The sequence below is a fragment of the Euprymna scolopes genome, chromosome 2 (assembly GCF_053919585.1).
Source record: "Euprymna scolopes isolate OS-2025 chromosome 2, ASM5391958v1, whole genome shotgun sequence".
Classification (NCBI taxonomy): Eukaryota; Metazoa; Mollusca; class Cephalopoda; order Sepiida; family Sepiolidae; genus Euprymna; species Euprymna scolopes.
Genome location: NC_136483.1, coordinates 109,976,170 through 110,120,348, shown reverse-complemented (window position 1 = coordinate 110,120,348; position 144,179 = coordinate 109,976,170). Strand labels below are relative to the sequence as shown.

At 34.5% G+C, this 144,179-nt stretch overlaps 2 protein-coding genes across 3 annotated transcripts; one reads left to right on the top strand and one right to left on the bottom strand.

Moving 5' to 3' along the window:
• Positions 1-14,354: 14,354 nt before the first annotated feature.
• Positions 14,355-22,759, bottom strand: LOC145241570 (uncharacterized). The gene is made up of 2 exons (XM_080104647.1): positions 22,640-22,759; positions 14,355-14,911 (listed from the first exon to the last, which is right to left on the bottom strand). Exons 1-2 carry the CDS (start codon positions 22,661-22,663, stop codon positions 14,435-14,437), a joined length of 501 nt encoding a protein of 166 aa, XP_079960773.1. The 5' UTR covers positions 22,664-22,759; the 3' UTR covers positions 14,355-14,434.
• Positions 22,760-51,754: 28,995 nt separating this feature from the next.
• Positions 51,755-115,468, top strand: LOC145294172 (uncharacterized). 2 transcript variants are annotated; one of them, XM_080141281.1, is made up of 11 exons: positions 51,755-51,833; positions 56,286-56,360; positions 60,452-60,648; positions 70,016-70,133; positions 73,297-73,429; positions 76,422-76,560; positions 86,223-86,340; positions 91,223-91,346; positions 101,532-101,656; positions 107,052-107,197; positions 114,855-115,468. In XM_080141281.1, the coding sequence occupies exons 2-11, from the start codon at positions 56,329-56,331 to the stop codon at positions 114,962-114,964; spliced, it is 1,242 nt and encodes a 413-aa protein (XP_079997407.1). In that variant the 5' UTR covers positions 51,755-51,833; positions 56,286-56,328; the 3' UTR covers positions 114,965-115,468. The 2 variants fall into 2 exon arrangements, with proteins under 2 accessions (XP_079997407.1, XP_079997410.1); XM_080141284.1 differs by lacking the exons at positions 101,532-101,656; positions 114,855-115,468 and having other exon boundaries at positions 107,052-107,192.
• Positions 115,469-144,179: the final 28,711 nt, after the last annotated feature.

Sequence of the window (144,179 nt, the reverse complement as noted above, 5' to 3'; positions counted from 1 at the left end):
TATCCGAGGGCTCTTTTAAGAATAGATGCTGTGTCTTTTATGGCTGCTATTTGTATTTCATTACAGCTTGGTCTTCCAGGGATTGCTTCTAAGTATTTCTGAAGGTTCTTTTTTATTAAACCAGTTGCTCCTATCACAACCGGTATAATGTTTATTTCTTTCAGAGACCATGTGGTTTTTAGACCATTTTTTAGGTCCTGATATTTTGTTATCTTTTCCCGTTCGGCTCTATTATGACCAAAATCATTTGGGACTATGACATCGATAATGAGCGCAGTTCTTTCGGGCTTGTTCCATATTACAATATCTGGTTTGATAGCTTTGTCTTTTATGTATCTGCCTGTATGTCTTTTTCATAGAACACGATCACATTTCCGTTTGATGTTATCGGTGGTGGTTCATGTTCCCAGATGTTTGTTGCTCTGTCAAGTTGCATCTCTCCACAGATCTTCCAATAAAGGTACTTACATACTTTGTTGTGACGGGCAGTGTAAAGGCCATCTGCCAATTAGATTGGACATGCAGTCATTAGGTGGTTTCTGTGTGCGAAATAACAAGATATTTTAAATTTAAATCAATTATACAACGTTGAAATGAGCACAAAGGTGAATGTTTGCAGAGGAATAGGCAGACAGAGTATGATCAATTTTTTTTCGCGATACTTTCAAAGATAGTGACCTCATCGCTGTGGGAACGGTATATGGGCAAATATGAAAACAGAGCTTTAAGCGTTACTTTGAGCAACGTGTAGAGTAGTTTAGGATCTTTTTTGGTGATATCCTTGCCATAAACCATCGTTAATGTAGGTACATATTCCGTGTTCATGGCGATCTTGACAGTTAGATTTGGAGGTTAAGTAAGAATAGCTTTTAATCGAGAAATCGTCTAAGCAAATAGTTGAACCAATGCGAGTTAAATATAGAAATAACAAGTTAGGTTTGGTCTCCCTTAATTGGATTTCAAGCTCTGGAAGGTTGGAACGTAGACCCCTGATGTTGGAGAAGGAGATTTGGAAGTGGGATCTACGTTCGAAATTTGGCTACTGGACTTAATCTTTTTAAAATTGTTTTTCTCTATTCATTGTGAGGTTGGAAAGTTTTGTGAAAAATGTCAGCAGAATTGTTCAGGGAAAGGAACGAAGAGAAAGAAATAGAAAGGAGTACAGTTCTTTTTTCGTCTTTAGGTTTATTAGAAAAAGAATGCCGTCAGTTCTGTCTAATATGGCATCTAGAGGACACACCTGACACTAATGCCTGGTCCAGAGTCTATTCACCAAATGGCAATACATCAGCTCCAGTTCATTGCATATGCTGATAGGGCAGCCTCTTTGGGAGTTACTCCAAGATTCGGATCCCTGACTATTAGACGGATAACGCCAGCCTAGTTAAAACGTTTACCTCCAGCATCCTTACTAGTATCATGGAAACAGGAATAGGAGAAGAGATAAACAGAAAAGCAGAATAACTAAGAAGGTTTCCTCCAGTTACTATTTATACAGAATTCCCCCCTCTTGTCAGAAACATCGCTCATGGAATACGAATCCTGAGAGACAGAAGTGGAAGCGAGAGTTACAGAACTACGGAAAATGCATCCAGAACTGCATTTTCTACCCTCTATTAGTCTTATTTCCAGACGAGAAGAAACTATTATCTATAATATAATTCTCACCTGTCTATTTAAATGCATGTATGTATGTATGTATGTGCGTATGTCAGGTCATGTCATATGCTACTGGTACCATGTAACCCAGTACTACCTGCCTCATGGTCGGGTCACCGGCGACTAAACTGGTTCCCCCACCAGACTTGTTTGGTGAGGAGGGCGGCTAGTCTCCCTGAAGGATTAAAAACAAGACCTTCCAAAGGGCGAATGAACTCTTTTCTGGGTCAACGGCTAACTAGCACCGTGTATATTTGTGTGTGTGTATATGTGTATTGGGGTAGAGAGGGCTCCCGTAAGCTGTGGTGAAGGCAACCTTTCTAGGAGAAGCAAATCTGATTTAAAAAACCGTAAAGCGGAAGACTAGTACCCAGATTAAGCTGGTCTGCAGTTTAATTTGTTGCTCTTGCTTGTTGCTGGATCTCAACATTTTGAACCGAGAGAGAGACAGCTGTCGTACAAAGCTAAGACTCTGTAACATCATATTTGTATAGATACTCCCTCAGACATTTGGGCTCATGGATTTTAAATGTCTGATGGAGTGGCACTCGTCTGACAAGACGTTGCAATCATCATCATATTATGTGTGTATGTATGTATTAATTCTTTCCCCCTCAACTGGACACTTTTCTACAAGGAGGGGTCGCTTTTGTCGCCGATATTTTAGAAAGTCATCCCCCCTTTTCGATTGACTAGCTTTAATTTAAACCTTTGCCATTTTTGTTTTGGCGATGGACGCAACGCCGAAGACGTCACGTTTATTTTTTTTTTCATGTAGTTTTTCTCCTTCGCGAAACGGGTTCGAGCCTGCTGCCTTCCTACTACCACTTTTTTTTTTTGCTCAACACACACATCCAAACACTGGGCGACGCCGGGCACCCAGGCTAGTACTTAATATAATATTTTTTAATGATATTTGGGAGAAGGAAAAGTTTATTTCACCTTACATGTGAACATTTATTATTATTATTATTATTATTATTATTATTATTGTTATTATTATTATTATTATTATTATTATTGTTTGTTTTTTTGTTTTTTTGGTTATTTTTGCTTACCAGAATTGTTGAGGAAAAGTAAATTATACATTCTAGTGGCCGTTTGCTCTTCGTGAAGTATATTGCTGTCTTAATTAAATATAATTGTCAGCCTCTTTCGCTAACATTGGAATTCGTGTCTAGGGAATACGGATCAATTTTAATACAAAGCTGACATATTTGAATTTTCAAATGGGAGATTGAGCCCGTATTATGTCTCTTCAAAACTCTTTAAAATACTTTGAAGAAACTGAAATTTAGAAAACGTGTATTAATTTATGTCTAATACCTGTTGTTAAAGGTTTATAAAGATCGGATGATCTTTTGGAACCCCTTCGCATGAAAGTAAATTAAACTAAATACAAGCAACATAAAACATCTTACGCCTAGCAGATATGTTTTCCTGTTTTCCAATCCATAATGGTGAGTGAATTAGTTTAGGAGTTAATCTTGTACATATAATAAAAATACTTCATATCTTTCTACATACACAAATACTTCACATCTTTCTCTATCTGTCTGTTTGCCCCCACCTCTCCGTCTTTCTCTATTTTTGTCTCTCTGTCTCTCTTTCTCTCTCTCTCTCTCTCTCTCATATATATATATATATATATATATATATATATATATATATATATATGTATATATATATATGTATATATATATATGTATATATATATATATATATATATATATATATATATATTATCAGTCTGTGTTGGATAGTTACCCTCGTTCCAGTAAGCTTACTCAGACGGTCGGCATTAGGGTGAGTCAACAAACAAACAAATGTTCCAGACTAAATTATCTCTGCCTCGAAGAGCAAATATGCTACATAGAACTACCGGCTATGTTTTGCTTGCGCTTGAGCGTAGGAAAAACAAAGTTTATATGGCTGCTCGATTAACAGTTTCTTGCATAATTTACACATTGAGATAAATATAAATATGTATTTATACATACGTACACACACACACACACATATATATATATGTGTGTGTGTGTGTGTGTGTGTGTGTGTCAGTCTATTTGTCTTTCTGTCCGTGTTTGTTTGTGTAACAGAAAATGTTATTATGGTTATGTAAGACCATATTAATTTTTAAACACGAATAAACGTCTAAAAAAGTTCACAATTTATAAATATCTTTGAGTACAAATAATCTTTAATGCTCTTTAAACTATCATCAAGTATTATGTTTCAATTGTGCTCTAAACAGAAACATTTCGCACACGACCTTATCATATTTAAGAACCTATTGTTGATTTTATACGCCTGGCCTTACTGGTTGTTCGGTGGTAACGGGATAATGACTTGAAGTTAAGTTTAAAATGTAAAAGTCCATTATCACGGTTCAATTCTGTTTTAGACAGAAACATTCATTTCTAACGCGCCTCCTATCATATCAAAGAATCTATTGTTGATTTATATACCGGACCTTTTTGTTTGTGCTGTAATGAAACTTCGCACTTGCGATGTAAGGCAGTGTAAGGCGTTAACTTTGGTCAAAATCTCGTGTTCCTTCTTTCATCAAATTATGTCGATTATCAAATATCGATAATTATTGAAGACATTTCGATAAAAACAAAAACTATCAAAAATCACTGCCAAGCACATAAAGTACCTTCGTGTGATATTCCATAAAAATCAGTCAAACCGTGTTCGAGTCCATAGAGAAGGAACGCAAACACACACAAATATATATATATATATATATATATATATATGTGGGGGGGTGTATGTGTGTGTGTATTACCTATATTCTATAATTTGTTTGTATTGATATGCATATTAAAACGCTTTTCTCTATTTATTTAAAAAGAAAATACAACTTTGTTATATATGGATCGTGGAATTGCATTCACCTGCAAATGAACTAGCTAATTTGCATATTCTTTTAAACCTCTGTTTTCATTCATTACCTGATAGTTTTTTCGTTTCTTGTATGGGATGATCATCTTTAGTTTACTACTAGGAGTTCAGCCTGGCTTTGCTCGGGTCCTATGTACTGTTCATAACTATGTGCATATATATATATATATATATATATATATATATATATATATATATATATATATATATATAAGTTTGACTCATGTCCAGGTAACTATATCTAAAATTTCAAGTGTTTAGACCCAAAATTGGCGGATGAGTTTGATAGAGTCTGTAAGGGTCAACTCTTTTAACTTTGACCGCTTGGCTTGTCTGAATAGCTTTTTATGTAAAATTTCAAATGTTTGAACCCAAAATTGGTTCAATAGTTTATTAGAGACTGCAATGGTCAAATCTTTAAAACTCTGATCCCTTGGCAGTCACATTTCCGACTAAAAACGGATATGAACGCTTGCACTGTGTCTGAATACACTTCATGCAAAATTTCTAATGTTTAGACCAAAAATTGGCTGAGTAATTTCGTAGAGACCGCAGAGGTAATTTTTTTTTAACTTTGATTCCAATTTTCACCCCTTAGCATTTATTGTTTTGGGCTCAAATCAAATTAAAAAGGTTGTATCCATCTCCAAGTAACCTACATCTAAAATTTCAAGTGTTTAAACAACTCCATTTTATTTCAGTATTTAATTTGTGTATTTCTGTTTTATTAAATGCTAGCTTTTTTTCTAGTCCAATACCGGCTTCCATCTTATCTCGAAATTACTTATAACGGCACCAACTTACTTTCGGAAGAACCCCCCCCATCAGCCTTTTCTTTTATATCGTAAGCTTCTTAAAACGTTACTAGCTTAAGTTCAGAATAAAATCACGATTTTCTTTTAACGGCTAATTTAAAAAAAAATGTTTTGAACGCTACTAACTGAATTTCTTTCAATACAGTTTGCAATTTGGAGACGGAATTGTTTTTGTTGCGATAAGTGATTTCAATCATGCTTTTTATTTTAGATTTAAAATATTAACAACTCCATTTTATTTCAGTATTTAATTTGTGTATTTCTGTTTTATTAAATGCTAGCTTTTTTTCTAGTCCAATACCGGCTTCCATCTTATCTCGAAATTACTTATAACGGCACCAACTTACTTTCGGAAGAACCCCCCCCCATCAGCCTTTTCTTTTATATCGTAAGCTTCTTAAAACGTTACTAGCTTAAGTTCAGAATAAAATCACGATTTTCTTTTAACGGCTAATTTCAAAAAAAAAATGTTTTGAACGCTACTAACTGAATTTCTTTCAATACAGTTTGCAATTTGGAGACGGAATTGTTTTTGTTGAGATAAGTGATTTCAATCATGCTTTTTATTTTAGATTTAAAATATTAACAACTCCATTTTATTTCAGTATTTAATTTGTGTATTTCTGTTTTATTAAATGCTAGCTTTTTTTTTCCTCGTACATATGTTTATTTATCTACCGAGTTGATAGCAAAAATTACGAATTATACTCATTTTTAGTTCGTGGGAGGGGAATCTATCACTATACTTTCCCTTAAACATGTCCGTTGGACTTTTATTAAGTACAATACTTAATAGTTTTTTTTTTTTTTTTTTTTTAATGGAGAGTAGAAAACGCATTGTGGATGCGTTATCGGCAGCTCCTGTCACTCTCGCTTCTTCTTATTTGTCCCTCAGTCCTCATTTTTTAAATGAGTGATTTTTCGGACAAAGGGAGAAGAAAAAGCTGTTTTCTAGGTTGGCAGTATTTTTGCGATCAGTTGGCTGAGATGGCGGAAATTTTCTGTTTCTATGTCTATCCTTGTAGCCATGTCACTAGTAAGGGTGCTGGAGGTAAACGTTTTGTCTGGGCTGACGTTATCCGCCTGATAGTCAGGGACCCGAACCTTGGATTAACCACTAAGAAGGCTGTCCTATCAGCAGGTGCAAAGTACTGGGGCTGCTGTATTGCCATTTGGTGAATGGATTCTGGACCATGCAGTAGCTTCTGGTGGGGCCTCTCGATGCCATACTAGTGGGTAATTGTTACGGCTTTACCTTTACCATTAGCTACAAATAAAAAAAAAATTCTTCGTTTCTTTTTCTCTCTTAATTTCCCCTCTCTGTCCTGCTCTAAGTAAATCTGTCGACCTAGTCCACAAATTCCAAAATTTCATCATGACAAGTTTCAAGAAAAAATACACGATTAAACCCGGTTCTCCAACTTCCAACGTAGACCCCTACTACCATGTCTCCTTCTCCAACATCAGGGGTCTTCGTTCTAACCTTCCAGAGGTTGAAACCCAATTACAGGAGACTAAACCAGACCTTTTATTTTTAAGTGAAACTGGCATTGGACAGGCTATTTCCCTAGATGAGTTTGCAATTTCAGGATACTCTAACTTAACTTCTAAATCTGACCCCCAAGTTCGCCATGGGCATGGAATATGTGCCTATATTAAAGATAGCTTTCCATGTGGGAGGGACATCTCCAGGGAAGATCCTAACTTACCCTATATGTGCTTCCGGGTTGCTTTAGCTCACACTACTGCATTTATATTTACTCTCTATCGCCCCCACAACAGCGGAGTTACTATCTTTCAAAGCATATCTGAGAAAATTGACCAAGTCCTTTCTACTTATCCTTCAGCTAACATTCACGTATGTGGAGACTTCAATGTTCACAACGTCGAATGGTTGACCCACTCAAACAAGACCGATGATGAGGGGAGGTTCTGTCATGATTTCTCCATTGCCTATGACCTCATTCAGATTGTTCAGGAACCTACCCGTGTGCCCGATAATGACAGCCAGTATGCGAGCCTACTAGACCTTTTTCTCACAACTTGCCCTGAACTATGTTCAGTTTCTGTTCTGTCGCCTCTTAGATCTTCCGACCACTCTGTTGTATCAATTAAGATAAAAATGAAATGTAATAAGTCCCCAGACGTACCTCTTCATCGTACAGTATATCGATACACTAAGGCTGACTGGGATAGCTTCCGTACATTTATATCTGATCTACCTCTGCATTCCATGTTTAAAAAGGATGTGTCCTCTATAGTATTAGACCTAACTGAATGGTTAATTGTAGGTATTGACCATTTCATACCCTCTAAAAAGTTTCAGTAAAAACCTAACAGCCAGCCATGGTTCTCTCCAGAATGTGCTGCTGCCATTGCGCACAGAAATCACTTTTTCCACTGCTTCAAACGTAATAGATGTATGGAAACTAAAGCCGTTTTCAGGACTGCCAGCAACCATTGTAAGAAAGTAATAAGGATCGCTAGAGTATTGTATGCTCAATCTGTTAAGTCCAAAGTAGCTGAGCAGCGGCTTGGTTCCCACCAGTTTTGGCAAATAGCAAACAGAATCCTGAACAGAAGCGTGTGCTCCATCCCAACTATTATCAATGGACCTGAGGTAATCTCGTCAGCATCAGACAAAGCCAAACTCTTTGTCAAGAACTTTGCAGCTAATTCTACCCTTTGCGACCAAGACCGCCAACCCCCAATATTTCCTCCTGTATCAGAAAACACGCTATGTGATATACGTATATCTGTACGTGATGTTGCGAAGCTAATCAAAAACCTTGATTCGAGTAAAGCAACTGGCCCTGATGGTATTCCAATTATAGTACTCAAAAAACTTCAACCTGAATTAGCGCCCATACTTACAAAACTGTTTAAACGTTGTCTTAAGGAGAATAGTTTCCCATCTCCCTGGAAAATCTCATCAGTATGCCCTGTATTTAAGAATTCAGGTGATCGCTCATCCCCCTCTCAGTACAGGCCAATAAGTCTCCTGTGCGTCATGAGTAAGTTGCTAGAATCTGTGTTAAATACAGAAGTAATCAAACATCTCAACAAAAATAACCTTCTTAGTGACACTCAATATGGTTTCCGTTCTGCTAGATCTACAGCTAATGTCCTTACAGTTATATCGCATAGGATTAGCAAATCTCTCGACGGTGGCAATCTTTCTAGGGCAATTGCTCTTGACATATCTAAAGCCTTTGATAGGGTATGGCATAAAGGTTTACTTCATAAGATCGCTAGCTATGGTATAGCTGGAAAAGTCTTCTCAATTATTAAATCATTTCTTTCTGATAGGTTCATAAGAGTAGTAGTTGAGGGGCAAAAATCAGAAGCTCACAGTATTAATGCCGGTGTCCCTCAGGGATCCATCCTGGGCCCAACTCTTTTCCTGATCTACATTAATGATCTTCCAAATCATATCCTTACATCATTTGTAGACATTTATGCTGACGACACTACCATTTATGGTAGCACATCTAAGACAGTAAACGACCAAGTTCTCTCCAATTCTCTCTCCTCTGATCTTAAGCACGTAGTACAATGGGGAAAGGAGTGGCTGGTTACTTTTAATGCATCTAAAACCAAGCTTCTCTCTTTACATCATCAACATTCTAATTCACATTTGTCATCAATTGAAATGAATGGCTCTCGTCTTCAGGAGGCCTCAAGTTTTGACAAGCTTCTGGGCTTGACCATTACTCCTGATCTTAAATGGAACACGTATATCAAATCTGTTGCCAAGGCCGCTGGAAAAATGGTGGGATCTTTCTATCGATCCAGTAGATATTTCACTGCTGATGCTATTCTCTACCTATATAAGAGCCAGGTACGTCCAAGGATGGAATACTGTTGCCACATCTGGGCAGGAGCTGCTAGAAAGGACTTGTCCTGCCTTGATAGAGTTCAAAATAGACTTCGTAGCCTCGTAGGAGATGTCCTTTTCTCCTCCTTGCAACCTCTATCTCACAGAAGAGATGTTGCGAGTTTGTCTCTGATGTATCGTTATTTTTATGGAAAGTGTTCAACTGAGCTTCAATCTATGGTCCCCCCTCGCCAAACTTTCACAAGAAACACTCGTCTAGCTGTAAACACTATCAATAATTTCCCCCACTCTTTATCTGTGCCTAAACCTAAACGTAGATTCCATGAACAAAGCTTCTTTCTTAGAACTGCACGCCTGTGGAATTGTCTTCCGTTTTCCTGCTTTCCGGCTGACTACAATATGGTTGTGTTCAAGTCTAAAGTAAATAAGTTCTTGATGAGCCGTTCCATATAAGTTATTAAATTTACCAAATTTTCATTACTAATGATTACGATATTGACCAATTTCTACTGTTCACTCTTTAACCCTTATCCTTGAGTGGCCTCTGGGCCTTGATAATGTGGTGATGCCTTTGTAAAAAAAAAAAAAAAAAAATTGTCGGTAGAGTTTTCAAAGGTCAAATCGTTGAACTTTGACTTCTTGCCAGCCAAATTTCTGACCGAAAACTGATTAAAAGATTTTCCCAAATCTCAATACCCCTTATGCAAAATCTCGAGTATGTAGACTGAAAATTGACAAAGTAGTTTAATAGGAAAATATACACACACAGACACACACACACAAACAGACAATTTCATTTTTATAGATATATAGATAACGTGTAATTTGCCAGGAAAAGGTCGGATGATGGCAGTACAAGTACGACATGTGTAACGTAATAGATATTGATTCATAACTTAATTTTTAGCCTTGCAACAAGCATGTCTTCATAGCTTAGACATTAACGCCAAAGGAAAAGTAAATTGTAAGCTAAACGTTTTGGTTTCGATTCTCAGTGATGGCGCAATAGTTCTTTTTAAAACATTTTAAATCGTTACTATATACTGGGTCCAATATTATATAATATTAAATACGATATTTGCATTTAAAAAAATATCATATTCATGCGTATTTTATGACCGGGAAATGCTGGACAGAATTATATATATATATATATATATATATATATATATATATATATATATATATATATATATATACATAAAAAGTTAAAGGTAAGAAAGAGAGAAAACTCGTTATTTTAACGAGGTTATTAAGAGTGCTCAATAAAAGAAAGCAAGATATATTTTATTGTTATAGACAAATTTACGTGGTCGCGACACTGAACATGAAAAAATTATCAAAAAGCACAATATAAAAATATTAAATAGCAACAAAGAACCAAATATATCTGAACTCAACTGCTGTGCAAAGTGGACTACAATATAATGTGACTGATTACCTACGTGGAGGCATGTGAAGCTTCCTTCCGGTGCAGCAGGTCAGGCCTCAACTGGAGTAGGTAAGTGATCGACTTCATTAAAAAAAATGGACGATCTCACCAGTTTCGATGACAATAAAATATGGTGGGGTGAAGTATTTGTGATCTTCATCTAATCTCGGGCAACTTCGCATTTTCTTTGGTAGTATATATATATATATATATATATATATATATATATATATATATATATATATATATATATATATATATGTGTGTGTGTGTGTGTGTGTGTGTGTGTGTGTGTGTGTGTGTACTAGTCCTTTTGCCCCGTTACTAAAAATGCCAAATGTATGATTGAATATGGTTAAATTTGTGCTTATTTTACATTAAATACGGGACACATATAAGTACCTATTAATCCCTGTGTGTGCATTGAACAAATACAATATTACTTTGCTAATTGTACCCTATCATAGACAATGTACATACACAATTTCAACCAAATCAGCTCAGTATTCTCCGAGAAAAAGTGGAAAAGTCGAACGGTCAAACAGAAAGAGTAATAGAATATATATATATATATATATATATATATATATATATATATATATAGAGAGAGAGAGAGAGAGAGAGAGAGAGAGAGAGAGAGAGAGGGTGAGGGAGACAGAGACAAAGATAGAAAAAGAGAGAGAGAGAGAGAGGAGTGAGAGAATAAGTAAGATCGAAAGAAACAGAAATAGAAAGAATTGCTAGTTTATATTTGTACACGTAAGCTGTGTATTGTGGCGGATTAGCTACTACACGAATATACACTTACAGAACGGCTAAGATCAAAGAGCTTAGGGCTTCAGAACATTAGCGACTTTCTAAATTAGTCGTATACGTTTCCGGTAAAATAGTAAAGGTCACAAAATTACCATTTTAGCATATGTTCATGTACAGTCTTAAATAAGGGGGAAAAAGCAGGCAAATGTATGTTTATTTCACTTACAAAGAAACGGCAATTAAATTCTTGTAATTTATTACACATATTTTGGATCCATACTTACATCTCTTAGCATCAATATATATAAATTAAATTTAAAAATATCATTGGGCTGAGTCTTTGGGATTTTCCTAGATTAATTTCAGATATGTGGAATATGCCTGAGGGTTATTTTACTCGGGAATTTTAGATTGCAGTCAATCCTGGAAGCGTTTTCTGATCATTTAATTACGTCTGAGTTTCGATTGAGTATTACTTTACCAAATATTCCTTCTATTAGAGTTTTTTTTCGAACAGATTTCTATTAGACTACCGTCATCCCAACTGGACTTTTTTTTTAGGATTACCTTACCAAAATTTCATTGCTTTAGATTTTATTATCGAATCAACTTCTATCGGACTATATTCTTCACACTTAGATTACTTTTCCAACGACTTTGAATGGACAATCTTTTTTTGTGTTAAACTTGTTCTATCTTTTTGCTATTTAATATTTTGCCTTTCTCTCCTCCTATTTTGTTATATGTTTTCCTATTTTACTTCCTTGTTCATGTTTTCTTCTCAATTTCCCATTGTCTACATCGTCCCCTACCAGCACATCTTGTTTTTCATCCCTACCCCCTTTAATATTCCCTATTAATTCACCCCATGTATTTTTTTTTTCATTTCTAAGCTTAATGTTCTCAAGCCGGGTTAATCTTTGTATTCTCATATAGTGTCATAATGCTGGGTTTTCTCAATTTTTCAGAATTTTATATAATTAATTTCCACAGCCATCTAGCTGGTATATGACCGCGTCTCTTGCCGAGATGAAGTAGTCCATTCCACATTCGGATATCGCCGCGGTTTGCTTAATCTGTGTTAGAAGACTTTCTTGTATGCGGGGTATTTGCTCAGTTGGCAGAGTGCTTGCCTCGCATGCAAGAGGCTCGGGTTTCGAATCCGGTATTCAGATATGTCTTACTGATGGGCCTAAATGAGGGCGAAACTGGAGTCTTGGACTACCGGTTTTTTGGCTGCCATGGCTCTTGCGAGCTGTGACGTTGTTTGGCTGTGGAAATAATTATGTATAATCTCTCACATTCTGAAAAATTATATTACTAATTGTTCGCTAGATTAGCATTGCTTGATGGCATCGTCCTAGCAAGTTGAAAATTCCCACTTGTGATACATCGGCCTGTGTTATAGCTGGTTGGGTGACTGTATCCCTTGTTGAAACGAAGTAAGTCCATTCCACGGTCGGATTTCGCCGCGGTTTGCTTGATCTGTGTTAGTGGGCTTTCTTATGTGCGCGACGTTTGATCAGTTGATAGAGTGCTTGCCTTGCATGAAAGAGGTTTGGGTTTCGAAGCCCGTTTTAGATATGTCTAACTGATGAGCCCAAATGAGGGCGAAATTCGAGTCTTGGACTTCCGGTTTTTTGGCTGTCATGGCTCTTGTGAGCTGCGACGTTGTTTGGCTGTGGAAATAATTATATATAATCTCTTACATTCCGAAGAAATATATATATATATATATATATATATATATATATAAACTATTTACTATAATAATTATTAAATACCTAGAGACACTAGTGTTTCATCCTTCCGGGAATAATCAGTTCAGGGTGCCACGATCAACACAGGTCGATAGATTCGAACTCGTCAACAGAAAATATCCCTGGTTTCATTAGCAAGAACATAATTCATTCGGTCACCATTAACCGTGAGAAATACTGTTGAAATTTAAACATTTATATTTTTTAATGTTTTTAACGTCTGTCAAAGTGATCTGACTATTGTATGATTATCTGCGCATAAGAGCTAAATTGACCGACTTTTATTGCAACTGAAAGTGCTCAATGATAAGAAACGAGTTTCTTAAAGAGGTTGACATAATATATATATATATATATATATATATATATATATATTCATATATATATATTAAATTTATTTATACAAATATTAATGGCTACATATGTGCATACATGTTTCTGCAATCACTCGCGTTGGGGAACTACGTCTTCAGGCCAGGCGGGTGATTACAGAAACATGTATGCACATATGTAGCCATTAATGTTTGTATAAATAAATTTAATATACCTGCTCTGTTCACTCATTGGGCACTCTTTGGTAGACACATGTTGTTTCATTGGATGTACTTCTAGGAAAATAAACTCTACTGGCTATATATATATATATATATATATATATATATATATATATATATATATATATATATACTTTATATTTGTTTTAAATAAGCAGTAATATGCTACCACACATTCATGAGCAAATTTCGGTCAGCTAGTTTCTAGCGTCTATAGACCTCTTCATGCTATACAGCTTATCGAAAACAAAGTTTGCAATCTTTGCTTTCGTATAAGCTGTATCACCTGAAGAGAGTTCTAGTTGTTAGTAACTAGCTTATCGAAACATACTCATGAATGTGTAGTAACATATTACTGCTTATGTAAGAACAAATAGAAAGTATGTCTTCGGTATTGAGCACTCTTGTATTTACCACGTTGACTTTCATTGGTTATTTTACCCCTGGAAAATATTAACCTTGTATGATATATACGAGAATATGATTTTACTAATAAAAATGAAACTTTACTGCAATCAGCGAAACAGTTGTGAACAGCAAAAGAATGATAAAGTCATTTTTATTGAAGATACCGTTTATGAGTAAATCGCTGCTTATTGCAAATTAATATTATACAAATCTTTTTCAGCTTACGATAGATGCATTTTTAACTCTGCTCAGAATATAAAAGTTCTTTCCGTTTCGTAGAATCCAGTAGAGATAATAGTGCCTTATTATGCACAGGGTTCTTTTTTGGATCCAGTTGCATTTATCCTCGTAACAAACCCTCGCCCGTTTCCCATGTGTCCTAACTGTTGCTTGCAGCTACAAATAAATGCCACGGGGTAATTCTCCAAGCACGTTCCGCAAGTGCCGTTGTTGCAATTGAGCGTGACGTTCATACTCACTTCTATCGGAGCACAGTGCGTCGTCTCCTTGTTAATGTATTCGGACCATTTACAGTGCTCCTTGGAAATGAGTTTAGCATAGACGATTTCAGTTGGGATCCTCTTCGGATCATAGTGTATACGCTGCTCCCAGTTGCACAGGTGACGCCCTGGTCTCGATTGATTGTAGACCCGACTTTCCTCTCTGGAATGGTTGGCAGAAGAATCCCCGCAGGAACATTTCCAAGACGAAGCGTTTGGGATAATTGTTATGATTAGCATTGGAAGGAATGCCAGAATCAGCTGATGAGTAATATTTGGTATCTGTAAAAAAGGTAAAAGAAAAGAAATAAGATATAGAATTTCATAAACTATGGATTTTATAGAATATGTATTGCATAGAATAAGGATATCATAAACTAGAATAAGGATTTGATAGACTGAGAATTTCATAAAATAAGGATTTTATAGTCTAAGAATTCGATAGAATAAGGATTTTATGGAATATTTTATAGATTATGGATTTAATAAAATATGGATGTGATAGAATAAGAATTTGATAGAATTGTATGCCAATAACAACCGTGTGCGAAGTGACGTCGCGGCAAGGCAAGAATAAAGAAAAGAGAAAGCACGAACTAAAACTCCACTGGATGAGTGCGAAGAGGACTGGGACTTAAGGAGGCTTATTGCCACACAAATTACAGTGAAGACGAATAGTCGCTGCTAACGAGAAATCAATGATAAACGGCTGTTGTGATAAGGTAAATTAATTTGCAAAGGTAAACGAAAGGGGTGGAGAGTACTAGAAATCTAGAGAGACTTGTTGTCCCACGAACTCCAGGGAATATCACAAGTTTTTTTTTCTGCTGGTGGCCTGTGTAAAAACTGTTGATGAGTAATAATAATCGAATGGTTGCACTTCAAATTGGCGTAATGTTGCCAGCAGATGTTATTCCTGAATGTGAGCGAGCATTACTCTGTCAGAAGGATATATCAAATTTTGATAAATATCGGCACATAACCTGCCTTCCATTGATGTGGAAACTACTCACATGCATTTTGGCAGATAAGATTTACCAATATCTGGAACAACAAGAGATCTTACTAGAGGAACAAATGGAATGAAAACGAGATAGTAGAATAGTAAACGATCAATTGCTTATTAATAGGACAGTATTGTATGTTTATTAATAGGACAGTATTGTATGCTTATTAATAGGACAGTATTGTATGTTTATTAATAGGACAGTATTGTATGAGAAAATCTACAAATCTCTGCATGTCATGGATAGATACCGCAAAGCATGTGATCTGGTTCAACATGGCTGATCTAATGAATGTATGGAAACATTTAGAATAGCAGCGAATGTGCGAGATTTCTTGGAAATACGTATAAAACAATAGTAAGTGTCATTGATATCAAAAGGATCAGATCCGCGGAAAAGTTTATGCGACAAGAGGGATTTTTCCAAGCGATAGTTTTTCGCTCTCGTTGTTTGTTTTGTGTATGGAACCTTGACGTTCAAATTACAAAAGGTAAATGCATGTTATGAGTTGGGAAAGTAGGAGCGCTAGGTAAACTATTTTTTTCTGGATGACGTAAAGTTGTATGCAAAGAATGACTACTGGCTATGTATGCTTGCGAGGACTATTCAAATGTTCAGTAATGACATCAATATAGAATTTGGCATCCAAGAGCTGTAGAAGAATACACCTACTTAAAAAGTATAGCATTAGATAAAATAAACGAAGCAACATATCCGCAGCAAACACATGGGAAATAGCTGTATTTGTATGTGGGGCGGGTATTACGTAATGGAAGAGAAATGAGCCAAAATATATAGACAAGAAACTATTGAAAAGGATGATAATTAATGCAGCTCTTCCTCTAAATCGTATTGTGGATAGAAACTATGTAAAAAGAAAAGAGACTGGATAAGGACCAATAGATGTACAACGATACGTAAAAGGAAAAAAAATAGCCTGAAAGTTTATATCTACAACTCTAAGGAAACCCCCATAAAGGGTGTCAAAATGTGAAAATTTGCAAGAAAGCAAACTACTAAGGAACAAAGAAATTAAAGCAATAAACGAAAAATAGCGAAAGACAAGTGGATTAATAGGAATATGTATAGTCAATTCAGTAGAGATCTACCAAGGGCAGTGGCCAAGGAAAAAACCTGGCGATAATGGTCAAAATGTGCCACACAGGATCAAATGCTCAGGACAAATTATGTAAAGTACCACATTGATAAAAAGGCTGAAAATCACATATGTCGATTGAGTTGATATAAAGGTGAGAATGTACAACACCTCGTAAGTAGTTGAGAGAAGTTGGTTCAAAAGAAGTACAAGAGGTGCCATGACAGTATGGCGAGAAACTCCATTAGTATGCATACAATAAAACAGAGTTAGAATGAAGTGAAAAATTGTCCGAGCATGTTCCAGAAGAGGTGATTGAAGAACTATAATGTGAAATATGAATAGCCAATGAATTATAATGTGAAATATGAATAGCCAATGAATTATAATGTGAAATATGAATATCCAATGTGATAATTTGATTAAAGCTAGGAGACCAGATTTAGTCTTGCTGAAGAAAGGAATACACGACAATAATCATTAGTATAGCAGTGGCAGCTAATATGAATTCAAGGGAAAAATGAAAAAAGACTTGGTCCAAAAGTACCGAGACTTGAAAAAAGAGATTTAAAAATTGTGGACGTTGAAGGTAGAAGTTGTGCGCGATGTGGTAGGCGCCCTGAGGAGTGTGACAAGAGGATTTGACAAGCGAATGAAGAAGATTGTTGGGAACTGCTAGAATCTTGCGGAACCAGTTAGAAGACTGATCTGCCTATCAGCATAAGATCGGCAATAGGCAATAACAAGATCCAGACAAAAAAATGTGACAATAGAAAGAAGAAGAAGAAGAAGAAGAAGAAGAAGATGATGATGATGATGATGATGATGATGATGATGATGATGATGATGATGATGATGATGATGATTGTAATAGGAACGCTTAGGACCATAACGAAAAGTCACCATAAAATGCTTAAACAAATGAGAGGATTTCCTTTCCGATTCTGCAAAATTCTTGCTTGTTAGGAACAGCGATCAGAACGAACCTAATCAAAGGAAAGATCAGACACAATAAAACCGCAAATGAAGACTTATAGACAAAGAGACGAAACAATAAACCACCTAAATAGTGAATACAACAAACTAGTCCAAAGTAATATAAAAATAAACACGATCAAATGGGGAAACCAGTGCGCTGGCAATTATGCGGACATTTGCATCTTGAACACCCTGAAAAATGGTACAAGCACAAACTGGTAACCGTACTGGAAAACAAAAATTACAAGATCCAATGAGACACGGATATATAAACGGATAAACCCGTATAAGCAAATATCATAATAGTCAACAAGATGGAAAAATCCTGCCAGATTGTATTTTTTACCATCTAGCAGACCTCAGAGTGAGGAGAAGCGGAGCAAATACATTGAGTTGGTTAGAGAGCTTAAAGTGATCTGGAAATTGAAGAATGTTAAGATAACACCAGTAATAGTAGGAGCGCTAGGAACAATACCGAAAAACTTTGAAAAAAGGATGGGAGAGATTAGAATAAGAGGGATGGCTGAGAAGATACGACGGATAGCAATAATGAAAACTGCAGAAATATTAAGGAAACTCCCTTGACGTGAACTACAGACACACTCTGGACACGCAGAAACGGCTACAGATGTAAAACACAAAGGAAGATCACATGGAATGATGAAAACTGAAACGATATAATTGTAAGATACCGCCTCCTTTTTTCTATGTGTGTGTCACAATAAACCTGCACCACACCAAATAAGTGAGGAGAGTCAAGGAGGGTAGAAAGACCGAGGTGTGGAAGCACTAGCTAATCCTCCGCTGGTTGAATGCAAAGAGGACTGGGATATTTGGGAAGCTTCTTGCCACCGAAGTTCCAGTGAAAACCAATGGTCGCTGCCATCGAGAAATCAATGGCAAGTGGATGTTGCGATAGCGCAAATTCTTTTGCAAAGGTTATCGAAAAAGGTGAAGAGTCCTGGAAATCTAGGGAGACTTGTTTTCACTCAGACCCCAGAAAACATCACAAGTTGTTCTCAAAGAGCAATCTTTGATAATGGCTTGTGCGACTACTAATAGTGAGTAGATAATAATAATAATAATAATAATAATAATAATAATAATAATAATAAATGGAAACGTAAAAAGTGATTGTGTTGATGTAGGATGGAGACCACCATTCTGACTGCCACCTAAAACGTGCAGGGATTACACAAATTTCAGAAAGGATTTTACTCTCCCCCCCCCCCCCAAAAAAAAAATTCTCTATAAAAGATCAACGGTTGTAGTCAACTAGAATTCAATTATGGACGAAATTGGTAAATCTAAAATGATTTGCAACAGTAAACAAAAGAGAATACTGGAAATCTGGAGGAATTTGTTGGCACTATATGAGTACACCAGGGTGCACCAGCGCATTAAAGGGCAAATATTTTTTCGATAATAATGTACTCTTAAAATACTCCCACGTACTTGAGTTGACGGGTAAACACCTATTTTAACATTTGTATAAAGAATATATGTTCATATATGTGTGGTGCTTTGTCATGCATTTGCATGTATTATCAATGGTTGGTTTTCGAACAAAACCAATAGCATAATTAGAACTAGAGAAATCTTGTTTTTAATCCCACTGCTACCGTAAATAGACGGCCTTTCCACTAAAATTTACGTAACCTACTAACGTCACAGAATATAGTACAACTTTTACGGCACTGACTATCATGGACGATAGTTATTTTCTGTTTAAATTCTCAAAGATTCTACCGAAGCATTTAGAAAATAAATCCAAAACTGACTGTACTTTATTTTACGAATTATAAAAATTATTTTACATTCGGACACGTGTAATTAAAAGGGAGTATTTTAACTGAGAAAATACTGTGAACTGTTTTATTTGTAAAAGATTGTATTTAATTCTTGATTCACAGTTGACTTTAAATTTAATTTAAAAATGCACACGTTTTAAAATAATTTTAAATAAGATTTTGTACAACTCTTTTTTTCTTGGTAATACAGCAAACATTACGTTAAGTGATTATTAAAGTGTAAGTTTTCTAATAAGTATATAAAAAAACGAATTTTGGTAAGAAAGCTGCAAATTTAAATTTATTTTTGCTTTAATTTTTAAAGTTGTTAGAAAAATAATTTTTTTACATGATTTTTTTCAATCTGTTCTCATAATCATCAACTTATTTTAGAAATATCTGATTTTTGATGTAGGAGTCAATAAACTAAGCAAAATGTTTAACTGTATCGTGATTTTACGATAAAAGTTTTAACATTTCTTCTTTTTTTTAATTGGTTAAATTATGTTAGAACTCGTTTGTATGTGCACAAATATAATGTTAACTGCATAGTTGCTGTTGTTTCACCACATTTCGGCAGTAATTAATTAAAATAAGTTACAAAACTAAATATATATAAATAAAATGATATCGCTTTTGGGCCGTACGTGAAATTAAAATATACTTTCTTGGTATTCTGGCCAGGATTTACGAGTAGTATCTTTTATGTCTAAAAATGGAATAATATCGTGAGGTTTCCGTTCGCGCCGGGTGTCCATACAATGGAAATATGTTACAGACTCCTATAAGGATATTAAAGATAAACCGTAATAACCAGATATTCTGACACTACATTAACCAGATTACTTTGATAAATACTTTTACAGTTTTAACAAAAGGACTACAATAATATTGCGGGGTGTTCATTGATGCAGAGCGTCCACAAAATGCCCAGTGGAATTCCACATGTTCCGCTAGTATTATATATAAGGTTGACTAGAAATTCCTTGCGGAATTTTTAATCTTGTTTTCAAATGATGTATTTTGAAATAAGTTTTCAAACAATAATAAAAATAAATGATGTATTTGGAAATCAGTTTACTTTATATATTATTTTAAAGAGAATCTTTCGCTCTATCTAACCGTTTAAATTACAATCGTTTTAAAACAATTATGTCTTCATTTCAGAACGTTGGTGAAAAAACAAATTCGCATATTTTTCTTATTTCAATTCAAGCTAGGCTGAAAAAGCTGCTGAAACAGCTCGTGATGTCAACGAAGCGTTTGGCCCAGGAACCATTACTAAACGCGCAGCACAATGATGGTTTAAAAAAATAGTGGCGGTGACGAGACTCTTAAAGATGATGAACGTAGTTGTCGGCCATTGGATGTTGACAACGATCAATTAAGAGCCTTAGTCGAAGCCAATCCACACATAACTTGCTTCTGAATTAGACGTAACGTATACGACGATTTCCACCTACTGGAGAGAGATTGAAAAGACAAAAAAATCTTGATAAGAGCGCCCCACGAATTGAAAGAAAAGAACCGCCGTTGTGAAGTGTCATCTTCTCTTCTTTTACGCAATATGAACGGCCTGTTTCTCAACCGGATTGTGACTTGCGATAAAAAGTGGGTTCTTTACGACAACCGGCGACGCTCAGCTCAAGTGTTAGACGCCGAGGAAGCAATACGACACTTCCCGAAGCCAGAGTTGCACCAAAAGAAGGTCATGTTGACTGTTTTGTGGTCTGCACCTGGTCTCATCCATTACAGTTTTTGAATGCAGAAGAAACCATTACGGCAGAAAAGTACTATCAACAAATGGATGAAATGCATCAGAAGCTTCGACAATATTCAACATTAGTCAACAGAAAATGCCTAATTCTCCTGCACGATAATAACCGACCGCACGTTGCTAAACTGACCCTGCAGAAGTTGAACGAATTGAGCTATGAAACTCTGCCTCATCCGCCATAATCTCCAGACCTCTTACCTACCGACTATCACTTTGTCAAACATCTCTATAACTTTCTGCGTAAGAAATGCTTCAAAAACCTAAGCGATCTTAAAAACGTCTTCAGTGACTTCATCCTCACTAGAATGCAAGATTTTTACGTTACTGGCATTAATACACTTGTTTTGCACTGGTAAAAGTGCGTTTATTCTGATGATGCTAATTTCGATCAATACATTTTTGTTTAAGCCGAGATTTGTCCATCTGAATTTTAAAAAAATTAAATCACAAGAACTTTCTTGTCAACATTATACTACTGTAATTATTCGAAAAAAGGTTACATCAAAGTGAGTTCATTTTCATATTCTTTCTAGGGTTTCCAGATTGTAGAGCCGAATCTCACGAATATGGCCTTTCTTGAAGTAGTTTAGTCTTTTAAAGATTATGATTGACCTTTTTCGAAGCGTAACGTATGTACTAACTAATGAAGAACAAGCAGAATATTATATAGATATAAAGAACCGAGACTAGCGACACCAGTCTTTTAAGAGAGACGCTGCAGGGAAGAAGAAACGTTGAATTCAACCAAATTATGAATGCACTTCTGAACGTTATCAAAAACTTTCAAATAAGACAGAAACTAATCAAGCCAAATATGACAACGGTACTCAGTACAAGGTATGATAAGAGATTTTTACAGATAGAAAGAATAATCTCGAGTATGAGAAAATGTATGGAGCATATATATTCAACATTGTTTTTTGACTCGCTGTGTAATGCTTTACATTTACCTATGTAAAATTTTAACCTCAAAATATCCAGAATATTCTATGAACAAAGCTTCTTTCTTAGAACTGCACGTCTGTGGAATTGTCTTCCGTTTCCCTGCTTTCCAGCTGTCTATAATATGGTTGTCTTCAAGTCCAACGTAAACAAGTTTCTGATGAGCCGTTCCACTTAAGTTAACAAATTTACCGAACTTCCATTACTATCGATTACTATATTGCCATTTTGACTAATCTACACTCTTTAACCCTTATCCTTGAGTGGCCTCTCGGCCTTGATAAGTGGTGACGCCTATGTAAAAAAAAAATCTTCCAAAATTTACATTTTTTTTTGTATCCCGCTGTGAGCAAAACTACAATTTTGATAAGCAAACCTTTTGTTTGGTCATACAATGATATGAAAAAATGACAGACATACCTTGACATTTAAAGAGTTCTTCATGATTACGTAATGGGACGTTTGCTGGTGTCTTTACACTAGTTTGAATGTTTCATTAATGGTTGACCAGTGAATTATTTTTCGATTGTTATAAACCTGATAAAGTTTCCGGAATACAAGTAGTGACTCACACAAGACATATCCGGTTGTTTAAATGGGGGAGGGCATCTATCTATCTATCTATCTATCTATCTATCTATCTGTCTATCTCTTTAGTCTATATATATATATATATATATATATATATATATATATATATATATACATATCCCTATCTATCAGTATACATATGTATATATTAAATGTATGTCACTCTCTCCCTCTCTCTATATATATATATTCATATATATGTGTGTGTGTGTGTGCGCGCGCGCGTGTGTATATGCTGGGAATATATGTTATGCGATCAAGATACACGACAGATTGGGTGTGTTGTAAGGTGTGTCCTTTCTTATCTCTTAGTTTTACAAGACACATCCTGAATGTTCCACATAATTTTTACTCTCAATTAATTTCATGCCGTGGTATTATATATCCTTTTCTGAGAACTAAGTAGGTATACGATAAGCAAACTGTTAAAATACATGACTTAAAGTGGGTGCGAATAGAAACAGAATAAACGGCGATGCGTAATGCAGTTCCGTTTTGAACTGGCTTACGTTGCTAGGGATCAAAAGCTTATGTTCACTTACCCACTTACTGTGTTGAGGGGGGGGCAGTGGGCACCAGCGCAACGTGGGACGCAACGTGGCCCGTCCGATTTTATATCGAGGTTATTCTGTAATTTTCACTGACATTATTTTTTTAACATATAAATATATGTCTCGTATTCCTGTGAGTTAAATAGTTGTGAAGACTCGGTTTTCAAATCCTGCCAAGGCAACTTAAAGACAAGGAGATGCCAAAATGACACCAAATATCTATAAATGCAGGCAAAAATCAAACCGCAGAAATCAAATTCGGTGGTTTTATCACGACGGGAGGAAAAGCAATCAGTTGAGGTCAGAAGGATTCCTTTTCTAATGTAAAAATAAAAAATAATCCAATATCCTCAAAAAAGAAATTTTAAAATAAAATCATGGACCTTCCGAGCCCAAATCCTTAACACATTGGATATTAAATTGTTTTTGATGCCGACATGTAGTTAAATAAAACTAAACTCCTCGGCCTAACATTTGCGGGCAATATGAACTGGAACAAATACATAGAGGACATTGCAAAGGCTGCTGCAAAGAATGGTGGTTTCCCTCTATCGAGTTAGAAGACTACACACACCTGAGAGTATCCTGTACCTCTACAAGGCCACCGTTCGCCCATGCGTGGTGTATTGTTGCCACATCTGGGCTAGTGAATCTACCACGGGTCCCTCCCTCTAAGATAGGGTCCAAAATGTGTTGTCAATCAATCAGTTCCACTTTATGAACTAAGCTCCAGCACCTGTCCTATCGCCGCAATGTTGCATCACTGAGCCTGTTTTACAGATATTTTAATGAAATGTGTTCTGATGAACTCGTTCTACTTGTACCCTATCGACGTACATATCACCGACAAACCCGCTTAGCAATAAGATCTCACCCCTTCATCGTTGTTATCCCTAAATGCCAGAAAGCTTTCTATTCTGATAGTTCTTTCCCTCGAACAGCTAGACTTTGGAATTCTCTTCCTGCTGCCTGTTTCCCTGGCTGTACTGATATGCACAAGTTTAAATGTAACATAAACAAATATCTTGTTAATCTTTCCTAGACATGGCCCTAAATAGTAGCCCCTTACGTTCAAGTGGCGATATGCTTTGTAAGGTGTAAACATGAGTAAACAAAAAAAAAACCCTGTTTATTACAATAATTTGCAATGCCATTGACATTTATCCATTAATTCATTTAATTTTTATTAACATATATTTGAATCTATGTTTTGAAACATGACATACATCATAAATCTATGACGTCACGTAAAAGCTATAATTATTTTGTCAAGGTAATGTTTGAAGTTCTTTTTTAAAGAAAATTCAAACATGTCATTTTTGGTAGAATCCCAGACTGAATTAATATTATATTTTTGCAATATTTTCTATGTCTAAAAGTATTTTTGATCTCTGATATTTCGAAATGACACAAATTACGCAATGCATTTTTTTATATTTCAAAATTTCTAACTAAAGAACACACGGTCAAAATCTGATTTTTATAAAAATCTGATTTAAAATATTTTCGCATTAAATAAACTTAAAGCGGTTGTAAATGTTATCTATATCTATCTATCTATCTATCTATCTATCTATTACATAAAAGGAACTTTGTCTGTGTGTGTGAGAGGTAGTGAGTTTCTCATGAACTTCGAAACAACTGGGGCAATGTTTATGAAATTTTACACAAATGTACTTCATGTGTCTAGCAGTGCCCTTAGATAGGTTTTGTATCGAAATGTCTTCAATAAGTATCGATAATCGATAATCGAAATAATTAGAAAAAAAGGAACACACGCTTTTAACCGAAGTTAACACTTCATACAGTCTAACATCACAAGTGGAGTTTTATTATCACACAAGCAGAAAAGTCATGCATATAAAATCAACAGTAGATTTTTATATGATAGGGATGCGTTCGAAATGAATATTTCTATTCAAAGCACAACTAAACCATGATACTTGACTTTTTCATTTTAAACTTAAATTCAAACCATTATCACCGCACAAGCAGAAAGGCCAGGCATATAAAAATCAACAATAGGTTATTTGATATAACAGGGACGCATTTGAAATGAATGTTTCTGTTTAGAGCATCATTGAACCGTGATAATTTACTTTTACTTTTGCATTTTAAACCTTTATTTATTATATATAAAATGATTTTATAAAATCAACAGTAGGTCTTCTACAGTGCAATGTAGAATACAGTATATTGTAGAGTAAGTCACTGCGTTAGGCATGTAAAGTTTCCTCCCGAAACACCGCAATAGATCCCCAAATAACACAGGCAATCGACCGATTTGATTGAAAATGGGCGATTTCACCGATTTCGAGGAAAATAAAAATATTGGAAGTGTGAAACATTCATTGATCCTAATTTAACCCGGACAACGCAGGGTATCCCTACTAGTATTATAAAAAATATTGCAAACAGGAAGTCTTTGTTTTTTTATAACACATTTAAAATTCTACCGTTCTAGAAAGTGCTTCACACTTAACGCAATTTTCTACTTCCTTAAAAGCCAGTTACATTCTAAAATAGTGTCCTACCGTGATATTGTTGGAGGGGGGAGCTTTCGGAGCACTCGTATGTTGGCAGAGTACAAAACTACTTCCAAACCTAGTTGGGGATCTTCCTTTCTCTACTCTATACCACGCTTCATACAGAAGAGATGTTGCGGGCTTCTTTCTACGGCACTCTCATGTTTATGGTAGATACTCGACTGAGGTCGACTATCTGCACTCTCTGTAAAGCATTCTCTGAAAAAGCTCGCTAAGTTACAGCAACTGCAAAAAAACTTTATTGTTCTACTTCTGTACCCAAAACAAACGGAACTTCCATGGACAAATGTTCTTACATTGGACATCCCATTTCTGGAATAAAATACATGATTGCTTCCCAATCCACCCACAACATGGCCATTTTAAAGTCTAATGTGAACAAATAATTGTTTAGACATCTGTTTAAAGAATCAATTGGTCTTGAGTAAATTTCGGCTCAGTTCAACTATTTTGCCAATTCTCTTGTGGTGGAGATAACTTACGATCTTACATCACTTGTTTTCGAGGATTTGATTCATTAGCAAAAATCTATTTAAAAAGATGATGCATGCAATGCAGAAAAGAGTTGGTTGTGTATGTATCCAAATGCCAAAAGGTCGTTAAACACCGTGCTTAGAGTAACTCGATAAATTTGTTTCACGATGCAGTTAGAGATAAATTTCCAAAATTCGTTATTCTTATCTTCGTCAGAAACTTTTGAAAAGTTTAACTTAAGTGTTCGAATAAAATACGCGAGAAATTTAATTTTTTTAAAAATTGCGAAATTAAACTCTACAAAAACGAATAGTTTAAATAAAGAACTGAATCTTAGCAGCTTTTGTTTTAATCAAGAATATTAGGCAATATTTTAAAATACACACAATTTATATTAAAATAGAATTTATACAATTAATGAATATGAGAAGAAAGTATAATGAACTTTTATTTCAAATTAAATATATACGCCTCCATCTGCCACCAGCTTTTCAAATCGATCAGGAACTGCATCAACTGATTTCACCAGAAACTTTTTGCGGAAAGGTAATCATAATTTCACGTATCCGCCCTTCAAATTAAGTTCAGAGAAAATAGTCGCAAGGTGTTAAGTTGGGATTTCCGACCGGTCATTCGGAGGACCGCGACGACCTATTCATCTTCCATTCTGCCATTAAACAACAATAGCAAAGTGTGGAGGTACCTTTTTTTATTATTCAATTTTCACCCCAAACAAGGCACAGTGCCACTTTGAAGCAGGGGGCTACTATAAGGGACTTAATTAGCGGGGTCATTATGAAAGGAGATGAGTAGAAAGATGTTTGTTAACATTACACTTGAACTTCTGCATATTATTGCAGTTGGGAAAGCAGAATCTCGGAAGGGAGTTCCAAAGACCCGCAGTTCTGGGGAAGAAACTATTGGAGTAAAAGGCTTTCTTGCACCTAGGGATCTCTACTGTAAAGGGATGAGACTTAGTAGCTTGTCGGGTTTGTCGGGGGTAGTTACGTCGGGGAGGTACAAGTGTTTACAGTTCGTCAGAACATTCACCATTAAAGTATTTGTAGAACAGGCAGAGGGATGCAACATCTCGTCGATGGGACAGAGGCTGAAGCCTAGATGACAGTTCAGGCCCTATCAGGTTGGCGACTCTCTTTTGAACCCTGTCCAGGAGCGAGAGACAAGCAGCAGATGCACCAGCCCAGATGTGACAACAGTACTCCATACATGGGCGAATGGTTGCCTTATAGATGTATAGGATACTGTCAGGCGTAAGTAGTTTTCTAGCACGGTAGAGGGAGCCAACCTTCCTTGCAGCAGCCTTGGCAATGCTCTCAATGTATCTATTCCAGTTCATATTCCCTGTAAACGTTAGGCCGAGGAGTTTAAAAGAAGTACTTTCAGGCAATGTGTTCTTGGCCATTGCTATTGGTGGTAGAGAAGGTTTCTTGTAGGTATTGAAGGAAACAAGCTTAGTCTTAGCAGTATTGAATGTGATCAACCATTTTTGTCCCCATTCCATTACGGATTGGAGGTCATCCTCTAGTGTTTCTGCCATTTCCTTGGATATGTGTTCATTTGTTTTCCCCTCATATCTGTTATAGAGAGTGGTGTCATCGGCAAATATACCCATCTCCGAAACAATTTTATCAGGGAGGTCGTTTATGAATATCAGGAATAATAGAGGTCCAAGGATAGACCCCTGACGTACTCCCGCATTTATGTCATATTGTTTGGATGTACTACCTTCGAGGACAACTTTGATTTTTCTATTACTTAAGAAGGATTTAATTACATTATGAATTCTTCCAGTGATTCCATATGATCTAATTTTCCTTAGAAGACCATCGTGCCATACGCTGTCAAAAGCCTTAGATATATCAAGGGCCACCGCTCTACCCTCCCCTGTTTTATCCAATGAACGGTATATACGTTCAGAAACTACGGTTAAGATATCTGCTGTTGAACGGGCTTGCCCGAATCCATATTGTTTGTCAGTCAGGAGTTTAGCAGCTGTTAGGTGCTGGACTCTGGGCTTGATTAACTAAGGACTCAAATATTTTGGCGAAAAGCGGGAGGAGGATAATGGGGCGATAATTTAGTGGGTCAGTTCTTTCACCAGAATTCTTGAAGACTGGTACCACAGAGGCGGTTTTCCACCTCACTATGTGAGAGATGAAATTTTACCAATTATTAGTGCTTGGGAAAATATTGAGGATTTGATTTTTTTATGCAAGATGGAGTTTCTTCAAACTTTGCTATTATTGTTCGTGTATGGCTGAATGCCCAATTTCCTGAAAGTTTGCTAAATGACTGCCCAGAAGTTTTGGCAATGCTAAGACTTTTTTTCTGAAAGAAAAAGTCTACTCAATTAAACCAAGAAATTTAGAAGAACTTGAAGAGAGAATACGTGAAGAATGACAACCGTTCCACAAGAGCTTCTTGTGAAATCAGTTGATGCGATTTCTAGCCGACTTGAAAAGCTGGTAGCGAATGAAGACGCATATATTTAATTTGAAATAAAAGTTTATACATTATACTTTCTTTTCATATTCATTAATTGTATAAATTATATTTAAAAAATAAATTATATGTATTTTAAAATATGAGGTTCCTTTTCACTCACCCTGTATATTATTTTTTTGACAAAATAATTTGGAATGGATTAGTGTGATAAATTGCATCACTTTCCGCGTTAATACTTTAACAATTTTCAAAATGGCGTTTATCGTGTTTTGCATTCGAACTCTGCAATTACTTTTATCTAAAAACCTGATTATTGTTTCAAAATAGATTTAAACTGGCAATTTCCTTTGTTTATGTTTCGCATCCTAGGAAGCATTATTGATAGATTGTTTTTCCTTTTCGTGTTTCAGCTTAGACCACTTAACTCGGTCGTTTCCGCCAATCCAAATCCGGATAGTAGTCACGAAAGAGAAAAGTGCTTAATGCATTGGCCTCGGAGAACACTTATCAAACAACTTCCTAAACCATGTTAAAGTGTTTCTCTCTATTCTAGGGGTTCTCAAACTTCGTCGACAGCTCTCGCAGGAAGCATATTTTTGGCCACGACAATCAATATACGCAATCTTAATTGAAGGAAGTACGAAATTTTAGACGATTAGACATGACGGTGACGAAGAGGGTTGAGGGGGATACATTCTGTTATAAATCACCTGAAATATAGATGATGTGTCTGAAAAGTAACGAGACTCGTATCACAGATAATTTATTTCAGTTCCAAATTGTATGTTTTTTCACAACTATATTGTGCATTTGAAAATATTACTTTATTTCATCACATTGTCTATCTACCTATCTATATCTGCCTCTACTGCCTGTAAGATATTCACAGCAAGAACTCATCTAGTATAACCAAAACAAGACATTTCATTTCTTCTCATTCTTTCATCTTTCTTTCTGCCTCTCTCTGTATATTTATATCTATCTATCTATCCCCCTCTCTCTCTCTCTCTCTCTCTCTCTGTAGTAAAACTAAAGATGATTTTAATGAACAAAGTTCCTTCCTGTAGCATCCCATCTGTGGAACAAAATACTACGAGATTACTTCCCAACTGACTACAACGTCGTTGTCTTCAAGTCTAATGTAAGTAAATACTTGATGAGCCGTCATCTTTGATAATAAATGCCTCTTAAATAATCGTCTCTTCATTTCAACCATTGTTTCCAATCCTCTCGTAGTAGCGATTAGCGAATAACGAGTGATGAGCAGGGGATGAATTCTATCAAGACCTGAAGAGATGGAAACCAGGTACTAGGGTCGGTGGAACGCTTTCATAATGACTGGCTACTGTTGCAATCTGAAGAATAGTCTCCCTGCCGTTTATCATTCTAGGAGTTCGAAGAAACGGAAATTAAACCCCTGAAGTTTGTAACAATGGTGAAGCAACATGCAATGTACGTATCAATATTCATCATTCAGTTTAAAGTAATCAATGTTTGCATCAGATAATCAAGATATGTTGTTGAGAGTACATCTTTTTATCTTAAAAACATATTTAAGATGATATGCGTTGACAAAAATCAGCTGATAATGCCACAAAAAATGTAATCGATTTTGTCACAAGATCTGACTTCTTTTTCAAATCAACTTAGCACAAGTACCTGACCTGATGGAAAGAAACGGATGCCATTTCCTGATTTAGCAGAGTGGAAATGCTATAAATCAGTTAAAGTTGTAGAAATCTAGACAACATTCAAAAAGTAAAAATTGTTGCCCTGTATAATTTTATTGAGATTGCTCCTGTAGTAACGATCATCATATTGGCATCCACGCATTCAAAAATGATACTAAGATGGAATAATGATGTCACATCTGGTAAGATACCGCTCAAAACATGCTTCTTGCTTTGACAGAGTAAAAAAAAAGCGTCTTTCTCTCCTTTACTGTTATATTAATGCTATGTGTTCGACTGAGCTCGAATCTGTGGTCTATCCCTGTAAAACTATACAATCTCGTCTCGATACAACCGCCGTAAATTATTTTCCTCTCTATCTCTACGTATCAAAAACTAACCAGAACTTCAATAAGCTAAGTTTTTTTTCAAGAAGTTCTTATTTGTGAAACACAATACCATGAGCTGCTTTCCAGCTGACTACAACATAGTTGTTTTCAAATCCGATGTTAACACATTCTTGTTGAGTCGACTTATAAATTATCAAATTCTGGTCAGTCCAGATTATCGTTACGAATCTTCAAACTGTTGTCTCGTCGTCCACCTGAACTCTTCTACCCCAGTTGCCTTGATACGAGATGACGGGTATGTACATAGTAAAAGCGACTGATGTAGGAAAGAATAACACGAACAAAGATAAGGTGAATGAAAAGGTTTTCCTAATTTATTCATGTGTTTTTATTTGTTTATCTGCGTTTATCGGTTTTTCATCAGTGTTCGTAGCTGAACGACCTGAAAAATAAAAGATGTAAACAAAGGCATTAAATTAAGAAAACAAAATCTTGTGATGGCAGAAAGTTTAGATTCCAACTCTATATTTCATCTCATCTCCGTCGTCTTTCAGGACGCTTCACCACCGAATCTACACGACTTCTCCAGTTCTCTCAATCTCGCATAACAGTTTGCAGGTCCCCAACAGTTTCTAATCTTGTGTCCTGTAGCAGGTTGTCAATGTAGGTCATTCTTCTACTACGATTTGGAGGTCCATCTGTTGGTATCCACAGAACTAGCTTACTGGTTTCCTCTTCGCTGTGTCTCATGCAGTGACCGGCTATTCTCATCCTTCTCTGCTGTACTTTCAGTGATACTGGTGGTAGGTCAGCATAAAGCTGTTGGTTTGCTGCGTGGCTCCTATATGATGTATTGAGGGCCATCCTGAGCATCCGTGTGTAACAGACATCCAGTCTCTTCTTCGGCTCATTTGTAAGAGTCTATGCCGCTATATTTTAAAGGTGATATATTAGATGATAGCATCACCTACTAATTCGTCTTTCACAAATAGTACTAAGATGTCGTTTTTATTCCATTTTTTTTTCAATTTTATTCTCTTTTTTAGCTGAGAATAAAGTATCATACCGGATACCAGGCATCCACTCGCTATTTTAGAGACATCTATTGGAAGTAGGATGTTGCATATCTCTTTAAGTAAAATTGTTTTAATCTCACTTGCAACTGGTTCATAGGTATATTTGTTTTGAATTTATTTTTTCATTAGCCATGTTGCTTCTATAATTACTGGAATGCTGAAGATTTTTCTAAGAGTTCACTTTGTGTGTGTGTGCTTTTTTATGGCGTAGATAAAATCTTAGTACTTAATCATCTTCTGCCTCTCAGTTCTGCTTAGACCAGCATTATTAGGGACACTGACTTCATGGAACACGTTTATCAAATCCATTGCCAAGGTCGCTGGAAAAACGGTAGGATCCATCTACCACTCCAGTAGATATCTCACTCCTGATGCAATTTTCTACTTATATAAAAGCCAGGTACGGCCAACGATGAAGTACTGTTGCCACATCTGAGCAGGAGCTGCTACAGCTTATCTTGCCTTGACAGAGTTTAAAATAGACTTCGTAGCTTAGTGAGGGATGCGCTTTTTCTCTCCCCTGTAACATCTTTCCCATAGAAGAGACATTGTGAGCCTGCCCCTGCTTTATCGTTATTTTCATAAGTGCTCAGTTGAGCTTCAATCTATGGTCCCCCTCGCCAAACTTTCACTAAAAACACTCGCCTATCAATAATTTACCCCACTCTTTATCTGTGATTAAACCTAAATGTAGATTCCATCAACAGAGCTTCTTTCTTAGAACTGCATCCATGTGGAACTCTCTTCCGAGTACCTGCTTTCCAGATGACTATAATCTGATTGTCTTCAAGTCCAACGTAAACAAGTTTTTGATGAATCGTCCCCCTAATAATCCAATTTACAAAATTTCCACTACTTATGTTTACTACGCTATAATCACATTAACCCTTATCCTCGAGTGACCTCCGGGCCTTGATAATATGTGATTCCTGTGTAAAAGAAAAACTAGGATTGCTACTTTCTCTTTCTTCTCCATATTACTATATCTGATTAAACGGCTCTGATTTTTCAGTATGTAGCTGTAACATAGTCATACGGATGTTGGATGACTAATTTCTAACAGTTTTTTTTTCTGGTATTTGTTCCCATGACTTGCTGCTGCACTGGACATTCACATTTCACAGAGACTCCAGAGCGTATATTAACAAAATCCATATCGCATTGTATAGAACCTTATAACTGGGTGTCAGATGGCTCACGCTCTCAATTTCCGTTTGTTCAGAATCTTGCAACTGGATGTCATTGCTGATGCAACACTGTGAATCGTCTGATGTTGACTATAAGTGAAGTGCGGCACGAGCAATCGAACATGGCTAGTGGGTTTTAGAATCACTTATACATAATTCATAAAATAAATAAGAGAGCTTTTAATTACACTTTTTTAAGTAAGAGATAAACAGAAAAAAGTCAAAGTTTTAAACAGAAACTCATCGCTAAAAATAGGATGGAGGAAATAATAAAGAAACGTTGAACGGGTGGACATTTGATATGTAGGTATATGATATCGAATGTCGGTCGACACCAATAATTCACCGGTTCAAACACTTGATACGTATAAATTGAAAATCAGTCTTTAACCGGCACTGATAAATTGGTATATAACCGACACTGGTAAATCGGTATATAAACACGGCAAGTTGCGAAGTCGTGTTATCTTCCCTTTTTTGTTTGCTGAGGTCGAAACGTCGAGCTGACAGACTGCCGGTCACAAGATGGCTGACGTCACGTAAAGCAGTAGAGAAGTTTCTGGACGAGAGACCGAACATGTCGAATCTTGTATCGATAGAAGAAGTGAGTCACGTTCAACTCCTACCACAACAACGGTAAGGAACTTAGATAATCAGACGTTCGCAGTGTTCGACACTGTACCCATACATTTGTGTAACAAGTATATTAGTGTTTCATTTTGCTTTTATGATACACTTAGACATTTTACTTATAACAAATCGTCTGTCCTTTTTTTCTTCTTATGACGTCACCCATACGAAAAGAAGGCGCTGTTGTCCAGAAGGGCCAACCTCCTTCCGGCGTCATACTGAGACCAGAATCCCCTTAAAACATTCTCAACATCTACATACAGGTACCATATTTTATCTAAGAAATTACAAAAAAATAGAGAGAAATAACTCAATATTTAAAAATTATTTACTCTAAACTAATTAATAATTAAAAAATTATAGAAATTGAAAAAGAAAATTAAAAAAGAAAATTAAAAAAGAAAGTAGGACTGTGAGCAAGAGTGCATAGTCATATTTATTTTTCAGCGACACCAGGATGTCTTGCTAAGTAAATATAAGAAATATACAGCTATGAATATACACTACGGATGACACACTGTAATCTCTAATCTATATAAATAAAACAGTCGATGTATGTATGTATTTGTGTGTGTGTGTGTGTGTGTGTGTGTTTAACCGTTAAGCTCTTAAACTGCTGGTTACATAAAACTCAGATAAAAAGGAAATAGTAATCACACACCAAGTTTGGTTTATAACGAGTAAAATCTTTGTTTGGATGGATGAATAACGCGTGCAGAAATATGTCAGTAAATTAAAATGCAAAATGCTCGTTTCAACTTGCCGACATATTTTTAGTAGTTTTATGCATGCAATGCGCAAATTCAATCATTAACTAGAGGTGGTTTAATTAAAAACACTTTTTATTTATTTGTCGATAGTTAAAACAGTTAGAAAACGTGACACGAGCGCTAGCTGATGGCACCAAAGTTCATTTTTTTTACTTTTTAAAGCAATTATATATATATATATAGATATATATAGATATATATATATATATAGTAAACACAATTCTCTAATAATGTTCAAGTAATGATTTGAGTAATCGACTATCTAATAATGTTCAAGTAATGAGTTCAGTAATCAATCATCTAAAATGTTTAATTAATGATTTCAGTAATCAATCATCGAAAAATGGTAAATTAATGATTTCAGAAATCAATCATCGACTAATGTCAAAGTAAAAATTTCAGTAATCAATCATTAAATAATGTTCACATAATAATTTCAGTAATCAATCATTGAATAATGTTCAAGTTATGATTTTCTGAAAAAATAATCGAATTATGTTCAAGCAATCATTTCAGAAATCAATCATCGAATTACGTTCAAGTAAAATTTCAGAAATAAATTATCGAATTATGTTCAAGTAATGATTTCAGTAATCCATCATCGAATTATGTTCAAGTAATAATTTCAGTAATCAATCATCGAATTATGTTCAAGTAATGATTTCAGTAATCAATCATCGAATTATATTCAAGTAATGATTTCAGTAATCAATCATCGAATTATGTTCAGGTAATGATTTCAGTAATCAATCATCGAATTATATTCAAGTAATGATTTCAGTAATCAATCATCGAATTATGTTCAGGTAATAATGTCAGTAATCAATCATCGAATTATGTTCAAGTAATGATTTCAGTAATCAATCATCGAATTATATTCAAGTAATGATGTCAGTAATCAATCATCGAATTATGTTCAGGTAATGATTTCAGTAATCAATCATCGAATTATATTCAAGTAATGATGTCAGTAATCAATCATCGAATTATGCTCATGTAATAATTTCAGTAATCAATCATCGAATTATGTTCAAGTAATGATTTCAGTAATCAATCATCGAATTATGTTCAGGTAATGATTTCAGTAATCAGTCATCGAATTATGTTCAAGTTATGATTTCAGTAATCAATCATCGAATTATGCTCATGTAATAATTTCAGTAATCAATCATCGAATTATATTCAAGTAATGATGTCAGTAATCAATCCTCGAATTATGTTCAAGTAATGATTGATTACTGAAATCATTACTTGAATATAATTAGACGATTGATTACTGAAATTATTAATTGAACATAATTCGATGATTGATTACTGAAATTATTACTTGAACATAATTTGATGATTGATTACTGAAATCAGTACTTGAACATAATTCGATGATTGAGTACTGAAATCATTACTTGAATATAATTAGATGATTGATTACTGAAATTATTACTTGAATATAATTAGATGATTAATTACTGAAATTATTAATTGAACACAATTCGATGATTGATTACTGAAATCATTACTTGAACATAATTCGATGATAACTGAAATCATTACTTGAACATAATTCGATGATTGATTACAGAAATAATTATATGAATATAATTAGATGACTGATTACTGAAATTATTACTTGAACATAATTTGATGATTGATTACTGAAATCATTGCTTGAACATAATTCGATGATTGAGTACTGAAATCATTACTTGAATATAATTAGATGATTGATTGATCTATAAAAAATATATATAAAAGGCAAATCATAAAATAATCCATTTTTAAAATATATTTATAAAAAGCAAATCATAAAATAATTCCTCTATAAAAAATATATGTAAAATACAAATAATAAAATAATCTATCGATAAAAATATATATATAAAAGGCAAATCATAAAATAATCCATCTATAAAAAATATATATATAAGGCAAATCATAAAATAATCCATCTATAAAAAATATATATAAAAGCAAATCATAAAATTATCCCTCTATAAAAAATATATGTAAAATACAAATAATAAAATAATCTATCCATAAAAATATATATATAAAAGGCAAATCATAAAATAATCCATCTGTAAAAAATATTTATAAAAGGCAAATCATAAAATAATCCATCTGTAAAAAATTTATATAAAAGGCAAATCATAAAATAATCCATCTGTAAAAAATATTTATAAAAGGCAAATCATAAAATAATTCATCTGTAAAAAATTTATATAAAAGGCAAATCATAAAATAATCCATCTGTAAAAAATATTTATAAAAGGCAAATCATAAAATAATCCATCTGTAAAAAATTTATATAAAAGGCAAATCATAAAATAATCCATCTGTAAAAAATATGATTAAAAGGCAAATCATAAAATAATCCATCTGTAAAAAATATTTATAAAAGGCAAATCATAAAATAATCCATATATAAAAAATATATATAAAAGGCAAATCATAAAATAATCCATCTATAAAAAATATATATAAAAGGCAAATCATAAAATAATCCATCTATAAAAAATATATATAAAAGGCAAATCATAAAATAATCCATCTATAAAAATATTTATAAAAGGCAAATCATAAAATAATCCATCTATAAAAAATATATATAAAAGGCAAATCATTAAATAATCCATCTATAAAAATATATATATAAAAGGCAAATCATAAAATAATCCATCTATAAAAAAATATATATAAAAGGCAAATCATAAAATAATCCATCTATAAAAAATATATATAAAAGGCAAATCATAAAATAATCCATTTTTAAAATATATTTATAAAAAGCAAATCATAAAATAATTCCTCTATAAAAAATATATGTAAAATACAAATAATAAAATAATCTATCGATAAAAATATATATATAAAAGGCAAATCATAAAATAATCCATCTATAAAAAATATATATATAAGGCAAATCATAAAATAATCCATCTATAAAAAATATATATAAAAGCAAATCATAAAATTATCCCTCTATAAAAAATATATATAAAAGGCAAATCATAAAATAATCCATCTATAAAAAATATATATAAAAGGCAAATCATAAAATAATCCATCTATAAAAAATATATATAAAAGGCAAATCATAAAATAATCCATCTATATATATATATATATATATATATATATATATATATATATATATATATATATATATATATATATATATATATAAGGCAAATCATAAAATAATCCATCTATAAAATATATATAAAAAAGGCAAGTCATAAAATAAACAAATCAGGATTTGCAGTCCACACCAAATAATTTCTGACACTTGTCGTGTACATAAGGTTACAAATGATCATTTCACATCCGGTCCGATAAGATGAACTCACTCGACCAACGATTAATCTCAACGATTATATTAGTTTACGAACTGGCAGTAAGTTGGCATTGTTAAATGGGGAAATATATCTATAAACCCTGATGGGGATTATCTATTAGCTAGTTGCTAACAGTCCCATGAAGGGATTGTAATGATGAGACACGCGACACCTCACTCACGCTAAATGGTATTCATAGTGTAGAAAAAGACGACAGAATATTTATTTACAAAATGTTTACAAAACAAATTAATTACAAACCTTACGTATGAGAAAGAAAGGTCCAAAGCATGTATTAATATTGGGATTTTTTTTAGAAAAACTCCTTCACTAAAATTACTTGAAAACGATTGCGCTTCGGGTTCTAGACTGGTAGGAATCGCGACAAAAAGAGCGACGAATTTCTCCATCGATGAGTCAATTGCAGTATAGAAGGAATTCGTAACTTCTAGCATGTGATTATATCGTGATAGGGTGCCAAAAGAGAGCGAGCGAGAATGAAAGAGAGAAAGAGAGGGAGGTAGAGAGAGAGAGAGAGAGAGAGAGAATAGACATAACTGAAAACATTATTCGTAAAATCATTTGAAAAAAAATAAAGCACCAAATAATGTTATATATTTTAGAATTAAGTGATTAACATAATTTACATATTTTTCTTTATTAGACTTTCAATAAGGTTTATTATTTCCAAAGTAGAATATTCTTCTCTCTCTCTCTATCTCTCTCTCTCTCTCTCTCTCTCTCTCTCTCTCTCTCTCTCTCTCTCTTCATTCTGCTGATATTTATCGCGAGGGGTTGCTTACTCGTAGATACAGCAAAATAGATGCCTGTTATTGTTGATGAGTGTTAAGTAAAGTGCTGTCATATATATATATATATATATATATATATATATATATATATATATAATGTAAAGCTGAACGTCTGTGTGTGTGTGTGTGTGTGTGTGTGTGTGTGTGTGTGTGTGTGTGTGTGTGTGTTTGTCTGGTCACGAATAGGCTCCTATATGGGAGACTATTATAGAAAACTGATCACATATAATGATAGAAGATGTATCGAGACACAGAAATGGGTATGTTTGATCTGACATAATGATGATTCATTAAAATTGTGGGGTCTGCGTACGCGCCTGGTTCTCAAAGTATGGAAATAAAAAATTTTAAAATAAAAAAAAAACGTTTACAAGTGTGTTTGATATAGATGTACATAATAATACTTTTACAAGTATGTTTTTACTTAAATAGGGATGTTATAATAAAATTGTGTGTCTGCGTTCGCGCCTGGCCTCAATAGAATGGAAATAGGCACAAACTTTAATAAAGACTTTTCATATCTATCTGCGTAAGTATACTTTGATAATTATGTTTCAGTGTGAAGAAATATGGTATAATAAAATTATGGGGTGTTCGTTCGCACCTGACCTCCATAGAATTAAAATACGTCACAAAGTTTTACAAGGTTTTTTAATATAGATCCATAGAATATTGCGATAAGTGTTTCAGTGTTAACAGGTATAGTATAATAAATTATTGGGTTTATCTATTTTATTTTTACTTTCATCATATTTTGCTTTGGTTTTGTACCTCCAAATTCGAAGCTATCTCTTTACAACCCTTTCTTTTCATAACCTATCATACTTTCATAAATCAGAGTCCATTTTCTATCGGTTATTTTTAAACCCAGTCAACGACGGGTACTTTTGCTAGTATATATATATATATATATATATATATATATATATATATATATATATATATATATATATAAAGAGAGAGAGAGAAAGAGAGAGGGAGGATTATTTTATTCTTATATCTACAGACACTAGTGTCACATGCTTTTGCAATCATCAGATGGGAAATGAGTACTGCTGGTCAAGAGATTCGAACCCAGTCACAAGGTGAACCTTGCAGTTTATTGGCTAGGACGTAATTGGCTATGTTATCGGTAATTTTCAGAATAAAGAGAATTAAATATCTATAGATGCTAAATATGGGCGTAACAATGTAAACAGCCAGAGAATATTCTGACGGTCGAATATAGCAATGTTATATATGGCTAGTAGGCCGCTTTTCTTAAATATTCACATACACACTCCTATATATATATATATATATATATATATATATATATATATATATATATATATATATATATATATAGGGGTGTGTATGTGAATATATATATATATATATATATATATATATATATATGGGTGTGTATGTGAATATATATATATATATATATATATATATATATATATATATATAAATTGAAATTCTTGTGTGCAGGGCGTTTGCTCAGTTGGTAGAGTGCTTGCCTTGCATGCAAGAGGCTCGGGTTTCGAATCCTGAGTTCGGATGTGTCTAACTGATGAGCCCAAATGAGGGCGAAACTCGAGTCTTGGACTTCCGGTTCTTTGACTATCATGGCTCTTGTGGGCTGCGACGTTGTTTGCCTGTGGAATTTATTATATACAAGCTCTCACATTCTGAAAATCCTATCATAAGTAGCTCGCTTGGTTAGCATTGCTGGATGGCATCGTCCTTTCGAGTTAAAACTCCTACTTGTGAGACATCAGCTTAGGTTTATTAGCTGGTTGGATGACCGGTTCTTTGATTATCATGGCTCTTGTGGGCTGCGACGTTGTTTGGCTGTGGAATTTATTATATATATATATATATATATATATATATATATATATATATATATAGGGTGACTCCAAAAAAAAACAAAGGCCAAAGACTCTAGTGTTTTGATGTATTGTTTTGAATATAATAAACTAGTTATGGCCAAAGTTTCATTTCATTCGGACAAAACACTACGAAACGGGGCGTAATTAGAGTTGGGGCCCGTTTTGGGGGGGTTTACCCTGTATATATATATATATCACTTTTGAATAACACCGAACCTAGTGCCATAATTAATTGCTAAGGGTTTTTTTCTGCAGTTTAAACATAAACAATTAAAAAGAAACTTTCAAAAACTAAACCCTCAGCAATTTATTATGGCACTACGTTCGGTGTAAAAAGTGTTATAAATTATGTACACATAAAAATCATTATATACATATATATAAAAATCATTATATACATATATATATATATATGTCTGTGTGTGTGTGTGCGCACGCACGTGTGTGTGTGTGCGTGTGTGTGGGGTGTTTATACGATGTATGTATGTATGTATGTATGTATTGTAGGGCGAATGAACCCTTTGTCGGGGTCAACGGCCAACTAGTACCATGCGTGTTTGTACGTGTGTTGAGGTGGAGAGGGCTCCTGTAAGCCGTGGTGAAGGCAGCCTTTCTAGGAGAAGCAAATCTCTGATTTAAAAACCATAAAACGGGAGACCAGTACCCGCATTAAGCTGGCCTGCAGTTTAACTTGTTGCTGGGTAGCTTGCTCTTGCTTGTTGCTGGATCTCAACATTTGAACCGAGAGAGAGAGACTTAGCTATCGTACAAAGCTAAGACTCTGTAACATCATCTGTGTATAGATACTCCCTCCGGCATTTGTCTTTTAAAATGGTTCTGTGCCGATGGAAGTCACTTTTGGGCTCATGGACTTTAAGTGTCTGAGAGAGTCGCACTCATCTGACAAAACGTTGCAATCATTATCACCATGTATGTATGCATGTGTGTATGTATGTATGTATGTATGTATGTATGTATGTATAATTATTGGTTTACTTTGTTAAGAGAAAAAATCCAGCTGACTGTTTAATTATTTAATAAGAGCATAATATTTATTGATTGTGTTAAATAAGATAAAATCAATCGACATTATACTATAGGTTTTGAGCCGTTGCGATGATTAATATTTTAAAAATTATTTTTCTAAAAAAAACCTACAAATATAATCCATAAAAAATTAAAAATGTAAAAGATAATATATATATATATATATATATATATATATATATATATATAGTTATCTGCAAAGAGACTGTTTCATGTTATCTAGGCTCTTTATTGCAGTGAAACTCGAACCTCAAGTCGAGATCGAAACAACGACAATCTAGTGGATAGTCGATGATACGAACAACTTGACTACGGAACGGGCGCCGTTGTAAACTTCCATCACAATGCTTTTCATAAACAATGTCATTTATAAGAGTGTTCCATTTGTTTATTAACAAAAAGTTGCGAATTTCGCATGACACTAGGTGGCGATATCACTAATTGCATTGCTCAACTTATTCACAAACAGACTTGTTTCGCTATATCAGATCTGTTCAAACTGGATAGGCTAGCACATATGCTACTAGACCGTTTTCCATTTTTTTTATGACAATATATATATATACATATATATATATATATATATATATATATACATATATATATATACTAGCATGGGTGCCCGGCGTTGCCCGGCGTTGCCCGGCGTTGCTTTGGAGGTGTGTGTTGAGAAAAAAAAAAGCGGTCCATTTTTTTAAACTTTGACCCCTATTATGACCCCTTAAAATTTATTGTTTTGGGCTAAAATCAAGCTATTAAGTTAGATCCATGTCCAACGAACCTATATCTAAAATTTCAAGTGGGTAGACCCCAAATTTTCGGAGGAGTTTGATAGAGTTCTCAAAGGTCAAATCGTTGAACTTTGACTCCTTAACAGCCAAATTTCTGGCCAAAAACCGATCACGTCGATTTTCCTAAATCTTAGTACCTTGTATATCAAGTTTCGAGTCTGTAGACTAAAACTTGACAGAGTTATTGCGTAGGAAAATATATATATACTAGCGGGGGTACCCGGCGTTGCCCGAGTGTTTGTTTCCGGGACGGGGGAGGAGTTTTAAAAAATGTTATCGTAGGTAAGTAGGAAGGATCAAACCTGGAGTCATGAGTAAAAGTAGGAAAATAAAGTGTGAATAAAAAACAAAAAAAAAACATCTGCACAGTTCGGCCACCAAGAAAAGTCCATTCCAGTTGTTTAGGAAAAAAAAAAACGACTACGGTAGGTCGGCGCGAACGTGAAAATATAAAGTGAATTGTCCAGCACGCTAACCTGTACGCCACAGACCACTGCAGCTTAGTTTAGTGATTTTAAATAACTTCACATGAAAGAAGTACGAAGCCAAACCGGTGTTCTCTTCTCAACTGTTCCTTGTGAAAGATCCCCAAACGGTGTTAAGTGGTGGCAGGGGGAGGAGGAATTTATAAGAGAGAAAATATTTTACCACTTCCATTGATCTTAACCGATTTTGGCTGTGACTTCTCAGCAGAAAAAGTATAGAAATCTAAGATTATCGAGGAATTTGAGAAATAATAAGCCTATAACACACCTCAGATATTGTTCTGCCGTTTGTGCATATTATATTTGCATGAAATATCTTGATTTTTAATCCTATTAAGGTCAAAATCAGACGAGAAAAAATAAGTTCATTTTATTTATATAGAAGATATATATATACACACAGACACGTTCACTTATACATATATATATATATATATATATATATATATATATATATATATATATATATATATATATATATGTATAAGTGAACGTGTCTGTGTTTATATATATATATATATATCTATATAAATAAAATTAACTTATTTCGCCATTTTGAATATACACCTATATTTCTATCAGATTTTAATAATATGAAAACGTAATTTAAACCCGTAAATTTTATTTCAATAAAACGAGCAAAGACCAAATTTTAATATCATAAAAGCTTTAATAGAGAAATAAACAATTTTATTTATTTTTCCTTCGATTTCTTCACTTAACATTTCACGGAATGTCGAACAAATAACACAGTTGAATCTTACGATATATATTTTAAACGGCAAAATATCACTCACCTGCTCCATGAGTAAGATATGCTTTCTTTTAATCTTCCTGTATGAGAATTTATTCATATTTATGTATTATAATCCATGTATTTTTTAAATGGAAGGATTTTTCCAACACACATCGCGTCAACACGTGTCTTTGAAGAAACTTGTGAAGACACCGGAAGTGCAAATTATAACTTACTTATGTACGGAAGCCTATAAGTGTAAAAAAACACTAATTCAGAAACCTTAATAATCTCGATATTGGATTATATTCCTTCAAATTTTCCACTTTTAAAGGTTTTCGGAGGCGCTGAAAACGGAAATAACCATTTATATATACGGCAAAGGAAACTAGTAGTTTCCAAGATAAAAATTTTTACAAATGGTCACAAAGTGGGGGGTCACTTTTCTATAATGATGTGACGAAAAATTTTGATAGGTTTTTAAAGTTTAAAAATTGAAAATACTGAAAACTCGTAATATTCAATTAATTTCATTACTGTTTTTCTTTAAATAAAAAAATATTTCTATTACTTTTTATACTACTTTAATGGGTTTGTATTACTGTTATAGCAGTGTCAGAAATTTCGTGAAAATAGTGAATAATTCCACCCCATCTTTCCAAGCTTATAACTCCTCGAAAAATGTAATTCAAGCCCTAATTTTTTTTTTCAATTAAAGGAGCAAGGGCCAAGGTTTTATTAAAAAAAAAAAAAAAATGTGTTTTTTTTTCAAAAAAGGTTTTAAACTTCGGACTTTACAGGTAAATTTCTAAAAAAGGGATTTTTTTGTTTTAAATTTGAATATATTATTTATTGACCTTTTCTCTACAATTTGTGAGTAAATTAATTATTTACTTTTACTTTTTAATAGAAACTTGAAAATGGGGGGGGGCGTGAATTTAAAAAAAAAGTTTGTCTAAAATATTATATTCGGTTTATTGGAAAGAACATAAAATTTCACATTGACCCTGAAAATATCGTAAAAATAGAATCAATAGAAAAATGTTGATAGATTTTTAAAGTTTAAAAATTGAAAAATATTGAGTTCGGAAAATTCATTACTGTTTTTAAAAAATATATATATTTCTATTACTTTTAAAACAACTGTAATAGTTTATTTTGGAAGTATAATCCATAAAGAAAATAAATAACCCACTTTTAACAGAGAAATTACGAGATTTTTATATTGTATTCCCAGTTTCGTGTTAGGGGTGTCAAAAATTCCTACAAAAATTCTGATACTCACATAGATTCAAAAAAGTTGTCAAAAAAAACAAATATATAAACACAAAGGCAAGATAAGTTACTTTTCTACCTAACTGGATATATTTTTTGTGTTCTTATTCAATTTAACATGTCTATTCAGCTCGAAAAACATGCAGTGTTTAAAATTCAAAATGCCGCCCGGCCCCGGCGCCCGGCCCGACTGTCTCTTTAACACGGTAAGTTTGGGAAAAGATGTTATAAATAATAAACTAGACAAAATACTATTAAAAATCAACCGAATATATGTCAACTTATGTCACGGTAACATATATTGAGCGAATTTCTAACAGTATTTTGTCTAGTTTATAATTTATAATACCTTTTCCCAAACTTATCCTCTCCGAGAGAGAGTCGGGCGCCATTTTGAATTTTAAACACTGCATGTTTTTCGAGCTGAATAAACATGTTACACTGAATAAAAACACAAAAATATATCCAGTTAGGTAGAAATGTAACTTATCTTGCCTTTGATAACATTTATTTGTTCTATATTTGTTTTTGGACAACTTTTTCGAATTTATAATACAAGCCCACTTTAATAGTTTATTCTGGAAGTATATTCCATAAAGAAAATAAACCCACTTTAAAAATAGAAATTACGAGTTTTTTATATTTTATCTTGCCTTTGATAACATTTATTTGCTATATTTTTGTTTTTAGACCAGTTTCTTTTTAATCTATGTGTAAAGACAGAGACAGTAATAATACGAACGTAACTTTTACTTTATCGCCGAAACATTTTCGGCGATAAAGTGTAGAAATTACCTGAAAAATAAATGTTTTTTACTCAAATAAAGTTTAAAAAGTCAAAATAAAATTTAAATACAACTTTCTCATCAGTTACAGAAAGTAAAAAAATACGGGTAGTAAAAAAAAAACCTCACCATTATTCCAATAAAATTCTTTAAAGACTAGTAAATACGTCTGCTCCAAAGAATGCTTAGTGTGGGGTGGGAGTAGCAGTAGCACTCAGTTACGTTTTTGCCTGACTTAAGGGAGATAACTTGTCCTTTTTTTATTTTTGCGCCTTTACGCTATCGTACATGAAAACTGGATTTTTCATTTTTGCATTTACACGGATTACGAAATGACGCAGACATGCAATGTTATTTTTTTTTTAATATCTTAAAGAAATACCTGAATTTTTTTTTATTATACTACAAATCTGCATTATCGGGTTTCGTCTTTTTTTTATATCGAAAAAGAGGAAACCAGGAATTAAATATAAAAATATAAACTGATCGACCATTAATGACTGGAACATTCTAAACAAAAATTAAGCTTCCAGGTAAAAAAAAACAAAACAAAAGAAAACACGTGATTATCGAAAAAATAAGGATTTACATTTTGGACTTTACCGGTAAATTTACAGATAAGTGATATTTTTTTGTTGTTTTAAATTTGAGTATTTTATTTATTCATGTTTTATCTTCAATTTGTGATATATAAAACGTGCCGACCAAAATTAATTATTAAAATTCTCATAGACATTCCAAAATGGGGGGGGGTGAATTTATAAAACAACGTTTGTCTAAAATATTATATTTAGTTTATCGGAAAGAGCATAAAATTTTACATTCACTCTGAAAAAAACGTAACAATTGAACGAATAGGAAAATTTTGATAGATCTTTAAAGTTTAAAAATTGAAAAATATTCATCTCATAAAAATCACATGATTTCACTACGTAACAAAATGGCTCCCCAGGGCGCACGCACGCACTTTGTAAACAATGTTTTTGTAAACAATGAAAAATAATACTTCTATTATTTTTTAAACAACTTAAATAGTTTATTTTGGAAGTATATTCTATAAAGAAAATAAATAACCCACTTTAGAAAGAGAAATTACGAGTTTTCTATATTTTATTCGCAGTTTTCTGTTAGGGGTGTCAAAAATTCCCCCAAAATTCTGATACTGCTAGAGCTACAGAAGTACTATGTAGGGCAGTTAAAGAAGTACTATGTATGGCAGCAAGATGTATGTTCACATTACACTTGAACTTCTACATGTCAGTACAGTTGGGGAAGCAGCGACCCAGAAGAGAGTTACAAAGTCTAGCAGTTCTGGGGGGAGTTCTGGAGTAGAAGGCTCTCTTACATCTAGGGATCTCCACTATGTAGGCGTGGGATTTAGCTGCTTTTCGGGTTTGCCGGAGGTATTTACGTCGAGGGGGTCCTGGTGATTGCAGTTCGTCAGTGTATTCACCATTTAAATACTTGTAGAACAGGCAGAGAGATGCAACAGTTCGTCGATGGGACAGAGGCTGAAGTATAGATGACAGTTTAGAAATTATCAGGTTGGCGACTTTCTTCTGAACCCTGTCTAGGAGTGAGAGACTAGTCGCAGATGCACCAGTCCAAATGTGAACAATTCTTCATATATGGCCGAATGGTGGCTTTATAGAAGTACAGGATACTTTTAGGGGTTAGTAGTTTTCTAGCACGATAATAAGAGCCTGCCTTCTTCGCAGCAGTCCTGGCAATGCTCTCAATGTAACTGTTCCAACTTATGTTCCCTGTGAACGTTAAGCCGTGGAGTTTAAAGGGAGTACTTTCAGGTAATGTGTCTTTGGCCATTGCTATTGGTAGTAGAGATGTTTTTCTTGTAATTATTGAAGGAAACTAGCTCAGTCTTGGCAGTATTGAATGTGACCATTTATTTATGTCCCCAGATTGGAGGTCTTTCTCTAATGTTCCTGCCATTTTTTTAGATATGTGTTCATTTGTTTCCCCTCGTGCCTGTTATAAAGCGTGGTGTCATCAGCAAATATGCCCATCTCAGAGGCAATTTTATCAGGGAGGTCATTTATGAACATCAGGAATAATAAAGGTCCAAGGATAGACCCCTGAGGTAGTCCTGCATTTATATCATATTGTTTAGATGTACAACCGTCGAGGACAACCTGGATTTTCTCTTACTTAAGGACTTAATTATGTTACGTATTCTTCCAGTGATACCGTATGGTCTGATTTTTCTGAGAAAACTATCGTGCCATACCTTGTCAAAAGCCTTAGATATATCTAGGACTACCGCTCTACCCTCCCCTGCTTTGTCCAGTGTATGGTATCTACGTTCAGAGATGACTGTTAAGATATCTGATGTGGAACGGGTTTGCTTAAATCCATATTGTTAATCGGTCAGAAGTTTAGCCTCTCTTATGTTAGCCTCTTTTAGAAACTCGGTTGATCACTTTATAGTTTAAATAGAAAGTCGGTCATCCAAGTTCGCATGCGTAAATCATTATGTTATAATCATTAGACTACTATGGCCCGATGTTACGGAAATTTCAAATATAAATGTTAAAATTTCAACGATATTTGACGCGGTTGAGATTGCTAATGGAGTCAGAGATTGTTTCGTGGCCGGGTTCGACCCTCCTGACCGGTAGTAATCGTGTCACCTTGCACAGATGATTCCCGAAAGTATGAAACCCTAGTGTCTGTAGGTATTAAAAAATATTATTGTAATAATCATACTTTTTTAATAAATATTACAAACTTAACTAATATTAACTTAACATTAACTAGTTTCATCAGTGTAAAAAGTAAAAATTACTGCTAGTCGGAAGATTTAAATCGATATATACATATGATTGTAATCAAATAATAATTATTCTTTTATACCTACAGACACTAGTGTTTCATATTTACGCGATAATCATGGTTGGTTGTTTTTGCTTTACGGCATATCAACCCTTTTCGGGTTATTTAATGCCTAATCCAAAGATTTTGAAGAAAAAAATTTTAACAGAATATATTTGTTGTTTTCAAGTCGGTTTCTATTTAACCCATAGTTGGGACCCTAACAGGAACTACCACTCCAGGTCAGAATGGACCTGGGAGCAATGGTAATTAAAGGGTGGCTCCACACTCCCCAAAGCCCGCAAACTGGGGCCTCGCTACTGGATATAGTTTAAGGTCATATCCAGGACCTATTCGATAATCAGATCAGTACCGAAGGTAACAATTCCTGCCGGTGGAGAAATTCGAACTTAGTCACGAAGCCACCTTTGACTCCATTGTAGCGAGATATTTTTTCACATCACATTTAAATTTCTGCATTGTTGTAAAGAAAGCAGAAAGGTAATTCCAAACGCAAAATGTTCGAGGAAAGAAGCTGCTAGAGTAGAAAACTTTTGGGCGTCTTGGGAAGTCTAAAGTGAAGAGGTGTGATTTTGTTGCTTGTCGAGTTTGTGAAGGTATTTACGTATGTTGAAGGGAGCAGAGGTGAAGTGGATTTTGTCTTCTCGCATTCCGTTGAAGAAGGTGTAAGGCAAGCACAGGGATGTAATATTGCAGCGATTAGATAGGAATTGAAACTTACTAGCCAGCGGTCCAGCCACACCCCTGCTGTTAATTTACTACCAACCTCCCCAACCACTGCGTATGGGTCGTCGGAAAACGACACAATGACACTTACTTCATTGATGACGGTAGAAACCTTGATTCAAGCTTAGTATGGAGCGAATTTTCGCGTAGGAAAGAACTTTTTTACCAGGGAGTTACTTTTTATCAAGGCTCAAACGCCACGCGAGAATAAGGGTTAATGAATGTAAGTTGTTTGTGTACTAATCGTGGTACTTGTGCATTTAACGAACCAGGCGTAATTCAGCATTTGCTCGGCTTTGTCTGACGCATGACGTCAACAGCCGGATATAACCGAGCGTTGCCGAGTAAGCAGACGAGAATTTCGCTATCAATTGGAACAACGTCACAACTCAAGAAACGCTTATTTGAAGAGAGTTAAAAAAAAATTGTTTTAAAAAGATAACTGACGAAATAATAATGAATATTACAAACCTTGCGGACCAGCTCCAGACCCCAGAGGCTACACTAAACTTTTGCCAGCAACGGAAATTGTTGGCAGAAGAGAAAAGGTGTTTACATTTTGGCCAGGATTGTGTACTTGCAAAGAGAACAAGCCTTTCCGACGGTTACGGTTGGAGATGTAGAAGTGTAACATGTCGATGGACCTCCATTAGGATTGGGACCTTCTTCTCAAAATCCCGACTAACCATCGCATGTATAATAAAAATAATATACTTATGGGCGTTCGAGATGGCATCTACAAAAAATCTCCATCGCGAATGTTGGTTACGTTCTCTTGCCACACAATTGTGGATTGGAAAATTTTCCTGCGTGATATATGCAGGGACTATTTTCTTAGGAATCCCCGGCAGATTGGAGGCCCAAGCCATACGGTAGAAATCGAAGAGTTCGTTTTTAACCGCAGAAAACACAACGTCGGCAGACTTCTGACACCGGTCTGGGTCTTCGGTGGATACGACACCGCCGAAAAGGAGGGTTTCTTGGTCACTGTACCAAATAGGAACGCCGAAACCCTCCTACCACTAATAAATAAATAAACGTCCTTGTAGCAAAAAAAAAAAAAAAAAAAAAGTCCTTGTTTCTGGCGAAAGAAAAATGTACAAATAATCCTTGTTCCTGCTCCCCCCCCCCCAAATGCTTTTTATTACCCTCTTTTAGGCTTTTTCCATTTATTTGAAATAAAGAGTTCAAAAAAAAAATTAACTTTTACGTGTTTAAGATATAGACAATATGTTTTTTACGTTAAAAATTGAAAAAAAAAAAACAGTTCAGACAAAAAAAAAGTTTTCTATTATTTAACAAAAAAAACTTGCTTTATATGCATTTATTTCGAAAACAGAACACAATTCCAAACAATAATAATAATAATAATAAAAAAACATAAATGAACGGTAGGTTTTTGTTATTTAATTTTTTTGTTTCTGCATTTTACAATTTCATAGTACAGTTATTTTGTTGTAGCGTTGTTTTTATTTTATCACCAACGCTCGGTTTTATCCGGCTGTTGCAGTCATGCGCCGGACAAAGCCGAGCAAATGCTGAGTTACGTCTGGTTCGTTAAATGCACAACTACGTTAATGGTGTAAATTCGGTAGAATTTGATTATTGATGGGGACAGCTCAACAAGAACTTGTCTACGTTGGATTTGAAGGTTACCATGGTGTATTTACTCGGGAAGCAGGAGAGCGGAACAGTGTTTCAGCTTTGTTCATGGAATCTGCGTTTAGATTTAGGCACATATAGAGTTGGGAAATAGTTTATAATGGTTGTAGAGAGTTGAATGTTTTGTGAAAGTTTGACAAGGGGGGGGCAATAAGTTGGAGTTCCGTCGAGCACGAGCACGAGCGCGAGCACTTACCATGAAAATAACGATAGAGCAGAGACAGGCTCGTAACGTCCCTTCTGTGGAAAAGATATTGCATGACCTACTAGTTTTCAAAGCCGGTTTTGTACTTTACCAAGGCAGGATAGCGTGCGCCGAGCAGTCTCTGCTCAGATGTGACAACAGTACTCCATTTTATCATTCCATCCTTGTAAAGTAACGACTGTAACCCTGGCGAAGCGACTTAAATTTTTAAAATGAGTTCGAATACATTCTGTTTGCTCGTATCACTGCTACTTGTTTTTTTTTTTTTGTTTTTGTTTTTTTTTGGGGGGGTGCATGGTAGAGGTCTATTTGCTGAATTTCGCTTCAAATCGCCTGGAAGAGACGCAAAAAAGGCAATTGTCAACGCTATACAAAACGCTTTGATTCAAATTGGTCAGGACGGCTTTTGGGTTATTTTTTGCCCCAGTTATGCTCGTGCGAATGGAGTGCCCGTTGGTTTTTGTAAGTTTGATCGTCACAGCAAATTTCTAATCTGGCTCAATCAGATCCTCTCAAAAGGAGTCTGCCGCCCGTAAAAAAAAGAAATATACATATTTACTTTGAAGTTGATAACGTCACAAATGGTTTCCCAAAAGTTATCATTCATTCTTTATGGCGTCATTCATTAAAAACGTTCGTTTTTTATGTTAACGATTAGTGACGTCTTTAAAACTTCACACATTCAAAAGGCTCTTCAAAGACAAGACGACAAAGGTAAGCGTCTTATAATTATTATGATTTTGTAAAAAAATCATAATTAGACAGAGGGTTCATTTTTTTGCGGGGAGGATAGGGAATATGAATTGCGCTTAATCTAAGCTCGGCATATTCATTCACCCATTCATACACGCCAATCATATTATCATATTCACATACTCTGATATCACATCATTTCTATGGCCATAGCCTAACCCTTATATAGGTATTTAAACTATTTCGAAATAAAAATAAACTCATTGTAGAAAATGTTTCTTGGTATTTCTACAGAATTTGGAACGAACTGTTTTTTTTACCCTAACGATAAGTCATGTCTAAACTAACCGTATCCTAACCGTAAACTAACTGTAAACTAAACCTATTCCAACCTTAAACAAAATCTTACACGAGCTTTATGTATGACGAGATCCCTGGCGACACCAGATGATCTTGCTTTTCAAATAGAGGAAGAGAAGATGGGAGAGGAAAAACAGATGTTTATGAGATTCCTGTCCACAGAAAAGAGTAAATGTTTCAATGAGAGAAGAAATAGTGAATATTTCGATGGGAAATAAATAAATAAATAAATATGATAATGAGATTCTCGAGTTGGCAGAAAAAACAATACAGGATCGTTTCTGGTTTAGGTTAGAACTACAATTCAAATTATTAAAGAAACAATGTTTTGTTGAAAGGTACAATGACTTGGGTTCAAAAGGTCTGTTTTAGTGTCTGGGAGGTGTTCTCGTTGGGCCCAACTGCCAGATCACCAGCCAGTGATGGGTTGGTTGGACAGATAAATAAATAAATTGAACCTAGGGGGAGATATGGTCATGAAAGACGAAGAAGAGAGAAAAGAAACAGAAAATGAAAAGAATAAAATAATGAGTTCACGAGAGAAAGAAAAGATAATGGAAAAGAGAAGAATAACTCCAAAAGGGCAGAGGGAGGAATTTCTGATTTGATAAAAACGATTGACTTTTTGGAGTTAGGAGTTAGGGTCCAGAGTCGTTTTTTACTAGCTGGCATCGAGGCGTCCACATCGTTCTCACCCCGCCTGGGGGGGCGAAACCCTCATAAGAGCTAAGTTGAAGGCTCTTGTTCTTAGCTGGGAAATTGATTAGTGGATCTTAAGTATACAACCTGCATCATGAAGCTTGGATCAAAGAACTCGACTAAACAAGTGTAAACCGATTTATGAATAATTATTTTGTTTCGTTATATAAAAATGTCCCAGAGTTTTTCCTTCTTTCTCGATTGTCGGCCTGAGATGAAGATGCAGTTTGTTTCAGATATCCCCTGACGCCAGACGATGGAGGAGACAGACTGGATCCAGCACGAAGTCAGAGTGACGGCCGAAATCGACAATGTTGCCACACGAACTTAGGGTCATGCACATTTCGCGTGCCCTGAGCAGCAGAAGATATTTTCCAGTGACCAGTGAGAGTCTGGTCACCCTTGAGGGGTCCACCACTAGACAAGTAAGAATGTAGCCCTGCTGGGTTGCATCAATGGTCCTGTGAGCTGGGAGCGACGAACACGGTCAGAAGTACATCACAAGTATGCTCCCGGGAACCAGGATAGCGACGGATGCGGCCCGACCCTCGGATGAGGAGGGATATATATTATATATGTTTACTTCGACAGAAGTCAGTTTGCTTCAATTAAAATTTTGTAGAACTACCAGCTTCTTTTTGATTTTCTCAATCAATAGCTATACATGTCTAGTCATCTCGTTTTCCTACGATATTAAGCTTTCTTTTATTACTAATTTAACTTAGGCTTCATTTCTAACACATTTTTTTTTCTTATTTTGAATGATTTATATAATTGTGTGCTTTATAAGACGTAAGATTATTTAGTAAAAGTGCACTGGAGGACCATCCGAAGGCTTACCTTTAAGAAGCTGATTACAGGGAGATTAAAAATAAGAAAATATGTTTCGGAATCAAAACCCTCAGCCCTTCATGTTAAGAACAGCTTTCGGCATAAACACCCTTTTAGAACGGGAAAAGCAAGTTGAATTTATTAATATGTTTGATTTCACGGATTCTATATATGAGGACACAGTTATTTAATACAAGTTGGCTTCACCCACTTTCTATCGGTTTGCAATTTAATTCCTAATTATTACTTGAAATCATTGAAACGAAACTAAGTGATAAGAAAAAGAACACAAATCTCTTCCGTATCCCCCCTCCTTCTCTCTCTCTCTCTCTCTCTCTCTCTCTCTCTCTCTCTCTCTCTCTCTCTCTCTCTCTCTTTATGATTAACCAGCCGAGTTCTGGGAGTTCGGTTCTGAATCTCGCTAGATTCAGCCACGCTGATGATTCGTATGACACGTATTCGTTGATAAATAATTCAAATTCCATAAGTATATTTAAAGCATATTCATATTTTATTATATATCTAGTACGTCTTACACGTGTTCGTTGAATGGAATACCAAACAACTCATCAGAGATCCATATAAATCCATAAGAGACTTTTTTTGTGATTTAGATATACTTGTGGTATTTAAATTGTTTACAAATGATAAATATGCTCTGAAAGCTCAATCCATTTTCATGGAGCTTAAATAGATCTGGCAATTTAAAAAGCATAAAAAGGATATATATTATACTATTAAAATGTGTGTGTGTGTGTATATATATATATATATATATATATATATATATATATATATCGATAAGAAATGAAGGCAAAACTAATCGATAAGCATACAAAACAAACCAATAAGACAAAAGTAAGCATTACCTTGTTCTTTTTTAATAAAAATATATTTTTTTGCTTATATTAACAGTAAAAAAATATTTCCTTTCATTTTTGTTATTATCAAATACTAGCGAGATTAAATTGGCGTGCGTGATTACTGAAGCAAGGAGGACACACGTTCGTGCACATGTTATATGAGAATGTAAGATTTGTTAAGCTCGACGCGAAAACAGGGACATTCCAACTCTGTTAACAGAATATTGACAACTCTATTATTTAAAACTAGCTGCTTGTGACCCAGCGTTGCCTGGAGAAGTCGTATAACCCAAAAAATCCCATATCCAACCTTCAACTATCTGTTCATATATGAATGTCGTGTTTTATGTATTGTAAGAATTTCTCTTACTCGTTTTTGCCTATGGCAGAATGAAAGAGACACAGAAAAGCAACAAAGGCTCACCTTAAATCCAAGAATAATTTTATTTACAAAAGGGTAAAAAAGGAGTCCATATTGCAAAAGAGTGTCCTCTTTAGCTTCTGCCAAATGGCGGGTAGTTCTTGCATTGAAAGGCGAAGGTAGTTGTAGTTTATGCCTTGAAAGGCGAAGGTAGTTTTCTTCTTGTGAAGATGCTGGTAGACTCGGCCGCTCGTAGAATTGGTTGAGGGTTCGCGAAATCCTTCCAGACTGTCGATACGATCAACGCACTTTGCGATCGATGATCATAAAATAATATGCCCCTTGGCGGGCAATGATAAGGAAGTAATTAATCCGTAGAACATTTTAGCCTCTGGCTAGTATCCGCATTTAAATGAGCGGAGAAATAAATGGGGTAGAACCATGCCTTAGTTCATTAGGCATAGAGCGAGATTACGCGCGTCTGCTTGGCTCGACGTCAAGTTGAAATCTGTTTTTTGAAACACAAAATTCCCGCCACTTCTGCATCCTCCGCAGCAACTGAATCAATGCAATACCATTGGTCAAATTAATCGCGTGATTGCAAATCATGCGGTTATCGCCCTTGCATTCTGAAATTTCTAACAGTATCTAAAAAAAAAACATTGTATACACAACTACATTTTACAAACAATGGTGAAAAAAGGAGGTCCTTCATTACTTTTTTTGTTTAATAACATAATTCCCAATAAACGTATATGTCTTATTTTATTTAAATAGGTTTAATCAAAACTAGTCTTTTTTATAAATGTTATTTTCAGTATCCAGATACTCAAGTTAATCGGGATATTTTGTATAGAAGTGTTTATAATTAAATTTATAAAGATTCAACATAATACCGATTTCTTATTTAAGACAACGCAGGGGCAGTCAGTATATATATATTATATTATTATTATATATATTATTATTATATATATGCATATATATATATATATGTATATATATACATATATATATATATATATATATATATATATATATATATATATATATAAATCCAGGTTTGAGGTATTCAAATGTAGGAACTAAACTAATGAATACAACGAAGTTGTTAGATAGTGCTCAACAACAAGAGCAAAATATTTTTTTTATTATTTATTCGCAGATAAACAGTTACATTTTGTCGCCACAATCAACCATCTGTTTCAGATATTTCAGTGGAAAACAATTTATAAATATTCAACAACTAGCAATAACTATTAAAATGGCAAATATTCCGTTTAATAATATCTAATCCAATATGGCCGGCAAATAAATTTTTACGAGAAATTTGTTTAAAGAATTTCGTTTCTCTTTCAGTGTTACAAGGTGCTTCTTCAAATATATCTGGATTACAAAGGAAATGAGGTCCACACGACCCAAATATCCTCCCGAGTAAGTATGATAGTGTCATATATCTACATATCTATAAAAGTGAAAATGACTCTGTGTGTGTCTGTGTGTACATTTCCGTACCAAACTAATCTGTCGATTTTCAGTCTACAGATTCGAGATTTGACATAAAGGGTATTAAGATTTGGGAAAATCTTTGAAATCGGTTTTAGGAAAGAAATTTTGCTGTCAAGGGGTAAAAGTTTAACGATTTGAACTTTGAAAACTCTACTAAACTCGTCCGCCAATTTTGGGTCTAAACACTTGAAATTTTAGATGTAGGTTTCTTGGACATAGATCAAACTTTTTAATGTGATTTGATATTAAGGGGGCAAAATTGGGGGTCAAGGTTTTAAAAGATTTTACCTATGCGGTCTCTACCAAATTACTCAGCCAATTTTTGGTTTAAACATTTGAAATTATGCATAAAGTGTATTCAGATATAGGGCAATCTTTTTAATCTGTTTTTGGCCGAAAGTTTGGCTGCCAAGGGGTCAAAGTTAAAACAAATTTAAAATTTGCGGTCTTTAGCAAACTATTCAGCCAATTTTGTGTCTAAACATTTGAAATTTTACATAAAAGGTATTCAGACAAGCAGAAAACTTTTTAATCAGTTTTGGACGAATTTTTGGCTGCCAAGGGGTCAAAGTTGAAAAGGGTTAACCTTTGCAGAATCTACTAAACTCCTCCGGCAATTTTGGATCTAAACACTTGAAATTTTAGATGTAGGTTATCTGGACATGAGTCAAAATTTTTAATATATATATATATATATATATATATATATATATATATATATATATATATATATGCACATAAAGTTATGAATAGTACAGTACATAGGGCCCGAGCAAAGCCGGGCTGAACTGCTAGTATATAATTATTTACTATAATAATTATTAAATACCTACAGACAGTAGTGTTTCATCCTTTCAGGAATCATCAGTGCAGGGTGTCATTATTAATACCAGTGGATAGATTCGAACCTGGCAACAGAAGTCATCTCTGGCTTCATTAGCAAGGACTTAATCCGTTCCGCTACCGTTAACAGCGAGAAATATTGCTGAAATTAAAAACATTTTTTAAATGTTTTTAACGTCTGTCAGAGTTATCTAATCACTATATAATGATCATATATATATATATATATATATATATATATATATATGAAGATATTCATATATATTATCGTTTTTATCTGCTTAGCTACACATGTTTTCACTATTAGAATCGAGTTAACGATTCGATAATTTCGTCAGACCTTGCAGATTTTAAAGTTTCTTATAGGGAAGAGAAATAAGATACAAAATTCAAAAAACAATAACTCCATTTGTAATCTCATGAAAAAGAAGACGAAATAAAAAAAAATAGAGGAAATATAAGAAATAAAAAAGTGACAGATGACAGAGATAGAATAGAAGGGGGTTGAATTAGCAAACCAGAGGCAGAGAAGAAGAGAAAGGGTGGGGAAGAGAGAGGAGAGAAAGGGGGACGGGAGAGAAGGTTATTAAGGGAGAGGAAAATAATGAAAAAGGTAAGTAGACGATAAAAAAAAGATGCGCGAAGCCGAATTTGATACGGCATCTAATACGAAAATCAATAATGAATTTAAGAAATGTTTAAATTAAATAATAAAATAAATGATAATTAATTAAATTAAAAATAATGAGAGATGAATAAACAATGTACCTACCAAAATCAGAAATGGGACATACCAAGCAATACACGTACTTGCCAACACATACGAGTCTTCATTCACTGACCATCTTTTTAATAGCCCGTCATATGCAGCGAACTTTAGCAGGAACTATTTTTTTAATCCTGATTCGTGCTCACTCATTATTCCATTAAAAGATCTTGAAGACTGTTCACGTTTGGTTGAGAAGGCTTTCTCTCTGTAAAGAGAGGGAATGCCTCTTGGGTTTGAGCGTAATTAGTCTCTAGGATTTTCGAGTAATTTTTTTTTAACACAGTGATCACCACTTATCAAGGCCCGGAAGCCACTCAGGGATAAGGGTTATTGCAAGTACATTACGTTAGTGTGGAGATTTGATGAAGTGTTTACTTAAGGGGGCGGTTCATTAGAAATTTGTTAACGTTGGACTTGAACACATCCAAGTTGTAGTCCGGTGGGAAGCAGGCAGACGGAACAGAGTTCCACAGGCGTGCAGTTCTAAGAAAGAAGTAATATCACGTTGCTTTATTTTAATCGATTTCCCCCATTTTTTTCCTTTTTTCCCCCACTCATAACGTAACGTAACGGGATTTCATTTTAAATTGTACACATTTTCAATCCCTCCCCCAGCAAAATAACTGAAAATTTTGCTAATCGCATTTCATTTCCTCTGATGATATTAGACATTATTGAAAATCCACGGATTAAGGAAATAAATATAATTCTTTTCCATATATTCCTTGTTTCAAACAACAAATTCTTAACTTTAATAATTTTATGGATAATCTACAAAATTTAACTTTAATCATTACACTTATATTTTGCTATATTCTTTATGTGTTTAGCTTTACCTTTTTGGCTAGGATCGTCCTGAAAATATTACCTTACTGTAATTAATCTAATAGGGCAATTCACTTGATTTCTAATCTCTGATTTATCTCATTATATATGTATATATATATATATATATATATATATATATTTCTTTTTCTTTTAAATAATCTGTAACATCCATCATCATCGTCATATATATATATATATATATATATATATATATATATATATCCACATATGTGTATATATATATATATATATATATATATATATATATATATATATATATATATATATATATATATATATATACCAGCAAAAGTACCCGTCGTTGACTGGGTTCAAAAACAGCCTACACAAAATAAAAATAAATGATTTATGAAAGTATGATAGGTTATGAAAAGGAAGGGTTGTAAAGAGATAGCTTCGAATTTGAGGATATCAAAACTAAAACAAAATATGATGAAAGTAAAAATAAAATAGAAAACCCCCATAATTTATTATACCATACCTGTTCACACTGAAACACTTATCACAATATTCTGTGGATCTATATTAAAAAATCTTGTTAAACTTTGTGACATATTTCCATTCTATGGAGGTCAGGCGCGAACGAACACCCCATAATTTTATTATACCATATTTCTTCACACTGAAACATAATTATGAAAGTATATTTACGCAGTTAGATATGAAAAGTCTTTATTAAAGTTTGTGCCTATTTCCATTCTATGGAGGCCAGGCGCGAACGCAGACCCCACAATTTTAATGAACCACTGTTCTGCCAGATCAAACATACCCATTCCTGTGTCTCGATACATCTTCTATCATTATATGTAATCAGTTTTTAAAATAGTCAACCATATAGGAGCATATTCGTGACCAGACACACACACATACACACACACACAAACACACACACAGAGACATTCAGCTTTATATTATAATATATATATATAATATAAAGTTGAATGTCTGTGTGAGTGTGTGTGTGTCTCTGTGTGTGCGTGTGTGTGTGTGTGTGTGTGTGTGTGTGTGTGTGTGTGTGTGTGTGTGTGTGTGTGTGTGTGTGTGTGGTCACGAATAGGCTCCTATATGGTCGACTATTTTAAAAAACTGATTACATATAATGATAGAAGATGTATCGAGACGCAGGAATGGGTATGTTTGATCTGGCAGAACAGTGGGTTTCGATTAACTAGCCTTAATTTAAAACTACGCCACTTCTGGTTTTGCGATGGACACAACGGCAATGACGTCGCATTTTTTTTTTAATTTTCTCACGTTCTTTTCCTCCTTGGCGGTATGTATTCGAGCCTGCCTGCCCACTACAACCTTTTTTTTTTTTTGCTCAACACACACCTCCAAACATCGACGCAACACCAGACACCCAGACGAGTCATATATAAAAGTAAAATATGTGAGAAAACGATATTGTTTTTGCACCAAACTTTAGAAAAGAGAGAGAGAGAGAGAGAGAGAGAGAGAGAGAGAGAGAGAGATCATAATTGTTAATAATATTTCTTTTTAATTCTTGAAATAATTCTATTGATTCATTTGAAATTATCTTTCTTGATCTCTTTAGATCACTGGAAGAAATCTTCCGGTCTCGTCGGTACCGTCAAGACTTTCGGAATTTCCTCGTCAAGCACGACGTTGTGGCACCGCTGCTGTTCCTGGAAGCGGTCAAATGTATGATGAGGCTAGGAAACGGTACTGATAAAGAATTGGCACACGCACGGAAAATACATAGAAAATTCTTCGGAAAAGACTCGAGTTACGGTAAAAGAACCTGATGATTTTATTGTTGAATTGAATCTCTACCAACTGCCAAGTAACGAACTAGCTGTTCATTTTGTTTCTAATATTTTTTTTAATTCGTATTATTTATCGACCACTGAAAGAAAGGTTAAAAGAACATTAAAAAGACGTAATAGCTGTAGATATTGAAAAGTCGAGTATGTTTTTTTTTTTGTTGTTTTAATACAAAGTGGTTATCATATATCAAGGTCCGGATACCACTTGAGGATAATGGTTTATGTGTGTATTGTAGTCATTGGGACAGTTGCGTAAAAATCGTTTGTAGGGGAAATTTGGTATAATTGCATTATTTACGAGGACGGTTCAATACGAATTTATTTACATTGGACTTGAAGACGCCAATATTGTAGTCAGCAAGTATGGAGGAAAAAAAGGAAATCATTTACCCTTATGAGATGAAATAAAAGTTATGAAAGAGAAACCCCCTGGAGACTAAGACGACTCAATGAAGTAGCGTATATGCTGAGCGACAATAACCTACTAAACAAACTTAGTATACAATTTACTACAATATTAGAACCATCAAGTATAAATAATAGATAAAGTAACAATTAAAAAATAAATAATAAATTGTTGTATATATATATATATATATATATATATATATATATATATAATTATTTACTATAATAATTATTAAATATCTACAGACATTAGTGTTTCATCCTTTCGGAAATCATCAGCGCAGGGTGTCACGATAAAGACCAGTTATATATATATATATATATATATATATATGTGTGTGTGTGTGTGTGTGTGTGTGTGTGTGTGTGTGTGTGTGGACACTCCCGTCGATTTCAACGTATGAGCTCCACCACAATAACTAAGTTGTTCGGAAATCCACACAGATAATTTGTTTATAGTGGTGAAGGCGTTGTGCAGAACAAAACACACTTTTTGGTACTGCTGCTAATTTCAGTCGGTGCAATGGCTGCCACAAGACAGAGCACATAGTAGGCCTCAGGCTTTTATGTCAGTGTTCATTTTTTTTTTAGACGCATGTCTTTACGAAGACTAAGGATGCGTATCTGGCAGTGGATTAACCGCATCCTCAGAAATCAACCTGGAAATTTCTATGCTCCGTCGCGGTACATACAGCGCATAGCATTCCCAAATGGTCACCCATGTGGTACTGTCCAGGTTCATGGATGCTTAACGTCGGTGATCTGGCGATAATCCGTGTTCAATATGAATATAATCTGTAGTAATAAGCAGTGATGTATAATGAAAAGTGGTAAGATTGTATGATGCCCCCCCCTTTCTCTTTTTTTCTTTTTCTTATTTTGACAGCACGGGCATGATCTACATGCACTGCGTACACACTGGACAGATAGTCAACAAGGAATACTATGTTGAAGTTTTAGGTTTGGGAAAAGATTCCGTCGGAAGAGGCCAGCACTCTTCAAATCTGGTCAGCGGTATATCCACCAAGACTGCATCAGACACACAACTCCATCCTTGACTATTTGACTAAGATGGGCATCAACACAGTTCCTCATCATCCCTATAGTTCAGATCTTGCTTCCTGTTACTTTTGGTTATTCTCTAAGCTCAAATAAAATTCTAGAGGCAGGTGTTATGAGATAATCGAGGAAATGAATGCGGCTGTGACGAAGATCATTGACACGCCCATACAAGAGAACTTCCATGGGGCCTTCCAGACGGTGTCAGAACGGTACAACTAGTGCATTGCAGTCGGAGGAGATTACTTCGAAGGGGACTAGAGTTTTATGTCTGTACTATCAATAAACTTTTCCATACGAAAAAAGTCCGGAAACCTATTGAAGCCACCTCGTATATAGGTTCAAAGCTCCCATAATTCCGGGCAGAAAAAAATTTTCTGTAAACTTCAGTTGTAAATTAAAATCTTGTAGAGTTTGAAGGTGCAATCCTTAGGGCGGGCGACAATTGCGAATTACTTTTAATCGGTCATGGTTGACAGAACGAGAACATTCTATCTTTGGATTAAATGAAAGATTCCCTGTATAGATTCTCGAGTTCGTCAGAAGAATTTTCCGGTTCGACAAGGTAGTCTTCGATTTTGTTATTTTTTTTATATCTGTGTACATGTATATCTGTTTGTGTGTGTTTTTGTTTCTGTATTCTTCTAATCTTTTCTCTCTCTCTCTCTCTCTCTCTCTCTATATATATATATATATATATATATATATATATATATATATATATATATACACTCCTATAAATTCGTTTTGTGTGTGTGTGTTGATATTCATATTAAAACCCCTCTTTTCTTATATATGGATCGTACAATTACATTCATCTGCAAAAGATCTAGGTAGTTTGCATATTCTTTTAAACATTCATTTACATTAATTCCGAATTAGTTTTTTCTTATGGGATGATCATCTTTAATTAACTATTACGTGCAATTATATTCATGCAGGTATTCTACATGAATTATACTTGTATAATTGTTTCCATATATATTTATGTATACTTATATATTTTGTTTAATCTATCTATATATCTATCTATATACATATCTATAAAAGTGACTGAGTGTCTATCTGTGTGCCTGTCTGTGTACATTTCCCTACGCGATAACTTTGTCAATTTTTAGTCTACAGACTTGAAATTTGATATACAGGGTACTGAGATTTGGGAAAATCTGGGTAATTGATTTTCGGCCAGAGATTTGGCTGTTAAGGGGTCAAAATTAAACGATTTGACCTTTGAGAACTCTATCAATCACATCCGACAATGTGGTGTCTAAACACTTGAAATTTTAGATATAGGTTCTTTGGGCATGGATCTAACTTAATAACTTGATTTGAGCCCAAAGCAATACATTTTAAGCGGTCATAACAGGGGTCAAAGTTTTAAAAAATTGACCTTTTTTTTCTCAGCATACACCTCCAAACACTCGGGGAATGCCGGGCACCCATGCTAGTTATATATATAAATAAATAGTTATAGCGATAATTATATCTATCTATCTATACTCCTATAAATTTGTATTTCTTTTTGTGTGTATTGATATTCATATTTCTATTTATTGTATTTATTTGCTTCCCCACCAAAGCAAATTAGGCACAAGGTCGTTTTTAATGTGGGGTAAAAACCAGCTCCCCTAAAAATAGGAAAAAAGGGGGCACTCTGGTTACCAAAAATAATAATTGTCCCAGTATAGAGGATTTCCCCTCCATTGACTGGTACAAAGTGCAGCATTTGCCAAAGAGATACTACACTTTGATCCCGACCCGAAGGCCAAGAACAATAGAAAAAAGGCAAGGTATTTATTTGCTCCCCCACCGAGCAAATTAGGCACAAGGCCGATTTTTAATGTGAGGAATGAAGGGGAAATGGGGACCAACTCCCTGGGGAGTAGGGGAGCTGGATAGTGACAATTGGTATAAAAGGTTGCCCCTACATTGACCAAGGTCTTATATGTGGGGTTGCCCCCACATATGGTCTTTGCTTGCAGTATCTGCCGGAATAGATACTACACTTTGATCCCAGCCCGAAGGTCAAGAACAACAGAAAAAAGGCAAGCCTCTTTTCCATCTATATATATATATATATATATATATATATATATATATATATATATATATATATATATATATTTATATATATATATATATATATATAAAAGTGAAAGTGCCTGTGTGTGTATCTGTGTGTCTGTGTGTCTGTGTACATTTCCCTACGTAATAACTTTGTCAATTTTTAGTCTACAGACTCGAAATTTGATATACAGGGTACTGAGATTTGGGAAAATCGATGTGATCGGTTTTTGGCCAGAAATTTGGCGATTAAGGGGTCAAAGTTCAACGATTTGACCTTTGAGAACTCTACCAAACTCCTCCTACGCACTTGACATTTTAGATATAGGTTCTTTGGACATGGATCTAACTAAATAACTTGATTTGAGCCCAAAACAATAAATTTTAAGGGTTCATAATAGGGGTCAAAGTTTTTAAAAATTGACCTCTGCGGTCTCTTCCAAATTACTCAGACAATTTCTGGTCTAAATATTTGAAATTTTACATAAAGGGTATTCAGAGATAGGGCAAGCTTTTTCATCAGTTTGTGTCGAAAATTTTTAGTTACTTATATATAAATGTATGTATGTATGTATGTCTGTTTGCATGTCTGACTTAAACTTTCAATAGAGGCGACGGATTTTCACAAGATCAGTATCGTTTTAAACTTCGATCTTTCATACGACAAATATCGAAAAATTTGCTAAAAACATTAATATCTTCACCTTCAACTAGACACTTTTCTACGGGGGGGTCGCTTTTTCGCCGATATTTTTTAAATTTATCCTCTCCTTTAGATTGTCTAGCCTTAATTTAAACATAAGTTACTTCAGGTTTGGCGGTGGTCGTAACTGCAAAGACGTCAGGTTTTTCCCCCCGTTCTTTTCCTCCTTCGCGTGACGGATTCGAGCCTGCCTTCCTACTACCACTTTTTTTTTTCTCAACAGACACATCCAAACACCTGGGCAACGCCGGGCTGAAATGCGTGTATATATATATATATATATATATATATATATATATATATATATATATATATATATATATATATATATATATATATATATAATTCCACTGTTTATAAAGCACTTGGGAAATAAAATTCAGAACATGACTCTTAAAAAAACAGACACGCGCAGTATTTTTTAAAATAAATATTTATTTATTAAAAAAACTACAATTTTCGATTCGTACAAAAGCATTCTATCAGAAGGATGTAGATAATGCTTTTCTTTCTTTTTTTTACTTGCCATGATGGTGCGTGTCGCAGTCTCTAGTTGTTGACTTAGCGCTTACACACTGAAGTGGACTATACAACATCGATCTTCGACCTTTTACATTTTGATGGAGAACATTTCAGAAATGTCAACGTTGCTAGTTTTTATCTAGATACAGACATCACACTTGATTATATGAATTCGAAATCTCAACTGCGTTTCGTATTTCAACTGATTGCGTTTAAAGAGATCTTTCAAAGAAGTAAATTCACTTTTTAAAAATGCGACGCTTAAATTCTGTTACCAACAAAGAAGTAGACAATTTATTAATCAATTGTTGCGCCTCTTTTTATTGGACAAAATCAATTCAGAATTGTGCAGATTATCTTATTGCGCAATTATCATACTGGACATGATGTTTTTTTTTTCAGGCGAACCGAAAATAGCCTAAGAACCTTCTATAAAAGAGTCGTATAAAAGGCGTCTTTTCTTTGGATTTAACTTATTAAATAAAACCACGCTATTTTTATGACTGTGTCTATTAAAATTCTCTTTCATTCTCTCTCTCTCTCTCTCTCTCTCTCTCTCTCTCTCTCTCTCTCTCTCTCTCTCTCTCCCTCCCTCTCTATCTATCTATCTCTTTATCTATCTATCTATCTCTCTCTGTTTTTTTTTTCAATTTCTCTTTCTTACTTTTGATTTGTCTTTCTGTATATATTTTCACGCTTATTATTCTTCTCTCCTCCTCTCTCTCTAACGCTTTCTTGCTCTATCTGTTTCTCTCTCACTCTTATGACTCTTTGTATATCTCACTTACTTTCTTTTTCTCCCTCTCACTCTTTCTCTCTCTTCCCATCCCGCTCTTTCTCTCTCTTTCTCTCTCTCTCTCTCTCTCTCTCTCTCTCTATATATATATATATATATATATATATATATATATATATACACACCACCTTTCCTCTTATTTCCTCCTTTCCTTCTTTCTGTTTCTGTTTGTTTCTGTCTCTCTGTGTCTTTGTTTCTCTTTGTCTGTCAGTCTGTCTCTCTGTCTCTCTGGCAATCTGTCTCTGTTTCTCTCTCCTCCTCTCACTCTCTCTTTCTCTATCTATCTATCTCTATCTATCTATCTATATCTCTCTCTCTCTCTCTCTCTCTCTCTCTATATATATATATATATATATATATATATATATATATAAATACCTAATCTCTATGGCATGATGACTACACGCGTTCTGACTAGTTTCTCTATAAATGGTTATGTGCCTACGCTGTACTGTAAGAATCCACAAATCTTTGTAGTTGACACGACGTACTCAGACATTTGGTTGATATCTCGGTTCCATCAGCAACTCAAAACAAACAACAACAACAAAAACGCACAGTAAACAATAACAATTATTTACTGGAAAACAGTTGTGTATAAATAATTTATATACAAAAGAGTTTTATTGCTCGTGAGATAAAGAAAAAAACATTGAAAATCTGACTGGTACTTATTCTTGATTGATGTACTTCAGAGTTTTGTTTGTTCCTTAGAAAGGGTTTATTTCAAGAGAATTCCTAGCTTAATAGCATAACGACCGAGAATTGCTACTTCTGTTGTATATTGGTTGAAATTGGAATGGAGATGATATATTAAAACGTGTCATGTGTTGTCTAGTGGATGTAAGATATTGTTCTCTTAACAGACAGATAATAAACGTATAAATCGTATTGTGTTGTTAGCCAGGAGACATGATATTGACGTGTAAACTGAATCATGTTGTATCAGATTTATCACACGGGATATTTTTACAGTTCCTATGTAAGAAGAATAATATATGCTTCATACCTTTTGTTTTCTTGAAGATTTCTTCTGTATCTTCCCGCTGCTCCGTGACAACCATGAAGCGATCAGCACCATATAATTGAGACAGCTGTTCTTCTTTGTGAAAACCATAAAACAACTCTTTATATTTTTATAATATAAATTTATTAAAGTTGTCTCAATTGGTTTTCACAGGATCTGCAGTTTCTATATTTTCTGTTCATACAGCTCGCTCCCAGCTGTCTGTCCACCCTTGTCTACATCTGTCTGCTCTGGTGGTCAATCCTCAACTCTCTGAATCTCTACAAAACTAACTACATCACGTGTTCTCTTACGTCACCTAATTACGTGTCTCATTCCAATCTAATCCACCTAGTTATTTGTTTATTCAAAACTAAAAGAATGTTTACATCTATTTTCTATTTTCGCATTCTTTTTGCGATTCACACGTCAATCATTTATTCCCCAGTTTAATTGTTTATTCTTCTAATCATAATAACTGATCCAGCGAGCATCCGTCGCTCGAATCAATTAATAAGAATACAATAACAATAATAATGTTTTGACCATTGCTCCCGCTTGCCACAGTTAACAGATACTACGCTATGATCACGGCCTAAAGGGTCATAACATTACACTTCCAACAAAGAATCAGCAGTCACCAGTGAACTGTGAAAATCAATTACCTGTGTATTTTACACATACAAAATTCGAGGTCAATCTATACTCCTATACATTCGGAGTTTTTTTTATATGTATTGATATTCATATAAACCCTCTTTTTTCTATTAGTATTTATTTGCTTCCCCACGAAAGCAAAATGTGACACAAGGTCGTTTTTAATGTGGGGTTAAACCAGCTCCTCGAAAAGAAGGCAAAAGGGGCACTCTGGTAGGGACCAAAAATAATAATTCTCTCAGTATAGAGGGTTTCCCCTCCATTGATCGAGACCAATTATCGTCAGTGTAGCATAAGAACAGATACTACACTTTGATCTTGTTTATATAATTTATTCCGGTTTTTAAAAAAGTTACAATCAATTTTTGACAATTAAGAATAAAAGTTCACAAACAAAAACAAACTTAGGCACAAGGCCCAACAAGAAGTTTGGAAAGGGGGTGCATGGTCTTTGTAACTATGGTAATTTCGAACTTTGGAAGATTAATCTTGACTGGAAACATTTACCACAATACCACATTCACTCTATCGGGTTAAACCCACTTGACCATTTCCCAGCGTTTTAATAGAATTATATACATTTGTGATTTATGTATGTGTCTGTGTGCGTCTGTGTGCAAGCCTTTTTTCTATTTATTTAAAAAGAGAATACTACTTTATTATATATGGTTCGTGGAATTGCATTTATCTGTAAAAGATCTAGCTAATTAGCATATTCTTTTAAACTCATTTTAATTAATTTCCTATCAGTTTTTTTCATGTTTTCTTATGGGATGGTCATCTTTAGTTAACTATTACGTGTAACTATATTCATGCAGATATTCTACATGATTTATACTTGCGTAATATTTGCGTAAAAAGGTTATAGTGAACACAAACCTCTCTCTCTATATATATATTTATATATGCGTATATATATTTGTTTTAAAAAATTTGCCTACTAAACTCCTCTGTCACCTTTTTGTCTGCATACATGAAACTTAATATATAGGGTATTGAACCCATGCGAAACTTTATATTTGGGTTTTACCTAAAACTAAAATTAACAAATGAATAACTCATTTTAAATTGAAGAATATAATAGGAGCTGCCTACCTAAAATTCAAAAATGGGCAACCAAATAAAAAGTAAAAAGTAAAATGACTTCATTGTATCCTAAGCAACGCCAAGCGGGTAAGGGATAGTTTAATATAAAGCTAACACGTTTTTTCATCACGATGGGGGAAAAAAGTTATTTTTTGCTTCAATGTACGTAGTTTCAGGCAAAATGTTTGATTTTACAACAGTTTCTCACCTGTGGAACACATTATCGCGGGACTGCTTCCCTGTTGATTACAGCTTAGTCGTCTTCAAATCCAATATCAACAAATTCTTTTTATGGATCTACCTAAAAGTAAGTAAATGTAGTTCATATTAGTCAGTGTTAATATTCTCATCTTTCGACTTGCATTTATTCTTGTCTTAATAAATCTTATTCTCTAGTGTCTTTTTGATAATCTGTGACCTCGAAAGTAAAAAAATATGACTGCATATACACGTTATAATTTTAACTTGACTTATTTCTATATAGAAAAAAATAAAAAAAAAAGAAATTTATATTTTTAGCTTCATCCGTCCAAAAATTATTTTTGACTAGAATAATATTTTGGTACTTCTGCATTCACCGACCTGCGGGTTCCACGAAGTTTCTCAGGTGCGCTCGGCCGCAGATGTGAAAAACTGGAAACGGCCAATCACGAAACGTTTAACCGCTACGAGAAAATTATAATGATGAACAGGAAAAAATGGAAATAAAATAAATAAAATTACAAACATGTATCTAACCCAACCCTACACCCTAACCCTAACCTGCACGATTATTATTTTTTTTTTTTCATTTTCTTCCAATATATAAAAATAGTAGTCTTCATGGATTCGTATTAGCTAAAAACAGAGAGAGCGTTTGTTAAAAATTGAAGAACGCTCGGGCGACATTTTCCGGTTATTTCCCTTAGCTTCCGAGCGTGCCCGAGCCAACTTCGTGGAAATCGCGGGTCGGTAAATGCAGAAGCACCAATATTTGTAAAACATGCCTCAATAAAATAGTAATAAATCTTATTGATTGTTTTAAAATGCAGGCCGAAATTTATTTTGCGACGACAAAACAATTCATCTCATCGCAGAAGCAAAAAGTGTAAGCCCGAGTTTCCTATCGGCTGCATATATCCCAGTTAAGAGGACAATGGAAAAGATTTGGTAAGAGTTTTCATATATACAGACTATTAGAATACTTGTCCCATGGCGAGTATAAGTAATAAATATAGCATTAGTTTTTAATTTGAACGTTTTCTTTTTTCTTTTTAGTGGATGCATCACTTAATGTTAAAATGTACAGAAAAATATGTGCCTTTGTTGCATACTTAGTAATATATACACATATATATATATATATATATATATATATATATATATATATATATATATATATATATATATATATATATATATATATATATAATACATGAGCGTGTGCGAAATTTAGAACACAAGATTCTTAACTGTTTTTTTTCATTGAAGACTTGAACCCAATCCATTATATAAAATAATTATACAAAATCAACAGTAGGTTCCTTGTAAAACAAGGGCGCATTTGAAATGAAGGTTTCTGTTTAGGGCAAAACTGAACGCTGATATTTGACTTTTGCATTTTAAACTTTAATAATTACTGACCATTATATAAGAATGATTTAATAAAATCAACAGTGGATTCTCTACATTGCAATGTAGACTACAATGCATTATGGACAAATTCACTGCTGGGGGTGTACGTGAAGTTTCCTCCCGGTGAACAGTATTGGGTCCCAAACTAGAGCAGACAATCAATCGATTTAGTTGAAAAATAGGCGATTTCGTCGATTTCGAATACAATAAAAAATATGAAAGTGTGAAACATCTATTAATCCTTATTAAATCCCGGGCAACGTCGTGTCTCCATGCTAGTATATTGTAAATTAACATACCAATTACTGTAAAAAGTTACTTTTTCCATATGGTACATACAAACATTCGCCTATATTTTAAAAAAATATTTATATTAAAAGCGTAAATAAATATATATAGTGAGTTGACTTGCGGTAACTTGGAATATGATTTTACAGTATATTTGTACATTTGTATATATATATATATATATATATATATATATATATATATATATATATATATATATAGAGAGAGAGAGAGAGAGAGAGAGAGAGAGAGAGAGAGATGTATGTTTTCGCCATGTTCATAACGCTTTATTACTTTTTTGTCGACTACCTTCTATTTCTTCGTTTAATAAATATTGAAAAATACTCTAAATTGGTGTCTTATATTTAAAATTTCATTCAAAGAAAATATATGTATTTGAAGTTGGAGGAGGGTTCTGTCCCCATGGATCACTTAAAAGTGATGGGGGTCACGTAGATATTCGGCACACAAAGGTTAACATAGATTCGAGACCACTTCCATTGTCTACTTCGTAGAATTTAATGCATATACAAATTTCATAAAAAAAATAGTGTATATTTAAAATTTTAAATGAGGTTCGGCACCATAATTCCTTTTAGGGTAGGGGGTGATTCGAGATTCTCGATCGCTTACATTATCTCCCCAAACAATTATATACACATTATTTAAATTCCATAAACATTGAATATATTTGAAGTTTTTAATTGGTCAAATCCTTATAACTCCTTTGTGGTACACTTATAGATTCTGGAACACGATCATTGTCTTAGCCGGTAAATTTTACATAAAAAGTCACTTCTAAATTTTATGTAGATTTTAAAACCTTTTCTTATTATAAAGAACACAAAAATCACACATACATATACACAAACATGTGCTACACACACACACACACACACACACACACATATATATATATATATATGCCGATTTATATATATATATATACATAACAATGTTTGTGTGCATATGTGTATGATTTCTCTCTCTCTCTCTCTCTCTCTATATATATATATATATATATATGGGGTGTGAGAGAGAGAAATTAAATTATGTAAATTGATTTAAAAAGATATTTTAAAAAAATAAGAAAAGTCCTTATTTCATTGAATTTCCAAAATTAGGCGGATTTTATTCAAAGGAAAATAATCAGCATATAATTACTGCATATAATTGCTGGAAAAAAAAATGAAAGCCTTGAAACTTATAACGTCCGAAAAGTGCAATGATCGAAAAGGTGTAAAAGGGTGTTGAAAATGGATCAAGAAGATATAGTCACACTAGCAGTATTACCCGGCCTTGCTCGGGCGTCGCTTTGATGCCTTTTTTTTGCTTATTTTGATCTTTATCTTTAGCAATTCCAATATTTTCTTTTCTTTTTTTTTTTTTGTAATCCTAAAATTATTTTAGTAAATTTCGGTTATATTGACACCTTACTGATCGACGTAGTCTCCTAAACAGTGGATGCAACGTGCCAGCAACAATGCAATTTTTCTGATTTGTCTCCTTAGCAGTTATTCTTTTAGTTCAAAACTAACTATTTGGGCGAGGTTTTGGGGGCAATGATTTCTTGAACCATACTCGAAAGAAACCACAGGATCAACATCGACTATTTATTCGTTGTAAGAATTTATGTGCTTATCGCTGTTTAGTTCTACAATTAGTCAACTGTGTCGAAAAATTCCTTATCTTATGTTACCGAGCATAATATTTGTACTTGTTTGCTGGGGCCTAAGTTTTGTTAAACTGACGTATAAGAAACCCCTGGATCACATTTTCATTAAATATGTGTGTAGACTGTTTTGCAATTTCTTTAGGATCAGTTGTTGGTTTAGTAGACGTTCAAAAATAGAAATGTAATTTACTATTGCACTGCTAAAAGACATGTAAATCGTAAGTCTTATAAAATTCTTTGCAGTTAATGCAATAAAAGAAAAATTGACAAATTTACGTGCGGAGTTTGAACCTACAAACCACGTCATGCACCCCCCCCCCCCAAAAAAAAACACGCTATCAACTTACCCACAGTAGAATTTTCACGGCTCGTTGTTCTATCATTGTTGCTAAGCGACGACATGGAAAAATGGCTTTACCGATGATAGATAAATTAAAATAACGGTTTCGATTATCGGTAATTATTATTATACACTAAAGTTCTGTAAATTTTAAAGAAAATCTGTTCAGCCGTTTCGGAGTCTATAAGGAAAGAACTCACACACAAACATACAGGCAAAGTTGCATTTATATAATTGTAGAGATAATGAAGTCCGATAAATGAAACTGGTTGAAAAGTAATCGCTAAAATCTTTTGTATTGGTGTGGATGAGAGAGAAAGAGAAAAAAAAAATGGGTGTGAGAAATTTTCCGTATACGAAACTAACAATGTGAGTTGCTGCTAATGATTTTCCAGGTTCAAGAAGTATATTACGACTTTTAAAGGCAAATATCCAACGGTTCAGGAAACGGAAATCCCTCCTATGGAAACGGAAACACAGAAACCTATTCGACGATCGTCTATGTGCAGTGAATGGGGAGAAAACATCGTGAGTATACACACACTCACACACACACACACATACATACATACATACATATATATATATATATATATATATATATATATATATATATATAATTATTTTTAATATCTACAGGCATTAGTATTTCATTCTTTCGGAAACATAACTGCAAGAAGGTATGATTATCGCTGGTCATGGGCTTCGGACCACGCAAAGAAGCTATCACTGTCTCCATTAGCAGGGAGCAAACCATACGGCAATAGTCAACCACAACGATATCCAAGTGAAATCAAACATTTATAAAGGCATAAACGCTATAAAAAACGGTCTACAGTGACGAGCGACAAAAGCGTCTCTATCTCGCACGCAGGCCAAATGACCAACTTTTTCATTTCAACAAACAGTGCTCAATTTTAAAGAACCTTACCTCTTAAAAGAGTGAAAATAATTATAATTCTAATTATTTCTAATACATACAAACACTAGGGTTCCATCCTTGCAGAATGATCAGTGCAAGAAGTTATGATTGCCGCTGGTTATAGGATTCCATCCCCGTGACAAAGCGATATCTGTCTATGTGATGGACTATCCCATCGTTTTCGACCTATGAGTGTCTAACATTTTATGATCAGTTTGTCAGAGATGACATTTAAGTCAAGCGAGTGTTCAGCAAAAAAGACCACAAATCGTGCATTGGTGATGATTGTCGGACATGGTTGGTGTTTTTGTGGCAGGTGTCTTGCTCGTTAATCGTTTATTTTTCACTTTGTTCATACGATTTGTTTCACAAGTTTTGATTTCCTCTTGGCATGCACGTCTTCACTTGTTCCTCTAAGTGGCAAGTCCTCAAAAGATGTAATTTGATTTATTGGGGGCTGAAAGATTGTACTTAATTTTATCCTTGTATCGGAGCCAAGGACTGCCAATCTTCCGTTTACCACTTTTAAGTTCACTATACATAAGAAGTTTTGGTATATATTTATCACTTGTTCTAACGACGTGGCCAGACGATCTAAGCTGTGACTGGATAAAGAACGTTTCGATTCTCCTAATCTTACATTTATCAAGTTTGTAATTTGAATCTTCATGCCCAAGTGTGTAGATGGAACGGAGACATCGTTTATAAAATACAGCAATTGATTTATCTTATATATATATATATATATATATATATATATATATATATATATATATATATATCGAACGTCGGTTAGTGCGTGTGTGTGTATGTTTGTATGCCTCGCTAAAACGTTCGACACACACGTTTGACAAAATTGGTATCGTTTGAAAGCTCAGTCTTCCTGCCGACAAATATCCAAAAATTGGACGAAAACATTCATTTTTTCACCGTGAAAGAATGAATGTTTTTACGAGGAGGGGGCACTTTTTTCGCCATTTGTCGCGGTGGGTGCGGGAGCTAAACGGTTGGCTTTTTCACGTTCTTTTCCTCTTTCGCGTTACAAGTCCAAGCCTAGCCACTACAGCTAATTTTTTGCGCTCACGCAGGTACTCGCTGCTATTTTCATTTTTTTTTTAGGGGGTTCGTTAATTATTTTTGTAATTGTTTTAGAGCCCCGTTGCTCTAAATGTAAATGAATTTGTTGTTCTTTGATAGGCTTCATACCAAAAATTGAATCTGTTTAGTATGCATTTCAGTTCATTCCTGGTGTGCCTTTCACAAAGAAATCTAGCTTTATTTTATTCATTTTAAAGATGTTTACATTTATTCTGAGCGACCTGCTTCTCACAAATATATGTCACAAAGAAGGTAGCAAACTCTTTTTACTCGCTTATATTTATCTCCGTCCACATAACTCAAACTCTGCTGATCCTTTCATAATACAAGGGAAATAATTCTAAGACACCGAAATTATTTCATTACAACCTAATTACTATTTTCTACTTTACATACAAGCCTCCAAATTAAAATAATAATCGATTCTTGTCGAATGAATGCATATCGGAATTAAATTATTCGACTGTAGGGAATGCTTGTTTCGTATAGATTTATGCAGCTCTTTCGTTTCATCGTTACAATTAACGAACACATGATCGCTTGCGAACAACATCACATATGGAAGTTTTTACACTAAGTAATTTTCTGGTATTCAAACAATCACATATTCTTTTTGAAATGCAGTGTTTCAAAAGTTTTGGGCACATTTAGATATTGAATATCTCGAGAATTATTAAGGATATAAAAACGTATCTGTTATGTTCAGAAAGCTTGTTGTCGCAAGTTTTTCATGGAATGTTCAAAGATGTTAAATATGAGCGCCATTGGTCATACGACACACATCAAGCTGATAGTCCAATTCTTGGCAAATATGTCCCAGCATTGCGTTGTCAATTGTTTTAAGCGCTTCTGTTATTCGGGCCTTCAGCTCATCCAGGTCTCTTGGAATGGGATGCACATAGACCAGTCCTTTCACAAATTCCCACAAAATAAAATCGCGGCGTGTGAGACCGGAGATCTGAGAGAGCAGGGCACGAGATCACATATTCTTTTTGAAATGGTGAGATACACCCTGGTTTAAACACGTGATTATGTGATCAATAGTTGAACGCTCTATTACTGAGCTTTATATCCAAATGTTAACAAATCTGTTTTATTTTTTGGGTTTTTTTTTTCTAATGAGAAATTATTTATTGAGATTTTATTATCTCCCTTGCTACTGCAACCTAAAATATTTGTTTTTTATCTATAAGAAAGCAAGATTATTTTTAAGGATCGGATTTTTTCGATTTTCGATACTTATCGGATGAATTTTTGTACAAAACATGAATTACTTTTGTGTGAAATTTGCAAAATTAGGAACTCACACACAGTGACTTTATATAATTATAGATATAGAGATAGAGATTGATTTAAATTTTCGTAAGAGGTCATAAAAGTGGTGTAAACTGCCTCGTTCGGTGAATTAATACTGTCCGCCCGGATGTAAATGTTTTTTTTTTCTGCATTGTCGTTGTTAACTATATTATACTTGCTGCCAATTTCTCTTGCCATTTCAAGACACAAAGCCAAAGAATCGTGAAGAAACTTTTCCACTTTATAATTCTGATGCGGACGACAACACTTCACCAACAAATGATAGATTACGTTCGGATTTTATGCGAAGAAGACAATGAACAAGTCAAAGCCATATTAGAACGTGAGTATTATTAAACTTTATTGCTGTTTCACGGCATTACCTATACTCATAATAACGGTAGATAATGATATATAATAAAATGACTTAGTTTAACAATTTACTGATGCTTTACATGTATAAAAACTAGCAGGGACTCCCGGCGTAGCTCGGTCGTAAAATATGCTTAGATGTGATATTTTAATGTATGCAGATTTCGTATTTATTATTATAGAGTCAATTTTCTATCGATTTTCTGTTGATTCTTATATATTATAAAGTTGTGATTTAAAAAATAAATAATATATCCATTGACTTGGGTGCATCAGCTTGAATCGAAACCGAAAGCAAAACTTATAAAGAAAAGAAATATATATATATATGTGTATATATATATGTATATATACATATATACATGATGATTGCAATGTCTTGTCAAACGAGTGCCACTCCCTCAGATATTTAAAATCCATGATTCCAAATGTCTGAGGGAGTATCTATACAAATATGATGTTACAGAGTCTTAACTTTGTACGACAGCTCTCTCTCTCTCTCTCTCTCTCTCTCTCTCTCGGTTCAAAATGCTGAGATCCAGCAACAAGCAAGAGCAAGATAGCCAGCAACAAATTAAACTGCAGACCAGCTTAATGCGGGCACTGGTCTTCTGCTTTATGGTTTTTTAAATCAGAGATTTGCTTCTCCTAGAAAGGTTGCCTTCACCACGGCTTACGGGAGCCCTCTCTACCCCAATACACATATACACACACACAAATATACACGGTGCTAGTTGGCCGTTGACCCAGAAAAAGAGTTCATTCGCCCTTTGGAAGGTCTTGTTTTTAATCCTTCAGGGAGACTAGCCGCCCTCCTCACCAAACAAGTCTGGTGGGGGAACCAGTTTAGTCGCCGGTGACCCGACCATGAGGCAGGTAGTTCTGGGTTACATGGTACCAGTAGCATATGACATGACCTGACATATATACATAGGTATATATATGCATGTATATATACATATATACATATATATATACATATATATGCATATATACATATATATGCATATATACACATATATATGCATATATACACATATATATACATATACATGTATATATATATATATATATATATATATATATATATATATATATATACTAGAAAAAGTACCCGTCGTTGACTGGGTTCAAAAACAGCCTACAGAAAATAAACTCTGATTTATGAAAGTATGATAGGTTATGAAAATGAAGGGTTGTAAAGAGATAGCTTCGAATTTGGGGATATCAAAACCAAAGCAAAATATGATGAAAGTAAAAATAAAATAGATACACCCCATAATTTATTATACCATACCTGTTCACACTGAAACACGTATCACAATATTCTGTGGATCTAAATTTAAAAACCTTGTTAAACTTTGTGACATATTTCCATTTTATGGAGGCCAGGCGCGAACGCAGACCCCACAATTTTATATCCCTATTTAAGTTAAAATATACTTATCACAGTATTGTTATGTACATCTATATCAAAAACACTTGTAAACAATTTTTTTTTAATTTTTAAAATGTTTTTATTTCCATACTTTGTGAACCAGGCGCGAACGCAGACCCACAATTTTAATGTACCACTGTTCTGCCAGATCAACCATACCCATTCCTGAGTCTCGATACATCTATCATTATATGTAATCAGTTTTTTAAAATAGTCAACCATATAGGAGCCTATTTGTGACACACACACAGACAGACACACACACACATACATACACACACACACATTCAGCTTTATATTATAGAAGAACATATGCAAAGATAACCGCGCTTCGCACGAGACTTTGCTGCACACTCGGGTACGGGATTTGTGCGCACCTTTCCTGTAAGTGGATGTTGTAAGAGCAACTATTGCATAAGGTGTTTAAGATTTTTTTAATTAATTTTTATTAATGACTGTAAATTAATTAAATATAAACGAAATGTATACTAATTGAAATAAACGAACTATACATAACATTCCTAAATAGTACAATTACAACAACGCCACAACACCCCCTCCCCGGCCGCCGCCTGAATACCCCCCCCCGCCCCAATGTAAACAATTTTTTTTTTCTTTTGGAGGGGTCAACGTGTGGGTGCATATTTTAGGTTAAATTCTTATAGATAAGTGATCCCCCACTTTATTGAAACTAGCATTTCTTCAAAAATTCCCAGGGTCCATATACATATGAATTCTAATCCCATGCAGACGGTAAATTTGCGACGGGTTTGATTATCAAATGAAAAAAAAGAATTGTTTGTGTCAAAAAACGAAAATAAATGTTCTTTTTTTAATCATAAAAATAATTATTTGTTCAAGCATTGAGAAGCGTGTGAAATATTCAAATGAAATTAAGAAAGTAAAAGGAAGGTCATTTTTGGGCTCGTTTGGGTTTTTTTGGTGTTTTTTCCTAAATGCACGTGCGGTCATCTTGCTTGTCAAACTGTAGTGATTACGTTGGATACTGAATGTCTTCAAATATGAATAACTTCTCGTTTGCGCAAGAAATAAATGCGATATTCGTTCTCAGCGTACCCAAAAACCTTCAAGGTCGACAATTCAAAGGTGAATGCCGAGGAGTCAGTAGACTAAAACAATACCGATTTATGGTATTTAATAATACCATAGCGATGTATATATGGTAAAATATATATATATATATATATCTTATATTAAATAAACTATAAAGAAAATCTGTTTCGCAGGCAATTAAACACACTTGCTATGGTATAATTATTATAAAAAATCCTGGGCAACACCGATTAAATTTTATAAACAAAAACAAGGAGCAGATAATGTATGGGATAGTGGATTTTGCTCACATGGAAAATTGGCGCTGTGTCTGACTAACTCTGCCCTCGTGGGGGTGCAAGTAAATGAGGGCATTAGTGTTAATTATTTTTCTCTAACCCCATACCCCAATGAAAATTACAATGAAAATTACAATGAAAATTACAAAGTTATAAAGTGCTAAGAAAGTAGAAAAAACTATAATATTATAGAAAACTATATATATCTGAAAGGTTAATTTAATAGCTATGTAATTTCAAATTTACCATATTTAAATTTGGACTTATGTTTGTAATTTTCATTGTAATTCTTTATTTCTTCTTTGTTTGGTCAGTTTTATATCTGCAATCTCCGTTTTAGTGTTTAAATATTCCTATCAATCAAATATATCCATCTACCTACACATTTATATTCTGTATGTATGTTTACTTATACTTTACTATGCGCATTTACTTACATACTTACTTGCCTTATTCCGGAATTTGCAGATACCGCCCATCCTCTCTCCTTAATTTTCCCCCTTTAACTCTTTATTTATTTACTCATCTATTTACTCATATATATGTATGTATATATGGGTGTATATGTGGGTGTGTTTGTTGGGTATGTATATGTATGTATATGTGTAATTGTATGTATTCCTATATATGTATTTATGTATATACATGTGTATGTATTTAACTTATCATTCTTCTCAATTCATTTGCTTCCTTTAATGACTCCTGCTGATAATTTAATTCTTAAGTAATAACGTGTATATTTCAGTTGACCCCCTTTTTTTTTTGTTTAAATTTTGCGCCATGTCAACGTCATCCTGTCTGGGTAATTTTGGCATTGCCTTTTTTATTCTAAAATTAACTCAATCACTATTCAATTTTTTTCACTCATTTTTCTTAAATCAGCCCAAGCCTTGACAGCCGTGTTTAATATTCTTCCATTTCCTTTTTCTACGTACACCTTATCTTTCTTTTAATAATATTATTTGAACTCATTCCCTTTTTCCTTGTACATTTTGGATTACTTTGAACCATCTTTCAATTACTGGATTCCCTTGGATTTTTATTGTGGAAATGGAAATTTAATCAACTTTTTTGGATTTTACCGTTATTGGTTATTTTACCCTTCACCAGACTATTTATTCCCGTGAAATCACCTTTTTCTTCACCCTATTCCCTCTGCTTCACTATTTGTTACCAAGTAAGATATATTACTTAGTTGTAGGTTCATTAAATACTATTGCAAGCAAAATCCGATTCTGCATTTCGCTAAATCCACACACACATATATATATATATACATACATATACACATGTGTATATATGTACATATATATATATATATATATATGTGTGTGTGTGTGTGTGTGTGCGTGTGTATGTGTGTGTGTGTGTGCAGTGCCGGCAAAAAGAAGCACTTGTAATTTTTTCAAAAACTACAAATTTAAGCTAAATTCGATGTAACTGTTTAAACAACGTATATCTCATTTGATTCGCCTTTTATCCCTTTATAATTTTACCTGTTCCTATTTGACTTTTAATTGAAATATTCTAGTGTTCACGGCAATTTAAAAAAAATAACTTCAAATTAATAAGGCAAAAAGAAGATCTGCAGCCACAAATTCCTTTATAACCAGCTTAAATTATCGACCCTAAATTAGTTTAAAATATCCACAAACAGGTAACAAAGCATCCTAATCGTAATTGTTGTTGTTCCAGGTTATACAACATAATATTTAGTCCATATGCCACGACTTTCTCTTAGTGATCGTCAAGAGTTCATTAATCTCCACCTTTCTGGTTTATCCAATCGAGAAATCACCCGCAGATTGAAATGTGATGAGAAAGCGGTACGAAAGACTGTGCAAAAGCACAAAATACCGGCAGCCTTCGTGATACTCCTAAATCTGGTTGTACTAGAGTTACTTCTAACAAGGAAGGCAATACTATCAAGATCCGCAGCCTAAGAAAAAGATTTGAAACGGCTCCCCAAATCCAACAACAGTGCAATCTTGTTAAAAATGCTCTCTTTCTACTGTCAAGAACAGATTAAAGGAATTTAATTTGCGAAGATATGTTGCAAGACGCAAGCCATTGAATTCTGTAAAGAACAGAAAGCGTCCTCTGGACTTCGTCAGATTCAATGAAGATCGTGACTGAATAAAAATAAATTGTTCTTAGCTTAACACGTTGCTGTAGTCCCACGCCATCGCTGATAATAATAATAATAATAATAATAATAATAATAATAATAATAATAATAATAATAATAATAATAATAATAAACACTAATCAGGTCTCAACTGGATGAGTGCAAGGAGAACTGGGACCTTGAGGAGGCTTGTTGCCACTCAAATACCAATGAAAACGCTACCAACAAGAAATCAATTGTAAGTGCTTGTTGCGATAACACAAATTAAATGGTATCGAAAGAAGTGAATAGTACTGGAAATCTGGGAGACTTGTTGTCACTCAGACTCCAGGGAACACCACAATTTGAAAATTCTTCGATGATGGTTTGTGTGAAAACTTCTAGTAAATAATAATAATAATAATAATAATAATAATAATAATAATAATAATAAGAAGAAGAAGAAGAAGAAGAAGAAGAAGAAGAAATTGGAATCGTAGAGAATGCTTGAAAGATACAACGAGGACAATAATGAAAACCGCTGTAATCTAAACGAAAATCATGAAATGCAGAAACTAACCCACATAAAGTACGAAAATTAACCAGTCACATGATGGTTCCAAAAGAAACAAAACAAAAGCAATAGAAAAATAACACACGATCACTAGAAACTAAGTGAACTAAAACCGCAAAATATGTTCAGTTAATTTCGCTCCACAGAAATGTGCCGACGGTCTGTCGTCATACCCAATGATCGAGGATTGATAAAGATGGAAGGACCGCGGAGGGAGAACACTAATCAGACCTTTACTGGAATAGTGCAGAGAACACTGGAACCTAGTCGAGGCGGGGTGGGGGGAGTAGGCTTGATATCCAAGAACTCCGGAAATACCAATGACCGTTGTCAGTGATAAATTAATGGTAAGTCATTTGTAATCGTTATCAAAACAGGTGGAGACCACTGTAAATCTGGAATGAGTTCTTGTTGCTCCAGGGAATACTACTGATTATTGTTAGTGAGCGATCGATGGTGATGGCCTGTGTGAGAACTACAACTGAGTAAATAATAATAATAATAATAATAATAATAATAATAATAATAATAATAATAATAATAACTACAACTTGCGGGACCAGTGGAAATTCCACAGTGGCATCTTTCATATATGATATATTGCTGCTGGGCATTCTGTGGGCGTTCAGCATGAATGAAAACACCATCATATTATTCTAGTCCTTTTGTTAAAACTTTAAAAATATTTATCTAAGCAAGTCTGTATATTAATACAGTAGCGTGTAGAACAATAAAAAAAGATAGAACAGAAAAGAGGTGAGTTATTTATTTTTCCCTATTTAATAATGTAAGCATGACCGTTAAAAAGCAAGATAAAGTAGCGATTTCAAACATAAAAAAATAGATGAGTTGAGTGCCGTAGTCTATAATCGACAATGAAACCAAAACTTATGGTAGAACTGCAGTGATGCATCAATTTTTGTCCCAAATATTTTAAATTAGAAAATTAATAGCGTCCGCCGGCCGAGAGATTTGTGTTATCGTTTTTTACTAAAAATAACTATTAAAATCAATTATTTCATAACAACTTTTGCATTTCCAGAAAGATAAAACCCTAAATTTTACAGAATTAAAGACAAATATAGCGGTGAGAACACGCTAATCGAGTGTCGCCTGGAGCGTTCGTAAATGTATATTCCGGAATTAATGTGCATTCCGGAATTGAATCTTAGCCAATGAAATTTGCTGGAAAGCGTGACACACAAAAGAACACACACGCTATCGTATTAATATATTAAAAAAAAAAAAAAAAAATAATAATAATAATAATAATAATCTTCGATATAAATAAAACAGTAGACGTATGTGTGTGTAAATATCTAACAGGTAAACTATTAAACTACTGGTCACATAGCACTGAAATTCTCAGGAAATAATGTTCATACATCAAGGGTGGTTTATAGCGAATAATATATTTGCTTACATGCATGTATATTGCATAGACATCGGCAAATTTACATGTAAAATGGTCATTAAACATTAGCTTACATTTTGGTTTTGTATGCGCACGCGCGTACATTCGGTTTTTTCTCAGGCTGGAATGCTCTTTTTTTAAATTTAAATTCTAACTGATCACAACAACTCATTCTTTTACGTTTTTGTATTAAAAAATGTAATCAGACGTAAATTTTACTCGCGGCTTGAAATTTGTAAATATGAAAACAAAACTATATATCTTTTTTTACGATCTCATATTTACTTTATTTTATAAATATGTTTAAGATGTTGGTGACACACCAAATACGGACCGTATTGAAATAATAACGTCATTATTTAGAAAGCCATTCTTAATATGGAAAGGGGAAGGTATTATTCAAACTATTCTGTACTTTCACTTAACAATTTATTAAATAAGAAACTGACATGTATTATCTATATTTTTGTTTAGTTAACATTAAGTATCTGTTTCTCAATCCAATTTCTTGATTAGTTTATTGTAAAGCAAGTGTTGCCTAATCACTATATTCACTTTGAAATATTTATGTTTTGAGTAACGTGAATTTTAAATAAAGTGCTTCTACAGTTTAGTACCCATATTAAAAAAATACAAGCAATTTATAATGAAATCATGTATTTCGAAAAACTGCTGAGTCATTTTCCGGAAGTGATGTCACGTGTTGGTAATGGTGGGGGTACAAACACGATTATGTTGCTTTAAAATGTACTCTGGGGACCGCCAGGGATTACAAAACCTTTTTTAGGTGAGGTTGGGGCGTGGTGAATTAGTGCCTGTTCATTCTCCCAAGCATTACCACCACTTTTTCTGTTTATGGAGAGGGGGTCAGTAGATGATTTCACTGAAGTGTTGCGTCAGAACAGATACTACACTTTGGTCGTAGCCAAAAGGCCAAGAAAGCGTAATATAGTTTTCTACCAGGCATTACCTCCTTCTAAAAAATGCAAAATAACCGACACAGCATATATTTGAGAAGGTGGGAAGGGGGTTATGGAATAAGTCCCGGAAATGGCTGAAGCAGTTTATGATCTCAAAACTTATTTCATATATATTTTTAAAAGAAGTGGGGATATGAAGTAAAGGCCGAAAACGGTTGAAGCAGTTTACGATCTCAAAATTACTTTATGATATATATATAAAAGCTGAAACAGTCTACGATTTAGACATTACATTATTTCATGTATGTTTTGAACAGTGAGGTGGGGGATATGAAATCAGTCCAGAAAATGGCCGAAACCGTTTACGAGTTAAACATTACTATATTTCATTCATATTTTTAATAGTGGGGTGGGGGATATAGAGTTAGTCCCAGAAATGACTGCAACATTTTACGTTTTAGACATGAATTTATTTCATGTATATTTTTAACAATGGGATGGGGTATAAAAAGTCAGTGCCGGAAATGGCTGACACAGTTTACGATTTAAACATTACTTTATTTCATGTATATTTTTAACAGACATTATTACATAATTATTATTTTCGTAAGGGGGAAGGGCGATAATGTGGGTTAAAATTATGAAAAATGGTTGTCAAAATTGGTAACATATCCAAGAATTATGAAAAATGATGAAATGTGAGTTAATTGATTCGTGTGTTTGTAATGAAATAATAAAGCCTGACATTATATCAAAATGATTATTTTCATAAGGGGAGGGGTGATAATGTGGGTTAAAATTATGAAAAATGATTGTCGAAATTAGTAACATATCCAAGAATTATGAATAATGATGAAATTTCAGTTATTGACTAGTGTGTTTATAATGAAATAATAAAGCCAGACAATATATCAAAGTTACTATTTTATGAAAGGTGGTAGGCGATTACATGGATTACAAATATCAAAAATGATTTTCGAAATAAGTAAAATATCCAAGAATTATGAAAAATTATGAAATCTGAATAAATTGATTAGCGTGTTTGTAATGAAATAAACAATCCAGATAATGTATCAAAGTTATGTTTTTCGTAAGGTGGGTGCGATAATTTGAAATAAGGGCATATTTAAGTGGCTTCTGTTGAACGAACGTACATCAAAATTGCTTTCCCCATTATTGACTGGCCAATCCAAGGACATATAACTTTAATTTACAAAAATGATGTCTTGATCAAGGTAGTCAACTCAAGCGAAAATATTAAACGCTGTTTCCTTTAGATGTATTATGTTCAATCTAATAAGTATATGCACAACTGACGGCGGTGGGAAGCGCCCTGCTTTGTCCGGTAATAAAATACGCTTTAATATGATATTTTAATTTGTCCAGATTTCGTATATATTATTATAGAGTCGTAATTTCAAAAGTAGAAACCAAAAAAAAAATTTTGGATGCCATGAGTTAGAATCGAAACCCATAGCATTCAAAGCTGGTGACATTACCACTGTACCAACGTGACACGCATATGAACTGCTTAAAAGTAAACTAAAGTGAATATACAAAATGTATTACGATTTTTTCAACTTTGACTCCTTTTTGACCCCTTAAAACTATTTTAACATGCTAAAGACCCATAAAAGAGCGGATCATAAAAATATCCAATCATTTGAGGTCCCTAGCGCGGCTCAGCGACTTTTAGTTTCAGAAGATATAGATTTTGAAAATATGAAGACAGACAGACAGACAGACAGACATATAGTGCTTTTATATTAGATTTGGAGTAATTAACGTCTCATTTTTTATTTTCCGCTGTTTTTCGTTTTTATATCAGCCAGATTAAAGGGAGGTAAGAACGATCTGGAAAGATTCGAAGAAGCAATTCCTGGTGTGAAGCGAGATGACTTACCTAACCTTGAGCAACGTATTCTCTTCTTACACGACATGATTCAGTAAGTTTGGAAACAGCTTTCTAAGATAAACTTACACTCTATTATAAAGTTCAATGTATATTTATATATATATATATATATACTAGTCAACACTGTCGACTAGCTATCGCTTCGCAAAGTTAGCTACTTGAAATATTTGAAACATCAATTAAAAATAATAAACATTCATAATAATCTTTGCATAGAGGCCAGAGCCGGGTTCCTCGGACACAAAAGTTACCAGAAAAGGCTATGTCGTTGTCGAAATTACTTGTTCTATCTTGGCTGAGGTCCATCCTCCCAGATGATGCGTTTTCACCCCTTTTGTTACTAAACGCCTAAAGCGACCCTACCGAGAAATGATATTCCGGCTGTCCAGGTAATTTTTGCAGACTAGAGTGATCTTTCTCTAGGGCGCTGGCTTTTAAATTCACACTTTTCCGACCTTTTATTGCATCTAGGATGGAAGGTAAACAGGTTTCCTGGCCTTTTAGCTAGCAAAGTGTAGTACCTGCTTAGATGCTGCGCTTAGAATTTTCTGTCTTCGGTCATTAAAGGAGAGATCCTTTTAGATTGAAATATTTTTTATTATTTTTGTTCTAATCTAGGGTGCTGTATTTTCACCACATTTAAAACTAGCCTTGTGTCTGACTCTGCCTTCGTTAATAGACAAAGCCATAGTCGCATTTAATTTAAAACTTTGTTGTAAATACGAAAATAAATCTTTCCCTTTTTATTCATAGAGATAGGTAAATGTTTTGGTAATTTCGATGCGAATTTATTAATCCTTTAAATGTAACCGTAAAGAAATGAAAACAAGGAAGAAACTTATTTCTTATTCGGATTATTCGATCTACTGTTGTCATGCTATGTGAGATGTTATTTCTACAACATTTAGGTTGATCTGATGTCTGACTTTCGTCAAATGCATCGTGTCGAACCCGGGAATCTTTCTGTCGAACTCTGGAAACTGTACGAGATTTACAATGGACCCCATTATTTAATCCCCAGGAGTAATGTGTTCTTATTTCGTCAGCCATTAACGGGTGGAAGTATTAAGTAATTCGTGGTTATATTCTTAGTTATCATTTGAGTGAGGATTAAACTTTCAACCTCAAAAATATTGTCATTTAGAACTGATTATCGCTTATAATTTATCCGTTATGCCACGGTCCTTGCGAACTTGTTGAAACTCCAACCAATCCTCGTAAAGAAAGGAATATTTAAATAGAAGAAAAAAAAACAATATCCAGAAACAGTATTATTATATTAAAATCAAAACAATAAAAAATAAAAAAAAAAAGATGTGATTAAAAATTAATACAAGCCTGATGTTTTGTACAGCATGCATTGTTTGCGTCAAGCGAGGAGAACGAAGAAAATAATGGCTGCTGTGTTTACTTATGAGCTGGAGATCTCATGAGAGAACGAGACTTCAGAGCACCTAATATGCATATAAAAGGCGGACTGTTTTTATAGAAAGTCTGTTGATCAGAGAATGGATCCTTTTTATTGGTAGAAGTGAGTTTGGCTAGATGTCGTTTGACTTTTGAGACTTGGAATTGTGAGGAGGAAAATTAACAGTGCATTTAAATTTCGATACTGTTAATAGTTAATAGAATATCTTTTTTCAAGAGCAATACGCAAATTAGTTGACCTTCCGACTGATATCGCATGCACACAAGCAGTATATGAAAAAATAAAAAAACGGTGTGTTTTGTGTAAAGTTGAATTCAGTTGAAATAGGATGTTTGTACTTTTACATTAATGCGAGGAATGTATCAAACATTGACATTTATTTGAAAACTTTAAAACATGGAATAAAAGTTACTGACAAAATCGAATATTGTTATATGAAATCCTGGCTAATCATAGCAAAACACTAGTAAATATTAGGACACGAACATATTACTAATGTAGAATACAGATATTTCGGTCGATCCATACTACCTTAATCGTGTGGTGTAAATAAAATGTATTGAACAAAACACGTAGCTAATGCGGGGAGAAGAGAGGAGGTGGTGTAAGGTGAATGGAAGCTGTATGGAGATAAAGTATTAAGGAGAGAAGAGGTGGAGAGAACATTGAAGGCGGGATAAAAGTATGGGTGCAATACTGCTGACCTCTTCCACAAACTCCCCAACCTAACTATAAAAACTCCAACAAACAAATCAAGATAAAAAAAAACAGAAACACAACTTACAACTTAGACTCCGACTACAAGTTTTTTTTCTCTAGCATCAGGGGTCTACGTTCTAACCTTTCAGAAGCTGAACTCTAATTAGGGAAGGCCAACCCTGTTGTTGTGTGAAACTGGCATTAACTTAACTGCTTCGTTAGTCGATTTCTCCATTAAAGGATACTTTTACTTCACGTCTAACCCGACGTTATAATCGTCATAAATATAGAATATGTGCCTACATTAAGCATACCCTCTCCTGTGGTAGGGACATCTCCAAACATCCCTACATATCTTTAGAGTAATACTCACTTACAACACAGCATCTATATTTGCCTTTTGCCGTCTCCACAATGATAATATACTAGTAACGAGTATCATTAATTAAATTGATCATACCTTGTCTACCCATCTCTCAGCTAAAATTTACTTTTGTAGATGTTTACATTGTTCACATGTTCCAATGGCTAGTCCAGTCAAACAAAACAGATGATGAATAGAAACTTTGTCATGTTTTATCTAAGATTGTTAAAGAACCCACTTGGGTACCTGAGACTGACAGACAATTTTCAAGTCTATTGGATCTTTTTTCTAATAGCACGCCCTGAACTGTGTTCATCCTCGGTTATGTTTTTACTAAGATCTTTTGATTACTCGGTTGTTTCAATGAAGATAAAATTAAAGTACAACAAAACCCCAAATATCTCTCTCCATTGAACAGTTTATCAATACTTGATTGCTGACTGAGACAGTCTCTAACCGTTCATATTGAAACTACCCCTACGTTCTATGTTTTAAAAGAATATGCCCGCTATAGTATCCAACTTAATCGATTGGTTAACCGTTTGCATAGGCAGCTACATCCCCTCCTAGAAAGTTTAACAAACCGAACAGTCAGCTGTGGTACACCCCTGAATATGCTGCCATCATTGCACATACAAACCACTACTTCAATTGCTTTAAACGTAATAGATGTTTAGAAATTAAAATTGTCTTTAGAACTGGCAGCACTCACTACAAAAGGAAAAAAGAAAACGCGAGAGATGCATATGCTCAGTCTATTAAGTCCAAAGTAGAATTGAGGCTGGGTTCCTATGAGTTTTGGTGAATAACAAACAATGTCCTGAACAGATGCAAGTCCTCTATCTATAAACGAGCCTGGGATGATTTCATCAAAATCTGACAAAGCCAAACTATTTACAAGGAACGTTGCATCAAACTTAACCCTATGCGATCAGGGCCACCTACCTCTCGAATTCCCTCCCAAGACCAAAAATACTGGAAATCGGTTTTCTGCATCTCAATACAGATCAATTAGACTTATGTGTGCCATGAGTAAGTTACTTGAATCAGTGTTAAATCGAGAAATTGTCTACTACCTCAGCAAAACCAACTTACTCTGTGAGATCTAGAGCTGATGTGCTCATTGTAATTTCACATATGATCAGTGAATCTATTGACAAAGGTTTTCTCTCAAGAGCAATAGCTCTTGACATATCAAAGGCATTTGATATGGTTTGACATAAATGTCTATTTCACAAAAATTCCCACTGAAATATCTGGAAATATCTTCTCCGCCATCAAACCTTTTCTATCTGATGGATTTATACAAGCAGTCGTTGATAGGCAATAGTCCGAAGCTAACAGTATCAACGCTTGCATGCCTCAAGGATCCATTCTGAGCCCAACTCTTTTTTATTTTCATCGTCAATCTCTCAAATAACATTTTAAGTTTATTCATATACACAGACGACGCTACATCTACGGCAACACTTCAAAGGCAACAAAGACCAATATCTCTCTGAGGCTCTCTCTTCGGACCTTGAGCACGTGATGCAAAAGGTGGCTGGATAATTTTAACGCATTAAAAATCAAGTTTCTATCTTTTCAGCATAAACGTTCTGATCCCCATTTGGACCCAATTGATAAGAATAGCTGTCGTCTCGATAAAACTGCCTTCTTTGGAAAGCTTCTGCGTCTGACCTTCACACCAGACTTCAAATGGAAGACTTACATCAAATCCGTTGCCAAGCACGCTGGAAAAATCATTGCGTCATTCTACCGCTCACGAAATTATCTCACTCTCGCAAATGGAGCAAAGGTCAGACGCAGTAGACAAAATGATATGAAGATATGACGAATGGCGTCACGTTTTCGAACCAGAGAAACAAGTTTTCATATCAGTTCTCTCCGAGAAGCCATACGAATAACATACGCCAATAATGTAGGATAATCTAAAGCGAATGTTACAGATGTCTGTCAGTCTGCGCCTTTCATTTTTCAAGTTAGCAAGTTACCTTTAAGAAGTAAATAATGATGAATATACATCATTCTCTTTACATGAGGAAATTCTCTCAAATAAAAACCTTGAAGGAACTCAACGAACGCTTCCCTTGTGTCTTTCATGCACAAAAAGTTTTATTTGTCTAAGTTAAACAGAGGATAAGATCAACAACCACTAGACAAAACGGTCACTCATGAAACGGTGAAAATTAAAAGCAGCAGTGATAAAGAGAATAAAAAGTGCATATAAACACCTCGCATGTATGTATAATTTTTTTTATTCCGTTTAATGATTGCTCATTGATAAAAAAAATCATAATATTTATTTGTGTGTGTTCCTTTGTGTTGTAAACAACCGAGTTACATAACATTCACACGTGATCGTGCTCAACCAATCAGAACCCTGCCGATTACTTTCTATTGCTATCTGCTCAATTTCAGGTACAAGACGTTATACAATTCTCTTCACCAGAATGGAACACTTCACAAAGAAAAGCCGTTGCTAGTGAAAAGGGCCCGTCTTATAATAAATAAATACCTCAACACTGAAGAAGCTCACTTACTGGTTAGTACAAATTTTAGGGCTTCTTGGCGTGGGCATTCGAAACTAAAACTAATAATATTCTAACGTTGTGTTAGACAGACTAGTTATTGTGTTGACAATTGCTATTTCAAGTTTAAGGAAAAACAAGTAAATAGTTTGTTTTTAAATGTTTCAAATTCTTCTACACTTTTTTTCTTATTTTTCTTTTTCTGCCATTGTATTGGCATGTATGTTTTTCTTTCTAAGCAAAAATGTGTTTTCTGACAGAAGTATCCACGAAAAGATTCAGTATTGACATAATAATTACGATTGTTTCTGCATAACGAAACGGATCTGTAAAAATGTGCCGAAATATTTTCATATGCTGAAAGAGCTGTTTGGTAAGAAAAATAGATCGTTGGATCTTGCAATGTAGCTATACTGTTATTCTTATATATATATATATATATATATATATATATATATATATATATATATATATATATATATATATAGTTATGAAAATATATATGGCAATTAAGCTACACAGAATTCCCGCATTTCATTATCGTGCGAATTCGTCAGGCTTATGCAAAAAGTTGTGGTTAGCGCGCATTATTATACACGCACATGCTATTGGATTTTCTAATTAGCCAATCGGCTTTCTAGTTGTCGCCGCACCCATTCTAATCAGCTAATGGGCGGGCACTTACAGGATAAAGGAATAGTTGACCTCAGGTTCACTCCTTTTCTTTGTGTGTTTGATGGGAAGGGTAGATATTCTTTGTTGTAGTAAGCTGACCTGCTTTCAACCTAATATATTGTCATCTACCTAACTTTACCTATGTATTGAGCACTGTTGAAGGAAATACTGAAAATTTACGCATAATATTATATCTTCGTATATTAATTTACGTGATTAAATGAAGTAGTCATAAATACATATACATATATATATACATATATATATGCACACGCACAGACACATATATATACATATATATATATATATATATATATATATATATATATATATATATATATATATATATATATATATTCTTTTCTCTATTAAATTTTTGTTTCAAACTTATTTTCACAGCAGTCCGAAAAGACAGTGATTCACGTTTAGTTGACTAACCAAAATTATGATAAATAATTCTTGGTCTTTATGAGATTCGATTAAAGTCGGGTACAAATTAATTTCTAATAATGAGATGTTCCATTTCTAAATTTTAATATGGGTTTAAAAGCGGTAGATCTAACTACTACACATCTCCCGGAAACGGGAAAGCCGATGGATTTTATTAACGCCATTTCTTTTTGTAAGAAAGAGTATTGCTTTTGCTTTTTGTGTTTTTTTTGTTGTTTTTTGTTTGTTTGTTATTTTTTTGTCTTTTATTTCAGTTAATTTTAAGGGATCAAGGAGATATCTTCTACAGCTAACACCTGATTTCATTACGATTTAAATTCATAGTCGATGACTCTTTTAAGGATAGACGTTGTCCCTTTTGTGGCTGCTATCTGGATTTCCCTATAGCTTTGTCATCCACCGATTATGTACTCCATAATTATTAGGTCAGTTGCTTCTACCACAACCGTTATAATGTTTATTTTTCAGAGACCATGTCGTGTTTAAATCATTCTTAAGGTACTAATATTTTGTTATATTTCCCCGTTTCGTTCTATTCGAGGCATAATCCTTTGGAACAGTTATATCAAAAATTAGCACAGTCCTTTTAGGTTTGTTCTACATAAAAATATCTGGCTTGACGGCTTTGTCGGCCTGTATAGATTTGTAATAGTTTTCCATTTCTTTTTGATATTGTCGGTGAAGCTTCATGCTCTCAAATGTTCGATGATCTGTTGAGCTGCATTTCTCTACATATGTTTCAATCGAGACATTTACATGCTTTGTTGTGTCTGGCAGTGTAAAGACCATCTGCCAATAGGATTTGGCATCCAGACATTTGATGGATCAGACTCTTAATCGCTGTGGTAAAATCTGCGCTGTACATATGTTTGTAGGCCAGCCATTTTTTAATCATTTAAACCTTCGTCTTGTCCATTTAAAATAAGTTTTTCCGCATCAAATGAAATCTGCCGTTCTTGAGCCATTGAAGCAAGTAGAAAACCATAATTTCCAGCCAAGCAGATGTTTAAGCTACGTGAATGCAATAGATTTATTTATCTCTACGACACTTCAGTTATTTAACGTTAATACGGTTTCAGCAACTGAAAGTGCTTTATTTTTCAACAGGATTATGCAACGTATGTGGTGTGTATGTGTGTTTGTGTGTATGTGTGTTGAAAGGGTGAAGGTGCCAATCGACCATACAACTAACAAGGTAGAGACAAAGGACAAAGAGATAACGGTAATAGCAAAGAAGAATGACAGCCACTGATGATCGTTTACAGACGATGAATATTGTGTTTTATATTTTAAACAAAAAAAAATATAATGGTAAATTATAGGTAATGGTGATCGTGTTTTAATTACCAGTGAGAGCAATATGGGATCAGACACTGGAAACCGGTAGCTGAATGTCAGTGGGTATTGAAACAGCTGATGAGTATGTTTGTGTGTGTGAGAGAGAGAGAGAGAGAGAGAGAGAGTGTGTGTGTGTGTGTGTGTGTGTGTGTGTGTGTGTGTGTGTGTGTGTGTGTGTGTGTGTGTGTGAACATTTCTATAAAATCGTTGTGGACGGATGATAGTATAAAATGATCTAGCTTCTACTACTACTACTACTACTACTACTACTACTACTAATACTAACAACAACAACAACAACAATAATAATAATAATAATAATAATAATAATAATAAGTAGGGAAGGCAGTACACTGGGAATTATGCAGGCAACTACATCTTGAACACCCAGACAAATGGTATAACCAAAAACCGTCAACAGTACTTGAAAATGAAAGTCACAAAATTCTATGAGAGGTGTTTATACAAACGGATAAACGCATCTAAGCAAAAAGAACATATGTCATTATAGTTAACAAGAAGGAAAAATCCTGACAGATTGCAGAGTTTACCGTTGCAGCAAACTACAGAGTGAAGATCAAGAAGACAGAGAAGCGGAGCAAATACACAGAACTTGCCAGAGAGCTCAAGGGGATATACAAGATGAAGAAAGTCAAGATAGCACAAATAATAGTAGGAGCACTAGGAACAATATCAAAAAAACTTTGAAAAGAAATGGGAGACATTAGAAGCCGGACATAAACTGTTGCAGAGGTAAAACACAAAGAAACGCCATATGGAAGCAAGAAAACTGAAACTATAATTGTAAGTTAACCCCTAACCACCCACAAAAATGGGGGGGGGATTGGCATCAGCAGGCACCATCCCAAAAGAATAAAAGAGAGTCGAGTAGTATAGAAAAAAATGAGGAGAGAAAGAACTAGCGAGACCTTCGTTGGATAAGTGCGAAGAGAATTAGAACCTTGGGGGGGGGGCTTATTGCCACCCAAATTCCAGTGAAAACCAATGATTAATGCGAACGAGAAATCAATGATAAACTTTGCAGATGAATTTGCGTTATCGTAAATTCATCTGCAAAGGTTATCGAAAAGGTGGAGAGTACTGGAAATCTGGGAAGATTTGTTGTCACTCAGACTCCAGAGAACACCACATGTTCTTTTCAAGAAAAAATGTTTGATGGTGACCTATATGACTAGTCCTAGGGAGTGAGTGAGTAAATAATAATAATAATAATAATAATAATAACTAGCGGGATCTGTGGAAATTCCATAGAGGACTCATTCATACGCAATATTGATGTTGGCATTCTGTAGATGTTCAGTGTAAATGGAGACGCTCTGATATTATTGTAGCTTTTTTGTTAAAACTGCAAAAGTATTTATCTAAGTTAGCAAGATCGCCCGGAAAAGCCCAGTCGTAAAGTACACTTAAATAGGATATTTTAATTCTTGCAGATTTCATATATATTATAATAGAGTTAATGTTCTATCGATTTTTATATATTATAAAGGTGTGATTAAAAAAAAATATCCATATGACTTGGGGGAATTAGTTTGAATCGAAACTGAAATAAAAAAAATTATGAATATATATATATATATATATATATATATATATATATATATATATATATATATATATATATATATATATATATATATCAGAGAGGCGGTAGCACTCTCTATATAGGAATGGCCCGTACACGCCTATATACGCCTACAAAACAAAGCTATCCAAATCTCAACTAAAATCAACTTATAAGTTTCAAAAAGCACATATTCTTACAGAGAAGCGTCTTACAAATCCAGCGAGTGTCAGAACGTCGGTTAAAATGTCAAAAGAGAGCAAAAAAAAGGGTACAAAAATGGCCAATTGTTCTTCTTTCTTCTTCTGCTTTCTTCTTTCTTTTGAGACGATGTATCTCGGTGTACGAACGGTCTCTGACAACAGTTCAAGCATCAATCGACTGCTCTTTACACGGAGAAGTGCAGTGACCCATCGCTTTTTAGCTAACTCCATAATTAAATAAGATTACGTGTAATAACAAGTTTTAAACACTATATACCCAATGTAGACAGACCACTTCGAACACGGAACTTCTCTCAAAAGGGACAGCTCCAAATAATACACCGGATGCTCACAGACGTTCCAGTTTGCCAGTGGCCTATATTTCTTGGACGCTGAATATTTGAGGTGAACGTTAAGGTTTTTTCTTTAAACAGTAACCCACCAGCGTTAATGAAACCACGAAATCTTTATCTCAGTTGATCAAAATTTTTATAAGAGTAACCTATCAGCAAGTACGACGTCAAAAAACAATGTTATAAAAACAAATCATTCTTCAGATTTTGGACTGTAAAATATGTACAAAATGTCAATGCTGTGACCAGGATTCGAACCTAGGTTAGCACGGCCACAACGTGGGGTCCTAACCTCTAGACGATCACGGCTAACACTGACGTCTGTCGCTCTTGGCAGAAAGACACATGACTACTGTCAAACTATTGAAAAATAAGGAGGAAACTTGAAATTCTCACGCATGCGCAAAAATACACTATAGCAACCATTGTTAAATGCAGCTGAATCTCTTCGCTCGCTAAGAAAAGTAGATCAGACCAGTTCTTCTAAGAACTCACCAAACGCCAAAGGAAATAAGTTAAATTAACCGCAAAAGAAACTGCAAGAAAGTCATCTTCTAAGAACTCACTGGAAGCTGACCAAAAAGAATCAAAATCCAAGCCCTAGCCACAAAAATAACTAGATATTGTGGCTACTATACACAATCTACTAATAAAAACAACTAAGTTTTCTAAAATAAACTACAATAAATTAACCAAGTAACCTCACACTGTCACTGATTAGGACTTCATATAAAGATAACAACTACACTATTGATGTATATACCGTTCCACACTTTAACTATTGGTGACGGGGCAGTATCTCAATTCTACGAGAGTTGTCTTGCTATAAGATAAGTGATATTATAGTAAGATATAGTAAGTGTTATATGTTTACCTTTAATAAAAAATGCCAAAGTCAGCACGTAGTAAAAAAGCTCAGAGAAATATAGACTATGAAAAAAACAAAGTCAAGGTATTATCTGAGCAAAAAGAATGCTATCAGAAAAATGCTGAAATAATAAAAATTAAGTATCATGCAAATCCTGAGGCAAAGAAGGCTGCCTCACGTGCTGACTCAAAAGCACGGTATAACAGGGATCCCGAGGGGAAAAAACTGCCTCACGTGCTCTTTATAACAAAGAACCAGAAAAAAAGAAGGCTGCCTCACGTGCTGACTCAAAAGCACGGTATAACAGGGATTCTGAGGAGAAAAAAGCTGCCTCACGTGCTCTTTATAACAAAGAACCAGAAAAAAAGAAGGCTGCCTCACGTGCTCTTTATAACAAAGAACCAGAAAAAAGAAGGCTGCCTCACGTGCTGACTCAAAAGCACGGTATAACAAGGATTCCGAGGGAAAAAAGCTGCCTCACGTGCTCTTTATAACAAAGAACCAGAAAAAGAAGGCTGCCTCACGTGCTGACTCAAAAGCACGGTATAACAGGGATCCCAAGGGGAAAAAGCTGCTTCATGCACAAACTATTATTAATATAAATATCAAAAACTGCCAAATCTTTGCCAAAACGCCAAAGAATGAACCAAGAAAAATTTAATAGTGAAGGTATGAACATTTTAGAACTTTATAATACTCTAACTGTTTTATCAGAGAGGGGTAGCACTCTCTATGTAATATAGAACCGATGGAGGACCAAGAGGCAACTCCTAAGGCCCAAAACCCAAAGACCTAAAACCCAGCAGGAAGCGACCTGCTACTAATGGAGGCGGCAATGAGCCGCCTCCTAAAAAAGACAATACTATCATGAATGTAAGTTTAAAAATAAGACTGTAAGTAAAAATACTAATTAACAAGAATAAAAAAGCATTGGAAATGCAAAAGGATATAGGGATGGTATGCCAAAAAGTATACAAACAAGATAGCTATGAATGGCTAGGCACATGGAAATAGAATTGCATCCAAAGTATAGCCTTATAGCTTTTTACAACCGTAATGATGGCACGGAATGAAGATTGGAGAAAAGCTATAGGGCTATACTTTGGATGCAATTCTATTTCCATGTGCCTAGCCATTCATAGCTATCTTATTTGTATACTTTTTGGCATACCATCCCTATATCCTTTTGCATTTCCAATGCTTTTTTATTCTTGTATATATATATATATATATATATATATATATATATATATATATATATATATATATATATATATATATACACTCCTATAAATTCGTTTCGAAACCGAAACTAAAACTTATGATGAATTCTTGATAAAATTATTTATAAAAAAAAAATAATAAATTATTGGAGTGCCATCAGTTATAATCAAAACCGAAACCAAAACTAATGAAGGATTCTTGATAAAACTATTTGTAAAAAATCGATGACTTAAGTGCCATCAGCTATAACCGAAACCGAAACCAAACGTCAACACGTTTTCTGCAACCGAAAATGCTCTGTTTTTCAACAGAATTATGCATCATCATATATGTGTGTGTGTATGTGTGCGTGCGTGCCTGTATGTGGCAGCAGACCGAAAAGGTGAAGGTGCCAATCGACCATACAACTAACAAGGTAGGGACAAAGCTTATGAAGAATTCTTGGTAAAATTATTTATGACAAGAAATGGAAGTACATAACAATTAAACAACCCGAATATAAACGTGACACAGAAAATAACACACCCATGCTATTGTATTAATATATAGATAATAATAATAATAATAATAATAATAATAATAATAATAATAATAATAATAATAATAATAATAATCTCCTCTAAAAACATACAAACATGTCCTGATGCCATCATCGATTTACAGATGTGAAAGACCGAAGTGGGAAAACACTGACCTGATCCGCACTTGACAGTGCGGAAAATATTGGAACTTTGGAGAGACTTATCGCCAAAACACAACTGCTATTGCATATTAGCAATCAATGGTTAATGGTTGTTAATACAATATTATGTTTTGCAGTGATTATCATAAGGAATGTTGTCATTTAAGCTCCAGCAAAAATCATGTTATTGTCAGTAAGAGATCACTGAAAATTAGTAGCGTGAACACTCTCCCTGAGGAAGTAATAATAATAATAATAATAATAATAATAATTAATAATTAATAATAATAATAATAATAATAATAATAATGATAATAATAATTAATAATAATAATAATAATAATAATAATAATAATAATAATAATAATAATAATGAGAACATCGAGACTGAAACTGACAGAAAATATGGAGAGTGGAACTGACAACAGATGGACAACATATAACAGAAATTAACATACAAAGAGGCATCTTACTGTTCATCATAGCCATGATGCCCCTGAACAATACACTGAGAAAGTGCCAAGCTGGATACAAGTTCTCTAATACAGAGGAAAAATTGAACCATCTGATGCGCATGGACGATCTGAAACTTTTTGCATGGACCGAAAAGGAACTAGAGACACTAATAAACACTAGCAGAATTTTAAATCAGGATATCCAAATGGAGTTTGGTATGAAAAAGTTTACAGTACTAGTTATAAGAAAAGGAAAAATGGAGACGACAGGAGACATGGAACTACCCATCCAAACAGATGAGAACACTAGCGGAACAAGACGCCTATAAATACGTGGGAGTTCTAGAAGCAAACGCCATCAAAGCAACAGAAATGAAAAAGAAAATTCGGAAGGAATACCTAGAAACTAAATTATATAGCAGAAACCTAATAAAAGGTGTAAATACATAGCCAGTATAACTAGTAAAATACTCTGAACCGTTCATAAGGTGGACTAAAGAAGAATTGAGACAGCTCGATCAGAAAACCAGACAACTCATGAACATGCACAAGGCACTACACCCAAAGGACGATGTTGACATGATGTTTTATGTAGATGAAAAGGAAATATGACGGGAGAGGACTGGTTTGTATAGAAGACTGTGGATGGCCCAAAAAATAGAACTATAAAAATACATAAACACTGAAAGGATAAATATGGCAGCAAGAGGCACTGTAAAAATCTTTTTGGAGAACCGAAGATAAATAGATAAAGATTCGTACGGACTTTTGTTGTTTTTTGCTTTTGCACGAGGGAAACCAAACAAATTTTAAAAAGAAAAAAAAAAAAAAAAAAGCATATACTTACGCTTAAAAAAAAGCAAAAATAGAAGAAAACACAAATGCAGACTCTGTGGACTAAAACACAAGAAAACAGCAAATGTGGACTCTGTGGACAAAGAGACGAAACGATAAACCATATAGTAAGCGAATGCAGTAAACTGGCTCAAAAGGAATGCAAGAACAGACACGACCAAGTGGGGAGGGCAATACACTGGGAACTGTATCTCGAACGCACAGACAAATGGTGCAATCATAAACCTGCAAATGTACTTGAAAATGAGACTCACAAAACTCTATGGTACATGATAAAGAGATAAACCTATCCAAGCAAGAAGACTGGATATCGTAATAATTAACCAGAAAGAAAAGTCCAGCTGACCACAGGGTGAATATCAAAGGAAAGAAGAAATGGAACAAATACACAGAGCTAGATAGAGAGCAAAAAGGGATATGAATGATGAAGAAAATTAGGATAATACCTATAATAGTAGGAGCACTAGGAACAATTTCGAAAAGCTTGGAAAAAAGAATGGGAAAAATTGGAATCAGACGATAACAATAATGAATACAGCTGAAATATTAAGCAAACCCCTTGAATGTGGCGACTAATACACTTAAGCAACTTGAGTGGACCAGACAAACTGCTGCAGAGACAAAACATGAAGAAGCACTATACATGGAACTAAGAACAATGAAGCTGCATTTCTATAAGTTCTCTATCCCCTCCCTCATTAACTCCCTTTGCCCCATCACCGCCCTCCCCACCAAAAAAGAGTGATACCAAACAGCCGAGAAGGGACACCAAGGAGAGAGCACTGACCAGACCTCCGCTGGACAAGTGCAAAGAGAACTGGGACCTTGAGGAGGTTTACTGCCACTCATATTCCAGTGGAGATCAATGGCCGCTGCCAGCGGTAAGCGGCTGTTGCGAAAATGCAAATTTGTTTGCAAATGTTACGAAAAGAGGTGGAAAGCACTGGAAACCTGGGGAGACTTGTTGTCACTCAGCTTCCAGGGAACACCACAGGTTGTTCTCAAGGAGATATCTTTAATGACCTGTGTGAAAGCTCCTTGTGAGCTGCTGCTGCTGCTGCTGCTAACAACAACAACAACAACAATAATAATAATAATAATAATAATAATAATAATAATAATAATAATAATAATAATAAGATGAAGAAGAAAATCCGCATTATATTTCTCTTATTCTATCCGTCTGTGTCTGTCTCTGCTGGTTCTACTTTTTCTCGAAAACTACTGGTCCGATCTGACTGAAATTTCGTATGGACCTTTGTTGGGATAATGTGCACCGAACTAAGTTTTATGGTATCTGTTCGATGCATAGTGAGAGATTAACGAGGATTAATATTTAATGCAAAAGTGGGCACAAATTTGGCATTAACGACACATTCTAAGTCAATGGACTATAACTTTTGTTTGTTTTAACAAAATTTAATAATAATAATAATAATAATAATAATAATAATAATAATAATAATAATAATAATAATAATAATTTTCTAGCTAAATTCTATTCCTCTCAGTTGGGGGTCCCACGAAGATTGACGGTTGAGGCCATGATGTCTTTCAAACGAGAGGGGATAAGTACAACTTTATTTCACGAGCTCAACCTTTGCCTCCTGTCCATGGTCTTCAAGATATGGAAAACGTAAGTATATGCTTTTTTTTTTTTTTTTTTTTTTTTTTTTTGCTTTTTAAAATTTGTTTGGTTTCCCCCGTGCAAAAACAAAAAACAACAAAAGTCCATGCGAATCTTTATCTATTTATCTTCGGTTCTCCAAAAAGAGGCAACGTGGAAGGAATAAAAATTATAATTGCCCAAATCAAGGGAGATCTGTCCTGTTCTGACCGAGGGCAAAACTGATAACACGCTTTGATTTATATATTTTATTTTGACAAACAAAAGTTTTACAAAACAAAAATCGGCACTAGGTCAACTAAATGAGTGGGTAGTGTAGTGTATGGACATCCTTTTCAATGTACTTTTGATTTGTCTAAACTATTCCGAGCTAGAGTTCGCAATCGCCATAATACCACATTCACACCCTTTCTACTTAAGATTCACAAAAGTCGTTTTTGTTTTTGTTTTTTATTATAATACGTATATATAATCTACGTAAAAGTTAAAATTTTATAAATACCGTTGTTATTCAGTAGAACATTATTTCATTGGCTTAGGTTTGGAGCAAAAGATATTCGTCCAAAGTGTAAGTTAATGGGTAACGATTTTCGTCCCATAAAACAACTTACCATTAGCATTAGAAGCCGTAATGATGCCTATCATATCAGGTTTTCGGTCAACTTATACAAGAATTCAAATTCTAGACGTACATATTCCTTAAAACTTGAATATTGCTTTCAGGAAAAAGAGGCATCTATTAAAAAAACAAACCGGATAAAGGGAGCCCATGGACCTTGTCAGGCAATCTTCTAATGATGACGTCATGAAGAAAACGCCCGCTTCCGGTTTGGCTTGAGCCAGCACGGAAGTAATAAGGCTCAGAAAGCTGTCATGAGAATGCTCATGTCAGTGTGCAATCAGGAGTTAGCGAAACATAAAAATTACTTAGCACTTATATTTTTTTAGCGTGTATTCTTTGTATCACCAGCAAAAAGTAATTGAAATAATGGATTTTGTTTATGTATGAGAAAATTAGGCTGAAACCAAAAAAAAAAAATTAAAAACTATACAATACGTGTAAAGCATAATAGTCCCAGCTAATTTATGAGTATCTCTTGAAGGAAAACCTTACAAGCTTTAGAAACTTTGAGGACCTTTTACTTGAACGCGCAAGCCTCCCGATATTCACTTTACTACATCACCACATAGGAATTTCTCATCTGAATACATTAATGTCCTCGACGTAATTCATACACGAATATTTTGTGGTTGGAATAAGAAATATCTAGTTACTAGAACAAGAACAGATTAATTCTGAAGGGTTGATCCTTCAACCTTCTGAATTAGCATTTAGTAATTTTAGGTTTGGTGGGCAATTGTTTTCTTTTCATTTTTGTAGAATTCTATTCTGAACAGGGGGAGAAAATTCAAGAGTCTCTTAAAAGTTTTTCAATGAATTTCTTCCAATATTAATGATAATACCTCGAATTTGTGCAATATTTTATATTTAGCATTGGACAAGAAAAAAACACTATCGATTCTTTACAGGCTCACAAACTGTTAACCTTCTGTGAGAAATGTATCTGCAGAGAGGAATCACACAATCAGTATAAAAATGATGCATTTAAATGGAGATATTCACGAAGTCTATGTCAAATCATTGTTTCTGTCAGGAAAGGAAATATTTTGCCCCGGCTCTTATTTAGCTCTAATGGGCATTATTAATTTTTGATTTGATACTTTTGTAAAAAAAAAAAAAAAAAATCGTTTTTTTTAATTTTTTTTATTTTTATTTATTTATTTATTTATTTATTTATTCATTTTTTGTCATTAAATTTAGGAAAGACATTTTTGGCAACTTGTACTGGTTATAGAAAGAAAATTTTGTTTTCTAAATAAAGAAGAAATAAATGAATAGGATTGTAAAACATATCTTTATGTAGAGGCTTCTTGATACATCACTATGATTGGAAGGATTCCACGAAGTTGGTTTGTTTGGGAAACCCTACTATAAACAAGTATTCATCTCTCCATTTCCTCTGTAGAAATAAAGGTAATTACTTGTTTTTATAAGTTTACGGACTAATTTATTTTTTATAAGAATACCACATTATCATTCGACATACCATTTACATTGTTTTACTTGTCATTGTGTAACGCAGACAACATGTTTTAGATTAATTTATCAACTCAATCCTTTACGAGATTGGAATGAGTTTTCGTTTTTGAATTCGTTTCTTTTATCATAACGTTACAGAAATATGAGGACTTGAATGCCTACTAGACACTACCATCGAGTGGCTGAGGTCTCTCTGCACAAGGGGTTTGTCAGGACAACATTTTTTCTTACAAGTAACTCCTGACTAAATGTTCAGACCCTATAGTATTCGCGACCCAAAGAAGATCTCCCCAATTTGGCAAACCCACACTGACTTTTACGTGGAACGGTGCACCTTCTTTAAGTGATGTTACTTAAAATAACAGAACGAAGCTGGATACTCCACCAGAATAGATGAAGTCATGTCCTCCTGGAATCCAGTAAAAGAAAGAGACCACAAGAAAGATATGCTATAACATATTTAAATGAACAATTGAGGAGATAGAAATAATATTGTCAACTTATTTACTAACTCAGTATTTGAAAGGTAAAAAAAGAACTTTAATGGATTATTTGAACATCCGTGTATTTCATATAGAGATCAAGTGTTAGCCCCAAGAAATCGGTTCCTTGATATTTGAAAACTGGACTGAAGCAATTTGAAACCAAAAAGGTGAATCCATTAGGATCCACATCTGCTAAAATCTAATAGCCAAATGCCTACTTTACTCGGCCCGTAAACATATACTTCGCGGCCAAGCCAAAACAATTTTGGCCCGATCTACAAATAAAAATAAGAAAACAACCGTGCAATCTCGAATTGTCTTAATAGGATATTGCGCTCGTTCTCTTGAATAATTTTAGAGGTTTCCATCTTCTGATCGATTTCTGTACTTAATTGGACATTCTCGGATCGATATTTGAGGCAATCAATCATTTGTTTTCCCTCAGTGTTCTCTCGTTAAATGGCTCCTTTCCAATTGAACCAATATACACAAGATCGCATTCTTGGAATGAAGGCCACTTTTTCTGGTGTCTTGTTGTAGATTATTACGTTTGCAAAACCTGAAAATCAATTGTTTCGCGTTGTTTGAAACTACTTTACATGGCCTGTTTATGTTTATTTCGAATGTTTCAGATTTAAATGCAAATCTCCAGCGAAAGAATGGGCTTACTATTTAGACCAATACGAGCGAATATGTGTTTTATATGCCAAAATAGTTTTAGAAAAATCATGGCTTCTTTCAGTGGAAGGGAAAAACAAGTTTGTGTTCAGCGTGATTCTCGCGAGACTAAGTCGTACATATGCAAATGTTGGTTTGTTCGGAGGGCATATGTACCTCCTAAAGAGATTAGATACAAAGTAAGGTATGGTTTTGAAAATTGAGCACACTTAGATAAGCGCATCCTTGCCTACAAAAATGCCTGAGCAGCATCGTCGGAATTCTCTGATAGTGACGCCTCGGATGATTAACAGTCTTACTAACTCCTTTTTAAGGAGATAAGGTCAAGTCTGAGATAGTGGATCTATTATGAGTGTACAAAATCATATCTAAAACAGACAGCAACAAAGCCTCATTCCTACCAATTGCCAAGACCTTTGACCTACAAAAACTGCATGAGAATCTCTGTCGACACTTCGTGGTAAGAGCGACTCAGGCGATTAGAAATTAACTAACTCCTTTCTCAAAGCGAGAGAATGTGTAACTTTGAGGATGGAACTCCTAGAACTGTATAAACATACTAGACACAAAATGCTTTTCTCGCCGTAAGACCCAGACTCTGTTGGACTGACTGCCAAGGGCGTAGCCTCAATTTGGTATTAAAACACCATCACGAAGCTGTAACGTACGTACATTATAAGCTTAGTGGTACCTAATGTAAGACCAAAAGTCCAAGAAGGTATATTTTAGTTTCACTTACGACCCAAAAGCAACAGCATTTTTTCAATTTTTTTTTTTTGTGTGTGTATCGCATCTTCGGTGATCGGGAGATCATATTTATTAAAATAGAAGATAGAAGGTGATAACATGCTACAAACATTTAATTAGCTTCTCTGTATACTAATTTAATATTCGTAGTCTGCTATCACCTTCTATTTTTCTTTTTTTATAAATAGGATCTTCCGATCGAATAATTTATAATCTGGAAGCTATGACACACGTACATAACGCACCTACGTAAAAATTACTACGGTATTAATATATAGAAGACTAGCATGGGTGCCCGGCGTTGCCCGGGTATTTGGAGGTGCATGTTGAGCAAAAAAAAACGGTCAATTTTTTTAAACTTTGACCCCTTAAAGTTTATTGTTTTGGGCTCAATTCAAGTTATTAAGTTAGATCCATGTCCAAGAAACCTATAACTAAAATTTTAAGTGCGTAGACTCAAAATTGTCGGAGGAGTTTGGTAGAGATCTCAAAGGTCAAATCGTTGAACTTTGACCCTTTAATCGCCAAATTTCTGGCCAAACACCAATCACATCGATTTTCCCAAATCTCAGTACCCTGTATATCAAATTTCGAGTCTGTAGACTAAAAATTGACAGAGTTATTGCGTAGGGAAATGTACACAGACACACAGACACATACAGACACACGCACACACAGACACTCTCACTTTTATAGATGTATAGATAGATAGTAATGATGCGATGATTCAAGTGTCTTTCTCTATTCCGATACAATTGCCGATTTCGTTCTAAATTTACGATTCTGATACAATTACTAATTCAAATTTCTCTCTCTCTCTCTCTCTCTATATATATATATATATATATATATATATATATATATATATATGTATGTGTGTATATATATATATATATATATATATATATATATATATTTATAGCTATAGAGTTTTTATTATTATTATTATTATTATTATTATTATTATTATTATTATTATCATTATTATTATTATTATTATTATTATTATTTTCGGATTGCCTTAAAAACTCATAAAATATGTGCATATATTTTCGCAAAGGTAAAAGCACACTTGTCGGGGATCATTTATATATTAAGGTTTTACTGGTAGATTAAAATCAATAAATATTTATCATTTTAGCATTACTAAAAGCAATGGGAAATTACGTTTTAAACAAAAACAAACATTTTAAAAAAACATCCATAGAAACGTTTTTTTCACATCAGAAAATACGCACAAGTTATTTTTTCGATTTTGGATATCGATTCCGATTCCCCAAAATGTTCTGATTTTTCCGATTCCCGATTCCGATTCCGATGAATGCTCCCAATACAAATAAATAGTAATATTTTTATATGCCTTTATTGTTTTTGTTTGTTTCTTTTCTCTAAGGATGCAGAATGAATATAAAAAGTGTGTGGGAGGCAAGATAGGATTTGGCAATATCATAAAACAGAAGCAAATCCAATTTTCAAAAGAAGGAACTACGCATCTCTTTCAAAATGCCAAGAAGGAAAAAATCTTGCGGGGAAATGATCGTAAGTAATTCTTTGAACCTTTATAATATTTTCATCCGATATATTTTCCCTAATTTGATATCAGGTTGGTGCAAAAGTTTTTTCGCCGATTTAAAATTTCATCTCGGAAATGAAGAACTGCGTTTTTAAAAATCTTTATTCATTCATTGATCTTGTTCGCAATAACTTGATCCTGTCAACAAGCTTATGAATGCCTCACTTGTAAAATTCTTTAGGTTTGGGTGTGAAATATGAATCTAAGTCCTGTTTAATCTCCTCCTGTGATGCATCTCTTTAAAAATGCTCAGAATGGAAAAAAATCATACAAATGATCTTAAGTAATTCTTCGAAATTCTGTAATATAGTCTTCCGTGACCATCTAAATGGTTTCATAATCCTCTAAATAGGCGACAAATATAAGGAATTTAGTCAGGAGGATATGCAGGATGGAACAAAATCTCTCAAGCCAATTTTTCTATGAGATCTTTGGTTAGTAGTGCTGTGTGAGGGCGAACATTATGATGATAGAACATTATTCCTTTTCTGTTAATAATTGCCTTTCTGTTTCTTTCTATAGGTCTTTTCTGGGTCAGCAAGTGTTAGAATATTACAGAAAAATATAAATGATGTTTTAATAATCTGAAAGAAAAAAATAAAAACTAATCATGGTGATATGTTTAAGTGAAACAAGTGAAGCGTGCATACTCCCCCGTGAGTGCACAGTGAACGAGGCATAAAAAAATGACTAAGTTCAGCATTTGCCACCCCCCTGCTATTTAGCTCCAAATGTCTCCAGGGGACGTCAAATCCTAGTGAAAATGACCAAACGGTGCAGTTTTAGGCCTTAACATATGTAAATGTGAGTTCTGCACCATGCAAAAAAAGAAATGATTAAGTCCATCATTTACCCCGCCCTCATTTAGCCCCAAATGTCCCCAAGGTCTTAACTTATTTAAATTTGAGTTCAGCACCATGCAAAACTGCTAAATAGCCATACACAAAAAATTTTGGGCAAATATGGTAAAACAGTCCCAAAAATGGAGTGTTTTTATTAGCCCTAAACGAGCCCCTGGGGCACACCCAAAAGTTATCGCAAAGTATAAACAAACAAAATTATATAGAAATCAGTTAGTTACAACTTTTCAGAAAGTTTTTTTAAAAATCCAAGGCATCGATTTTTTTAATAAGCACAAAAGTGTCAATTTTAGCCATTTTAACTCGAAAGGCACTCCTAGAGGGAGGGGTAACCGGAGTTTTCCCGGAAAATCCGTTCTGTTACTTTTTTAATCATACCATGTTTACTGCTTGTGCAAAATTTCAAAATATTCCATGGCACAGTTATTGAGAAAAGTGCGGACAGACAAACGGACGAACAGACGAACGGACGAAGGACGAATGGACAGGGGTGAATTTACAGGTCCACCCTCCTATTGTGAGGGACCAACAATAAAATAACTTACAATGGTTTAAAGTATCCCTTTTTATAAACCAGCAAAACTTTTGCACCAACCTGATACAAGAGCTAATAATCCCATATTATATTTTTCAAACAGACGTTTAATACTATGTTTCAGAAATTTTAAAATGAGGATTGATAATTTGTACTATTTGAATTATTTGGACTACTGTTCTCATTTCTGGATATTTTTTTACGTGTTTCAACCAATAAAATCTTCGACCATCTTTCAGGTACGTGTTGTTGATCTGAGCAACTTTATCTTGAACTCACAAACCTACGTAGCTATTTCGAGTGGAACCCTTTCTTTATTTAATCCACATGGTAGACATCTCTCGTTCTGTCAACCATGACTGGATAAAAGTCCAAAGTAATTTTAATTATACCATTAAGTGATATCATTAGTATCACTTGTAATGAGGATTGGAACTTTTTTCTTCCCTCTTCTTCCTTCCTCTCCTTTCGTTGCCCTCTCTCATTTTTCTTTTCCCCTCTCGCTTTCCTCTCTCCTTCCATTCTCCTAATTAAAGCAGTCTACTCCTCTTTATACCTTTACTCAGTATTCGCTCTTTATTTGCTTCTCTCGCCCTTCTTCATCTATCATCATCATCATCATCATCATCATCATCATCATCAACAACAACATCATCTTCATCACATTAACTTCTGTCTTGCATGCTGGCATGTGTTGGATTCCTTTTAAGAATTGACTTTCATACTAATCTATCTCTGGCCAGGTCTTTATCCCTCTTACTCTCAAGTCCATTGTTATCATCTCCTACCATGTTTTCTTCGACCTTCCCATATAAACTGGACCTGCTACCTCAACTGTTCTACATTAACCCAAGAACTCTCATCTATTATTTCAGCATGGTCGTACCATCGAAGTCATCAATTTCAGCACACGTCTCTCTATAGTACTGAGATTAATCTTGCTCTGGAATCATCAGAACTAAGCCTGTCTTAAAGTCTTACAGTACACACCCATTGTATAATTCTCATATCATTTTTCTTCAAGCAACGCATATCCTCAACTCTCACTGGCCAGGTTTCATTTGCATACACCATTACACTGCATATACATGCACGATGGACTCTTCCCTTGATCAACAGTGATAACACTCTGCTGGTTAGTAATGACAGAAATTTGCTGAACTTATTCTATCCACGCTTAACCACTTCAATCACTCTAGCACTTGTTTCACTCTGGACTTGTATGGCATCACCAAGATCATAAAAGTTAGTCCACATCTGAGTTCTCCTCCGTCTTTATTACACATTACACATCCATTCTTGCACATAAACTGTTTTTCTTCTCTTGACCTACGAACAATTCCACCATCTGAAAGATTTATCTGCAGATGAAGTGTGCACGGTCACAAGCAAACAAGATGAAAAGCAAACACTATCCATTTTTCAGCAGTGTACAGATTGTATTACCCTGTTGATGCCGGGAAATTGGCGAACTTGCTTTGATTTATGGACTCGTTCATCTGAGAGGTGTGAGCATATTTATATGGAGGCATCATCCTGATGAAAACAAACGTTCCTTCTTAGCATTTAGGTAAATGCTTCTTCGTAAAGATGATACATGGAATTGAGGTTACATATGGTAACATCAATTCCATGCATTAACCTGATGAGTCCTTGTGAGGATAAAACACGGAAAATTTTATGCAGATTAATTTCAATATATATTTTCATAATGTACAACCTAGCTCTACTCGCCTATTGACACTTTTAAAGTAAATGCTAAAATTCAACACTCATTATATCTCCTTATAAAATGTTATGTGGATATATGAAATAATAATAACTAGCAGGACCTATAGAAATTTCACATATCAGAGAAATATATTTAATCAACAAATATTCTCCTGAATAGCACAAAAATTAGTTTGTTTGTTTATATCGAAAAACCAATAACACGCAGCAAATATTAGTTTATTAACTTTTCTATAAAAACAATATCTATTGTGTTTTAAGTATGGAACTGACCCAAATGAAATAAATGAATAAGTATTAATAAATACTCAGAAAGTAATATTGTGCTACATAGTTCAATACAACTAATAAAATAAGATTATAAGAGGCAATCTTTAATTTACTCCTTTGGTCTAGCACCTCTTGGCAAACATTGTTTCTTTCAAATGTTCCCATTTTTTACGCACCGTTTTGCTGATTTCTTTCTTTTGTAAAGAACTGCTTCACATCGAAAATATTATGAGTCCTTTTTCATACTACTACATTAATCATCATATATTATTATTATTATTATTATTATTATTATTATTATTATTATCATGACATATGCAATCAAGGTTATATCAAATGGGAGGTCATCCTCACATTTTTACTCAGTGTTGCCAAATTAACTTTGTTAAGTCCAATTTCTTGAATTTTTTTTTTTTTAAGCAGTTTGGCCTTCAAACTTGTATTTGGCTCTTTTCAAAGCATAACGAACGGATTAACTAAAGAAGTAACAAGCAGAATATTATCTAGATGATGTTCGAAAAAGATCCTACATCAAAGGGAGGTTACTCTCATATGCTTGCTAAGGTTGCTAGATTGGCTCTTTTAAAGCCAAATTTCAAACAAAAATGAAAATCTAGATATTATATAAATAGTATATATATATATATATATATATATATATATATATATATATATATATATATATATATAAGTGATGGAACGATTCCAATATTTTTCCTGATTCCGATACAATTACTGATTCCGTACGAAATTCCAGATTCCGATACAATTATCGATTCTGATTCTGATTCTGATTCTTTATGAATCTCTAAATATTTTACTATAAAGTTGTTATTTTGTCCCGATTGCGGTAAAAACACATCTTAAATATGCATGCATTTTCTCAAACGTAAAAAACACATGTGTGAGGGGGGGGGGGTCATCAAGAGATTTTAGTCTTACTGGAAGTTAAATAAATACATATTTAGTCTTTTATTATTACTAAAAACAATGGAAGACGTTTTATAAAAACAAAATAAAATAGATAATTAAAGGAATTGGTTTTGGCATTGGAAAATAGACTCAATTTTTCCCAATTCAGATACCGATTCCGATACCCCAAAAAGATCCGATTTTTTCGATTCCCGATATATATATATATATATATATATATATATATATATATATAGGGTGAACGATAAAATTGTCATGTTAGAAAAGACGATATTATTCAATTTCCGTTTGATGAAAACCGGTTTTCTTTTTTTTCTTTTTTTTTTTGTTGCAAACCATCCACTAGTTGGCCAGTTGTGCATAAATCCCAAGAGCGATAAGAGCCTTTTATCATGTCTGAAAGCGACACAATGTTCTATGAGATTGGAGATGTGCTGTCATACAACCCATGTTCTCTACCGATCCAAGAACCATTGCCAGCACGTTCCAAATGCAAATTCGGATGATTCAATGCTTGAGAGTATAGCTCAACAAAGTTTCCGGCCACGGTTATGGTCTTTGGGGTGGTTTCAAGTGAGGGCCACATCATGCCACTAATATCTTCGAAGTCGGCTTGAAAATCAACACCAAAGTGTACCTGGATGTGCTGAAGAATGTGATGATCCCCTGGTGCAATCAGATGGTTGCTGGCAGACCCTGGTTGTGGCAGCAAAACAAGTCCAAATAGATTTAAGTGTTTTAAATATTATCTCTAGTGCTTTTCTTTTAATGATTTGGAATTCATTCCATTGGATTGAAATTTTAAATTCGACCGTTTTGGATTTTAACATTTTTGGATTTTTACCCTTCACCGGACTATCCATTCATGTGAAATCTTTTTATTATTTTTCTTTTGCCTCCTGTTCCCCTTACCTCACCCTTTTTTTTTATCCAAGTAAGATCTTTGACTTACTTGTAGTTTCATTAAATACTTTTATATGCAAAATCCGATCCTGCATTTTGCTAATTCCTGACCTCTGATGAGAAGGAGAGTATTTCTTCAAAACTCCGCGGATTAAGGACTATCCACTTATCTTGTGTTCCCTTTTTTAAAATTAAATATGTTTTTAACTCTTTTTCAAGATGTCTTTTAACATGTTTTATTAATCATTTGTTCATATTATAAGCTCTATTTCCTTTTCGGTTTTATTGAGCTTTTTACATCTGGCTGAGTTTATTTTACTTGTAAATATTAACTCTTTAATATTTATAATATATTTTAAGTTTACCATTTTGATTACCTTGGCAAACTTATTGTAACATTTATTATTATTATTATTATATATATATATATATATATATATATATATATATATATATACATACAGTATATATCTATATTATATATATATACAGTATATATCTATATATCTCTATATATATATACAGTATATATATATATATATATATATATATATATATATATATATATATATATATATGTATATATATATATATATATATATACAGTGATGATCATATTTATTGGCACGGTAAAATAAAAGTTAAATTTTGTCTAATAAATTCTAAAAAAGGGATTAAATTAAAGAAAATAACAAAGTATATTATGTATTTTTAACTGGCCTTTCCGATGCAGCAATCGGATTTTAGAAAAAATAAAAAACAAAGGAACAACAAACATAATTGCAAAAAACCCTTGTTCAAAATTATTGGCACGATTTATTTAATAATCAATTGTATAGCCTTTGGCCTTGATTACCTTCCTCAGTCGCTTTTAATAGTTTACAAACAAGTTGTTGCACTCTTCAGTAGTAATTTTAGCCCACTCTTCCTGACAATAATCCTCTAATTGAATAAGATTCTTAGGCTTCCTTTGCATTACCCTCAATTTTAATGTTCTCCATAAATTTTCAATTGGATTAAGGTCTGGGCTTTGTGATGGCCACTCCAAAACATTAATATGATTGTCCTCAAGCCATTTCTTAGTCAGTTTAGCCGAATGCTTTGGGTCATTATCTTGCATGAACCACCAACGACGACCAAGTGAGAACTCTTTAGCAGAGTCTTTCAGGTTTTCATCCAATATTTTAACATAATCTTCCTTTTTTATGCTACCTGTGACCTTAACAAGTCGCCCTGGTCCAGAGGCAGCAAAGGATCCCCAAAACATCAAACCGCCTCCACCGTGCTTCACTGTGGGTATGGTGTTCTTAGGCAGGAAAGCTTCGCCAGATTTTCTATAAATATAAGACACTTTATTATGGCAAAATAACTCTATTTTCGTTTCATCAGTCCATAGAACACGTTTCCAGAATGCAACATCTTTATCAATATGACGTTTTGCAAAGGCTAGCCTTGCTTTCAGGTGCATAGGCTTCAATAAGGGAGTCTTTCTCGGACGACATGCTTTTAAACCAGCTCTCTTCAAAACTCTACCAACTGTATGTCGAGATACATTCACTCCAGAGGTGCTCTGTTCATCAACAATCTCCCCAACAGAGATCCTTGGGTTTTGTTTTACTTGTCGAACAATTTTCCGTTCATCTCTTGGGGAAAGAATCCTTTTTCTCCCTCTACCCTCTAAACTCATAACGTGGCCTTGCGATTTGAACTTGTTTATTATGGCTCTAACAGTGGATTTGGGAAGGTTTAGCTTCTTTGAAATCTTATCATAGCCCTCCCCATTGGTATGGCATGCTACAACAAGCTTCCTGACGTCTTCGCTGTGTTCCTTAGTTTTAACCATGGCGATTGAAAATTATAATTTAGTCACTTATAATAGTTTAAATAAATCGCTATCTAAAAATTATCTGAAAAAAATTATTCACTGAATTAGCGTTAAACAAGCATAATATGGCTATAAAAAAGTTCAGAAAGCACGTAAACCGGAAATTGATTGATATTATACTGATACTAAAAGAAAAACAAAGCCGTGCCAATAATTTTGAACAAGGGTTTTTTGCAATTATGTTTGTTGTTCCTTTGTTATTTATTTTTTCTAAAATCCGATTGCTGCATCGGAAAGGCCAGTTAAAAATACATAATATACTTTGTTATTTTCTTTAATTTAATCCCTTTTTTAGAATTTATTAGACAAAATTTAACTTTTATTTTACCGTGCCAATAAATATGATCATCACTGTATATATATATATATATATATATATATATATATATATATATATATATATATATATATATATATATATATATATATATATATATATATATATATAAGAATACTACGATACTCTTCACCTCATTTCATCATTATTACTTTCTTTTCTTTTTCAGAAAACGTTCGATTTATCACATTGAATTTCAGTTTGCAAGAAGGAATACGAATTTATTTGCCAAAGTTGTCAACGGGAAAGGATAAAGCCAACCGTGCAGACAACGGATAAAATTTTTTGAACAAAAAAACAGTTTACGACACAGATTCAATGAGGGAATTTTCTAAGTTATTTACCCACAAAACAGAAATTGATTACTGTAATATATATATATATATATATATATATATATATATATATATATATATATATATATATATATATATATATATATATATATATATATATATATACATACAGGATGACCCCCTCCCCTCAAAAAAAAGGAGGGGGCCCGATCATTCGGATGAACCTCCTTTCTTTATATTCTTCAAGAATAAAAAAAAAATAATGATAATTGATTTATTGAGTCTAAAATAGACACGGCCAAAAAATGGGGGGAGGGGAACAAAAAAAAACAAAAAAACAGGATGACCTCCCCACCCTTTCAAAAAAAGGGGGTGGGGGGCGACCATTCGGATGAACCTCCTTTCTTAATATTCTTCAAGAATAAAAAAATTAATGATAATTGATTTATTGAGTCTAAAATAGACACGGCCAAAAAATGGGGGGGGGGACACACAAAAAAAAAAACAAGTAGTTGTTTTTGTAAACGAATTAAAATCCATTATTCTTGAGCAACTTTTTTTCCAGAAATATAAAAGCCTAAATTTTATCATATGAAAGGCGGAATAATATAAAACTTATTTTACTATTTTTAGTAGAATTTTAAATTTAAAAATTTCCCAAACCACACTACCGCCATTTTTGTCTCCATGGATAAAACATTTTAATATGTTTTTATTTTTTAACTAAGTTTTTTTTTTCATCTAAATACTAAATAAGATTTAGGATAATTTGCTATAAGAATGTGCAAAAATGTTATAATATAAGTATCTGAATTAAAAATAATCTCAACTTTTTATATCACTCTATAGATTTCGCAGAGCGAAATTTAATGAAACAAACTTTAATGATAGTTTAAAATAAATTACGGAGGCCTTGATGGGACAAAATTAACTTCATATAGCCATGTATTTTTAACGTTCACCTATGCTGTCCGAGGGAAGAAACTATTAGTGTAGAAGGCTTTCTGCAATCTAGGGAAAAGCTAATGATACATCAATAACGAAGGGGTAGGGGCATAAATTCTAATAATACAATCATATTCAAACTTATTTCCCTTTCTTATAATAAGCCTAGGATTCTAGGATCTAAAACCATTTGAATACGAAACGAACATGATCATGCAAATTTAATGCGATTGGGAGTCCAGAATGCCTGAATAAAAGGAGGCGGATTTTCTTTTTCTCTCGATAATCAGTTTTGTTTTGGACACCATGTCGTTCGCATATGTTTTGGATTATTGTCGTCATATTGTTTGTGTTGCAAAGCGACTGCTATTATTAGGAGTGAATATATATATATATATATATATATATATATATATATATATATATATATATATATATATATAGTCCTGAGTGAAAAGACGAAAATAATTTGACAATAGTGTACGTTGTCTCAACTAAATAATTTGTGACTGAAATAGGAATTAATTTCCTAAATACATCGTTCACGATACAAGACTTATACTTGAGTCTTTCAAACATACAATCAAAGAGATGGCCTTGAGCATTGCCAGAGCCTTGCCAGATTTATGCATACAAGTTCTAAGAAGGTTTATATATATAAAAAAAAGTGTTGAGCTGTTCATTTATTTTTGTCTGTTCTTATTTCAACACCATACTATTCCAGTGGATCCTAGTATTCTATTACTGACACGAATTACTAAATCAATACAGATTAGGTTACATGTACAAAGAGAGACGATAGATCGATTTATTACGTTCTTTGAAACAAAAATAATATTCTTACTAAATTATCATTTCGAAAATAGTAATATATCCAAAGATTACGAAAATTTATCGAGTAGAATAACTGTTATTTTTATTTTATTTATTTTTTTTTTTTTTTAAATTCGTTTATCACCATCTCCATTTCCTAGACATTTTGACCGCCATTACGATGTAATCTAAAATATGCTTTCTGGGTGGTGTTCCCTGATTCGGCAATCTTAACGGTGTACTCTGAAACGTCTACGAAAAATTTCATCAATTTTCTGTAAAAATTACTTTTAACTATAAATAACTCGCTATTTGATGAATTTTCGTAATTCTTGGATATATTACTATTTTCGACGTGACAAGTAACTTAGTAAGTAATATTGTTTTACTTAAAAAAATAAATAAATAAAAATAAAAAAACAAATTTTTAATCGATCTTTCGCTTTTCTTTGTACAAACACCCAGATTAGTTAAGTTGAAGTTGTGGTCATTTATTGTGTCATTTCTAGGTGTTTCAAGTCGCCGAGATTCTATTTTCAAATGGCCCTATGCCATAAATTGTCCTCGTTAAAGGGCGATAACTCAAAACATTTCTTATCTAAGGGAAATAACTCGTCCACGCTTTCCCTACGTATTCAGCGGATGGTTTAATAGAAATCTTTTTTTAAGTTTTAAAGGGAAGGGCAGGATTAATTAATTTGATTAACTTGAATGTTTAATCCTTAAGGTAGTTTCCATTGTAATAGCATTATCTTAAGAAAATTAGTTCTAGTTTCGTAACGATTTAGTTCTATGTAATTACCACGCAATAGCGTGATAATATTACCGTAGGCGTAGCATTTGTAGAATCGGTTCCGAGTGTGCGGGAGACAACTCTATTTAAGTTTTGAAAAATTTATAGCAAGTACGTTAAAAAACGACCCTGGTATCTAACTCTGTCCCGTGGGGAGGCATAGTAAATAGGTACAATAATGTTCCTATTTACTTGCCTCCCCACGAAGGCAGACTTAGACACAAGGTCGGTTGTTAATGTGGGGCAATTCCAGCTCCCCCAAAAGGGGCACTCTGGGTAAAAACAAAAATAAAGATTGTCTCAGTCATGAAGGATTTTTGCTCGATTGACCGGGGACAGAAAAGGTGACGTGTAGCATCAGAACAGATACTACACTGTGATCTCGGCCCGAAGGCAATGGCAGTCATCTTAAGACTGGTAATGAATAATTAATTTCACTTTTCACAATTAATTGATAAGAAAAAAAATAGATATCCAGATAAGAGATTTGAGGTTGACACCCTAAAGTAAAAAAAAGGCGGCTAAACATTTCGGTTTCGATAATAATAATTATTGATATAAATAAGTGATAAAAATTGTATCCTTACATTGCAAATCACCCGCCGCCCAAACACACGGTCCAGGATATGAGCTTAAACCAAATCCGGTGAGGCCACAGCTTGTGGGCCTTGGGGAGTGTGGAGCCACCCTTTAATTGTCATTGCTCCCAGATCCACTCTGACCCGGAGTGGTAGTATCTGTTAGGATCCCAACTATGGGTTAAATAGAAACCAACTCGAAAAAAAATATGTATATATATTCTATTAAAAAATTGTTCTTCAAAATAAGTGGATACGGCATTAAATAACCTGATGAAAAGGGTTGATATGCCGTAAAACAAAAACAATCATCCAACCAACCCAAACACACACACACACATACACACACTAAGAAATGAGATTCTATATTTTTTAAAGACAATTATACAAAAAATCAGTCTGAAAAGTTTGCCGGTAGAAATATAAACGAAAAAGAAAAAAGAAAAGAAATAATGTGCACAATTAAAAGAGTGGACGAAGAAAGTCTCATTTTAACATCTAATAAACAACTTTATTTGTTATCTTCGTTAGCAGCGTTAGTAGAGTGTACAGTAGAAAAACGGGTTAGTAGGTTGAAGCGTTCTTGTGTAGAGATAGAATTAATATCATGCCGGCTGGTTGAAGAAGTCAGTTCAGTCCACGCGTGTTCATAGTTAGTAGTCGCCGGAACAAAGGAAACCAATTAAAAGAGAAAGAAAAGACAAAGTCTTCAGTGTGTTGACATGTTGTCGTGCGTGTGTGTGAGTTGTATGACAGAGAATGTTCATTTGGGTAGTCCTGTAGAATGATAAACTTCATGTGGGTACCGCACGTGGAAATAAATGGTAAGTAAAAGAGAGCCATAGCTAGTTCGTAGTACTCACGCTCCGCCTGGGGCTGAATCCTCAGGTGATGCTTCTGTGTGCTTATGGGCAAAGCAACGAGAAAGAGAATTAAAGGTTCGTGATTTTGCCTTTTATATACTCGGTAACGTGATCGAGAGCTGGCTTGTGATTGGACAAGCCAGGGAGAAATGGATTTCAAATCTTGAAGTTGTGAGAAGTCGTCTCTGCCTGTGATGTAGCAGGTGTCGGCTGCTACACATATATAATTTTAATACAAAAGGATCATTAATTTCTCGGCCATCCTGTGTGCAATGATAAATCACTTTCTAACTGGATAAGATTTTAAAGAGATATAACCATATAGTTAAAATTGCCTCTGTCTAGAAGGATTTCTACTTCATTTGCCGAAAAATTGCCTTTATGAGGGCATGAAAAGAGAAATGTAGTATCAGAATGGAATTTCACTATAACCGTAACTTTTCTGCTGGAGCATAGCATTTGTTCTATCCTCGAAATAGAAGGTAATTTTCTCCAAATCTTATACTACTTAATCTATAAATAAATCTTATAATACTTAATCTATAAATAGTTTATTTTCCTATGCGATAACTATAAATATGTTTGTTTTTTTCTGTCAATGGTGAGCATTAAAAACACCAAGAATAAACTGATGAAAATAAATTAGCGATCATAATTATTAAGAATTTTAAAAGGTAAATAAATAAATAAATAAATAAAAATCCCCCCCCCTCAAAATAAAACAAAAAGAGACCAAACAGTCAAGGAGGAAGGAAAGACTAAGGAGAGAACACTGACCAGATTTCCGCTGGATAAGTGTGAAGAGAACTGGGACCTTGAGGAGGCTTATTGCCACTTAAATTCCAGCAAAGACCAATAGCTGCTGCCAACGAGAAATCAATGGCAAGCAGCTGTTGTGATAATGCAAATTTATTTGCAAATATTATCGAAAGAGGTGGAGAGTACTGGAAATCTGGGGAGACTTGTTGTCACTCAGCTTTCAGGGCACACCACAGACTGTTTTCAAGGCGAGATCTTTAACCTGTGTGAAAGCTCCTTGTGAGCCAATAATAATAATAATAATAATAATAATAGTTATAAGAAAGGGAAAACTGGAAACGACAGAAGGCATGGAACTACCCAACCAAACAGAAATGAGGGCACTAGGGGAACAAGGCGACTATAAATACTTGGGCATTCTGGAAGCGGATACCATCAGAGCAACAGAAATGAAAGAGAAAATTGGAAAGGAATACCTCAGAAGAACAAGAAAACTCCTGGAAACGAAATTATATAGCAGAAACCTAATAAAAGATATAAATACATGGGCAGTATCACTAGTAAGATACTCTGGACCGTTTATAGGGTGGGCAAAAGAAGAACTGAGACAACTCGACCAGAAAACCAGGAAACTCATGACCATGCATAATGCGCTACACCAAAAGGACGATACTGACAGACTCTACGTAAAAAGGAAAGACGGCGGGAGAGGACTGATCTGTATAGAAGACTTTGTGAAGGACGCGAAAAAAGGACTAGAAAAATACATAATGCAAAACACTGAAAGGATAATTATGGCAGCGAGAGACACAGAAAAAAACAACAAAACAGAAAACAGAGAGACAAACGATAAAACGAGAAAAGAGAAACGGGAAGAGAAACACCTCCACAGAAGATTCATAAGAATGACAAAAGATGAGAATAACGAAAACACCTGGACATGCCTGCGAAAAGGACATATAAACCAAGAAACTGAATCTCTAATAACTGCAGCACAAGATAACTCGATAAGAACCAACCATATCAAAGCAAGGATCGATGAAACACAAGAAAACAGAAAATGCAGACTCTGTGGACAAAGAGACAAAACGATAAACCATATAGTAAGTGAATGCAGCAAACTGGCCCAAAAGGAATACAAAAACAGTCCAAGTGGGGAGGGTGGTGTCCTGTAAATTGTGCAAACGACTGCATTTTGAACGTACAGAGTAATGGTACAAGCATAAACCCGCAGTAGCACTCGAAAACGATAAGCACAAAATCCTATGGGACATGAACATACAGATGGACAAACCCATCCAAGCAAGAAGACCAGATGTCGTAATAATTAACAAGAAAGAGAAATCCCATCAAATCGTAGACTTTGCTGTTCCAGATGACCACAGGGTGAATATCAAAGAAAAGGAGAAACGAAGCAAATACACAGAGCTAGCCAGAGAGTTAAAAGGGATTTGGATGATGAAGAAAATCAAAATAGTACGATAATAGTAGGAGCACTAGGAACAATTCCGAAAAACTTCGAAAAAAGAATGGCAGAAATTGGAATCAGGGGAATAGCTGCAAAAATACAACGCCTTACGATAATGAAAACGTCTGAAATATTAAGGAAACTCCTTGAATGCAGAGAATAATACAAGAAGACAATATAACGAAGAAGCGTTACAGGGAATGAAGAACACCGAAGCTGATTATCTACAAGTTCTACACCCCTATCATGCATCCTCTCCAATGTTTCACCACCGTTCCTCCCAATAGAAAAGTGATATCAAAGAGCCGAGAAGGGTCAAGAAGGATTGAAAGACCGAGGAGAGAGCGCTGGCCAGACCTCGGCTGGACAAGCGCAAAGAGAACTGGGACCTTGGGGAGGCTTAGTGCCACTCACATTCCAGTATGAACCAATGGCCACTGACAGCGAGAAATCGATGGTAAGCGGCTGTTACGATGACGCAAATTCATTTGCAAATGCTATCGAAGGAGGTGGAGAGCTGAACGTCAGGGGAGATTTGTTGTCACTCAGCTTCCAGAGAACACCACAGGTTTCCAATCAGATCGTTTGTTGACTTGTGTGAAAGCTCCATGTGAGCCAATAATAATAATAATAATTTATTTTTCAATTTATTCTTTAATGTATTTTAACTTGTTTTATTTTTGTGTAAACTGCCTCGGCAATTCCTAAGATTAATTTCATTCGACTCGGTTGGAGCAGGGTCCTTTTTTTTCCTTTTTTTTTTTTTTTTTTTGCTAAACATTGTTTCATTATTTGACTGATTATTTTAGCATCTCAAATTCTCTCTTACAAAAATACTAATTTTCGCTTAGTTAATGTTTTTTGGGGTTTTTTACACCACTTATGAAGGTCTAGATGCCACTCGAGGATAAGGGTTAATGAGTGTACAGTGGTCAAGGGGAACATGTCAGTCATCGTTAGTAGTGGAAATTTGGTAAATTGGATTACTTAAGGGGGTGGCTCATCAAGAATTTGTTCACGTTGAACTTGAAGACAACCATATTGTAGTCAGTTGGAAAGCGGAACAGATGTACACAGGCTTGCATTTCTAAGAAAGAAACTTTGTTCATGGAATCTATATTTAGGTTTCGGCACAGATAAAGAGTGGGGAAAATTATCGATAGTCGTTTCAGCTAGATGAGTGTTTTTCATGAAAGTCAGGACAAGGGGGGACTATAGACTGGAGTTCAGACGAGCACTTGCCATGAAAATAACAATAAAGCAGAGACAGGCTTGCAACATCTCTTTTGAGAAAAGCGGTTGCAGGGAAGAGAAAAGAGTACCCCCCACTAGTCTACAAAGTTTTTTTTTTAACTCTGTCAAGGCAGGATAAACTGCTTCTAGCAGCTTCTACCCAGATGTGGCAACAGTACTCCATTCTTGGACGTACTTGGCTCTTACACAGATAGAGAATCGCATCAGCAATGAGATATCTATTGGAACGGTAGAACGATCGCACCATTTTTCCAGCAGCCTTGGCAACAGATTTTATGAATGTGTTCCATTTTAGATCAGGAGTAAAGGTCAGACCTAGAAGTTTGTCAAAACATGTAGCCTCCCCAAGACGAGAGCAATTTATTTCAATTGATGCCAGACATGGGTCAGGGCGTTGATGATGGAAAGATAAAAGCTTGGTCTTAGATGCATTAAAATTAACCAGCCACCTCTTTCCCCATTGCACCACGTGATCAAGATCAGAGGAGAGAGAATCAGAGAGAACTTGGTCATTTATGGCATTTGATGTGTTGCCATGGATGGTAGTGTCGTCAGCATAAATGTCTACAAATGATCTTAGGCTATGATTTGGGAGATCGTTGATGTAGATTAGGAAGAGAGTTGGGCCCAGGATGGACCCCTGAGAGACTCCAGCATTAATACTGTGAGCTTCTTATTTCTACCCATCAACTACTAGTCTATCCATCTGATTGGCGTGGTGAATCGATCTATCCATCTGATTGGCGTGGTGAATGGGGAGGTGTGAGCTGTGTTTTGATATATTATTAAAGCATGTCAAACTCACATCAAACTTGGTGACTGATCAATTGCACCGTAAGAACCTATCAGAGTGAAATGATTTAATAATTGAAGAGACATTTCCAACTATAGATTTCATAGAGTAAACCTTTAAACCACACCCTATCAAAGGCCTTTGATATGTCGAGAGCAATTGCCATAGAAAGGTAGCTTTGCTGAGAGATTCACTAATCCTATAAAATATAACTGTTAGCACATTTGCTGTAGATCTAGCAGAACAGAAACCATATTGCATATCAATGAGGAGGTTATTTTTGCCGACGTGGTTGCACTGGTTGTGGTTGTTGACTACTTGTCTCTATTTAACATAGATTCTAACAACTTACTCATGACGCATATTAGTTATCCCCCTTCCATAATCGCCCTTGACCGTGTGTCCAACCTTCTGGAGAGTAAGTAAATAAAATGACATCTAAGATGATAACAGTAATTCAAATAATACAATAAAATGAAGTGTTGGCCGCTTCCTCATTATAACAACAAATGATAACACTGTTCTTTCACACTCGATGAAAGGCCCTAATTAATATAAAATTTAAAGGGAAGTAACCGTGTGTGCTAAAATGTTGCGATATTACCTCCCTTTTGACCATAAACGTTTACGCATACACATGCAATTCTTCTTCGTAATAAACGCATGTGCGTTGCCTCTAAACAAGAGCGCAGTTAGACAAAATCTTTTCTTTTTTTTATGTGGGGAAATGGCCACTATGTGAGAACAACAATATTGGTATGATCTCGTGGAGAATCTGTCACGAATGCGAGGGTGGCAGGCGATAAGCAATAAAGCTACTAGTCACTCACTCACCTTCGAAAAGAGAAAACAATGGCTGGTGGGATCATTTCTGAAAACTACTCAGTATCACGTAAATGTCTTGGTTTTAATTTGATACATACCAAATGATAGACGAATGAATAACTATGGAAAGCAATAATAACTTCTTATTATGTTAAACATGCAAGAGTTATCATTATTATTATTATTATTATTATTATTATTATTAGCATGAAATGTTTTCTCTGTATTTTACATAATACTGCCCTCTGCCACCACCACCACCACCACCACTATCATTTCGGTTTTACTTTTTATGAATTCTCAGTAGAAAATAGATAAAGAATTTTCTAAAAAGCTAGATTTGCTTACTCGGCGTTACCTGGGAGACATTTTTTGTTCACTAATTCATTTTTTATATTAATTTATTTATCACAGACTATTATTCTCATCTTTCTTAGTTGCTGTTTCACAACGTTTCAGCCAATTATTCCTCTGGCCTTCGTCAGGCGGTAACCGCGACGGGATAGGAACTCTGAATCTCCTTACTGCATTCTCAGCAATCACTGCCATCTTTAGTTGTTGTCGTCTCACCACGTTTTTGGCCAAGTAAGCCAAAACCCGTTGCGGTTACTGCCTGACGAAGACCAGAGGAATAGTTGGCCGAGACGTTGTGAAACAACTAATAAAGATGAAAATAATACTCATCTCAATAATGAATTCCAATTAAATAATATATAAATTCATTTTTTAACAAATTATTTTTAAAGTTTTTCTATATTTACGGAATAGTATTCATATGACATTGAACTATTAATTGAAACAAATTGTTATAAAACTGTAACCATGCATGGTCCTCGTTCAGTCCTTAAAGACAATTGGTGTCACTTGCAAGAATCACTGCACATGCAAGCATTGTGTAATTGCCTTGGTTTCTATAACTACCCACACACAGCTGGTAGTATCATCTATAACTTTTCTATATATCATTCCTTGATATAAACGGTAACATTCCCGACCTGTCTTGCAGATCACCAGGAGCAGCAAGCCTCACTTCTGGACCTATTTCTGACTACAGTTACTGAGGATTGTCTAACAAATGCCTATTGCCCACTCGGGATGCTGATCATGCTGTTATAAGGATAGACATCACTCTAAACTCGTGACCCCGAGTTGAAGAGTCATTGCTCAAAACGACAAGGTACTAGAATAAGGCCGACTGGGATGCCATCAGATATCACATCAGGGATGCTCCATGAGGAAATATCTTTTCTCTTCCTGTGCAAATGATACCACTAAATGGTTCAAAACTGCAATTGAAGCACATATTCCTACATACAAGTTCTATAGCAAACCCCACTCTCCTCAATGGTTTACTTTTACTTGTGCAGCTACCATTGCTCAAAGGCAGCATGCATACTGCAAATTTATCCGGCATAAGTCCAGTACAAACACACAAAAGTTTATAGAAGCTAGAAGTAACTGTAAGAAAGAAATAGTAACAGCTACGAGAGAATATATCAAAACCACCAGGAAATACATTGAAGCACAGAAATTAGGAGCTCATGATTTCTGAAAAATCTACAACAATGCAGTAAATAATGGGCAATCAACAATTTCAATACTATCCAACAATCATGAGGTTGCTAGCACGGCAACCTAAAAAGCTAACATGCTTGTCCATCAGTTTGCCTCAAACTCTACTTTGGACTCAGCAAACCACTCCCTTGCTGATTTTCCTTTGTGGACAGAAAACAAGCTAGATGATCTGAAAAACTTTCCTTTATCTAGTACATGATAACATATAAATTCTAGACACTTCAAAAGCATGTGGATATGATCTACTCCCGACTGTATTATTAAAAACAATGCTCAGCTGAGAGTGTTCCAGTTCTCTTCAAATTTTTCAACAAATGTCTTAATTGTTATGTAATTGGGAACACAAGAAAGTATTTGTTATGTATCTGTCTGCCGATCTATCTATATATCTAAGTGTATTATCGATATATCTATCGATCTAGTTATCTATCCATCTTTTTATCTATTTATCCATCGATCTATCCATCTGATTGGCGTGGTGAATGGGGAGGTGTGAGCTGTGTTTTGATATATTATTAAAGCATGTCAAACTCACATCAAACTTGGTGACTGATCAATTGCACCGTAAGAGTCCGATAGCTGACCCAGAAATACATGTATGTGATAATGCGTTCTTGTTAGCTGAGAAAATTGTCAGAGTTTGATTGAAGACGTCAACAGAAGAAGATGGTCTGAAAGGGGTCTCCTCTTAAAAGGGTGGGGAGCATCTCAGATGTGGAACGTGTAAGAACTAGCCACTCAAGTAAAGATCGTTGATCACTCCTTTGCTACACGTAATGCCTGGGAGCGAATAAACAACTATAAAAAATCAACCCATTATCTTGAGTTAATCACATAAGTCTTCTTGTCAAGAGAATCAACTTCCTCAAGATGAGAGAAGAACCTCCAAGAAAAAAGGCTGACCAGCAGAAACCAGGTTTGCCACATTAATTTGTTTGTGTTATATGTCAACACACACACACACACACACACACACACACACACACACACACACACACACTAACAGAGACACTACTAACAATCATGACAGGGTTAAAAGGGTTAACGAAAAGAATTAATTATACACTAATAAAATATTAAGAACACACACCTTGACTGCAACGCGATAAGCCAGGGTTCAATTAGTGAAGAACCACCATAGACATTTAGTGACACGTACACATATTCAGATGAACCCTTCGTCACATACATATGCAGTATGTCCATTCAGTGTATATACACACTCAAACCCAACAACAAAACATAACAAATCTTGCTTCTCTGACTGCTGGAAAACTGCTTTTGTGATACCAGTTTACAAAAATTCTGGTGAAAGAACTGACCCATTAAATTATCGCCCCATTAGCCCCCTCCATTTTTTCACCAAAATATTTGAGTCCATAATTAATCAAGCTCAAGTCATCCACCTTAAAGTTGCTAAACTTCTGACCAACCATCAATATGGATTTAGGCAAGCCCGTTCTACTGCAGAAATCCTAACTCCCGGGTGTTTTTTGGGGTATGTGAAAAAAAAACGGAAGCATTGATGACGCGCAGTTGGAAAATAGTAAAGTGTTTTTAAAAAAACAGGTGCGCGTTTTTGATTGACGTGACAGCGATAGGTATTCAGCAATTATTTTGTGCAGGACAGTTTTGAATAAATGGGTTTGTTTGTTTTTAAAAACCCGCTCCCTCGTCTCGAAATGAAAGCTACAGTCTGATATGACGAAGTCGACATTGAACAAACTGGCTCTGGGCCTGTGATTAAAGTGGAGGTTCGCTTTTTTTATACCGAAAACCGAATGTAACGCGTGCCGATCCGGGAAATGTGGAATAATTAAGGTTTGAAAGTGAATAAAATTTAATAGAGAGGCGAGCTCCGTGGATAATTCGTAGATATTACAATTTCTAGATGATATAAAAGGTTTTAAAAAGTTGTGAAGCGAGCAAGCGCTTGTTTGAAAGAAGCCTTTCGTGGACATTGAGGAAAAGCGAATATACATACATACATGCATACATTTTCGCTTTTATATTTATAGATAACACGATGGTCTTCTCATGAAAATCAGATCTTATGGCATTACTGGACGAATACTTAATTAAATCTTTCTTAAATAAGAAAAGAATCCAGGTTGTCCTCGATGGTCATACGTCTAAACAATATGATATAAATGTGTATGTACCTTAGGGGTCGATCCTTGGACCTTTATTATTCCTGATATTCATAAATGACCTCCCTGATAAAATTGTCTCTGAGATGGGCATATTGACTGATGACGCCGTGCTCTATAATAAGCACGAGTGGAAAACAAATGAACATATATTCAAGGCAATGGTGGAAACTCTAAAGGAAGACCTCCAGTCTGTAGTGGAATGGGGACAAAAATGGATGGTAATGTTCAATGCTGTGAAGACTAAGCTTGTTTTCTTGAATAATTACAAGAAACCTTCTCAACCTCCAATAGCTATGGCTAAAAATACATTACTTGAAAGTACTTCATTCAAACTCCTCGGCTTAACGTTCACAGGGAATATGAGTTGGAACAGATACACCGAGGACATTGCCAAGGCTGCTGCAAAGAAGGTGGGCTCTCTCTACTGTGCTAGAAAGTTATTAGTGCTTGAAAGTATCCTGTACCGCTACAAGGCCACCATTCACCCATGTATGGAGTATCGTTGTCACATTTGCATCTGGTAATGATAAACATCATGCTACTAGTCTCTCGCTCCTGGACAAGGTTCAAAAGAGAGTCGCCGGCCTAATAGGTTCTGAACTGTCATCTAAGCTTCAACCTCTGTCCCATCGATGAAATATTGCATCCCTCTGCCTGTTTTACAAGTATTTTAGTGGTGGATGCTCAAGCTCTTGTACCCCCTCGATGTAAATACTCTCGATAAGCCTGAGAAGCAGCAAAATTCCACCCCTACACAGTAGAGATCGCCAGATGTCAGAAAGCCTTCTACTCTAATAGTTTCTTCCCCAGAATTCCCTTCCTTCTTACCTGACTAAACTGAAATGCCGAAGTTGAAGTGTAATGTGAACAGACATCTTGCGGCTCAATTCCCTACATAGTATCCCTGCGATTATGCCCATGATAGTCGCCCCCTACATCAAAGTTGTACTGTGTCTTATTTGTGGTGAAAATGTAATTAAAAAAAAAAAAAAATTACAACCACACATTTCCTGAGTCAGCACTGCTTGATTTCAGTGTCAAAGCATAATCCAGGACAACTGAAAATAATACAAAAAAAGCACATTCAGAACCCGGTATTCCCAAATGATCACCCATTTTAGTACTGTCCAGACTCAACTTTATTGTATATAGAGTTAATTAATATCAATAATGTCCTTTTAAACCTTTTTTTTTTAATTAAATTATTGGATGTAAATTGCATCAAAACGTTCTAGTCATTTATTATGCAAGGATTTGCTAAAAGTTTTAAAAGTAAAAATGTCTTTAATTTTACAGTTTAAATAATTCCAAATGTTTTTCAGTTTTCTACGGTTTAACAAGGTATCTTTTTTTTTTTTTTCAATTATTAACAAAAGATTAAAATGGCTGTTTTCCAATAGACCGAAATTTTGATGGATTTAATCCTATGATTGAAATTTTTTTAAAACAAGATTTTTAAAAAGCTCATTCCATAAATTTGTTATTGCATTTTTTATTACAATAAAAAAATAATTAATATTAAATGAATAAATAAATCATGTGTAAGTAAAGTATAAGCGAGAAACACAAGCATATCAAGATACGAGAAGTAGTGTAGCATACTAGTTGTCCAGCCCGGCTTTGCTTGGGCTCTATGTACTCTTCATAACTTTATGTCCATATGTATATACATATATTAAAAAGTTTGACTCATGTCCAGGTAACCTACATCTAAAATTTCGAGTGTTTAGACCCAAAATTGGCGGAGGAGTTTGATAGAGTTTTCAAAGTTTTCATCGAACGTTGACCCCTTGACAGCCAAATGTCTGGCCGAAAACCGATTAAAAAGATTTTCCCAAATCTAAGTACCCCTTATATCAAATCTCGGGTCTGTAAACTGAAAATTCACAGAGTTGGTTGATAGGGAAATGTACGCACACAGACACACATACACAGAGACAATGTCAGTTTTATATATATATATATATATATGAGAGAGAGAGAGAGAGAGAGAGAGAGAGAGAGAGAGGGAGATTTAAAAATTAATATTTTATTTAAATTTCAAGTTCTACATCTCTCAGCAAACAGACATGGCTAAACAAACAATGTTAGTCTAAAATTATCAAGAGTTACCTCCCCTGGTTTATTAAATTTCAGTATTTTTATGTGCACACACGCAATCCTACTTCATACCATGTAAATGCACCATGTCTGTGTGTTGGCGCCAAGGCAATATAATCACATAGGAGAAAGGAAAAAGCAAAAGGGAGATAACAATCGATTTCTTATTAGGACGAGCATAACGAGTGATCTCCCTTGTATTACAAATTCGTAATTTCTTTAGAAATAACTAAGTTGGCGATGATGTCATGAAACCGGGGAAGGGAAGAATTGTTAAGCTTTTAGTTGCTTCCACATATTATAATTTGAGGTTCAGTCGGTCTGTCACGCTTCAATTAAATGGAATTTTCATCAGTAAATGTGTAAGACGTATATTTTACAAACACTGTTTTTTTTTTTTTTTTTGTCCTATGGTTCGAGATAATACTGAGCTTACTTATAAAACAATGACAGGATTAGAGCAATCTTTCCTCGAACCCCCAGCCCCATAACTGATACCAGGAAGATTAGTATGGCCCTTGTGCAAGGATGACATGCAAATTCATGAAACATGCTATATTCCACCCCCTCTGTTGTCAAGATATTGGCGGCACTAACCCCGAATAGCGTCAAATATTGAGGGCAATTAGTGATCCTTTAAAGGATATATGTTTACCAAGAAATTAAATTAGGCAGGGTGTAAAGTTCGGCAGCTGATGACCTTTAAGGACATAGTATCATGTGGGAACAATAAACAGAGGAAATTGTGCAATCATGAATACTGAAGGTTCTATCCTCACGATAACAAATCAATACTGAAGGTTCTAATCCACATGATAACCAATCAGCCTTTACAACATTAATTTTGATTAAATCTTTGAAAGACTCCATCCAGATCATTTGAGATTTATACAGCAGTCACAGAGAGCTTCCAAACACCCAACAAAGAAATACGTCTTATTCCTAATCCAAATCAACTTCATCCAGAGTACCGGCTGCCTCTACAGGAAGATTTACTGCTTGAAAACTTTTGGTAACTGAACTTGGCACATGTGCAATTTAACTCGCTGATATTTTTTTTCGGAAGCGTGATACTAGTAATGAAAGTTGGGTTAATAGTTACAAGGCATAAAATTGTGCAAGCCAATATGTTCATGGTGTGAATATGCATTTATATGCAATATACGTACATGGGTATTTGGCAGCATGGCATTGTCTATGTGTGTGTGTGCGTTGGTTCACCTTGCGCTTGTCATGTTGGTTATGGAGGCGTGGTGATGCCAATAAAAGCAGAGGTGTGCATACACGCACATTCCATGTGGATTTTGATCTACATTCTTGTGTTCCATAAAAATAACCGGAATTGTATTTATCACGAAAACAAAAAAAACTATTTACATTCCAGGTCAGGAGTTATGAATTGCACATTGTAAAATAGAAAAGAAGAATGTAATATTTTAATATTTACATTTCCAGGAATGTCGATTGATGTCTATATAAGTGATAACATAAACCACAGAAGAGAGAAAACTGATAGCAGCGAGCGTGATTGACATTTTTGACATCTCTCCATTACACCAGCCAATCCTTATAACTAACCTCTCTCTATTTGTCGATGAGCAAAAAGCTTAATTGTAAATAAAACTTATATGTTGATGAATTCGTCTCTTAGCAACAAAATCTCACCCCTTCACTGTTGAGGTCCCTAAATGCCAGAAAGCTTTCTACTCTAATAGTTTCTTCCCTCGAACAGCTAGACTTTGGAATTATTTTCCCGCTAGCTGTTTCCCTGACTGTACTGATATGCAGAAGTTTAAATGCAATGTGAACAAACATCTTGTAAATTTTTCCTAGGCATATCCCAAATAGTAACCCCTTTACGTCCAAGTAGCGATATGCCTTGTTAGGGGTGAACGTGAGTAAAAAAAAAAAAAAAAAATCAGTCGCCACAATGCCATCAAGGTGAAGCAATGTTCAATCTTGTCACTAAAAGATGGACGGCCATTTGGGAATACCAAGAAGTGTTTATAGAAGAACGGCAATATTTTACCGTCATAAAAAAAAAATTTAAATGCAAAAACGCAACGTTGTTAAAATCATCTCATTCGAGCGGAATACATACACAACAGGGGCTTGTGGATTTGATGTTCCCTATAATCTTCCTCCTTTGAAGTAAGCTAAATAAACTCACCCGTGATGCGTGCCTCACCAGGAAGGACAAGAATCTGTTAAGTTCATGCAAAAAAAAAAAAAAAGTATGTAACGTAATGTCTTCAATAATAATTTAGAAAAATTAACGTTTTAAATGTATGCATAGTTCAATCTATATATATATATATATAAAAGTGAGAGTGTCTGTCTGTTTGTCTGTCTGTGTGTGTGCATTTCCCTACGCAATAACTCAGTCAATTTTCAGTCTACAGATTCGAAATTTGATATACAGGGTATTGAGATTTGGAAAAATCTTTATAATTCGTTTTGGCCAGAAATTTGACTGTTAAGGGATCAAAGTTCAACGATTTGACCTTTAAGAACTCTACCAAACTCCTCTGCCAATTTTGGGTCTAAACACTTGAAATTTTAGATAGGGATTCCTTGGACATTAATCTAACTTAAAAATTTGATTTGAGCCCAAAATAATAAATGTTAAGGGGTCATAATAAGGGTAAATGTTTTTTTAAAAAATTGATCTCTGCGGTCTCTACCAAATTGCTCAGACAATTTCTGGTCTAAATGTGAAATGTTACATAAAGTGTACTCAGAGACAGGGCAAGCTTTTTAATCGGCTTGGATCGAAAATTTGAGCTACCAATATATAAATGTATGTATGTATGTTTGCATGTCTGCCTCTGTTGCATGTCTCGCCTCTGTCGAAAGTAAACTTTTCGATAGAAGTGAGGGATTTTCACAAGATCAGTATCGTTTTGAAGCTAGACATTCAGACGACAAATACCGAAAAATTGGGCAAAAAACATTAATCTTTTCACCCTCAACTGGGCACTTTTCTACAGGGAGGGGTCGCTTTTTTTAACGATATTTTCGAAAGTCATCCCCTCTTTTCGATTGTCTAGCTTAATTTAAACCTACATCAATTCCTGTTTGGCGGTGGCCGTAACAACAAAGGCGTCACGTTTTTTCCCTTGTTCTTTTCCTCCTCTGTGGTACGGGTTCGAGCCTGCCTTCCTATTACCATTTTCTTTTTTTTCTTTTTTTTTTTTTGCTCAACATACACCTCCAAACACTAGGGCACTCATGCTAGTATTGTAAAATGTTGAAGTGCATTGTAGCGTAGTAGGCTGGTACAAACGTTCATTGCTTTAAACAAACTCTAATGATTTTGAGAATAAAGGAACAAAGACCTGATTCTACATTGTTTGATAGAGCAGATTACATCTCGAATCATGCTATATGTTAGTGTAACATAGCACGGACGCACGTATGCAAATGATTGCGAAATGACGTCACCAGTAAAGAAAAACAAAGACTATAAAAAGGAGAAAGAGGACGATCACGGAGAACCGTGAATAACCTTCGAGATCTCGTTAGAGGAATGATCACATGGGTGACGTCACGGCCGCAACAATGAGGAAATAAATATCGTTGTTACAAAGAAAAAGCGAGTTAACGTTCTTTTTAATTCTTGGTCTTCTTTGCGACTGAGACTACAACGTGTTGTTTCCTGGTTGGTTTATTGGTTGTTTTTGTTTTACGGCATATCAACTTTTTTCAAATTATTTAATGCCGAATCCAGTGATTTTAAAGAATTTTTTTTTAATAGAATATATATATTTTTTTTTCAAGTCGGTTTCTATTTAACCCATAGTTGGGACCCTAACAGGTACTACCACTCCGGATCAGAGTGGACCTGGGAGCAATGGCAATTAAAGGGTGGCTCCACCCTCCTCAAAACCCGCAAACTTTGGCCTCACCATCGGATATAGTTTAAGGTCATATCCAGGACCAGTTTTGTTTCCTGGACGACGTTACATTAATATACTCCGTTTATATATGATATTATAATACTAACTAAAAAAATTCAGAAGATGGATATAAAGAATACAACATCAGTATCAAAAAGCCGTGATTTATGAGTACATAAACAATATTTTATTTATTTGCAGATAATTATCCCCATCTTTATAGCTGTTGTCTAACGACGTTTCGGCCAGCTATTTCTCTGGCTTTCGTCAGGTTGTTAACCGCGACGGGATAGAAATGCTGAATCTTCAACTGCAGTCGAAACCTCGTGAAATAACAACTATAAAAGATGAGGATGACAGTTCGCAAATAAATAAATAAAATATACAAATTACTCATCTAAAAAGAAGTCCAATAATTAAATAATATATACATGAAAACAAATAGTGTGTGTGAGTCGGTAATGTAAAATCTTTGTTCTCGTCGTGTTTAACTGATCTCAACGTGAAGACATCTGATGACAATGGCGTTCAAGAATGCACAGAATTAATTTATTTCGTTTGTGTACAAACATAGTGAATAAGGAAAAACCTTTATTTGTTACGAAATTGTTGTGGATAAGATATTATTGAATAGAATGCGAAAGTTTATCTTTACAATTACTTGTTTATGCATTGTACGACCGGCGATTTTCTACGAAGTTACTCGAGTTCGTCCGACAGCTGACATCAATAACCGGAAAAGGCCGATCTCACTGTAAGGAATGAACGCGTTGTCGTTTTTTTTTTTTTTTTTTTTTTTTGCTGCTAATACAAGTAGGTGACTTTTTTCATAAATTGGAAGAAATAAAAATATAATTTTAATCGCGCAGGTTAGGGTTAGAGTAAAGGTTAGGATTAAGGTTAGAGTAAGGATTAGGGTAAGGGTTAGGTTAAGGCTTAGGGTAAGGGTAGGAGTTTTGGGTTTAGGGTAAGGATTCAGGGTTCAGGTTATGGTTGTAGGTATATAAATGTTGTTTTTTTTTCGTACCGTTTTAAAAATTAGGAACACTCGGCCGGCCTTTTCCGGTTATTTCTGTTAACTGCCGAGCGAGCCCGAATTAACTTCGTGGAAATCACGGGTCATACAATACATAAGTAACAAAAATAAATTAATTCTATTCTACAACTTCTTAAAACTTTCAAAATGCCTAAGCAAAAGATTTATAGAAAACGAAATTTCAGCGATTCCCAAGAAACGTTTTCCTGAGTTTAAAGGTTGTATTTTGCCTAAGAAATTGAGTTCACGTATTTGTTTCAGCTATCGCCGTCTGCTTATGCGTGTGTGCACCGCGACGTGTCCCCAACTAGAGCAGGCAATAACTCGATTTGATTGAAAAATGAGCAATTTTACTGATTTCGATGACAATAAAAAATATGGGAGGGTGAAACATTCGTTGATCATAATTTAATCCTCGGGAAACGTCGGATCTCCTCCCTGCTAATATCATAATAAGGAGAAAACCAGAATGTAATAAAAGACAAATAGTACCTAAACTAACTGTAAATACCTTCATTTGCTATTTTTAAAAATCTTTTTAAGACATCTAAATATAAAATTCTAATTAGTAAAAAAAGAAAAACACCGAATGATATGACTTCATTTTTGAGATCGTTATTTTAATCATAACTCGTAAGGTCACGACATCAATCAAATAAATGGGCACGAAGTGAGCTGAATTATTTGCTTTTTTACAGTTAATTTGCGATTTCTAAGAAAACTAACAACAAATTCCTTCATCACTTAGAAAAATTTCAGAAAGTATGATAAAAATTAAAACAGAAACTGTTTCTTTGATTTGTATTCTTCAAATCTGGTGGAAAATACCATGCGTACATTAATTTTTTTAATTTTTTAAATAATTTTAATTTAGGGGAGGAAGTAGAAAAAATATACTAAAATCCAAGAAAAAAATCAGCACAAATATTTCTAGAAAATTATTAAAAAAATTATTAAATCGAATAAAATTGCAACTTTAAAAAAGATTTTCGAATAATTAAATGCTTGAAAAGTGGTCTTTCTGTTACTCGTATCTTTCATATTTTGAAAATTTTTTTGGTATGCAGGAATAAAAAAGCAATTCATATCATATTTCGCAAGTTAAACATTAAACATTTCGTAAGCAGAGTCTTTCGTATCTAGAGGTTCCATTGTATATCTATCTCTCTCTCTCTCTCTCTCTCTATATATATATATATATATATATATATATATATATATATATATATATATCTATATATATATATATATATATATATATATATATATATATATATAGATAGATATATATATATATATATGTATACACGCGCGCGCACACACACACACACACACACACACATATATATATATATTTATTTGTATTTTTATTTTCAGAAAGTTTAGATGAGAGAGGTCATCGGCACCGTCGGTTTCAAACCTGACAATAGGAACCGTTTTTGATACCCATATCAAGCTCTCTTCAGCCAATATTCATCTGTTTTATATATATATATATATATATATATATATATATATATATATATATATATATATATATATATATAAGCAACGATGAGGCTGGCCAGTACCAGATGGGTGACCATTTGGGTCTTCCAGGTGTTATATGTGCTCTCCGCTTATCTCGGCATTGTTTCCACTGAAACATGTATGCACATATCTAACCAATAATGTTTGTATAATAAACAGACTATATATCAGCTCTGTCTGCATTGATCATTCTTTAATTTAATTATCACGTGAGTTTCATTGGATTTACATCTAGGAAATAAATCGATACAACCATTATATATATATATATATATATATATATATATATATATATATATATATATATATATATATATATATATATATATATAGGTCTTGATGAGTTGTCCGATTGCTGTTTTATCTTGTTTCTGTTTTGGTAATTATCGCATTTTATTTCAATTTTGCGTGACGATTATCCGATTATGATCGCAGCTATCAGTTTCTGTCAGCCATTTTGTTTTGTTAGAAAAGAGAATGTCTCTTTCGTTCGAAAAAATAAATACATCAACATCGAATCATAAACGGAAAATATTTTATTAGGTTACTGAGAATAATGTCTGTTTTTGACTTCTACCTTCCAAGTCGTATAAATCAGCCGGCTGGTCAGTCTCTAGCGACCAATAGTCATGAAACGTCACGTACATTACAAACCGTCCGTTCGAAACTGACAGGTGGGTTGGGCCGAGGGAACTTAACACTGTTATAATGTAACACAGACTGCATGAGACGCACATCGGAAGCAACAATGAACGAATATTTTGTGAAAGATTTATCTGTTTGTGTAGTCGTAGATATTTAAAATAAAATAAAGATGGTCTCCACATAGTAAGGCCAGAAGCCACTCGAGAATAAGGGTTAATAAGATGAAATGGATGCCAGGACCAAGTTCGATAATTTGTGTGGATAGTTCTAGGTAGGAACGTGTTGCCATTCGTTTTAAAGCCGACCAAGTAATAATATGCGAGAAAGCAGTTCCGTGGCAACGTGTTCTGCAGATGGGAAGTTCTTGCAAAGAAGTTTTATTTCTGAAAATTTCGTTTGACAGTATATAAGAATGCAGAATAGTTAATGGTTCAATAACTAAAACAAAACAAACAAAAACAACATATCTTAACTATTATATAAAAGGAACTCTGTCTGCGTGTGTGCGAGTTCGTTTCCTATAGACTCCGAAACAACTTGCCCGATTTTTATGAAATTTCACCCAAATGTACTTTTTGTATCTGGCAGTGTTCTTAGATAGGTTTTGTGTCGCTATGTCTTTGATAAGTATCGATAATCGAAGATCGAAAAAATCCGATGAAAAAAGGAATAGGTGATTTGACCAAAGTTAACGCCTTACACAGTCTACCACCACAAGTGCATTTTAGAAGTTTTATTACCACACAAGCAGAAAGGGCCAGCATATTAAATAAACAGTAGGTTCTTTGATATGACAGGGGTATGTTCGAAATGAATGTTTCTGTGTAGAGCACTTGACTTTTGCAGTTTAAACTTTTATTCAAGGTATTATATAAAATAATTTTATCAAATCAACAGTAGATTCTTTACACTGCAACGCAAACTACAATTTATTGTGGACTAAGTTACTTCAAGGAGGCATGTAAAGCTTCCTCCCGGTGTAGCATGATGGGTAGAGTAGGCAATCGATCGATTTGATTGAAAAAATAGGCGACTTCACCGATTTCGACGACAATATAAATATAGGATTGTGAAACATTCGTTGATCATCGTTCAATCCCGGGAAACGTCGAATATACTTGCTCGTATTTTATATAAAATGAATTAGAATATATAAAATGAATTAGAATATATGTCTCTCCCGACGAGTTAACATTTCTATACTTCAACTATCAACCATAAAACGCAATTTTCCATGTTATAAGTTTAAAATAAAATAATCCATTGTTTTGGGATAACTTGTATAAACGTTTTCTAAAGTGTTTTTTTTTTTTTTTTTTTTTTTTACAAGGTGGTCACCACTTATCAAGGCCCGGAAGCCACTCAGGGACAAGGGTTATTGTAAGCACAGTACGTTAGTGTGGATATTTAAAGTGTCTACTTAAGGGGGCGGTTCATCAAGAATTTGTTTACGTTGGACTTGAAGACATCCAAGTTATATTCAGGAGGGAAACAGGCAGACGGAACAGAGTTCCACAGGCGCGCAGTTCTAAGAAAGAAGATTTTTTCATGGAATCTACGTTTGGATTTAGGCATAGATAAAGAGTGGGGAAAGTTTTTGACAGTGGATTCAGCTAGACGGGTGTTTTTCGTAAAAGATTGGCGAGGGGGGCAGAGATTGGAGTTCAGACGAGCACCTGCCATGGAAATAACGATAAAACAAAGATAGGCTTGCAACGTCTCTTCTGTGGGAGAGAGGTTGCAGGGAAGAGAAAAGGGCAACCCCCACTAAGCCACGAAGTCTATTTTGTACTCTGTCAAGGCAGGATAGTCTGTTTTTAGCAGCTCCTGCCCGGATATGGCAGCAGTATTCCATCCTTGGACGTACTTGGCTTTTATATAGATAGAGAATTGCATCAGTAGTGAGATATCTTCTGGAGCGGTAGAAGGATCCCACCATCTTTCCAGCGACCTTGGCAACAGACTTGATGTACGTGTTCCATTTCAGATCAGGAGTGAAGGTCAAGCCCAGAAGCTTGTCAAAACATGGGGCTTCTCCTAGACGAGATCCATCCATTTCAATTGATGCCAGATGGGGATCAGAGCGTTGATGATGTAAAGAAAGGAGTTTGGTTTTAGATGCATTAAAGGTAACCAGCCACGTCTTCCCTCACTGAACCACTCGTTCGAGATCAGAGGAGAGAGAATCAGAGAGAGCTTTGTCATTTACAGCCTTTGATGTGTTGCAGTAGATGGTTGTGTCATCAGCATAAATGTCAAAGAATGATTTAAGTATGTGTTTAAGGAGATCATTGATGTAGATCAGGAAGAGGGTTGGGCCCAGGATGGACCCTTGAGGGACTCCAGCATTAATACTGCAGACCTCTGATTTTTTTCCATCAACCACTACTCTTATGAGCCTATCAGAGAGAAATGATTTAATGATAGAGAGAATATTTCCAGTTATACCGTAGCTGGAGATCTTGTGTAGTAGGCCTTTATGCCATACCTTGTCGAAGGCTTTTGATATGTCAAGAGCAATTGCCCTGGAAAGGAATCCTTTGTCAAGAGATTCACTAATCCTATGAGATATAACCGTTAGTATATCTGCGGTAGATCTTGCAGAACGGAAACCATACTGTGTGTCACTAAGAAGGTTATTCCTGCTGAGGTGGTTGACTATTTCTCTATTTAATATGGACTCCAGCAACTTACTTATGACACACAGGACACTTATTGGTCTGTACTAAGGGGGATGACTTATCACCTGAATTCTTAAATACATGGCATACTGATGAAGTTTTCCAGTGTGTTGGAAAGCACTTCTCCTTAAGGCATCGTTTAAACAGTTTCGTAAGTATTGGAGTAAGTTCTGGTTGAAGCTTTTTTAACACTATAATTGGGATGCCGTTAGGACCAGTAGCTTTACTGGAATCAATGTTCTTGATTAGCTTGGCGACCTCATGCACAGATATTTGTATGTTACCTAGCGTGTTCTGTGTTATAGGAGGAAATATGGGGAGTTGATAGCCTTCGTCGCATAGGGTAGAATTAGCTGCAAAGTTCTTGGCAAATAGTTTGGCCTTGTCTGAAGCTGACGAGATGACCTCTGGTCCGTTGATAATGGTTGGGATAGAACGCACACTTCTGTTCAGGATCCTATTTGCCAAAACTGATGGGGACCAAGCCGCTGATCAGCTACTTTGGATTTAACAGACTGGGCATATAGCTCTCTTGCATTTTGTATTACTCTTTTACAGTGGTTGCTGGCGTTCGTGAAAGCAGCTTTAGTCTCAGTGCATCTATTACGTTGGTAGCTATGGAAAAAGTGATTTCTGAGCGCGATAGCAGCAGCACATTCTGGGGAGAACCATGGCTGGCTGGCTGGTAGGTTTTTGTGGGAATTTTTTAGATGGTATGAATCGGTCTATGCCTACAATTAACCATTCGGTCAGGTCTAATACTATAGAAGACACATCCTTTTTAAACATGGAATGCAGAGGTAGATCAGATATAAATGTACGGAAGCTATCCCAGTCAGCCATGGAGTATCGGTATACAGTACGGTGGAGGGGTACGTCTGGGGACTTATTACATTTCATTTTTATCTTAACTGATACAACAGAGTGGTCAAAGGATCCTAGAGGAGAAAGAACGGAACATGAACATAGCTCAGGGGAATTTGAGAGAAAAAGGTCTAGGAGGCTTGCATATTGACCTGTAGTATCGGGCACACGGGTGGGCTCGCGAACAATCTGAGTGAGATCATAAGCAATAGCAAAATCATTACAGAACCTCCCCTCATCGTCAGTTGCAATGAATATGCAAAAAATACTGGATATTTGTCTTTTGCATCTCACTACATACCAATTAGTTTTCTGTGTGTAATGATTGAGTTGCTTGAATCCGTGATAAATCGAGAAATTGCCAACCACCTCAGCAAAAGTAACCCACTTAGCGACAAGCAATAATGGTTTCCGTTCTGTGAGATCTACAGCTGATGTACTGACTGTAATTTCACATAGGATCAGTGACTCCTTCGACGGAGATTTTCTTCGCTAAAAACAATACCTCTTGAGATGTCAAATGTCTGCTTTATAACGGAAGATCTGAAAACGTCTTCTCAACCATTGAATCCTTTTTCGTTGATAGGTTGATAAACGAAGTCGTCAATAGGCAGAAGCCCGGAGCTCCAAGTATCAACGCTGGAGTGCCTCAAGTGATCCATCTTGGACCCAACTCTCTTCCTTATCTTTTATTTCCCCAATCACATTCTAAGTTCATTCGTCGAAATATATGCAAACGACACCATATGGCAACACCTGAAGGATCAACAACGTCCAAAATCTCTCTAAGTCTCTCCAACTTTGAGTACGTAATGCAATGGAACAAAAGGTGGCTGGTTAATTTTAATGCATTCAAAACCTAGCTTCCATCTTTTCATCACAAACGCTCTAAACCTCACTGGGCACCAATTGATAAGAATGACTCTCATCTTGAAGAAGTTCCCTGCTTCAACAAGCTTCTGGGACTGACCTTCACTTCTGATCTTATATGGAAGACATATCAAATCTGTTGCCAATGTTGCTACAAAATGGTTGCATCATTCTACGGCTTCAGAAGTCATCACTCTCGACGCAAAAGAGTGAAATAGTCCTAAAATGGAATACTGTTGCCACATTTAGGGAGGAGCTGCTCAGTGCACTCTATTTCTGCCTTGACAGATTTCAAAACCGGCTTCGAAACCTAATAGGTGATACCCTTTTCTACCTCAATATCTTTCTTACACAATAGACGTTGCGAGATTGTCACTTCTCTATTGCTATTTTCACGGCAAGTGCTTATCTGAGCTTCAATCTATGCCCCTCCCCTGCAAAACTTTCACCACAAGCACTCGTCTAGCTACAACCACGATTAACAATTTCTCCCACTCTCTATCTGTGCCTAAATCAAAACACAAATTCTATGAATATCTTTTTTTATTATAATTGTCCGCTTGTGGAACTCGTCTTCAAGTCCGATGTAAACAAGTTCTTATTTAGCCGACCCCTTAAATAATCAAATTCAACCCAATTTCCACCTCCTTACAATCACAACTCTGTTGCCTCATTGATCATTTTACCATCATTAACTCTTATCTTTGAATGGTGTTCGGACCTTAGTAAGTGATGACACCCGTGTAAAAAAGTGCAGTATAGTTAAAAACGAGAAAAAAATGTCAATAAAGCAATATTCAACGAATAACGGTTATCAAACGCATGAAAATGTATTTTTCACCCTACGTGATTATTATTTTAAGGTTTATTTGTCCCAATATAACGTTTCGTTCGAACCGTCTGTCGTTATAGTTACATTCTATAATGGAGACACCGGATTTGGCAGAAATCATCGAAATTTGATTGATGTTTTCTTTCGTCTTCTTGGGCAAAAACATTCCAAGCAAACAAAAAATACGACAAATAAAATTCTCCCAGCGAAATAAAATTTACTTTTCTACTTAATGTAAAGAAGACAGCGAAGAAAAAAACGCAATAAGACTACGGTTATCTGGAAAGTTGAGGCAGACATTTTGGATTATTATTCTAACGATGTAACGATTTGAATGAAATCTTTTATCGAAAGAAAAAAACGCTTTAAATCATTTAAGCATATACAGGAAATTATGCGGTGCTGTAGAAAAGTAATGTCTATTGCCTTAGGTAAAAGTTATTTGTTAAATTATTATATATTATTATTATATTATATTATATCATTATTATATTATATTATATTATATTATATTATTATTATTATATATTATATATTATATAATTATTATATATGTTATTAGGTAAAAGTTATTTGTTAGGTATTTGTTTATCCGTTAACTATTGTTTGCTATATATATGTCCACGAATGTTTTTTTTTGTAAGGTATTAATGTAGGTAGTGATGAGACGATTCCAATGTTTCCCCTGATTCAGACATAATGACTGATTCCGATTCTTTTCCAGCTCCTAAAGATAGAATTTATTTTTATGCGGGGATCGTATTACTGTAAAAACACATGTAATATGCGCATATTCGCTGTTATCTTTAGTGAAACAAAAGTTCTAATGATTTATTTTTAATTATTTATTTTTAGGGTGGGTATTTATAGTACTCAATATCCGGGAAATTGTTTCTTCTATTTGTATCCATTCTGCCGAAATATCTGGTGAAGAGGGTATCAGGTACTTCTTCTTTTAAGGAACGATTAAATTTACATGTTTTTATCCGTTCTTTTATTTATGGAATTGTTGTGAGGGTATCCATGTTACCCATGATGAAAATGATTAGTGTAGCAGGTGTGTTCCAAACGGAACTGTATGTAAACCCAGGCAACGCTGGGTACTCATGCTAGTATTATATATATATACATGCATATGTAAATATATATATATATATATATATATATATATATATATATATATATATATATATATATATATATATATATATATATTATATATATTAATTCCAGGTAGGAAGATATTCAATAATTAAGAATAATTGAATTTCAACAAAGGTCTTTGATAGTGCTCAATCAAAGAGAGTCTTTTTCGCATTGTTGTTGGCTTTTAAAACTTCCATATATTCCTTTACCAACAATGCTTCAAGCAAACTACCACCTAATACGAGTGTAATGTAGAGGTTTTAGTTTTGTTGGTAGCTTAAAAAACAATTAACATTTCTCTTTTTCTCCTTCCAAGAAAACAGCAAATGCATATTTTATGTTCAAATAGACAAGACGATAAACCACATAATTGGTGAAAATATATAAAAATATAAAAGAATATAAAAGTAAACACAACTACGTAGGGAAATAGGATGCGGGAAACTAAACAAACAACTGCATCTGGACCCCCTCCTCTCCAAATGATACAAACAGAAACCAATAACAGTACTTGCAAACAGAAATCATACAATCCTATGAATATGGACGTAAAAACGGATAAACCTATCCAAGCAAGGAGACCGGATATTATAATAGTTACCAAAAAGGAAAAATCTTGGCAGATTGTAGATTTCGTCATTCTATAAAACAACAGAATGAACATCATGGAGACAGAGAAGCAAAGCAAATATTCGGAATAGGCTAAAGAGCTGAAAGGGATATGGAAGATGAAGAAAGACAAGATAACACCAATACTCGTAGGTGCACTAGGAACA

Coding starts and splice junctions, on each gene's coding strand:
- LOC145241570 (XM_080104647.1), bottom strand. CDS start 22,663: ATGAAGAACTCTTTAAATGTCAAG. Junction 14,912..22,639: donor AGAACTCTTTAAATGTCAAG/GTATGTCTGTCA, acceptor CCTTTTTTACAG/ATACCAAATATTACTCATCA.
- LOC145294172 (XM_080141281.1), top strand. CDS start 56,329: ATGAGGTCCACACGACCCAAATATCCTCCCGA. Junction 56,361..60,451: donor CGACCCAAATATCCTCCCGA/GTAAGTATGATA, acceptor TGATCTCTTTAG/ATCACTGGAAGAAATCTTCC. Junction 73,430..76,421: donor GTGAATGGGGAGAAAACATC/GTGAGTATACAC, acceptor TGCCATTTCAAG/ACACAAAGCCAAAGAATCGT.